Raw genomic sequence first — 144,179 nt, 5'->3', positions numbered from 1 at the left:
AATTTTGATAGACGGGATCATCGAGAAAAAGAACTTCCTCCTGCGGAACATACTAGAGAAACGGTTTGAGACGTTGGCCATTCACTTTGAAAGTGGATCTGTCCTTAGGATTAAGGACTTCAACAGCACCATGGGGATAGACTGTTTGGATAATATATGGGCCAGTCCATCGAGATTTAAGTTTTCCTGGAAAAAGGTGGAGTCTATTATCATACAATAAAACTCTTTGATTAGGAATGAAATTCCTCCTAAGAATGTGCCTATCGTGAAAGAATTTGGTACGCTCTTTGTACCTTTTGGCACAATCATACGAGTCATTTCTAATCTCTTCTAACTCGTCTAGTTGTAACTTTCGCTTCTCACCGGCTTTATCAAAATCAAAGTTGAGGCGCTTGATCGTCCAATATGCACGATGTTCTAATTCTACAGGGAGATGACAGGCCTTGCCAAAAACTAACCTGTAAGGAGACATCCCTATGGGTGTCTTGAATGCAGTTCTATAAGCCCAGAGTGAATCACTCAATCTCAAAGACCAATCTTTCCTTGAAGGATTGACTATTTTTTCTAAGATAGTCTTTATTTTCCTATTAGAAATCTCTACTTGCCCACTTGTTTGTGGGTGGTAAGGTGTGGCAACCTTATGCCTTATGAGGTATTTCTTCATCAACGCAGCAAATATCTTGTTGCAAAAATGCGAACCACCATCACTTATGATAGCTCGTGGAGTATCAAATCTTGAAAAAATCGTCTCCTTGATGAATTTTATTACAACTTTGTGATCGTTAGTTCTACATGCCACAGCTTCGACCCATTTTGACACATAGTCAACGGCAAGTAGTATGTATTGGTAACCCTGGGAGATAGGAAAGGGTCCCATGAAGTCTATACCCCACACGTCAAAAATTTCGATGATCAGGATAGGATTTTGAGGCATTTCATTTCTCTTAGAGATTTTTCCTAATCTCTGACATCTATCACAAGATTTGCTAAACTCGTGGGCATCACGAAAAATACTAGGCCAGAAAAAACCGCATTGTAAGATTTTCATGGCGGTCTTCTTACCACTGAAGTGCCCTCTGCAGGCATGATTATGGCAAAACTCTAGGATACTGACTTGCTCACAGGTTGAAATACAACGTCTAATGATTTGATCGGGACAATACTTAAATAAGTATGGTTCATCCCAGAAATACCATTTTGTTTTTGACAGAAGACGAAGTTTCTCTTGACTAGTCATTTTGACTGGGAATTGACCTGTAACTAGGTAGTTGACAATGTCCGCATACCATGGAGCATTGGCTTGAGAGATTTGCATAAGTTGCTCATCGGGAAAGGATTCAGAGATGGGTAAGGATTCCTCGGATGGCTTGTTAACTATCCTAGACAAGTGATCAGCTACGACATTTTCTGCCCCTTTTTTGTCTCGAATCTCGAGATCAAACTCTTGTAGAAGTAGAATCCAACGGATTAATCTTGCTTTAGCATCTTTCTTTGATAGAAGGTACTTCAATGCTGCGTGGTCTGTGTAGATCACAACTTTAGATCCTATAAGGTAGGGGCGGAATTTTTCAACGGCATAGACCACTGCTAGCATTTCCTTCTCGTTGTAGAGTAGTTAAGCTGAGCATCGTTAAGGGTTTTACTAGCATATTGGATAACATGAGGTTGTTTTTCAATTCGCTGACCCAAAACAGCGCCTATTGCATAATCTGAAGCGTCGCACATAACTTGGAATGGAATGCTCCAGTTTGGAGGTTGAATAATGGGTGCCGAGGTTAACTCGGATTGAGCTTGTTGAACGCAGAGAGACATGACTCTGAAAAGTCGAAAGGAACATCCTTTCCCAATAGCTCACATAAAGGCTTCGAGATTTTCCCGAAATCTTTAATGAATCTACGATAAAAACCCGCATGGCCTAGGAATGACCTAATTTCTTTGACCCCTCTAGGAGGTGGTAATTTTTCAATTAGACCTACCTTTGCCTTATCTACCTTAATCCCTTTAGCAGAAATAATGTGCCCTAGCACAATCCCCGATGTTACCATGAAATGGCATTTTTCCCAATTGAGGACTAGATTGACCTCTTTGCAACGTTGAAGGACCAAAGTCAAGTGATGGAGACATTCCTCAAAACTTGATCTGAAAATTGAAAAATCGTCCATGAACACTTCGAGATATCTTTCTAGCATGTCAGAAAATATACTCATCATGCACCGTTGAAAAGTAGCGGGTGCATTGCATAATCCAAAAGGTATGCGACGATACGCGAAAGTTCCAAAGGGACAGGTGAACGTTGTTTTCTCTTGATCGATTGGAGCAATAGGTATCTGGTTGTACTCGGAATAACCATCTAAGAAGCAATAATAAGAATGTCCTACTAGACGCTCTAACATTTGATCAATGAAAGGTAAGGGGAAATGATCCTTAGGAGTCATCGAGTTGAGTTTCCTATAATCGATACACACTCTCCATCCATTTTGGACTCGAGTGGGGATTAATTCGTCGTCTTGGTTCACTACCACAGTGATACCAGATTTCTTAGGAACTACTTGTATAGGACTCACCCAACGACTGTCAGAGATAGGATAGATAATACCCGCATCTAGCAATTTCATAACTTCCATCCGAACCACGTCTTTCATGACAGGATTTAGTCGTCTCTGAGGTTCTAAGGAAGGTTTAGCAAAATCCTCTAAACGAATGTGGTGCATCACCACAGATGGACTAATTCCCTTGATGTCAGCTATACTCAAACCAATAGCTTCTTGATGTTCCCTTAATACTCCTAACAACTTTCCCTCTTGGACTTCATTGAGGTGAGAGGAAATGATCACAGGCAAGGTTTGATTCTTGCTAAGAAATGCATATCTCAAGGTCTCTGGAAGAGACTTGAGTTCCAATTTTGGAGGCTCGACATGAGAAGGAACAAGATTGGATGTGCGTACTGGAAGACTTTCAACTTTTGCGTGCCACCGCATAGAATCTAAGAGTGGAACGGATTCAAGCAAAGCATTGACTTTGCTTATAGACTCTTCTACGTCCAAGTCAAGGCCAAAGTGAGCCAAACATTTCGTTAGGGGATCAGAGTACCCTAATTCTTGATACGTTTGATTGACTAGCGTATCTATCATGTTCACTTCCTCCATACCATCATCTACATCAATTCCTTGGAAATTGTGGAAGACGTTCAGTTTTACTTTCATATCCCCAAATGCTAAAGTCATAATTCCGTTTCTACAACGAATGACTGCGTCAGACGTGACTAAGAATGGACGTCCTAAGATGATAGGAATATGACTGTTCGAATTGATGACTGGCTCTGTGTCTAAGACAACAAAGTCAACAGGAAAATAGAAATCTTTGACTTTAACTATCACGTCCTCAACTATACCCTTTGAAATTTTTATGGACCTATCGGCTAGACTCAACGTGATATCTGTGGGTTTCAAAACCCCCAAACCTAATTGTTTATAAACCGAATATGGTAAAAGGTTCACACTGGCCCCTAAGTCTAAGAGACATTTTTCGACCACTTGATTTCCAATATGAATAGAAATTGTCGGACATCCAGGATCCTTAAATTTTGGTGCAATCGTTTGTTGGATGAGTGACGAAGCTTGGGCTACCATAATAGCTTCCCGAGGAAATGGTGTTTTCCTTTTAGCTGTGGTCAAATCCTTTAAGAATTTCGCATAAGAAGGTATCTGCTTAATGGCATCTAGGAATGGGATATTGATATGCACATTTTGGAAGACTTCTAAGACACCCTCAAACTGCTTATCTTTTTTAGAATCTCTAAGACGATGGGGAAATGGAGCTTTTAGAATTGGCAAAATGATAGGAGGATTTTCCAAATCTTTCTTCTTCTCTGTTGGAGACTCTATGGCTTCTTTTTGAACTTTGTCCTTTTCTAAGACCTTTTCTCCCGTGTCAATAGGTTGGACCTTTTTGTCTACCTTTTTCCCGAACGCAAGTGTGGATAGCCTGGACTGAGTCTTGTGGAGCTCCAGAATGGCTTCCTACTTCGTATTGACCTTTTGATCCGTTGGAATCAAAGGTTGACCTCTAGGGTTAGGGATAGTCTGACTAGGAAATTGACCTTTCTCTCTTCCACTCAAGGAAAGAGCTAACTGCCACCAACTGAACTTCCATCTTAGCTATGGATTGCGCAGTGACCTGTTAATCTGAGTTTGATTTTGATGGGTTTGCTGTTGAGTTTGGATGAACTGCTGTTGCTGCCTTATCAACTCGGCAATCATAGATTCTAAAGACGACTGTTGTTGGGGGGCTGCTGGTAATTGGTCATGGGATATGGTATGATGGCTCTGCAATCGATAGATTGTTGGGGTTGATAAGGGACTTGAGGAACAATGGTTTGGTTTGTGGAAGAACTAGATTGCCTAGGAAAACTCCTATTGTAACCTGACGGACCACTAGATTGAATAGGTTCGTTCTGTCTGTATGAGAAATTAGGATGAAACCTATTATCTGGGTGATACGTTTGGCTAAAAGAGTTTGGAGTTGGCTTCTTAAAAGCACTATAACCATTAATCGCATTTGCTTGTTCATCTTTGATTTGAGGCAAGGTGGGACAACATTCGACCAAATGGTCATTGCCGTCGCATATGACACACAAAGAACTCGGTTCGACAGTCACTTGCGAAATTGTACGAGGGTCTAGGTGAGGTTTGGATGCTGAGATGGTAAAGGCATCTAACTTCTTCGTGAGATTATTCATCCCACTCACTAGACTACACATGACATTTTTGAGATCAGGGTCTGCCTTCATCTCATACATGCCTGTCTTCCTAACCGGATCGTCTCTATCAAATTCTTCTTGGTTAGTACTCCAGTTTTGAGCACTCTCAGCTAACTCTACGAGGAAATCGTACGCTTGGTTGGGAGTCTGGTTCATGAACTGACCCTTATGCATTGACTCGACTAAGGTACGTTGATTCATTGTTAATCCTCTATAAAAACTTTGCACCAACTGTGCTTTGTCAATGCCATGGTGTGGGCACTTAACCAATAAATCATTGAATCTTTCCCAAGTTTGAGAAAATTCATCAGGACGGGCTCTAAAATTTCTAATAGAGTCCTTCATTTTCTCAGTTTTGGCCACGGGGTAGAATTTGGCCATAAATTTTTTTGATAGAACATCCCAGGTAGATATGGAATTGGGTGTTAGGGAGTTCAACCACGCAGCTGCATGGTCTTCCAAGGATAATGGGAACAGAATAAGCTTGATACTCTCCTCATCTAGATTCTGATTTCTAAAAGTTTGACATATAGTCAAGAATCGATTAAGATGGGTGTAAAGTTGTTCACGCTCTAAACCGTGGAACTTAGGGAGCATATTGATGGTGGCAGTCCTAATTTTAAACTGAGGTGCATTGTTCAACGGTAAAACAATGCATGTGGGAGGAGATGCGGAAGCTGGAGCGAAGAGCTCATTGAGAGTTCGCTCTCGATCACCCATCATAACTACTGATGGTGTCTTGCGTATCCTACTGATGGTACGTTCGATCTCAGGATCAAATGGTTCTAACACGTTATTTTGTGAATGTCTACCAAGCATACAAATCACACAGTCGATCAAACAATCACGAAAAGAAAAGACTGGACTTAGATAGGTTGCCTAAAGCTAGACAGCTCCTAACTGGGTAGAAATAGCACAACTAGCCTTCCAACTCGGTTCTATGAAGTCAAGTTTGAATCATTCGGATTTTCAGATCAGAGGAGGCGCATAATGCATAAGTAAGAGCACGCTTAAATACCTTCCTTTCTTGAATACACTGAGTCTATCCCCTCAAAGGGCAAGATCTTACTAGATACAAAAATGACCAAGAAGCGCAATTGGCACAACTTGAAGCGGAATTTCTCCTATTGAGCTCGTGGGCCTATAGTCAAGTCTAATTGATTTTAATTAATTTGATTGGATGACTAGTGAATTGATTATCCTAATTAGAGCAAGGAATTGGTAATGACTTCCAATCTTTATCTTATCATGCCATCCCTAGGAGAGGGGTGCTCTTTACTACCTAATTAACTATTCCAAGTGTGTGCAAATTGGAAAAAAAACATACAAAGGCAAAGAGTAACCCACTAGCAAAGAGAGGCGTGGGTGTTTCGGGATTACCTCCCGTGCTAGACGGGGTGAAAACTATTTGAGTCGACTTAGGCCACCAACTCCAATTTTGGTGTGCGAACCTAAGGAGCCGTGACGGTATTGTCCACCCGTCGTCCTTCCTTAGTCTATTACAATCAAAGCCTTCTTGGATAATTAATAAAAATTACAAGAAATCCTATACAAGAGTTTCTAAAATAAAAAAATAAACCTAACTAAAGATTAAAGGAAATTGAAAGAAAAGAAGAAAAAAAAAATGTTCACCTACAAGAAGCAAAACAGAAATATTAGCAGAAATGATAGTAAATGGACTCAAAAATAGAATCTGACTTACCGCAATCTTGCTGACTTTGTCACATTTTATAGAAAATTTCGTTCTACCCCAAATCAATATACACTAATAGATAATCGGAGATCGGAGTAGAAAGTTATAGTCAGTTTAAATTCTGCTGTCAAGGGTGAAAAAGAAAACGAGAATGACTTTTTTTTTTTTCAATGTTTTTTTCTTCTTTCTTCTCTCTTAAAATCTCAAGAACACTTGAACTTATAGAAAGAAACCAAAACAAAAAATAAAATAAAATAAAAATGAAAAAAAAAAAAATTTAATCAAAACTTACCACAACTACCTTTACCTTTCCCCGGCAGCGACGCCAAAATTCTGATGAGATTGTCGTTGTTCTTCTCACCGGAGTTAATAATAATCTTACGTTTACCTTACTTGTGGGGCAAGTAGGGGATCGTACCCAAGAGAAAGGAGGAATAGAGTTAAGCTAAGAAGATAAAATTCAAATTAACTAAAAGAAATTAAAACTGTTTTTCTTTGTATTTTTGAACTTATAAGAAAATGTAAAATTACTAGAAAAGAAACTAAAGTAAGTGAAATTAAAAGCAAGTAAACTTATGAAATTAAAACACCATTAGAGGTGGATCTACCTAGAACATGTTGATGAGCAATTCTTAGTTTCAAGCCTTTTTATAACTCAATCGTAAGGGCTTGGTGTTAGCTCCTTAGATCGGAAAGTTTTGCAAATGAAATGAAATAAGGGAACATAAACAAAGTAGAATTCTTTGAAAACTTTCTACTACTACCAATATCTAGTTTAAGCATACTATCTTGATCTAATCTAACCATAAAATATCTATATTAAGAATAATAGGTGCAAGAAACTTAAAGAGAATTCATAAGCATTTTAAATAAAAGAAAGGCATGAAATTAAAAATAACACAAGAACTTGCTCTAGGCTTTTCCACTCTCCAATGGAGGGGAACTTAGCCTAATGTCATTGCAAGAGAGGGAAGATAAGAGATGAAAGAACTTTTCTTCATTTCATGGAGAAAATTACAACTTCTTCTTCTTCTACTTCTTACAAGACTAATTAGCCAAAAGGAAATAACTAGAAAATGAAAATACAAAAAATAAGAGAATAGGCAAAGAGCCTTAGATTAAAGGAGTCTTGGATAAGAAAACCAAGATGAGACCTTTTCTCTAGAAATGAAGGCTCTATTTATAGAGAAAAATATGTGTAGAAGAGTCTAAAAGTAGCCTCCACTTTTCTTTGCACAAAAAGATAAAAGAGGAGAATATGAGTTAAAGATTAGGGCATTCCAAAGGATTAGGGCATTCCAAAGTGGGCCCAAATGCTTTTGCCTTGAGATTTTGATTCCAAATTATTGATTTTCTGCACAAGAAACACACGTAATTAGATTTATCTAGTAAATGAATTTATTTATATATAATTAAGCCTAATTAACATGCAACGTGGTGGTTTGAGGCTTATCATGATTATTATCTTAATATAGAGAAATAGGTACAAAAATCAAGATAAATATCCAGAAAATGTGCGTATAATTGAGTGTTTGGAGACACTCATCAATATACCATAGAGGTACGTGACTAGAGTTATGATTTTCATGAATGACATCGCATCTCACGAGGAAATCAGGCCACGTACTAGTACCATGTTGACTATAAGGGATATGCAAGCGTGCGATGCATCATAAATTAAACGTGCTAGTGGTATGTGCAAATGGGATGCACCCGGGACTTTTTCAGGATAAATGAGATCATAGGCCAGATCACATCACCAAAGTATGGATATCAAATAAATATTTATCATAAAATATAAAAATATCTATAACATCAAGATCAAAATCAATGCACACACATCAAAGATGTATATCAATCAAGATCATGGCATATCAGATAGACAATCAATCAAGGTAATGCAAAAGAGAATAATGATGATCAATCAATCAGGATAGAACCAAACACAATATCCACATACATCAGACAAGGGGACAAAAACAACCAACAATTTTTTTTTTTTTTTTTTGTCGGGTAGACTTGTTGCATTTTTAGCCCAAAAAATTATCTTGCTTTATTAGTTTGATACTCAACCAATCTTGTGAGTGAGAACTTAGGTTAGCCTAACCAACTAAGTAAAATTTGAAACCTTACTAAGCATTATTGGGTTCATGTGGACCATTACATCAGCACATGAATACTACAACCTTCTAGGTTTCACTTACAAAACTTGGATTGAAAAATAAAAATGAAATTCGAAAACAATTTTTTTTTTTTTTCTAGCTTAGACCAAGATTTTGAAAATAGATGACCATCGAACTTTAAAATTAAAATTCAAAATGAAGAATTTTTTTTGAAATTTTCCTTTAGTAAACTATTAAAATGTCTTCTTCCACAAGCTTGTGATTTTGGATCATTTTTTGGGTGCCATGTGGGGAGATCAATGACTCTTAGGAACAAAGAAACCTTACTAAGTTAGTAAGGTTAGTCCTACTCCTTGACTGTCTTTTGAAGTCAAGAAAGAGATTGATTTAAAAAAAAAATTGTAAGACCATATCAAAGTTAATTTTGAGTAATAAACTTTATAAAATAACAAGTTTTGGTGATGCAAACCCAACAAGTATGCAAAAATTAATTTTAAAAGAAACATAAAGTGGGTCAGTCATGATTTATAGAACAATTTTTTTTTATGTGCAGTCAACAACCACCATACTCATAAACCCTTTATATATATATATATATATATATATGGGTGACGTTCTTTTGACTAAATCTTAGACAAAGCATTTTGTCTTATATGGGCTAAAAATTTCAGAATGAGATGAATTTTTGTGAGGATGATCTCTATGATGAGAAAATCATACTCACAAAAAATCAGCAAATTCTGAAATTTCTAACCCTAGTTTATAAGATTAAGAATCGTGAATCATTAATTTTTACTGTTAGTTTGTAACCACTTTTCATGGGATTAGAAATTTTAGAATTGACTGATTTTTTGTGAGGATGATCTACTGATTATAGGTATCATCGTCACTAAAAATCATTCCATTCTGAAACTTTTTAGCCATATAAGACAAAATTTTGTCTAGAATGTTGGTTGGATTTTGTCAAAATAACGCTACCTAATATATATATAGGGTCCCGTTCGACACCCAACAATTTGCCCAACATGTTTTGTCCTACATGGGTTAGAAGTTTTGGAATAGCCTGATTTTTGGTGAGGAAATCATCCTCACCCAAAATCAGCCCATTCCAAAACTTCTAACCCCATCACAAATGGTTTACAAAAAATGGATGGTCTACGATTTTTCAACTTGTAAACATGGGGTTAGAAGTTTTGGAATGGGCTGATTTTTGGTGAGGATGATCTTCTAACCATAGAGATCATCCTCACCAAAAATCAACCCATTCCAAAACTTTTAACCCATGTAGAACAAAACATGTTGGGCAAAATGTTGGGTGCCGAATGGGACCCTATATATATATATATAGGGGTCAGGTTCTGTGTACACACATATCGACTTATATATTTACAACGTGTTTTGTCCTAGTGGATAAAAGTTTTGGATTGAGCTTATTTTTGGTCAAGATGATCTCTATGATGAGGAGATCATCCTCATCAAAAATCAGCTCAATCCAAAATTTTAAACCTCGTCAAAAGTGATTTACAAAAAATGGATGGTTCACAATTCTTCAACTCATAAATATGGGGTTAGAAATTTTAGAATTAGCTGATTTTTGGTGGGGATAATCTCCTCGTCATAGAGATCATTCTTACCAAAAATCAGCTCAATCAAAAACATTTAGCCAATATAGGACAAAACACGTTGTAGATATAGGAGTAAATATGTGTGTATACGGATCCTACCCTCTATTATTATTATTTTTTTTTAATGCTGCTGCCATCACATACTACTCACGCATCCACACCCCACTCTCACTCTCTCTCTCTCTTTCTTTCTATGGTTCTTACGTTTCCATTAATCGAAACACTTGAAAAAAGTCACTGATTTCTTGAAAATAATCACCCATTTTTTTAAAAACAATCGTCCATCACCTATTTAACCCCAAAAAATCGTTCCCCATTAAATCATCACAAAGCAAACTAAAATAACCCAAAAGATTCGAATCCGGTGTTTGAAAATAAAATAAATCATTTAAAAAATGGTGTATGCAACGGCAATAACTCGCCAATCTCATTTCCAGAAACTCCTTCTTTAACCAGTTAAACTCGGATTACTAGTTTTGCTTAAAGTTCCAATTCAGGTTCCAGTTCTTTCTTCTGTGAATGTGATTAGGAAAGAGAGTTTTTAAAGTAGAGAACTGATATTGGAGAAGAAACGATCTGAGACTCTACAGAAGATTCACAGCTGGAAGAAATAGTTGTCTTCAGATTCATCACCGAAGTTCGTCCATGTTTTTGGTCCTCTTAATTTAATCGCCATATCATTGCAAACCCTCCTCACTGCCTCTTCAGTCGTACCATATGTTCCAAGCCACAGCCGTGCATGATATAATAAAATCTGAATCTGAAATTAATCTGAATATGTATTCTCTAAATAAATGCGGAAATAATATGAGAATCCATGTCTAGAAAATACCCAAAAATCTGTATAAATAAAACACATACCTCCAGCCATTGATTTTGATCCTCTTACGCTGCAGATCTGTCGATCTCGATTTGGTACTTCCAAACTCGGATACACTCACGTTAGATGGTGTAGACTGAAGAAGATTGAGAGAGAGTATAGAGTTCGGGGACCAAAACCGAGCTTAAATAACCAACTTTGAATAAGGCTTCCATCAAGCACTCATTCATGATCGGTTGGTTACCACAACGTGATCCATTCGTGGGTCACGTTTCTTAACTTCAAAAAACGTGTCATCAAAGACACTATGGGCCAATAAATTCGAAAAAAGGGGGTTTCGTGGGTTTAGATAGATCGGAAACTAACATTCTCCCATTTGGTCCACAGTACAAATGTCTTATCTTGAACCCATCGATAATCAGTATTAAGTAATGAATACATGAATCATGGCGATAAGTCCTCTAATGACGAGTATTATCTTTCATGTATTACAATGTATTTTTTTCTTAATATTATACTTAATGTGGTAACATTTCTTAATGAATAAACCCTATGTTTATTCTGGTCCAACACAAATGAAGTTTCTCAAAATAAATTAAGGTGCACATAAATATGAGAAACATTACAATTAAAAGAGTTTCATTAAATAACATTGTACATACAATGAAAACTACATAATGAAACCAAGTCCCATATTCAATACATGATCTTTGAATTTCAACGGTGGCATGCCTTTAGTCAAAGGATCAGCGATCATCAATTCAGTGCTAACGTGCTCAATGACCACTTTCTTTTCTTTAACACGTTCCCTTATGGCTAAATACTTAATGTCGATGTGTTTACTTCGACTTCCACTTTTGTTGTTCTTAGCCATGAAAACAGCAGCTGAATTGTCGCAATACATTCTCAATGGCTTAGAGATAGAATCCATAATTCTAAGCCCAGATATGAAACTCTTAAGCCATACACCATGCGAAGTAGCCTCAAAACAAGAAACGAACTCGGCTTCCATAGTAGAAGTGGCAGTCAAGGTCTGCTTGGCACTTCTCCATGATACAGCTCCACCGGCCATCATAAAAATGTAACCTGATGTTGATTTGCGTGAATCAACACAGCCAGCAAAGTCCGAATCTAAGTAACCAATAACTTCTAGATTGTCCGTCCGTCTATACATAAGCATGTAATTCTTAGTTCCTTGAAGGTACCTCATCACTTTCTTTGCAGCTTTCCAGTGGTCTAAACCTGGATTACTCTGATATCGTCCCAACGTTCCCACAACAAATGCAATGTCAGGTCTTGTGCAGATCTGAGCATACATTAGGCTTCCAACAGCAGAAGCATATGGAATGTTTTTCATTTGTTCCCTCTCAAGATCGTTCTTCGGGCATTGATTCAAATTGACCTATCACCCTTCACAATGGGAGCAACACTTGGTGAACAATCCTTCATCCGAAATCTCTCTAAAACCTTATCGATATAGGTTTCCTACGACAGACCCAAGATACCTCGAAATCTGTCTCTATGGATCTTAATGCCAATGACATAAGACGCCTCACCCATATCCTTCATATCAAAGTTTTTAGAGAGGAATTGTTTCACCTCATGCAGCAAACCCTTATCATTGGTTGTTAGCAAAATATCATCTATATATAAAACAAGAAAACAAATTTTACTCCCACTGACCTTCTGGTATATACATTGATCCATAATATTTTCAACAAAACCAAATGAAGAAATTACATTATGGAATTTTAAATACCATTGGCGGGATGCATGTTTTAAATCGTATATCGATTTCTTGAGCTTGCAAACCAATTGCTCACCATCACTAGAGGGGAATCCTTCAGGTTGTTTCATGTAAACCTCCTCCTCTAAATCTCCATTAAGAAATGTTGTTTTCACATCCATTTGTTGCAACTCCAAGTCAAAATGGGCTACTAATGCCAAAATAACACGCAAGGAATCTTTCTTAGATACAGGAGAAAAAGTCTCCGTGTAATCGATTCCTTCCTTCTGAGTGAATCCCTTAGCAACGAGTCTTGCCTTGTATCTCTCAATGTTGCCTAATGAGTCTTTCTTTGTCTTAAAGACCCATTTACAACCAATGACTTTTGCACTATTAGGCAACTCAACAAGGGTCCAGACTCCGTTACTCTTCATAGAATTCATCTCTTCCTCTATGGCATTGTACCATAATTCTGAATCTTTGCAACTCATGGCTTGCAAAAAAGATTCAGGATCATTTTCAGCTCCAATGTTGTAGTCAGATTCTTGCAGATACACAACATAATCACCAGAAATTACTGACTTCTTAGTTCCAGCAAAGCTTCTTAATGTCGCACCATCATCTTCCTCAGAAGTATGAGGTTCAACTCGTTTTTCAGAAGTCTCGGGCAACTCTTGAACAACCTAATCTATCGGAATGTTGTCAACAGCTTGTGGAACTTCAATGATTGGTTGTTCAACACCAGTTTGTACTTGAGGGGCGCTGTGAACAATAACCAATCTATCACCTGAAGTGGAAGGTTGAGACTTTGAATGATCATTCTCAGAACCTATAATCCTGATTTGATCACTTCCACTGATCAAGTCATTTTCAAGAAACTTTGCATTTCTTGATTCCACAATCCCAGTGCTGTAAGATGGACAAAAAAATCTGTAACCTTTAGACCTTTCGGCATATCCAATGAAGTATCCACTAATGGTCCTTGGGTCCAGCTTCTTTTCTTGTGGATTATAAATTCTTACTTCAGACGGACATCCCCAAACACGTATATGTCACAAACTCAATTTTCAACCTTTCCATAATTCAAATGGCGTTTTAGAAACAGCCTTGGTTGGAACTCGGTTTAATATATACACTTCCGTCTTAAGTGCTTCAGCCCACAAGGAATTAGAAAGATTGGAGTTGCTCAGCATACTCCGCACCATGTCCAATAATGTTCGGTTTCTTCTTTCTGCTACACCATTCTGATCAGGTGAACCAGGCATGGTGTATTGGGCAACAATCCCATGCTCTTGAAGAAACTTTACAAATGGCCCAGGTGCTTGTCAATTTTCTGTGTATCTACCATAATATTCTCCACCTCTATCTGATCTCACGATCTTAATTTATTTGTTGCATTGTTTCTCTACTTCAGCCTTAAAGATTTTAAAGACATCTAATGCTTCGTTCTTATTATGAAGCATGTAGAGATACATATATCGTGAATAATCATCTATGAAGGAGATGAAGTATTTCTGACCATTTGAATCCATGTCTGGACTACATATATCAGTGTGTATGATTTCTAATATAGTCGAACTCCTTTTATCACCTTTCTTTGACTTGTTGGTCTGCTTTCCCTTTATGCAATTCACACAAGTCTCAAAATCAGTAAAATCCAGAGTACTAAGTACTTCATCATTTACTAATCTTTTAATTCTTTCTATGGAGATATGACCTAATCTCTGGTGCCATAATGTATAGGAATCCTTATTTATAACACATCTTTTAGTGCCAGTTTGAACATGTATAGCATTATAAGTGGTATTGTTTTGTAAATTAATGCAGTAAAGACCATCAAACAAAATACCATTCCCAACACAATCAGATTTATAAAATAAATTAAATGATGTTTCTGAAAAGTGAAAGTCATATCCAAAAGGTACAAGTTTTGAAACTGAAATCAAATTTCTAAAAAAACTTGGAACATAAAAGGTCTTAAATGATGTTTTAAAAAAACTTGGAGCAAATCCTGCAAGAAATTCGAAATGTTGAACCAGAATCAATCCACCATGTGTTAATATTTACATTAACCATATTAGATTCATAACAAACAAATGAGATTGAATTACCTTTGTCCTCAAATCATTTCTTAAATTTAGCGCATTCCTTCTTCACGTGTCTTGTCTTTTTACAGAAGAAATACTTGGAATTTTTCTTGATATCAGCTTGGCTTGGGGAGGTATTTTACCTTTCCCTTTCTGATTAGCCTGAAATTTGCCCTTTCCTCGCGTAGTCAGCATTGCACTCTCACCCAGTTCCATCATTAGCCTTCCTTCCTCTTGAACACACATGGTCATGAGTTCATTAATTGACCATTTGTCTTTATGTGTGTTGTAAGAGATTTTGAAGGGCCCGTATTGATGCGAAAGGGTATTCAAAATGTAGTGCACCAAAAAGGACTCCGACATTTCAACCTCGAGATTCTTTAATTGAGCCGCAATATCCCTCATATGCATAATGCGTTCACGCACACCTTTGACATTGGTGAGCCTTAGGGATGAAAACTTCATGATTAGGGTACTTGCGAGTGCCTTCTCTTAAGTGACGAATTGATCATCAATGACTTTCAGCAAGTCCCGGACATTATCATGTTGATCTACAGAACCACGAATACTAGCAGAAATTTTTGTCTTAATGAACATTACGCTGAAGCGATTAGATCGCTCCCATTTTTCATAAAGCGTAATGTCCGCTGTAGAGCTGGTATCGAAAATTGCAGATGCTTCGTCTTTCCTAATAGCATAATCAATGTCCATCCATCCTAAGTGAAGGAGAATTCTCTCTTTCCATACTTTATAGTTATCACCCTTTAATTCGGGAATATCACATCGGATATCAAAAAAATTCGCAGTTTGTGAAGCTGCATAAATTAAAAAATTACATGTTTTTGTTAAAATTGAAACCTAAATAATTTCATGTTTTACCAATGTAAATCATGATAAAAAGTTGAGTCTAATGATTAAAAATTACTTGTGGGCTAAATTTTTAATTCAAAAGATTCAATTATTCTTTATGATAGAATATATCAAATTATTCACTTAATTCGTAATTATACAAGGTATATAATTTGATATATATTCTATCTTAGATTAAACTTTATGATAAAACTACCAATTTATTAATTCATAATTCCTGTGGGTAAGTTATGAATAATTTGATATTTTATCCTAATTAATTATATAAATATAATAAAATTTTCTGTGGGATAAAATTTATTATATTAAGTATAATTAATTACAATTGATGTCTAAATAAACTTTATGTGATCCTAATTAATTATAGTTTTGTTTAATTAAAGATGCTGTGGCTATTCTCTAATTAACTAAAATTATATGGATCACTTAGACATTATTCATTTATGCTTAAAAATTATTTTGCATAAAAAATTAATTGAAACTAACATGTCATTATTATGCATAATCAATCCTATAATTTCAAGCATAAATATTCATCCAAAATTTTGCATAATTAATTTAAGCAGAATAATTAATTCATGCAAACATATATAAATCTGAATAAATTGCATATAATTAAACAAACTGAATATCATATGCAAAATAAATAAATAAAAATAGGCATGTTACTAAATAAATGCCTAAATAATTTTAAAATTTATTTTATTTATTTATTTTATTTATAGAAATTTGTTTTCTTCAACTTTCAGTCTATCCATTTTCTATCCGATTTTGATCCGATATCTATCCGATTTCGATCCGATATCTATCCGATTATCCAATTTCTATCTGATATCTATCCGATTTCGATCTGATATCTATCCGATTTGGATCTGATACAACTCATCGGATAAAACTCCAAAAGATTGTATAAAAAATACATAAAAATTAGAAATCTAATTTCTCAAAAGATTTCTAGCTCCAATATGCATAAAATTTCAAACAAAAAACAGAAAATGATATATATATATTTTTGGATGCAAATCAAGACAGAGATTATGGATGCTCTGATACCAAATGATAGAATAAAATCTGAATCTGAAATTAATCTGAATATGGATTCTCTAAATAAATGCAGAAATAATCTGAGAATCCATATCTAGAAAATACCCAAAAATCTGTAAAAATAAAACACATACCTCCACCCATTGATTTTGATCTTCTTACGCTGCAGATCTGTCGATCTCGATTTGGTACTTCCAAACTCGGATATACTCACGTTAGATGGTGTAGACTGAAGAAGATTGAGAGAGAGTATAGAGTTCGGGGACCAAAACCGAGCTTAAATAACCAACTTTGAATGAGGCTTCCATCAAGCACTCATTCATGATCGGTTGGTTACCACAACATGATCCATTCGTGGGTCACGTTTCTAACTTCAAGAAACGTGTCATCAAAGACACTATGGGCCAATAAATCCGAAAAAAGGGGGTTTCGTGGGTTTAGATAGATCGAAAACTAACAGTGCATGCTTCCCTGGATCACTGATCTCAGCTGCCCATTTACCCATGGACACTGCCGGACACCTTTAAACTTCTTTCCGTTTGTATTCGTTAACTTTAGTTTTTCCTTCTCCTCCCTTTCCTTTGTCTCTTTCTTCCTGCAAATAGTTCTACTCTTTAATCCTTCATTAACATTACCGTTTCCGTTACCATTACAGTTACCTCTAGAACAAGTTTTGATGCTTATCTCCTGAACAATACTTCTTAACATAGTGACGGTCAAACATCAAATCCACTTCTTTATCTTTGGACGAACCGTTCAACTCTTGGTTCAGTGAAGCTCAAATCAAGCCTTGTAGATTGCTTTACGAACTTCTTGGCGACTGTTTGATGCTCTTTTAATTTGATTGGAGTGAAATATACTTCTATCCACCTCGATCGATTTCAGATTTTTCTTCTCTCACATTGAGGAACAAATAAAATCGAAAATCCCTCCTCCCCACACAAAGAAGAAAACACAGTTTTTTTTTTATTCGATTAGAGGATTGACGTTCGAAGTTCCAATCGATTGAAAGCAAGAAAGAAAGAGTAACAGATAGATAGAATATTGGATTAAAAAAGAAACTTCGAAGGAAGTTTAAAGAAACTCAAAAAAATTAGTCAAACAAAGAGAGAAAGAGCACTTTCCAAATTGGGTATCTGTTACTTCTTTGGTAACTAAGGGAAAAAGAAAGAAAAAGAGAGAACCCTTTTAAATTTTAATTTTTTTAAGCATAGGTTTTTTTGCTCATCCTAATAATCACTCTTTTATCCTCATTTTACTATTTTTTTTGAAATCTTGAATTATTTAGTATTGGACCATAGAAAATAAAAATAAAATGCTTAAAAAATTATAAAATCAATCAAACAATTCATAATCATGACAAAAGAATAAATAAAAATTAAAAATTAAAAAAGAATAGGTCGATTTTGCAATGCTTTAATATTTGGAACTTTTAAGTTTAATCCTCAAACATTGTCCCTAGTGGAGTCATCACTAAAAGCGTCTTCGATCCATAGGTGCGGATCCGCTTTTACTTTTTTGGGAGTTGTCACATAGTTTTACGGTCTAGGAATCAAAACATGACTCTGAATAGACAAAGACCATAGAACTACGAAAAGATTATAAGTATGGGCATTTGGTTACGAGATTGGAAGGTGTTAGGTACAAATTCAGTCCGACGAAAATCGATTTCTACTCTTTCCAAATATTTACATTGAAAAAAATAGTCTAAAAAAAATTAAAATAAAAGTTGCCTTTTCTTTTACTTAAATGATCACAACGATTAATTCCCTCAAAAACTGACGGTGAGCGTTCTTCGTATGAATTTCCTCACTCTATCTTTATTACTAGATCTACTTTCAATCTTCGATGTGATACTTTTTTTTCTAGATTTGGATGTTTTATGGCTTTTTGAGGGTGTTTTTAGGATTTCTAGGTGCTTTTTAGGTTGAAAACTAAGGTTTGAGAGTTAGATATGAACTCGGGACTTTAGATTTAGGATTTTGAAAAGTATTTAAATGATTTTTGACATTGATTTTCTAGGATTTCCCTAGACCTTCGAAATTAGGTGGTGGAGACTCATTTTTAAACAGTTTTATGATAAGATTAGGGTATGATTAGCTTTCTTAGAGATAAGGTTTATCTGTAACAAATTTGTTAAGTTGTTTAAATTTTGATTCAATTAAATTTTATTTGAATTTTTAAAGTTGCATAGTTAAAGCGCTCTCGATCCATAGAGTGCGCGGATCCACTTTTGATTTTTGAGGTTTGGGAGTCGCCACCTAGTTATTACGGTCTAAGAGCCGAACATTGACTCTAAAAGGAAAATAACACTAATTTACAAAAGAAAATATGGGTCTGGAGATCACGTTACCGGGTTGGAAGGTGTTAGGCACCAACCCCGCTCGGCAAATACCGGTCTCTACTTTTTCCAAATAAAATTACATTGCTAAAAAGACCTAATCACTAAAAAAAATATTTACCTTTACGAACGTAACGGTTTTGTTTCCTCAAATCTAATAGAACAGTTCCTCGTACAGCACTCCTCGTTTCGTTCTATCATCGGGTCTGATTTCTGATCTCCAAGTTGAGGTATCTACTTCTTAGATCTATGAGTTTTCTGATTTTTTATGGATTTCAAAGTGTTTTAGAAGGGTTTTTGGGTATTTTTTTGAGCTAAAATTGGAGCATGGATGTTAGGTAAGGAGTTAGGACTTCAAAATTAGGATTTATGGGAGGCTAGGAAAGCTTTTTGACCTACTTTTCTTAGGATTTATTTTTTCATCCGAAAATAGGTTGTAGAGACCCCTATTTATAGATTTTTTTAAGTACTTTTTAGATAGAGTTAGTGTTTAATTAGAATTACTTTAGATAGTTTTATAGTTTGATTAGAATTCTTTTAAATAGAGTTAGTGTTTAATTAGAATTATAGAGTTAGTGTTTAATTAGAATTACATTAGATAGTTTTATAGTTTGATTAGAATTCTTTTAAATAGAGTTTTGACTTTTAGTCTCACTTGATTGACTTGACTTTAGGATTTTGACTTGAGTCTTACTTGATTGACTTGACTTTAGGATTTTGACTTGAGTCTTACTTGATTGAATTTAATTTTAATTATGATTTCACTTTACATTAATTAATATTTTAATTATTAATTTCAAAAATTTTAATTATTAAAATTATAAAATTATCGTTTTGCCCTTGGAGAGGACTTTTTGCGTTTGAAGTCATTTTTCAATGTTCCAGGTTGTTTTGGAATCGATTTTTCATAAGAAATTCAATAAAAATATTGGTTTGTGTCATTTACAAAAAATTTTGTACGAAATGGTCGTGAACTTTATAAGGGGCATTTTCGTAATTTTATTAAATTTTGTGAGAATTGACGAAATGGTTTATTGATTTTGATTTGTTGTTTTATGTGTTTGAAAGGGTTTTCTTAAGCGTAATATAGGCTTTATGGTTGTTTTGATGTTAGGGGTATTTTGATAATTTGATCATTTTTTAGTGATTTTCATCGTGAAGCTTCTTTTTGTTTACAAGATGATTATTTCTATTTTTTTATTATATTTTCCTACCCTAACATGGTTTCTATAGTTTTGTTAGTTCGAGATACCTCATCCAAATTTCTGAAATATAGCTAGTAGCAAATAAAGCATTAGAATAAACATCCATCATTGGGAACCGTTGCAATCGGGTTGACGAGTTAATTAATCAGGCGAATGCCAAAATGGGGTGTCTACAGATTCCCCTCTTTGGCAGAGGGTTGAAACAAACTAGATAGCAAATCTATTTTTGTAGATAGTGCGATATTCGAGTGCCAAAGCTAGTGACAGTTTATTTTGCAACCTGATTTAGTAATTCGTTGGGACGTTCGGATCCTTGAGCGTAAAACTTTCCTCGAACTAAAAGTAGTCAAGTCCTAAACTAAGAGCTCTCACTGATGGTGTCAGATCCTTGAATTTTAGAAAATTATCCTTGACTAATGAAACAAAAGTGCATGTGTGTATTTGAGATAAATCTCATGTGGTCTGAGTAAAAACTGAGCATAATTTGAGTAAAATCTAAGTAAAATCTGAGCATAAACTGGGAATAAACTGGGCATAAACTGAGATTAATTCCGAGAAAAGCCCTAGGCGGCATCTGAACATAATTCTGAGAAACCCTCGGTGGTATCTAAGCGTAATTCTGAGAAATCATCGGTGGTATCTGAGCATAATTCTGAGAAAACCCTCGGCGGTATCTGCGTATAATTCCTAGAAAACCCTCGACTACATCTGAGCATAATTCTGAGAAACCCTCGACGGTATCTGAGCGTAATTCCGAGAAAACCCTCAACGGCATCTGAGCATAATTTCAAGAAAACCCTCGGCGGCATCTAACCATAATTTCGAGAAACCCTTGGCGGTATCTGAGCATAATTCCGAGAAAACCCTCAGCGGCATCTAAGCATAATTTCGAGAAATCCTCAGCGGCATCTAAGAATAATTCCGAGAAAACCCTCAACGACATTTGAGCATAATTCCGAGAAACCCTCGACGGTATCTAAGCGTAATTCTGAGAAAACCCTCGGCGGCATCTGAACATAATTTCGAGAAAACCTTTGACGGCATCTGAGCATAATTCCGAGAAACCCTCGGCAGTATCTGAGCATAATTTCGAGAAACCCTCGGAGACATCTGAGACTAATTCCGAGAAATCATCTGCGGTATCTAAGCGTAATTCCGAGAAAACCCTTAGCAGCATCTGAGCATAATTTCGAGAAAATCCTCGTCGGCATCTGAGCATAATTTCGAGAAACCCTCTGCGGTATCTAAACATAATTCCGAGAAAACCCTCAGCGGTATCTGAGCATAATTCCAAGAAACCCTTGGCGGCATCTGAACATGATTTAGAGAAAACCCTCGGCGGTATCTGGGCATAATTCTGAGAAACCCTCGACGGTATCTGAGCGTAATTCCGAGAAAACCTTCGGCGGCATCTGAGCATAATTTCGAGAAAACCCTCGGCGGTATCTAAGCATAATTCCACATCAGAACATAATTTCGAGAAAACCCTTGGCGGCATCTGGCTGAGTAAAACTAGGAAGGAAAGAATGAATCTGGGAAAGAATGATTGAAAATGAATCTGAAAAAGAATAATTAAATCTGGGAATAAATAGATCTGGGAAAGAATGATTGAATATGGGAGTGAATAGATCTGGGAAATGATGATTGAATCTAGGAAATAAATAATCCCCTATCTCCTATTCTAGGTGAATGGGTTATGAGTTAATCTCTTGGCACAATCAAATGTGAGATTAGAAACGCTTATATTTGAACCTCAAGGTTTTTTCAAAATTTTATGAATTTTAATTTCTTTTTAACCGCAAGGGCTTTCAAAAAAATGCTATCAAGAAGGTAATCTTAAATTAGGGGTTCTCATTATCTTTTAGGATTAACATTGATTAGGCTTGAAATCAAAAATGCGCCTAGTTTGATAGGAAACATTGTATTGACGACATCTTGTAAAAAAAATAAAAAAATGCCCCTAGTATAATGGGGAAACTACATATCAGAGAAGAAAGAAAATGCCCCTTGTATGAAGGTTTGAAATATTTGATTATCACAAGCACAATAAATATTCAACTTTTAATTTCGATTTTCTATATTGAAGATTTTAAGTAGGCTCAAGAAAGAGAAATATTTCCTTCTGAGACTCATCATGGAATTCACCCTTCTCCCCCTTTTATTCACTTGGGGAAACAAAAAAAATTTAAGATCAATCGTAGACAAGATACTTTTGGCTTCTGAGTCTTTGCCTTGTTTAAGTTAAGTGTTGAACTTGATTATTCAGACTTCTAATATTTCGGCTCGAACCTTCTTAGATTTTCTTTTGTTTTTCTTTGTTGTTCTAACTTTTGTCTAGATCGTCTTTCTAGGTTTTTGATCTAGCAAACTTGCTCTAGCTTTTGCCAAGATCGACTTTTTAGATTTTCGATCTCGCGAGCTTTTTTTTTTTTTTTTTTACTTTGATTGTTGTCAAAGTCGTCCTTTCAAATTTTCAACCTTGTGAGCATGCCTTAATTTTTGCCTAAGTCTTCCTTTTCGGATTTTTAACTTAGCAGGCTTCAACATTTTTTTCTTTCTTTTTCTTTCCTTCTGAACTTCTAGAATTACTGTCTAATCATGCTTTACTACCTTCCTTGACTTTTTCATACAGTACTTAGGAAGACTTTCATAGGTAGGCTTTGGACTGGGCATAAAAAGAAAGGAATTTTGAGGCTCAAAAATCCGAATGCCCCTTGTGTGGCATTTTTTTTCTTTTTCTTTGAACTTTCTTCCCTATTTAACAATATTTTTTTTATTTTTATTTTTATATATTTTTTTCATTTTGATGTGGTCAGGCCTGAAATAATTTCTCAGGTTGCCTACGTACCTCAAATTTTTGGGATCAGACCAAAACATATTTCGGATAGATATATTTTTTTTGAAAAAACTACAAAGGGCTTGAGAAAAGATATATTGAACTGGGTAATAGTAGAATTGATTTGACCAAAGATGGCCTCCTTAAATGTAGTACCGTTTGATTTGGTCAAGGTTGGTTGGTTCTAGTAATTCAATTCCATCATGGTCTTGAAGTCTAACAGTTTTTCCTGATAATATTTCCTTGATGATGAACGAACCTTCCCAATTTGATTTGAACTTTTCTCTAGGGTCAAAGATAAGAGCTCGATTTTCTTTAAGTATTAAATCCCTTACTTGTAAGTGACGAGCCTTGATCTTTTTGTCAAATGCACAAGCGACTCTTCTCTGATAAGCCTACACGTGGTACAGAGCTCTTAGTCATTTTTCTTCGATCAAATTTAATTATTTCTACTGTTAACAAACCCAATCTACCTCTGACAACTGTCTTTCCAACAAGACCCTGAGAGACAAGATTTCCATTTTAACTAGCAAGACTGCTTCTATATCATATACTAGAGAGTAGGGAATAACTCTAGTAGAAGACTGCATTGAAGTATGATGTGCCCCTAGTGTGAATGGTAACTTCTCTAACTAATCCCGATGTGATTGACACATTTTTTTGATGATTGTTTTGAGATATTTTATTGACTGCTTCAACCTTTCCATTAATCTGAGAACGGTAGAGAGATGATGTTGGATCTTAAACTTTGAACTTAGAGTAATAATCTCGACTTTGAAGTGTGACCCGTTATCAGATATCAATTCCAAAGGTACCCTGTATTGACTTATGATAGATGCAGTGAGGACAACATTGAAACATTTTGTAACATCTTGTTTGATCTCATTGGTGTTTTCATTTCATCAAGCGAGTATCTATTCCATGTCGGACAACACTCAAGCTTGCACCTAACATATCCTCATCAGACCATGCGAACAAGCCTTTTGAAATTTCTGAGTAAATTCATTGTTCCTTCATGTTCCTCAAAGAATAAGATGGTTTCTATTTGAATCTCTTTAGGAATTGTTTTCTGTTCTGAGATTAATGACCTTTGCTTTCTCGATTAAAAGTTGAGCCCAACCCTTATCTTCTTGTTCAAAAGAGAAATCTATCATTAAAGTTAATCTGTTAATGCACTCGAGGTATTCAAAAATTTTCTTTATCTAATCAAATTCATATGGGACGACACCTCTATAGACTCGATAAACTAACTCGACTCAACAAGGAAGGAGTAGACTCGATCTAAAGAAAATATGACATTGATGGATTGATAAAAAAAAATTGGATTCAGACTAACCCACATGACTTATGAAAACTCAAGACAAGTACCCACAACAAGCTTAATTACAGACTGTGGACTCGAGATATTACTTACAACTGGTAGGACTAAGGCACTATGATCTTTTGGGAACAACTGGGCGATGTTGAGAAATTTTGAGGCCATTTCTAACTGTTGACTTGATATTGACGTTTGTTCTAACAGACTGGATTTACAACTCTAGCTAGACGATGGACGATTAAGCTTAGGTACAATGATAACCTTGTAACCCCATCAAATATGGATTATCATTTTCAGTATTACCCCTTGATAACATTTTAAATGAATCCTGAGATTTTATCGAATTCTGTGCACCAATTCATTTAGGAAAATAATTTTATTGCAATCTGGAAAATTATTGACAAATAATGTTTTCATTGAATAGAAACTTTCACAAATCTGAATATTATTTTGCAAGTCATTTTCTTTTTAGAAAAATACATTTTGGTAATTTTTCAAAGTCCATGCAAAAAAAAAAAATTGTAAACATATTTCAGAAATTTTCCAAGGTCCATGCAAAAAAAATAGATCTTTTGTAAATCATTTTTCCTTCCTTCTTTTCTTTAGAAAAATGTTTTCTTCTAAAAAATTTTCTTTTAAAATGGGTTGAAACCCAAATTAGAAATGACTCTGAATTCCATTTTGATTTAAATAGCCTGGCCCACCATGATTGTTGGATCGAGATGGACTAGGTCATTATGAATCATTACCAAGTTTTTTTTTTAGCATGGACACTTTATTGGGTTGGTGCACCCAATAATACAGTAATTTTGAATCAGGTTTAAACAAAAAGATTGCTCATTGAGGACAAAATTGTACATTCTGATCTCATCATTCACATACATTCACCATTCAATAAACAACCCGGGAACACCCACGATAAGTTCGAGTCGTGACCTACGGGAGTGATTTCTAGACTCTAAGCTTACTACGTGTAATGCAATTTTATCTGGCCACCCTTGCCCAAGTACACCTATATACCTCTCGAGCGTACTCAATCAGACGGTACGTGGTGACTTGGTTTGATATACCGTATAGATGATAATCTAAAACTTAAACTCACTTCTCTGAAGCTAAAAGCAGCCAGTTTAATCCCTAGATCAGAGGTTGCGCACGATGCTTGAGCAAAGGCACTCTTAAATCACTTCTTTTCTAGAATAGACGTAGTTTATCCTCCTAGTACCGTAATACATCGGAGCAGGATCTCGCTTAGGCACTGGTTTTGACCAAGAAGTGCAACTGATGTACTTGGATCATCTTTGATATACATATGGGTACGAGTCAAGAGTTGTAGTTTTCATAAATGGTTTGGCATCACACAAGGGAATCGACCACGTACTAGTACCACATTGGCAAACGGGACATGTGACCGTGTGGCTCACAATAGGTCAAAGACTCAGGTCGCTCCATCTTGGGTGCATTAATATACCTTTCAGAGTCATCTGATCAAATGGTACTGATGCCTCAGTTTTATATACCCTAAGATACGTGACTGGAGTTGTGATTTTCATGAATGACATCGCATCTCCGAAGAGACTGGGCCATGCACTAGTGCCACATTGGCTATAAGGGACATGCAACGTGCAAATCAATAAAATAAACATGCTAGTGGTGTGTGCAAAATAAGGTGAGGTGTGCCCGGGGCCTTTTTCAAATCGATGGGCCTATAGGCCAGATCAAATCATTAATGGGCCACAATCATAGTGAATATAATTATCAAATGATTATCAAGATCAAAGTCATGGCATGGAAATCAGGAGGAATTAAAATCAACCAATCAATCAAGACCAATCAATTAATTAAAACCAATCAATCAATCAATATGTTAGAGTTAAGGTTCCATCAATCAAGATATCAAAAGGGTATCAAAAGGGAAATCATGCACCCTAATCTAACACATAACCTATTCAAACATAGACTCATCGAGTTAACTCATCTCATAGCATTCAATCCTCATATAACATGGAAACAATATCATCATGACATATCAAGGGAATGTATAAAAACAAGCAACAAATTGCATGAAACCAATAAATTCAAACGAGTTGACTCGACTCATTACGTTCAAAATTGGGTATCATGGCAACACATTATGGTAAAATCACACAAAGAGAATTAAAATAAATAGCACACGACTAGTTCCTCACGTGATGTCAGATGAGTTCAACTGAGTTGACTCACCTAAAAATTCACCCCTATGGTTGATTTTTGAAGTCCAATCCCCTTTTTTTTTATGGTCCAATCAAAGATCGCTTTGGGCGACCTAGAAAAATTCGAGATTTCAAAGAATATTACATTGAGTGTAGAATGACAGTTGTGAGCATAAGGAGTTATGATTTTTTTCTTTTTTTTTTAAGACAAATCGATGTTTTTTTTTTAAGAAGAAAGGGAAATTCTCTTCTTTGTTTTTTTTTTAGCCACGTGGTGAGATCAATCCTTTAGCAAAATTTGAAAACTTACTAAATTGGTGAGCTTACTAAATTGGTAAGGATAACCTTACCCCTCCCCTTTTTCTTAAAAAAAAAAAGAAAAAGAAAAAAAAAATTGCTGCTAGCAACTCGTGGCTGCCATCACAACTCTCACAAAAAAGTTTCTTTTTTTTATTCATCTACGTTGCTGCCAGCAACACATGTGGCTGCCATCGCAACTCTCACAACAACGTTTCTTTTTTTTATTCATCTATGTTGCTGCGAGCAACACATGTGGCTACCATCGCAACTCTCACACAAACATTTTTTTTTTTTTTAATCATCTATGTTGTTGCCACCAACACATGTGGCTGCCATCGCAACTCTCACAACAACGTTTCTTTTTTTTATTCATCAATGTTGCTGCCAGCAACACATGTGACTGCCATCGCAACTCTCACAACAACGTTTCTTTTTTTTTATTCATCTATGTTGCTGCCATCGCAACTCTCATAAAAACATTTTTTTTTATTCATCTATGTTGCTGCCAACAACACATAATTCATCTCCTTTTTTTTCATATATGTGTAGACACCCCATTTTTGTACTCGCCTGATTAATCAACTCGTCAACCCGATCGCAACGGTTCCCAATGATGGATGTTTATTACAATATTTTATTTTGTTACCAGATATGTTTCAGAAATTCATATGAGGTATCTCAAACTAACAAAACCTTAGAAACCACACTACGCTAGGAAAATATAACCCCAAAAGCTTAGAAATCATCATTTTTCAGATAAAAAGAAGCTTCACGATAAAAATCACTAAAAATTTACCAAATTATCAAAATACCCCTAAACTCAAAACATCCCTAAAGCTTACATTACACTTAAAAAAATCCTTTCAAACACATAAAATAACAAATCAAAATCAAATAAACCATTTCGCCAATTTTCACAAAATTCAACAAAATTATGAAAATGCCCCTTATCAAGTTCACAACCATTTCACACAAAAATTTTTATAAATGACATAAACCAATATTTCCATTGAATTCCTTACGAAAAATTGATTCTAAAACATTCAGGAACATCAAAAACCGACTTGAAACGTAAAAGTTCTCTTCAAGGGCAAAACGATAATTTTTCAATTAAAAAAATTTAAAATTAATCAAAATTAATAAATAAAATATTAAATAATATAAAGTGAAACATTAATAAAATTAATTTAAAATTTTGAACCAAAAAAATGGATCAATAAAGGACCCCTCCATCTGGGGGCCCAAAGAATTAAAGATATAATAAAGGGGGTTCTCCAAAAAATTAAAGTCAATCAAGTAAGACTAAAATCAAGTCAATCAAGTGAGACTAAAAATCAAAACCTTAAAACAATTCTAATTAAACTATAACTCTATTAAAACAATCATAATTAAATAATAACTCTATTTAATAGAATTCTAACTAAATAATAACTCTATTTAAAATAATTCTAAATAAACAATAACTCTCTCTAAAAGAATTATAATTAAACACTAACTCTATCAAAATAATTATCCAAAAAAATCTATAAATAAAGGTCCCTACAACCTATTTTCGTATCAAAAAATAAACCCTAGAAGTAGGTTAAAAAGCTTTCCTAGCCTCCCATAAATCTTGATTTTGAAGCACCAACTCCTTACCTAACATCTATACCCCAACTTTAGCTCAAAAAACACCTATAAACCCTTCCAAAACACCCTAGAAATTCATTAAAAAAATTAAAAAAATTTAGAAAGAGATACTTTGTTTTGGAGATCTGAAACGAATCCGGTGACAGAACGAAGCGAAGAGTGTTGTACGAAGAACTATTCTACCAAATCTGAGGGAACAAGACCATTGTCTTCGTAAAGGTAAAGATTTAATTTTTTTTATTGATTAGGTCTTTTTAACAATGTAGTCCTATTTGAGAATTAGTAGAGACCAGTGTTTGCCGGGCGAAGTTGGTACCTAACACCTTCCAACTCCTTAACGTGATCCCCGGACTTAGTTTCTTATTTTTCGTAGATTAGTTTTTTTTTTTATCTTTTAGATTCAATGTTCAATTTCTAGACCGCAATAACAAGGTGGCGACTCCCAAACCTCAAAGGTCAAAAGCGGATCCGCACACCCCGCGGATACAGGACGCTTTTAGTGGCGACTCCACTGGGAACTATTGAGGATCAGACTTGAAAAACCCCAAGTATGGGAGCATTGCCAGGATGACCTAATTTATTTTTATTATTTAGTTTGATTTATTTTATTTATTTATTTATTTATTTTTATGGCTTGATTGTGGATGATTTTAGGTATTGTATTTTTGTCCAATTACAGGTCACTTTTTCATGACCCCTAAATAATGAAAGATTCAAATTGACATATAAAAATGATGGAATGATGAAAGTTAGGATAGAAATGTTAAAATATTTTTACAAAATATTCTAGTAAGAATTAAGTCTGGGCACCTATTAATAAAACGTAGATCTCATCGAGTAGATTAATTTAGAACCTGAGTTCACTCAATTTTGTTATCGGGAACCTTGGATATCATCGATGTAAGTTCAAATTGTATTTTATAAATCTGGAATTGTTGCTGAATGAAGGTTGGGACAGCAATGTTAAAATATTTTTACAAAATATTCTAATAAGAAATAAGTCTGGGCACCTATTAATAAAATATATATCTCATTGACTAGATTAATTTAGAATATGAGTTCACTCAATTTTGTTATCGGGAGCCTTGGATATCATCGATGGAAGTTCGGATTGTATTTTGTAAATCTGGAATTGTTACTGAACAAAGATTGGGATAGCAATGTTAAAACATTTTTACAGAATATTCTATTGAGAATTAAATCTGGACACCTATTAATAAAACGTAGATCTCATCAAGTAGATTAATGTAGAATCTGAGTTCACTAAATTTCATTATCGGGAGCCTTGTATATCAGTGATGCAAGCTAGGATTGTATTTTGTAAATCTGGAATTGTTGCTGAATGAAGGTTGGGACAACAATGTTAAAACATTTTTACAAAATATTCTAGTGAGAATTAAGTCTGGTCACCTATTAATAAAACGTAGATATCATCGAGTAGATTAATTTAGAACCTGAATTCACTCAATTTCGTTATCGAGAGCTTTAGATATCATCGATACAAGTTCGGATTGTATTTTCCTAATTCACAGAAAATCCGAATTTATCTAGTGTTAGCACAGTTAATGTTCCTGATTTATTTTGTGAGAGCGAGCTCATTTGGCACTACGATCTTTCTCTTTGATTTTCTTTTGGGATGTGTTTCTAGTTTTTTTTTATAATTTTAAAAAAAAAAGGTTCATCGCTCCTCATCTTAACAATTATCATTCTATCATCAATGTAACATCTATTGGAATCTCGATTTATTTTGGATCACCCAAAAGTGATCATTGATTGGACTATAAAATTATAGAAATTATGCCTATTACAATGTTTGGATTTGATCAATTATTTCATGTCATATTCATTGATTGATTTGTTATTGATATATACATGAAATGTGCATTGAACCATATAGATATGTTTTTAATCTTTCTCGATCAATGTATACATTTTACTTGTATAGTTTAATACCTTTACTAGTACATATGGGTCTATTTGTTTGGAAAAGGCCCCGGGCACACCCCACCCTGTTTTGCACATACCACTAACACATTTACTGCTTTGCACACTTGCACATCCCATATAGCCAACGTGGTACTAGTGCATAGCCCGGTCTCTTCGGAGATGCGACGTCATTCATGAAAACCACAACTCCAGTCACGTACCTTATGGTATATTAAACTGGGGCATCAGTACCGTCTGATCAGGTGACTCTGAAAAGTATATCGATGCACCCAGGCTAGAGCAACCTGAGCCTTTGACCTATTGCAACCCGCATAGTCATATGTCCTAATTGCCAAAGTAGTACTAGTATGTGGTCGGTCCCTTCATAGGATGCCAAATCATTTATGAAAGCTACAACTCTTGACTCGTACCCATAGGTATATCAAAAATAATATAAGTACATCAACTGCACTTCTTGGTCAAAACCAGTGCCTAAACGAGATCCTGCTCCGATGTACTACGGTACTAAGAGGATAGACTACGTCTATTCTAGAAAAGAGGTGATTTAAGAGTGCCTTTACTCAAGTATCGTGCGCCACCTCTGATCTGGGGATTAAACTGGCTGTTTTTTACTTTAGAGAAGTGAGTTGAAGTTTTAGATTATCACCTATACGACATATCAAACCAAGTCACCACATACCGTCTGATTGAGTACGCTTGAGAGGTATATAGGTGCACTTGGACAAGGGTGGCCAGATAAAAATGCATTGCACATAGTAAACTTAGAATCTAGAAACTTCCCCTGTAGGTCATGATTCGAACTTATTGTGGGTGTTCCCAAGTTGTTTATTAAATGGGACTTTGTGAATGATGAATGTGTGTGAATGATGTGAATGATGAGATCAAAATGTATGTATGAGATCAGAATGTATGGTTGTTCTCAAGGATCAAAAATTTTGTTTTGAAAATTAAAATGGGTGCACTGACCCAATAAAGAATCCATTTTTTACAATAATTCATAATGACCCAATCCATCTCGATCCAACAATCATGATGGGCTAGGCCATTTAAATCAAAGTCTTTTTTAAGTTTCAACCCATCTTAAAAAAAATGTTTTCCAAAAGGAAAGTATTTTCCAGAAAAAAGTGTTCTCTAAAAAAGTGTTTTCCAATGATAGTGTTTTTCAGAAAAAATATTCTTTAAAAAATATATATTTTTCAAAAGAAAATGCTTTCCAAAAGAAAAGAAAAGAAAGAAAAAAATTATCTATTTTTGCATGAAATTTTTTTAAAATATGTTTTTTACCAAAAATTTATTTTTTGCATGGACCTTGAAAAATTACCAAAATATGTTTTTCTAAAAAGAAAATGATTGTAAAAACTAATCAGATTTGTGAAAATTATTATTTAATAAAAATATTATTTTTCAATAATTTTTAAAAGTGCAATAAAATTATTTTCCTTCTGAATAATCATTGAATAGATAAATTGTTTAATGGATTGGTGCACAGAATTCAATAAAATCTCAGGGTTCATTTAAAATGTTATTAAGGGGGTAACACTAAAGTTGATTAAATCCACATTCCATTAGGTTTCATGGTTATCATTGCACCTAAGCTTAATCGTCCATCGCCTAGCTAGGGTTGTAAACCCGGTCAATTAGAACAAATGTCAACACCCAATCAGAAATGACCTCAAAATTTTTCAACATCACCCAGTTGTTCCCCAAAGATCATAGTGCCTCAGTCTTACCAATTATAAGTAATATCTCGAGTCCTCAGTCCATAATTAAGTCCGTTGTGGGTACTTGTCTTGAGTTTTCATAAGTCATTTGGGTTAGCTCGAGTCCATTTTTTTATCAATCCAGCAAGGTCATGTTTTCTTTAGATCGAGTCAACTCTTTTTTCTTTTGAGTTAGGTTAATTTATCAAGTTTATAGAGGTGGCCATCGCCCCATCTGAAAAAATGAAATTTTTGAATACCTCGAGCGTATTAACGAATTAACTAATAATCTAATTTCAAGGATAGATTGCTCTCTTAAACAAGAAGATAAGGGTTGGGGTCAACTTTAATCAAGAAAAAAAAGGTCATTGACCTTGAAACAGAAAATAATTCCTAAAGAGATTCAAATAGAAACCATCCTATCTCTAGAAGAACATAAGGGGATACTGAGTTTTCTCATAAATTTCAAAAGACTTGTTCACATGGGCCTATGAGGATATGTTAGGTGCAAGCTTGGGTGTTGTCTGACACGGATTAGACACTAATTTGATAAAATGAGATGAAGGAAGATATTACAAAATGTATCAGTGCTACACTTCTCAAAATGGTAGAGCTCCCAGAATAGATTACCATTCTCAAACTAATGAAACAGTTTAAGCAGTATTGATCTCTGATAATGGGTCGTACATCAAAGCTTAGGTTATTACTCTATGTTCAAAGTTCAGGATCCGGCATCACAAATCATCCCCCTACGTTCTAAGGCTAATGGAAATGTTGAAGCAGCCAATAAAAATATCTCAAAACAATCATCAAGAAAATGTGTCAATCACACAGGGAATGGTCAGAAAAGTTGTCAGTCACACTGGGGGCATATTGTACTTCAATACAGTCTTCCACTAGAGTTATTCCCTACTCTCTAGTGTATGATATGGAAGCAATCTTGCCAGTTGAGAGGAAAATTTTGTATCACAAGTTCTTGATGGAAAATCCATTGTTAGAAACATACTGGGTCCGTCATCGGTATGAAGAGCTAAATTTGATTGAAGAAAAATGACTTAGGGTGCAAACTTATCAAAGAAGAATCGCTCGCACGTTTAACAAGAAGGTTAAAGTTCGCCACTTAGAAGTCAATGATTCAACCGTCTGACTTCAAGATCATGATGGAATCGAATTACCAGAACCAACCAACCTTTGACCAAATCAAACGATACTATATTTAAGGAGGTAATTTTTGGCCGAATCAATTTTCTTATTACCCAGTTCAATATATCCTTTCTCAACCCCTTTGCAGCCTTTTCAAAAAAGAATAATATATATATATATATATATATGGGAAATGTTCAGCAACAAACATTTTGGCAAAACATTTTTCAAAACATGGGTTAGAAGTTTTGGAATGGGCTGATTTTTGGTGAGGATGATCTCTACGGTGAGGAGATTATCATCACTAAAAATCAGCCCATTCCAAAACTTCTAACCCCATCAAAAATAGTTTACAAAAAATGGACGATCCACGATTTTTCAACTTGTAAACTGCGACTAAAAGTTTTGGAATGGACTGATTTTTGGTGAGGATGATCTCCTCACCGTAGAAATCATCCTCACCAAAAATCAGCTCATTCCAAAACCTCTAACCCATGTTTTGAAAAATGTTTTGCCAAAATGTTTGTTACTGAACGGGACCTATATATATATACCGTTTTCTTTCTTAACCTGATCACCTAACCTAGGGGAAGGAAAATTCGAACTACGTTTTGGTCTAATCCCAAAATTTTGTGGTACATAGGCAACCTAAGAAGTTACTTCAGGCTCGACCACATCAAAATAAAAAATAGATTCCTCAATAAAGAAAAAATCTAAAAAGAAAAAATTCAAAAGAAAAAGAAATATCAGCCAAAATGGAGAAGAAAATTTAAGGAAAAAGAAAATAATTTTAAAAAAAATACCACACAAGGGGCATTTGGGTTTTTTAGCCTTAAAATTCCTTTCTTTTTATGTCCAATCCTAAGCCTACCCATAAAAGTCCTCCTAATTACTGTGCGAAAAAGTCAAGGAAGATAGTAAAGCATGATCAGATAGTAACTCCAAAAGTTCAAAATGGAAAAAAAAGAAAAATGAAGCCTGCTAGGTTGAAAACCCAAAAAGGGCAACTTAGGCAAACTTAGGGTAAGCTTGCAAGGTTAAAAATTTGAAAGGATGACCTTGACAACAATCAGAGTAAATAAAAGAGAAAAAAAAATTGTAAACTCGCTAGATTGAAAATATAAAAAGGCGATCTGGGCAAAAGTTAGAGCATGCTTGCTAGATTGAAAATCTGAAAAGGCAATCTAGGCAAAAATTAAAGTAACTAAAAAACAAAAGAAAATCTCCGTTGAGTTAAGAAACTGAAAAGGAGGTCCGAGCTGAAACATCAGAAGTTTGAATGATCAAGTTTCAATACCCAGTTTGAACCAAATATAAACTCAGTGGATACAAGTATCTCGTTTATGATTGATCTGAAGAGTTTCATGTCCCTAAGCGAACCGATGGGGAGAAAGAACAGATTTTATGATGAATTTCAGAAAGAAATATTTTGTTACAATTTCTTTGAGCCTGACTCAATATCTTTAATCAAAATTAAAAGTTGGATCTTTATTGCGCTTGTGGTAATCAAATATTTCAAACTTTCATACAAGGGGCATTTTCTTTTTTCTCTAAATATGTAGTTTCCCCCTTATACTAGAGGCATTTTTTTTTTTTTTGCATGATGTATTCAATTATCTCCAATGCCATGTTTATTGTCAAACTAGGGGCATTTTGTTTTTTAGCAATGTTAATCCTAAAAGATAATGGGAACCCCAAACTTAAGGTTACCCTCTTGATAACAATTTTCGAAAAACCCTTGAGGTTCAAAAGAAATAAAAACTCAGGTTTTAAATTCATAAAACTTTTGGATAAAACCTTAAGGTTCAAACAAAAGCACTTCGGATCTCACATTTGGTTGTGCCCAGAGATTAACTAATTTACCTAGAGTAGGAGATAGGGCATTTATTCCCAGATTCTTTTCCAGATCCATTCATTATTGGATTCAATCATTCTCTTCCAGATTCATTATCTCCCAGATTTATTCATTCGTTCCCCGATTCAATCATTATTCTCCAAATTCATTTTCAATCTCATCCAGATTCATTCTTCTCCAGATTCATTTATTCTTTCCCAAAATTCATTCATTCCTCTGTCAGTTTTGTTCAATTGCCACAAAGGGTTATCTTGGATTTTGCTCAGTTGCCGCCAAGGGTCATCTTGGATTTTGCTCACTTGCCGCCAATGGTGAACTTGGATTTTGCTCAAATACCGCCGAGGGTTTTTTCGGAATTGTGCTTAGATGTCGTCAAGGGTTATCTCGGATTTTGCTCAGTTACCGCCAAGGGTTATCTCGGATTTTGCTCAGATGCTGTCAAGTGTTATCTCGGATTTTACTCAGATGCCGCTGAGGACTTTCTCGAATTATGCTCAGCCAGTTGCCACCGAGGGTTTTCTCGGATTATGCTCAGTCAAATACCGCCGAGGGTTTTCTTGGATTTTGCTCAGATTTTACTCAGATAGTTCATTACTTTTTCACCCCGAGTAGGTAGAGTAGAACTCCAGAAAATTAGTCTATTACTCTTTCACCCCGAGTATGTAGAGTAGGACTCCCAGAAAAATAGTCCATTACTCTTTCACCCCGAGTAGGTAGAGTAGAACTTCCAGAAAAATAGTTCATTACTATTTCACCCTGAGTAAGTAGAACTTCCAGAAAAATAGTTCATTACTCTTTCACCTCCAGTAGGTAGAATAGAACTTCCCAAAAAATTAGTTCATTACTCTTTCACCCCGAGTAGGTAGAGTAGAACTTCAAGAAAAATAGTTCATTACTCTTTCACCCCAAGTAAGTAGAGTAGAACTTCCAGAAAAATAGTTCATTACTCTTTCACCCCAAGTAGGTAGAGTAGAACTTCCCAAAAAATTAGTTCATTACTCTTTCACCCTGGGCAGGTAGTATAGGACTCCCAAAAAGCTTAGTTCATTACTCTTTCACCCCGAGTAGGTAAAGTAGAACTTCCTAAAAAAATTAGTTCATTACTCTTTCACCCGGGGCATGTAGAGTAGGACTCCCAAGAAATTAGTTCATTACTCTTTCACTCTGAGTAGGTAGAGTAGAACTTCCCAAAAAAAAAATTAGTTCATTACTCTTTCACCCCGAGTAGGTAGAGTAGAACTTCCCAAGAAATTAGTTCATTATTCTTTCACTCCGAGTAAGTAGAGTAGAACTTCCCAAAAAAATTAGTTCAGTACTCTTTCACCCTGGGCAGGTAGAGTAGGACTCCCAAAAAACTTAGTTCATTACTCTTTCACTCCGAGTAGATAGATTAGAACTTCCCAAAAAAATTAGTTCATTACTCTTTCACCCTGGGCAGGTAGAGTAGGACTCCCCAAAAAATTAATTCATTACTCTTTCATTCCGAGTAGGTATAGTAGAACTTCCCAAAAAATTAGTTCGTTACTCTTTCACCCTAGGCAGGTAGAGTAAGACTCCCAAAAAATTAGTTTATTACCCTTTCACTCTGAGTAGGTAGAGTAGAAATTTCCAAAAAAATTAGTTCATTACTCTTTCATCCTGGGCAGGTAGAGTAGGACTTCCTAAAAAATTAGTTCATTACTCTTTCACTCCGAGTAGGTAAAGTAAAACTTCCCAAATATTACTCTTTCACCCTATGCAGGTAGAATAGGACTCCCGAAAAAATTAGTTCATTATTCTTTCACTCCGAATAAGTAGAGTAGAACTTCCCAAAAAAATTAGTTCATTACTCTTTCACCCTGGGCAGGTAGAGTAGGATTCCCAAAAAAAAAATTCATTACTCTTTCACCCAGAGTAGGTAGAGTAGGACATTCAAATTTTTCCCAATTTTTGCTCAAATTTGTCGTAAATCTCATTCAAATTTTCTCAAGTTTTATTTACTCAGTTTCACACAGTGCACACACTTACACATTTGTTTCATTAGTCAAGGAGAATTTTCTAAAACTCATGGATCCGAACGCCTCGACGAATTGCTAAATCAGGCTACAAAAGGAACTGTCACTAGCTTTGACTTTCAGATATCGCACTATCTACCAAAATAGATTTGCTATCTAGTTTGCTTCAACCCTCTACCAAAGAGGGGCATCTGTAGACACTCAATTTTTGCACTCACCTAATTAATCAACTCGTCAACTCGATCGCAACGGTTCCCAATGATGGATGTTTATTCTAATGTTTTATTTTGTTACCAGATATGTTTCGAAAATCCAGATGAAGTATCTCAAACTAACAAAACCTTAGAAACCACACTACGCTAGGAAAATATAACCCTAAAAGCCTAGAAATTATCATTTTTCAAACAAAAAGAAGTTTCACGATAAAAATCACTAAAAAATGATCAAATTATCAAAATACTCCTAACCTCAAAACATTCCTAGAGCCTACATTACGCTTAGAAAAATCCTTTCAAACAAGTAAAATAATAAATCGAAATCAAATAAACGATTTCGTTAATTTTCATAAAATTTAATAAAATTACGAAAATGTCCCTCACCAAGTTCACGACCATTTCACACAAAAAATTTCATAAATGATACAAACCAATATTTACATTGAATTCCTTATGAAAAATCAATTTTAAAACATCCTAGAACATCAAAAATCGACTTGAAACATAAAAGTTCTCTTTAGGGGCAAAACGATAATTTTTCAATTAAAAAATTTTAAACTTTCGTAATTAATAAATAAAATGTTAAATAATGTAAAGTGAAACATTAAGAAAATTAATTTAAAATTTTGAACCAAAAAAATCGATCAATCAGGCTCTTAGGTAAAATTGTTGATAGTTGCCCAGATATTTATTAAAGGGCCCCTCCATCTGGGGGCTCAAAGAATTAAAGATATAATGAAAGGGGTTCTCCAAAAAAAAATTAAAGTCAATCAAGTAAGACTAAAGTAAAGATCTTAAAGTCAATCAAATAAGACTAAAGTCAAGTCAATCAAGTGAACTAAAAATCAAAACCTTAAAACAATTCTAATTAAACTATAACTATATTAAAACAATCGTAATTAAATAATAACTTTATTTAATAGAATTCTAACTATATAATAACTCTATTTAAAATAATTCTAAATAAATAATAACTCTCTCTAAAAGAATTATAATTAAACACTAACTCTATCAAAACAAGCACTAAAAAAAATCTATAAATAAGGGTCCCTACAACCTATTTTCTTATCAAAAAATAACACCTAGAAAAAGTAGGTCAAAAAGCTTCCCTAGCCTCCCACAAACCTTGATTTTGAAGTCCAAACTCCTTACCTAATATCTATACCCCAACTTTAGCTCAAAAACTACCTAGAAATCCTTCCAAAACATCTTAGAAATCCATAAAAAATTAAAAAAATTCAAAAGGAGATACTTTATTTTTGAGATCTGAAACGAATCCGGTGACAGAACGAAGCGATGAGTGCTGTACGAAGAACTATTCTACCAGATCTGAGGGAACAAGACCGTTGTCTTCGTAAAGGTAAAGATTTAAATTTTTTTATTGATTAGGTCTTTTGAACAATGTAGTTCTATTTGGTAATTAGTAGAGACTGGCGTTTGCCGGGCGGAGTTGGTGCCTAACACCTTCCAACTCCGTAACGTGATCACTAGACTTAATTTCTTATTTTTCGTAGATTAGTTTTTTTTTGCCTTTTAGAGTCAATATTCGATTCCTATACCGTAATAACTAGGTGGCGACTCCCAAACCTCAAAGGTCAAAAGCGGATGCGCACACCCCGCGGATCGAGGGTGTTTTTAATATGTTGCTACCAGCAGCCAGCCACGTGACTCACCTCTGTTATTTGTTCCATATTGCATATTTCCAAAAGCTTCTGAACAAGATAATTGCTATATGTATTCTTCGTCAACTCACTTAAGTGATCCTTCAACTCCAAGAAGACCAAATTCTCCATTAACCTTCTCCATTAACCCCTCAATTGAAAAATTGAAGCATGGGTCGTTGATAATAGGGGATGGGTTCAATAGGGGAAAATTGAAATCTTTTAAACCTTGAGAATCCATAATTAAAGATTGTTTGGTTCGGATATATTTTTTCATCTATTCTAATAGGGTATCTCGAAGTTGAATCTCTCTCTGTAATTCGCGTACGGTTTGGTTTGAATGAGGATTGTAGGATTAATCCATTATTGAAGAACCTATTGTGGGGTTTTCGATAACATGGCCATTGATGACTCCATTGAAAGAAGATGATGATGGAAAAGGAAAAGATGAGTGGAAAGGAGAAGGGGTAGAGGAGATAAAGAGAGAGAGATAGAAAAGTCTCTCTCTGTTTGCTATTTTTCTACGTGAGTGGAAAAGAAGATAAAAGATAGAAAAACATTTTTTTTTGCTAATGGCACACCATACGAAAAAAATATTTTTTTTATTTTTTTCTTGAAATCTTCTCCTCATCACGAACAACATTAAAAGAGGCACTTTTTTATTTCTTAATGCATTACTCACAAATAATTATATGAGAAGAATATGAAAATATAAAAAATCATTTTCTGCTAATGGCACACCACGCATATATATATATATTTTGTGATTTTTTTTCTTTTTTGGAATTCTCTCCTCTTCACGAACAATATTAAAAAAGATAATTTTTTTGTTTCTTAGCCCGTTACTTACAAATAATTTATTTTCACAACTCGCCACCTATGCATAGTAACGTGCTAAAACAATTTCATCTAAATTTTTCTTTTTTTTAAAAGGTAAAATCCATGACTCATCCCAATCACCATGATTTTATTCTCAATTTATATGTAAATTTGAATCTTTCATTGTTTAGGATCATCAAAAAGTAACCCTTAATTGGATCAAAAACAAAAATACAATACCCAAAATCCAAATAAACAATCCACAATCAAGTCATGAAAATAAAAATAAAAGATGAAAATAAGTAAATAGACAAATAAAATAAATCAAACTAAATAAATAAATAAAAACTAGGTCGATTTGGCAATATTCTCATACTTGGGACTTTTCAAGTTTGATCCTCAATAATCCCCAGTGAAGTCGTCACTGAAAATGCCCTCGATCTGCGGGGTGCGCGGATCCGCTTTTAATTTTTGAGATTTGGGAGTCGCCACCTAGTTATTACGGTATAGGAATCGAACATTGACTCTAAAAGGTAAATAACACTAATCTACAAAAGAAAATACAGCTCCGGAGATCACGTTACGGGGTTGGAAGGTGTTAGACACCAACCCCGCCCCGCAAATGCCAGTCTCTACTTTTCCCAAATAAAACTACATTGCTAAAAAGACCTAACCATTAAAAAAATATATATATATATATATATATATATATATATTTACCTTTACGAATGCAACGATTTGTTCCCTCAGATCTAATAGAACAGCTCCTCATATAGCACTCCTCGTTTCGTTCTGTCACCGGATCTGATTTTTGATCTCCAAGTTGAGGTATCTTCTTCTTAGATTTATGAGTTTTCTGATTTTTATGGATTTCAAAGTGTTTTAGAAGGATTTTTGAGTTTTTTTTTAAGCTAAATTTGGGGTATAGATGCTAGCTAAGGAGTTAGACTTCAAAATTAGGATTTATGGGAGGTTAGGGAAGTTTTTTGACTTACTTTTCTTAGGATTTATTTTTTCATCTGAAAATAGGTTGTAAAAATCCCTATTTATAGATTTTTTTTAAGTGCTTTTTAGATAGAGTTAGTGTTTAATTAGAATTATAGAGTTAGGGGGTGTTTGTTTAACACTGATTTCAGCACTTAATGATAAATGCAATTCAACTTCAGCAATCAGCACGTTTGTTTACTCCACATTTTCAGCACTTATTGTTGAAAAATAAGTGAAAAGCATTAAGTGAAGTTCGATCACTTAATTTTTTTGCTGAAGCGGTAAGCATCGATCTTTTTCAACACGGACAAGTATGCCCTTATACTTGAAATGATATTACCTCTTATGTCCTATAGATAATGATATAATCACCCCACAAATTAATAAGGCAACCCACACCAATATTATTTCTCTCCTATTTTCTCTCTCATATACGTATTTAAATAATATTAATTCAAATTAAAATATAATATTAATTCAAATTAAAAAATAATATTAATTCAAATTAAAGAGAGAAAATTTTGACCCTTTACGCATTTAAATAATATTAAATATTAAATATTTCGAAAAAATAAAAGAGGAAAGAGAAATTTCCTCTTTCCTTTTTTATTTTTTTGGAATATTTAATATTTAATATTCTCTTTCTTTAATTTGAATTAATATTATTTTTTAATTTGAATTAAAAAAAATTAAAATTTATTTTTTAAATGATGTGGAGGAGAGAGAATTTGTTCGGTTGGGTCCCCAAAACGAATTTCATTAAATTTAGTATTTTTTAATAAATAATTTTTATTTTTGGATTTTATTAATAATTTTCCCTTAAACATACAACTGTTAAAAAGGGTAATATAGTCAATTTACCAGTTTTCAACATTAAGTAACAAATAGATTTATGTGATTACAGCGCTTAATTTGAATCAGTTCAGCACAATTCAGATCGGTAAACAGATAACAATTTCAGCACTTAAATTCAGCGCTTATACAATTTCAGCAATTATAATCATTCAACACTTATTTATTCAGTTTAACAAACAGCACCTTAGTGTTTAATTAGAATTACTTTAGATAGTTTTATAGTTTGATTAGAATTCTTTTAAATAGAGTTAGTGTTTAATTAGAATTATAGAGTTAGTGTTTAATTAGAATTATATTAGATAGTTTTATAGTTTGATTAGAATTCTTTTAAATAAAGTTTTAACTTTTAGTTTCACTTGATTGACTTGACTTTAGGATTTTGACTTGAGTCTTACTTGATTGACTTTAATTTTAATTAAGATTTCACTTTACATTAATTAATGTTTTAATTATTAATTTTCAAATTTTTAATTATTAAAATTGTAAAATTATCGTTTTACCCTCGGAGAGGACTTTTTGCGTTTTAAGTCATGTTTCAATGTTTCAGGATGTTTTAGAATCGATTTTTCATAAGAAATTCAATGAAAATATTGGTTTGTGTCATTTACAAAAAATATTTGTGCGAAATGGTCGTGAACTTTATGAGGGGTATTTTCGTAATTTTGTCAAATTTTATGAAAATTGACGAAATGATTTATTTAATTTCGATTTGTTGTTTTATGTGTTTGAAAGGATTTTCCTAAGCGTAATGTAGGCTCTAGGGTTGTTTTGATGTTAGGGGTATTTTAGTAATTTAGTCATTTTTTAGTGATTTTTATCATAAAACTTCTTTTTGTCTGCAAGATGATTATTTCTATGTTTTTGGGTTATATTTTCTTACCGTAACATGGTTTCTATAGTTTTATTAGTTCGAGATACTTCATCCGAATTTCTAAAACTTATCTTATAACAAATAAAACATTGGAATAAACATTCATCATTGGGAACCATTGCAATCGAGTTGACGAGTTGATTAATCAAGTGATTGCAAAAATGGGGTGTCTACACGTAGAATGTGAATTTTTTAAATTTTGGAGAATCCCCCAATGGAGGGTTCTTTATTAAATATCAGGTGAATCCCACTTGAATAAAATGACTATCACTATGGACTTAATTAATTGAATTTATTTGTTCAAAAATTTTAATTTGATTTATTAAGATTTCAATTTACGTTAATTAATATTTTAATTATTAATTTCAGATTTTTGCATTTTAATGGTGTAAAATTATCGTTTTGTCCTCAAAGAGAATTTTTGCATTGAAAAGTTATTTTTCGACGTTTTGGAATGTTTTAGAATCAATTTTTCATAAGGAATTCAATAAGAGTATTGATTTGTGTCACTTATGAATTTTTTGCATGAGATGATCGTGGATCCTATGAGGGGTATTTTGGTAATTTTGTCTAATTTGTAAAAATTGGTGAAACAGTTTATTTAGTTTTTGTATGCGTAATGTATAATCTATATGGATGTTCTGGTGTTAGAGGTATTTTTATAATTTGATTATTTTTTGATGATTTTTCTTGTACGCGTTGTATTATTGTTCTAGGCTATATCAATGATATTATCTTTACTAGGAATGATGCCTAGTGAATTGACAAGGTAAAAATGATATTTGGTCGTGATGTTGAAGTTAAAGACTTAGATCCTCTTAAGTATTTCTTTGGGATAAAAGTAGCCCATTCCCACCGTGGTATTTCGTTATCTCAATACAAATACACATTGGATTTTCTTCAGGACACTAATATGCTTAGTTGTCATCCTATTTCATATCCTATGGATTATAATCATCATCTTCATGTTGAATATGGCATACTATTATCTAATCCTTCTTATTAGAGACACGTTAGTCATCTAATTATCTGACTAACATTAGACCAGATTTGACTTTTGCGGTGAGTCTAGTCAGTATATTTATGCACACTCTGCGCACTTTTAATTTTAATGTCGTTTATCTCATTCTTCATTACTTAAAGTCACGTCTTGGTTTTGAACTCTTTTATTTATCTACTATTCAATCTCATTTATCAAATTTCACTAACATTGATTATGCTGGTTTTATAATGGATAGAAGATCTACCTCTGATTTATGTATTTTCCACGGGGGCAACCTGATCTCATGGAAAAGTAAGAAATAGATTACGTTTTCTCAATCTTCTACTTAATCTGAGTATTAAGCTATAGCCTTTGGCACATGTGAACTTATTTCGCTCCGCTATTTACTAATGGAGTTGAGATTTCTTATTTTTTATTCATTTACTTTATTTTACAACAACAAGTATATTATTATGCTTTCTTCTGATTCTATTCTTCACTCGACAACCAAGCATATAAAGATTGATGTTCATTTTCTTAGGGAGAATGTCTGATTTGGTGCTCTTCAGACCGTATTTGTATCTTTATTAGTTCAGCTTACTGACATACTTGTGAAGTTTGTTGGTCCTTTTGATACCAACTTTCATCTTGTTAAGATAGGTTTTAGTTGATATATTTGCACTAGTTTGAGGGGGAGTATTGGGAAATATGTCTTTATCTTTATTTTTTCTAGTTTTATATTATTTTCTATGCAGGGACATTTATGTCTATAAACATGAAATGTTCATCATAGAACCTCAATGCTATGTTATTTGAAGTCGCTACCATTCTTTTTTAAAAATGAGTGTGAATGGGCACCCAAAATGATTTTGAAATTGATTTTATTATCATAGTGACTTTTGTATATGGAAAAGACATGGTCTACCTAAGATCTAAGTAGGAAGATCTAATTAGAGGATGGGGAAGGTGTTAGGCATCCCATCATCTCTACTAAGGGTGGTTACTTTTCAAATTTGGTCAATCTTTTAAAAAACTTTTAAAAAAAATGCATACTTAGAAGTGGTGTGCAATAAGTGAAAATGTACCCTTAAAAAGAGTTTTCATATCAATGTGAGACATTGAAAATATCTTATGAAAAATGATAACCCATATAGCCTATATTATTTTCATGAATAGAAATGTTGGTTTAGGCTTTTTAGATAGACTCAATGATGGAGTTATCTTAGTACCATAACCTTAATACATGTATGTAAGGATAAAAACTTAATGTTTTAACCCCAATAAGAGGGTGACACATTTCTTCATCATTATCAAGCATATGTGAATGGGTGCATAATGTACAATATGATGCATGAGATACATTATGGGTGAAAAATGGCTTCAACCCCCACTCTTTCGACCGAACTGAAGTTCAACCTATCGAAAATGAGAGAGGGTGTGCATTACATCCTGAAAGCTTACTAGAACATAAAATAAATAAAAGATTGAGAATAAAATATGCAAGTGTTTGAAAATAAAGACTTAATCTACACCCACATTGTCCCTTAATGTTCTTGAGTGATGTTGAATCTTGAAAAAGAAAACTTGAAGATTGAAAATTTTAGTTAAGGGCCTAGTTAAAGAAGATGAGGTTTCTTAATTGAGAGTTGAGAATTGAAAGGTGGAGGGAAGTTCTTGAGTTGATGGTTGAGTTCAAAAAGGATTTGAAATATTGAGTAAGGATTTTGGTAAAGCTTTATGTTGAGAGATGGGAACATGAGTTGCATATAGGAATATGGCTATTGATAGAGTTTTTGGAGGTAAAGTGGTCCAACCCTAAAAATAAAGAAAAAAATATGGGGTTTTAGTTGTTTCTTTTGAGATTTCTATCTTCATAAGGGTAGATGTGAATTTGTGATAAGATATACTAAATTGTTTTTTAGTATTTGGTTTTTTGATAAATGGATGTGAGAGAACAAAACTGTTTTTGGGAGGATTAAAAAGAGAGTGACATGTGTAAAGGTGGGGGTGATAGTGAAAGCGCCCTCGATCCACGGGGTACGCGGATTCGCTTTTGACCCTTGAGGTTTGGGAGTCGCCACCTAGTTATTATGGTCTAGGAACCAAACTGACTCTAAAATGGATAAAAAAACTAATCTACTACAGAAAATCTGAATCCGGGGATCATGTTACGGGGTTGGAAGGTGTTAGGCACCAACCCCGCCCGGCCAATGCCGGTCTCTACTTATCCCAAGTAAGACTACATTGCTAATGACCAAAACCTAGATAAAAAAATAAAAAAATGTTACCTTCGATACGCAAAGGTTCTATTCCCTCAGATCTGGTGAAACTGCTCCTTGTACCGTACTCCTTGCTTTGTTCTATCTCCGGATCTGATTTCTGATCTCCGAGGCAAGGTATCTCCTTCTTGGATCTGGATGTTTTGAATTTATTATAGATTTTTCGGGTATTTTTGAAAGGTTTCTAGGTGTTTTTTAGGCTAAAATCAAAGTAGGGGTGTTAGGTAAGGAGTTGGGGCTCCAAAATTAGGGTTTTGGGGAGGTTGTGGAGGCTTCTTCACCTACTTTTTCTAGGGTTTTTTCTTTGATACGAAAATAGGGTGTGGAGGCTCCTATTTATAAAGTTTTTTAGGAGAATTAGGATTTGATTAGAGTTTCTTTTAGGGTTTCAATTAGAGTTTAGACTTTGGTCTCATGAGATGGACTTAATCTTTAGGGTTTTAATTTAGGATTTTGACTTTTAGTCTTATGAGATTGACTTGATTAGTTTAGATTAGGGTTTTGACTTTAGTCTCATGAGATTGACTTGATTAGTTTAGTTTAGGGTTTTGACTTTTAGTCTTACGAGATTGACTTTAATATTTTAACTTTAGTCTTTCTTGGTTGGCTTTTAATATCTTGACTTTAGTCTTTCTTGGTTGACTTTTAATATCTTGACTTTAGTCTTACTTGATTGACTTTAATGTTTCAAGTTACGTTATATAATGATTTATTATTAATTTCAAAATTTTAATTATTAAAGTTGTAAAATTACCGTTTTGCCCTCGGAGAGGAGTTTTTACGTTTTAAGTCATTTTTCAATGGTCCAAGATGTTTTGGAATCAGTTTTTCATAAGGAATTCAATGGGAATGTTGGTTTTTATCATTTATGAATTTTTTTGTGTGAAATGGTCGTGAATTTTATGAGGGGTATTTTCGTAATTTTGTCAAATTCTGGGAAAATTAACGAAATGATTTATTTGGTTTCGATTTGTTGTTTTATGTGTTTGAATGGGTTTTCCTAAGAGTGATGTAGGCTCTAGGGTTGTTTTGATGTTAGGGATATTTTGGTAATTTGGTCATTTTTAGTGATTTTTATCGTGAAGCTTCTTTTTGGTCTGCAAAATGATGATTTCTATGTTCTTGGGGTCGTATTTTCCTAGCATAGCGTGATTTTTAAGTTTTGTCAGTTCGAAATACCTCATCCGGATTTCTGAAACATATCTGGTAACAAAATAAAGCATTGGAATAAACATCCATCATTGGGAACCATTGCGATCGGGTTGACGAGTTGATTAATCAGGCGAGTGCAAAAATGGGGTGTCTACAGATAGGTAAAAAATTGACATGGGTTTTCTTGTACATATTCCCCAAAACAAGAGTAGATATATATTTAAAATGGACTAATAGGAGAGCCTTATGCATGTACTTGAAAATTCTTACCTTTCAGGGGTAAGATTGAAAGTTATCCCAATTTTAAGGATTTTTACTAAAAATCAAAGTACCTTTTTGATTTGACCTCACCTTTTAAGGGGGCATTCTTTAATTTTCTCAAAAGAGTTGACTCTCCAATTAAGTTGGAGCATTGGCCCAATAATGAGGAGTCTTCTTGGATGTTGAAACTTATGAGAGACCATCATGTATCTTTTCTTGGGGAAGGTGTAAAATCATGTGCTTAAAATGGACTTGGCATTGGGTTTGGGCTTAGGATGATTTAGGTTTGGATATTTGGACTAGGCTTGAATGTGGACTTGGTAGTGGGTTAAGATATGGATAATAGAGAGTGGGTTTGGATTAGAAAGTGGGTATGAACTGGGATTGATTTATAGATTTGGAAGGGGCTCAGGGGGGGGGTACCAATACAAAGTGGTTTATGATTGAATCTCAGAGGGATTCTTATCATTTGGTAGATTCAAGTCCATGGCCTATTTCGGGTTTACTCTGAGCTTTGGCAACCACCGTAAGAAGTGTGATGTAGATGCACCCATTTTAAGGGGTGCATATACATCAAAAAGTAAGTCAGTACTATGGTATAGGATGCCCAAGAAGTACTTTTTGAACTCCAAATATGTGCAAGAATTATATCCATGGGTTCAAAGTGAATTCCTATAAGGACCGTTATCCCATTCCCTTGATCTGGAATTGTCTTCGAAATTATGGATTTTCTCTTTGAATGAACTCATAAGATTCTTGTAGATGCGTGATTTTCGATTTCCAAATATCACTATTACGAAGGTTTGGAATCGTCACCATTCCTTTTTGTAAAATGATGTGAATGGTCACTCGAGGTGTATTTTACAAAAAAATATTTTTTTTGTTTAGTGACTCTCATACGGATAAAACACCGACCCACCTAAGATTTAGGTAAGCAGTTCGATTAGAGAAAGGAAAAGGAGTTAAATACTCCTTCGTCCCGCACCTCCTTGTCTCTCTAACTTTTTACCAATTGGTGGTAATCTCAAAAGTAACTTGGCCATTTTGATATAAATAAAATAAAAGAGTTGATTGGTTTACAACTTGCACCCTAAAAATGGATTTATTATTGGCTTAAAGTATAAGGATTATCTCATTGAAAGAGATGATCCCTATAGAATTTAGCCTTGGGAACAACATATATTTATTTTGAAAAAGTGTTGGTTAATGATTGCAAGTCTATTCTCATAGGTTAAAAAGGACCCAAATACCGATTGCCTCAAAACGAGTTAAAGGGTTTAAAATGGTTTTCTTTTGAAGGTGGTTACAATCCCTATACTTTCAATCGAACCAAAGTTCAATCTACTTGAGATAGGAGATAGGGAACATCACATCTTAGGGATTTTTTTAAAAGAGAAAAAAATATATGAAAGAAAAAGTAGAAGAGGGATATGAAAAAGAGGGTGTGGTTCCTCTAACCCACTTTGAGGCCTTGATGTCTTCTTTCCTTCCTTCCTTTCTTCTTCTTCTTCTTCTTAGGTCCTTAGTAGAATTGTGAGACTATAATTTTTTTTAGAGTAGATGAAGTGAGGGGAGTAGAGAAGAATTGAGTAGAAAGTTAAGAGAATTAATTTTTTCCTTTTTTAGACTTAGACTTGGTACTCTTTTTTAGAAGGTGAGAAGGGTATTTATAAAGATAGAAAGTTATTTTTTAGGGTAGGATGGGTGAAAAAAATAGAAAAGTAAATAATGGCATAAGGTTTGAGGGTGAGGGATGTGAAATTTAGAGTTGAGATGAGGGTATTTATGAATGGGAGGTAAATGGATAGTTTTTTATCCAAATGGATTGGATTTCCCCCAACCCACTTGGGCTAAGTGTTTGGTGAGGTGAAATGATGTGGTGTTTAGTTGAAAGAATGATATTGAATATTTAGTGGGATGAGGGGGTGTGGTGTTTGGTTAAGATAATGAGTTGTGTAAGGAGTTAGGTGATTAGGTTTTGAGAGAGTGAAGGGGATGGTGACAGTGTCCAAAAGGTGTGGAGATGAAGTGTTTAGGTGAGTTGATTAGGAGGAAGGGGTGTGGGGATGACTTGTAAGAATGAGTTTAAGGTGAATGATGAGGGAAAAATATGAGTTGTGATGTGGGTTAGTAGTTTTATTAGAGAAAGGTGATAGGTTATGTTTATGACATGGAGTGTGAGTGGTAGTTTTGTTAGAAAAAAGTGATAAGTTAGGTTGAGTAAAATGATTTTTGGGAAGTGGGTTGTAGTGAGGACAAATGTCTCATTTGATGGTCAAAGATTGATTAGTTGATGTGGATAATGATTTGTGCATAGTGGTTTGTAGATTATGATTATGGATATGGATGTGGGCTTTGGTATGTTGGACTTAGGCTTTTAGGTTGTTGGGATTGGTTATGATTTATTTTAGGATGAGGTTTTGAGGGTAAGTTAGTTTTAGGGTTTGGGTGGTGTGGAGTTAGGGTTAGGTTAAGATGGGTGAGGTGAGAAATGATTGTTGGGAAATTGAGGGTTGATGGGCCTTAAGCGGGCTTGGAGTAGTTTCGACTCCGAAAATGGAGTGAAAAAAAATGGGGAAGGTGGGGGACATGCAAAGTCTCATTGTGGGTTCATGAGACCTTTAGAGGTCTTGGGAACTTTCGATTTGATCAGAATGTCACGTTTTGATGACTTGAGGTTTTTAGGCCCGTTGACGAATTTTATTAGAAAATTTGATTTTTTGGGTCCTTTTGAGTGGGGGGCCATTTAAATTGAGGTGTCTACACTTCTTTCCGAATGTTATCAAATAATGAGATAGAAATAAACCTTTCGAGATCACGTTCGCTGATTAATAAGTTAAATAGGATCTCTTGGATTTTCTGTTTCCTTTCCAAAATCTCCACCTCGAAAATCTCGAATTCCAAACCAGAAAAGATTCATAAGATTGTTGCCCATTGTTCGAAGCTTTATTTATATCTTGTTTGATGAGGAGAAGGTATTCCCCCTGCTCCATTTGTGAGGGAATTAGATGCCCACAAGAGCAATGGGTTAGAGAAGTGGGTATGGAATTAGATGGGTTACATATATGGATTAGAGACAAGGTTAGGGAAGTAGTTACCTTTTACTCGTATTTCAATGAAAGACATCTATGATTATCACATCAATGCAGTGAGAATCCCAATTAAAAGCAAAGTCCTCTTAAGGATTTTCCATACCTTGGCAAACTTTCCTTGTGAGATTTAATAATTCTTTTTCTACAGTTCTTTTAGTTTTTCATCTCCCTCTCATTATTGGTGTAAGCTTATAAATATAGGCATTGACAACATGAGTGGTACAAGAATTATAAGACCTTTCTCTTAATATTACAACTTTGAAATAGACAAAAACCGAATGATTGCTTTCTAATAAACAAAGCAACGGCTCGGTTGCTTTGAAAGATTGACAAATTAGCTGCTTAGAAATAATAAAAGAGGGATTTCGCCTTTTTAATTTTACAGCAACAATTTTTTTCGTTTGTTTTGTTGACAAAAACAATTAAATTGCTAATATTTTCAACAGCACAATTAAATTTGAATTGTTTTTTAAGAAAAGAAAAATCAATTTGATCACTTACCTGTTCGAAGATCTTCAAACATCACTGACATCTACAATTTATTGTTTGCCATTGAGTTTACCGTTCAACGTAGAAAATCACAAATAAGGTTAAAGGGTCGAAAATCACAAATAAGTTGAATGAATCTAAAATCCCAAGATGAGAGAGACAAAAGAAACCTTTAGGTGAGGGGGTATCTTGGATACTTCAAATATTTTCTTAAAAGATGGAGGGGGCATTTAGTTAAAAAAGTTTCCTAACTAGATTGCCAAGTTACGGCCCAAAAAATTTGTGGGTATTTAGAATGAAATCCACAAAACTAATTGTACCGTTTATTTAAAAAAAAGGAATCAGTCTTTGGTCTCATAAACCAAACCAAGAATTCATACATGGCCCACTAAACTAATTTAGTACGGCACACAGTAGACGAGAGGGTGTTACAACACATGAAGAAAGAACTAAAGAACTAACCCTTGGAAACAGAATTGTTCCTAAAACCAGATAGATCAACACATGAAGAAAGAGCTAAAGAACAAACCCTTGGAAACAGAATTGTTCCTAAAACTAGATAGATTCAAGACACCAATATTGCTGGCCGTTTATGCACAAGAAAAGCCTGCCGAAGCTGATGATACCCGTTCCGGTAATGCTCGAGGGAGAAACATAGCTGTCGAATTGCCTCCCGTTTCTCCTCGGCCCCTTCGGAGATCACACCTCTCTGTCTCTCCACCTCCTCCACTAACTCCTTCACCCTCGACCCCAACTCCTCCACAAGTTTCCGAGTTCTTTCCGATCCCGAGATCAGCTCCACATGCTCCACATGTAATCGGTGCAAATGTTGATCCATTTGACCCAACCGGTCATCTCGAGAACCCACTTCGGCAACAAGTCTAAGCACCTCTGCATTGAGACCATCTCTTTCAACCACCAACATATCGTATTTCAGTTTAAGCGCATCAAGGCTTTTATTTAACTCTTCCATGCAATTACTTCCCTCAACAATGCCTGCCTTTAATATCTCCATCTCACTTTGCATTGCGATCTCAACCCCTTTGATCTCCGCCTCTAAAGCTCTACTCTTCGACTCCCATGCAGTGATGGCTATTTTCAATTCCTTAATCTCATGATCACGACTGGATAGATCGAATTCTAACCTCAAAATCTGTTCTTGAAGCTCTGAGACCCGTCTTTTCTCCGATTCGCACTCTGCCTCCCATGCCATGATATCTTTTCGAGTAGATTCAAGATCAGATGTACTAATAATCGAAGCTTTGTTCATCTTCTCGAGCTCAAGCTTCAACCTTGCAATCTCTTCTTCAGAAAGCTGGCGCTTTTCATTTCTAACTCTCAACTCTTCCTCTAGTGCCCCAATCCTCCGATCTCGATCCAAAACATCATTCTTGGTGTCTTCTGGATTGGATGCAAGTTGAACCTGCAAATCATGGGTTGCTTCTGAAGATTCATTCTTCTCAGATTCAAGTTTCAACCTAACAATCTCTTCCTCTGAAGCCTCAAGCTTTTCCACTACATCAATCTTGTCCTCCGCAGATTCAATGTTTGCAATCTCGAGCTTCAACTTGGAAACCTCTTCCTCTGACAACCGTAGCCTTTCGTTTGCGACTCTCAACTCTTCGTCATACCATGAAATTCTTTCGTGAAGCTCTTTGTATTTCCCATTTTCCACAACTTTTGATAGAGCTTCTGAATTCTCTTCATCTGCCATCTGGAGCTTCTCTGACTCAGAATCTGAATCTGATGATGACTCATCACTTTCCTTGCGGGAGAGGTCAGAGCTACCTCCACCAGATCCCAGAAAGAAATCAAAACCAGCAGCTCGGTGGCTTGGCCTACGATGAGACGGTGGACTTCGATCAAGAACAGATGGCAATGGGGAGGATGACTCTGACCCACAGTCAGACTCAGAGATACCAGAGCCCTGTGATTGGAGGTTTGAGGGGATGTTCTTACGCAATTCTCCAGTCAAGTGATCATAGCGCTCCGCCAGAGACCGGTACATGCGATATAATTCCTCTACATGAGATATTAGTTCTGGTCTTTTCTGATAATACATCTCGGCCTTCTTAGCAAATGAGTCACCTTCCTCTTCTATCAGTTTCAGCATTCGTTTGACACTCTGATCCATCTCTGAGGTCAAGGACTTTTTTTGTCATTCAAATTCAAATGATCATGGCATGGCAGAGAAAAAATAATAATAAATTCTAGAGTCGTGATTTTCTGATGTTCCCTCTGACATACGATTCCTGACGTGGCATGGGCTAGAACCATAGATTTTTCCTCGGGATACACAACTGTACATCCCCATAAATATGTTCAGCTGTGTATCCCAAAGAAAAATATCTACAGTTCTAGCACGTGCCATGTTAGGGAGCGTATGTCACAAGGGGAGGGGGGTGTCAGAAAATCATTATTCTAAAATCTATGTTTAAGTTAATTTTGGAAATTTATAGATGAACATTTTCCTTACTAACTTAGCAAGATATTAAGCCTTACGAAGGATTGTTTTGCTCAAATGGATTACCAAATCAGCAATACAATACCACAGCCCTCTACGTTTCTTCGAAAAACTCAGATAAAAAAAAAATGTTCACAAAACACTTTCGACGGCTAACGAGCTTCCACATGACTCCCAAACTTAAAATTGAAATTCAACGGTGAAAATTAACATTTTTTGGAATTTTGTTTGTTTAAAGATCATAGAATTTTGTCCTCAACAACCTTAAGCCTTGGATCGTGTTTTTAGATGCCACAAGGTGAGCCCAAGGACCCTTAGTGAGGGTGAAACCCTTACTAACTTAGTAAGGCTAGTCAGACTCAAATTTATATTATGTCCTAACAGTTGGTATTGATGAGCACAAGACACCTCTTAAGGCCAAGGAAAAGGTGCCAAACTGAATCCAAGTGGTCTAACCGTTTGACTGTGGCCATATTAAAACTCAATCATGAAATATATAATTTGAAAAGTCAAACATAAATATATTCCATTTTTAAATGTAAATAATAACTCTCCAGGTTGGCCCCATGGAAAGTAAATCAGCCATTAATATTCTAAGTGAGAACAGAGATTTGATGTTTAAAAATTATATGCTAAACTGATGAACCAATGGCATGAGACCATGTGTATTGAAAAAGCAAGTAAAAAACTGCTCGGATATTTTCTCCCAAAATTTTCTCTCCACTAACCAATCACTCTCTTTTTTTATTTTTCTAATACACATGGCATCATGCCATCGGTTCATCAGCTTAGCACATAAAATTCAGAACAACAAGTTCTTCTAGTGAAGTACATGAGAGTTCCTCAGAGAAATACCTTTTGCCTTGAAATTTGACTTGACAATTCAATAAAATAAGGGCCCGAAGGATTGCACATGGAAAATGGGATGAAAAATGATTTTCCCGTAATATTCAGGCATATGGCTACATTTTTCATGGAATTCAATTACATGGCAAATTAATTTTCCACGCTAAAAAGAAATATATTTTCCCATCCCACTCCCTGGAAAAATGGTCCTAACGCTATTCTCTTGTGATTACTCCGAACCCCTAAAACTAAAAACCAACTCTCTTTTTTATGATTTCATTTTCCTGAGGAGTTCATATTCCATTGAAAAGTGAAAACAAATTCCCTGCAATCATACAGACCCTAGAGCCTAAAGGTTTTCCCATAATTTAGTGAATTATTGAGAGGAAAATGAACATCTGAGATCTTTCCATTAGAATATCTTATGAGAAATAAATCATCAAAAAATTCCACTTATGATCTTGAGCGAAGCAGCCATTGTATGCTAATTTGGGAAGGCCCACACTTGATCACTTTGAGGCTCTACATTTGTGTCAGTGCCAACTTGAAAAATTAGTTTCTAGTGAGATTAACACTGGATTATATAATCTTAATAAAAATATAATATATTATTGCTTCAGTTTTATAGACAAAATAAGAAACAGAAAGGAGATAATTTACACTACGCATAACACATTAGCATTTCTTACAGTCTAGTTGCTGTGCCTGATTTTCCTCGTCGTCTTCATTTATTATTATTATTATTTTATTTTCCTATATCTGATTCGCCCTAATAATTTGCAAGATAAAAGATGACAACTAGATAACCGAGTTCAATTTTAGTTTCTCACCTTCAAGATTTTCTGCAAGCCATTTAGAGTTTTTGGGACTGATGTGACTATCCCACCACCAGGAATGTGATTTTCTTGATCCTGTCCTCTTCATTTTCCAACTTGAGCTGCCCTAGCAAGCTGAGAAAAAACAAACCCATGAACCAAAATTTAGAAATCATGCGGCCAACAGAAAAATAAATAAAAGAGACAGTGCTCTGTCTTTTCTAAGCAGAACTATGGTATTTCAGTAATTATTTACCACGCTTTTTTCAATAAGAATAAATAAAGAGAAAAATGTTAACTAATTTTTTATAAATAAGGTACCATTGAGAAAAAAATTAAAGATCCCAATAAACAAAATATATGCAAAAGAATTTTGTTTTTTGAAAAAAATCATTACTCATTTGGTTACTTCCACTAATTTTCTTTTTACAAGTGTCATTGATGGATTTTCATGCTCTGAAAACATTCCTTGATTACATCATTGTCAATATTATTAAAATATCTTTCTCAATGTATAATCAAATATGCATTCATCCTCTCATCTCTTACATTATAAATGACCTTCTTGGTTCCATCCTTTTTGCATTATTTTATAATGCAAGCAATTTTCCAGATTGATAAGCAGCACCACAGAAACTCTTCTTTGTTGAGGTTAACACCCATAGGGTACAAGTTCACCAAAACAGGAACTAAAGCCTTAAGATAAGGTACTCATCAAAAGATAACGAAAATAGGGTGCAGATAAAAGTACTAAAAAAGGGTGATTTAGACATACCCCTCCATGTTTTTATCAATTTAAGATGTCCTCTGTGTTTTTAAACTGTTGACATAACCACTTGACCCAAGAATTCTTTTATGAGACTAATGTAAATGGCCTAAATGCCCTCATCTTAATCTTCTAGTAAAATCTCTCTTAATTTTCTCCCAAAATGAGTCATCTTTTAGTTAACTTATAGGGAAAAACATTTTTAACCGATTCAATCTCGTCTTGAATCCCATTGTATTTAATGCATTTTAGAAAGTCCTTAATTTTTCTATCGAAAACTCTATCCTTTGACTTCTCCAAAACTTTATCTTGTTCTTGAGATTTGAAGGTTTAAGGAGCGAATCTTAAGATTCAAGACGAGTTCAAACTAAAATAGCATCATCTTCAACCTGTCAAAATCTAGTTCAAACTATTTTTAACCTATTCCACATCTTCTTCAATGCAATGTAGAAAACCTTGATTTTTCTATAAAAAAAATCCATCCTTCTAGTTAACCAAAAATTCTATCCTATTCTTGAGGTTTGAAGATTGAAGAAAATAGAATCATAAGGTTGAAAATGATGGTAAAAGATGGGTTGAAGATGACTGGTTTTGGGAGAAAATACGAAGATGAGGGCATTTATATTAGTCTCAAAGAAGAAAATGTAGGTCAAGGGGGGCATGTCATCGGTTTGAAAACACAGGGGTATCTAATTTAACCAAAATCTAGGAGGGGCATGTCATCAGTTTGAAAATGTGTGGGGAGCGGGCCATCTCTATTATTGACCAAAATGTAGGAAGCCCCTCCCCTAGCTCCACCCTTGGTCGGAGATGAAGTGAACTCAAGATATAACTATTTGGCTTGTTGTTACCATAGAGATGGTAATACTTCAAACCCATAGATCTAGAAAAAGGGATGTTCTTTGCTATTAGTTCCATAAAAATGCAACTTTTCACTACCCAGCATACTAAGTATTGATATTACTTAGCAGTTAAAACTTATTTCTTAAATCTCACACACATAACAGCTGCAACGCTACAGATCACATGTATTGCTTTAGAATAATTAATTGAAAAGTTTATTGCAGAAGCGCCATGGTCTTTGGTATGACTATACCAAGATCACTAACTTGAAGCATTCTGTTTTTAGCTCAATGAATAATTGTGCATCCTTTTTCATTGCAATCAAGTCATCAACATAAATAATGTTACTCTGAGTGGAACAAACTTAAATAACAGCATCAAAAAACTTGAGTAGCCTAATAAATTTAATAGAAAAAAAAAAAAAATTAGCTTTCAAGTAAACTATTTTAGAAATAGAGAGATTATGGTTATTTATGAAAGAAAATTAGGTGAAAATAAAGAAACAGATAAAACTTTCCGTTATGTTATGTATCCAAATACTGTTATGAAATATTTACCTATTAAGATAAATTTTACCATCTATGTAAAAACTTTTGAAATGGATTGCCCTTTATACCCCTTTGGTTTTAAAATATTAGTTATATAATTTTCAAAGTATCAAAGGGGTATAAAAGTAAATTCACTTCAAAAGTTTTGCACAAACAGTAAAATTTATTCATATATGTAAATATTTCAAAATCGTATCTAGTAACATATTTGACCAAAACTTTTGTCCGATTATGTATATTGCTCTTCCACTTATTTTATCATATCTGGTTACACCCATGAAATTATACCAGATATAACCTATGTATCATCATCAAGGCCTTGTCCCAAAATTGGGTGTCGGTTGAATGAATATGTTCCTGCACTCAGTTATGTCTAAAGCTATGTCTTTTTGACATTTAAAGTAAGTCCATCTCACTACGTCAATACATGTATTTTTTAGCTTCTGATGCTCCTTTAGAAACTTAAACTTGCATGCTCCTATTGTACTTCAGGTGCCAATTAAACCCAAGAAGCAAGGATAACAATACACATTTACACATTATGAAGATTATTGTGAAATACAATGCTGGCGCCAAAACCGGCAGAAGTTACTCAAGCCAATCCCCAACCAAGGAGACATTGAAATGAAGCTCACACTCTCCTGAGGAAGAGAGTTCGTGAAAATTGTAAAAGGGGAAACGGCCTTTGTATTTGCTCTTGAGGAAGAATACAAGATTCAATTGGACTAAAGATTGGGAGAAAGCCTTCACCATGCTAAAGCAGTGTCTCAAACAACCATCGATTCTACCCAAACTGCAAGAAGGGGAAAAGCTGCGAATGTATTTGGCAGCCTTAAGTACATTGTCAGATCGATCTTGGTCAAGCAAGAAGGTGTTCGAAAGCAACCAGCCTATAACTTGAATGAGACTCTAATGAAGGCGGATACCAAATCAACAAAGATAAAGAAACTTGGACTACCATTGGTATTTTTTGCCTTAAGGACGAGGTCATACTTTCAAGCTCATCCAGTGCAAGTTATCATCAAGTATCCACTTAAATTCGTGCTTAGAAAATGGAAGGATCATGAAGAATGTTGAAATGGGATATAAAGTTGGCAGAATTTGGTATAAAGTACCAACCCAAAGCCTCTATGAAAGGCCAAGCCATGGCAAACTTTTTTGCAAACTTCCCAACTGAATAAGTATTCTTGGAATTGGGAGTGGACGAGCTGGCTAGAGAAGACGAAGCCGAGTCTTCTGATGTAGGCCCCAGATGGAAGGCCTTCGCGGATAGATCCTCAAACGCAGCAGGAGCTGGCATCGGTGTAATGGTCATCACTCCAGATGTTACAAGGATAGAAAAGACAATACACCTCATATACATATCTTCCAACAACAAGGAGCGTACGAAACCTTGCTACACAAACTCATAGTGTTGTTGGAACTCGGGGTGAGAAGGGCTACTATGTGTAGAGACTCACAGCTGGTGGTGAATCGCGTCAATGGGAAATTTGAGGCTAGGGATGAGAGGTTGCAACTTTACTTAGAAAGAATAAGGAGAACCTTAAAACAAATGGAGGAGGTAAAGATCTTGCATATCCCCAAGGCAGACAATCAGTATGTGGATGACTTGGCTAATGTTGCTTCAATGTTGTTTGAATCAGAAAAAAAAGCACTCCCACTTGGGTACTAGGAAAAGCCATCTATAGAAGATGAGCAACTGCTATGGTAACCCGGGTGAGAGACTCAACCTGGATGGACTCAACAATCAAGTTCTTGCAAACCGAAGAGCTTTTGAAGATCCTAAAGCAGCAAGGAAAGTGAAGGAAAGGTCAGCTCGACACGTTCTGATTGATGGCCAGTTGAACAAAAAGTCCTATGGGGCCTACATTTGAAGTGCCTAGCTCTGGTTGAAGTCGAACAAGTGCTGAAGGAAATTGATGAAGAAGAGTGTGGGAATTACTCAAATGGAAGAAACCTAGCGTACTATCGGCCTTACATACAAAAAGATGCTAAGAGCTATGTTAAGAGGTGTGATAAGTGCCAAAGGCGCCAGACTTATTCACCAGCTAGCAGTGGAACTCAGTTCACTCATAATTCCTTGGCTCTTTGCCCAGTGGGGAATGGACTTGCTTGGCCCACTTCCAAAGATGCCAAGAAACTTGACATTCCTACTCGTGGACACAAATTACTTCACCAAGTAGGCAAAAGTATTGCCCTTGGCAAGGATCAAAGGGCAAGATGTAAGAAAATTCCTCTGGGAACATATAATTTGTTGATTCAAAGTATTGCACACTAGTCTCATATAATGGGAAGGTTTTTGAAGACAGAGATCAAAGATTTCTGCTTGTAGCATGGAATCAGGCAAGCCTTCTCCATTCCTAAATATCCACAAGGAAATGGCCAGGCAGAAGCACCTACATGGTCTTGGTCGACATCTTGAAGAAAAGATTGGGGGAAGCTAAGGGTAAGTAGGCATCAATCCTCCAGGGGGGTATGTGGGCCTATAGGATCACTACTTGGTCATCTACAGGAACTCGACGTTTTCTATGACTTTCATATTAGAAGTAGTTATTCCAACTGAAAACTTTTGTACAACGCAGATAAGAGTAGTCCAAAAAAGACTAATAGCAGACAAGAGCTGAATTATAGTCATTAGAAATACAAGGGAGACATGGCTGGTACATTTGGAAGCCTACCACAAGAAACTCCAACAATATTACAACGTGAAAGTCCATCAGAGAACGTTCAAAGAAGATATGGTACTAAGAAAGGTCTTTTAAAACACACAAGAGCTGAATAACATGAGAATTGGAGCAAATGGGAATGTCCCTACGTGGTGGAGAGAATGGGAACTCTAGCGTGCATTACATAAGGACCATGGGCAGACAAAGGATTCTAAGACCATGGAATGCGTGTAACCTCAAAAGATATCATCAATGAAAAGTTCAATTTCCCTTTGTTATTAGCATTAGTGACCAATTTTCCTTAAGTGGCTTCTAGGGTCCTAAGTTGCCAAGTTTACCTTGAGTGGCTTTTAGGGTCCTAAATGGCCAAGTTTACCCCTAGTGGCTTAAGGGTCCCGAGTGACCAATGTTGCACTTAGTGGTTTCTAGGGTCATGAGTGACTAATTTTTCACTAAATGGTTTCTAGAGTCCTGAGTAGCCAAGTTTTCCATTAGTGGCTTAAGGGTCCCAAGTGACCAACATTGCCTTAACTAGCTTTTAGGGTCCTTAGTGGCTAATTTTTTCCCAAGTGGGTTATAGGGTCCGAGTGACCAATTTTTCCCTAAATGGCTTCTAGGGTCCCGAGTGGTCAAGTTTTCCCTGAGCGGCTTAAGGGTCCAAAGTGACCGACGTTGCCCCTGAGCGGCTTAAAGGTCTTGAGTGACCAACGTTGCCTTGAGTGGCTTCAAGGGTTTCGAGTGACCAATGTTGCCCCAAGTGCCTTTTAGAGTCTTAGTGACCAACTTTGCCCTCAATGGCTAAAGGGTCCTCAATGAACAGCTTCATTTGAATAACTTTTAGGACCCTGAGTGGCCATTACGTCTCAAGTGGGAGCCTAACCCTAGGTAGCTTAAAGGACCTGAAAATTTGATTAGTTAATATAGCCTAAATTAGTATATACTAGGAATTAGCAATCCAACTATATACTAGGGAGGGTAAAGAGAGGTAAGCAGGGGGGTCAGTAACCCTAAGAATATACAAGTGATTGAGACTCTTAGAATATACAAGTGACTGAGCAAGTTGTTTTGTGAACATTGAGTAAGCAAAGTTAGAATATACACATGCTAAATAAGAGGTTGAGCAAGTTATATATGTCGAGTAGACAAAATTAAGAAAATAATTTCATTAATTGTCAAAATGTTACAAAGTACCTCCAAGAAAGGACTTGGTTACATAAAGAGAAGTAAAGAAAAAACGCAAGTACAACAACTTTAGATCGGCTTGTGGCCAAACTTGAAAGAAAGATGGTAAGCCCCACTTGCATAAGACACATCAACAGGGGTGTTGGAAGAAGAAACGATTCTTGAGATAATTATGGAAGTTAGCAGTTTCTTGAGATAGAGTAATTGTATAGAATAGAATTTGAACTAAATTCTAAAGAGGATCATCCCAAATTCCTTTAAACAAGAAAAGGGGTGACGTGTCTCAAAGGGTGGTTAAGGAAAGGGATTAAATAAGAGGGGAGACCATGAAGGAGATGACTTTTTTATGAAGTGTTTCAATTGAATAACTATTACTTTCTACAACTTTGATTCTAATTTGAGCGTCGAAGGGTCTTCGGAAGGTACCATATTGATGCCCTAACTTGATGGAAGAAGATGGGTTCACCATTAAAGCCAGTTTGGAGGTATTCGAGGTAAGTCTAGGAAAATACCTCCACAAGTAAGTAATCCTTCATTCGATCATCATGGAGTCAATACACTACACATTCCCAAATAGGTTGTCTAGAGGATATTTAATTGATGTTTGGATAGAGGATATTTTGGAAAGTAACTAATCAATTCTTATATTTTAGGAAAATACTTTTGTTTAAAAATTTTCCTTTGTAGATTTCAATGTAGAAAAGACATGACCTTTAGGGTATGTTTGATTGCACATGGAAAATAGGGTGGAAAATCAATTTCCATGGAAAATGACATTTTTCAAGTGTTTGATTGCACATGGAAATGGAAATTCATTTTCCATCCTATTCAAAAAGTCCACTAAATCATGGATTTCACTTTCCCACCCATATGGGTGGGAAAATGAAATCCACCTATATTTTCCATCATCAATTCTTCCCTACCACCACCACCACCACCATTACACTAATCTCGCCGTCGTCGTCACCATCGCCATCGCCATCGACTCCGTCTCCAATCACCTTCTCTCTCTCTCTTCTTCTTTTTCTTCTTCTGCATCCCTCACCTCCTCCGCCACCACCACCACGACGTTCCCCCCCCATCTTCCTCACTTACCTCCGTCGTCACCATCGTCGTTGCCGCCACCGTCGCCGTCGCCACATCCTCCCCTTCCCTCTTCCTCGTCATCTTCCTCTTCCTCTTCCTCTCCTCTCATCTTTTTCCTCTTCTTCTTTTTTCTCATATTTTTTCCATGATTTTATCTAAGTGAAATCAAACAATGGAATTTGATTTTCCAACCCTACCTATTTTCCACAACTAATTTTCTATGGATTTCAAATTCCATGGAAAGTGATTTTCCATGCAATCAAACATACCCTTACAAGAAATTACACTAGTGAATTAGCTCAAAGTAGCCTGATATTATAGTTGATAGAATCTAACCATGAATCTCATAATATATTTTCATCTTCACTTTACTTATTTTACTTGAAATTAGTGTAGATAGTTACTATTGCCACACCAACTATGTGCAATTCTTTGGTGATTTACATAAGAATTGGTGTGGCATTAGTAAAAGTTGGTGTGGCAATAACAACTCTCTTATTGTAGCATCATGACCATTAGGTTGCAATTGCATATCCCAATGGATAGACGATTGCATGAGAAATTGCTCTAGGGCCTACTCAAGCATAAGGCCACTTAGGCAATCGCCTAAGGCACCACAATTGAAGAAGCCCCCCACCCCAAATATTTTTAATAATTATCACGTTAATTTCAATAACAAAAAATTAGTATTATTAACTTTTTATTACACACACGTACTTATGTGTTGAGATCTAGAGGTGTTTTCCAAAAAACAATTTTCACACTCCCTTATACATTGGACACGGTGGCATATGGAGGGTTTTCCCACAAAAAAATATTACTAAAAGATCTCTTAGATAAGATTCCCACAAATGCTAGTTTTCAAATAAAACAAATTCTTTCATCTCTGATCTCTCTTACACGTTTCATCTAAAGTTAAAAAAAAAAAAAAGAGTCCAACTAAGCTTACTAAGTTAGTAAGGATTTCACCCTTACTAAGGGCCCTTGGACCCACTTTGTGGCATCCAAAAACATGATCCGATGCTTTAGGGTTGTAGACGACAAAATTCTACGAACTTTGAAAAAAAAAATATTATATATATATATATATATATATTTCACTGTTGAATTTTAATTTTAAATTATTTTGAAGTTTGATAGTCGTCCATTTTCAAAACCTTGGATCAAGCCCAAAAAAATTGTTTTTAGAATAATTTTTTTTTTATATAAGTTTTTTCAAAAAATCTAGAGGACTATGGTGTTGGATTTCTAATATGGTGATCCATTTGAGAAAAACAACCCTTAGTAAGACTTAAAATCATACTATGTTAGTAAGGAAAATGTTTCCCAAAAAAAAAAAAAGCCTCAAATCCAACATTGGATCAGATTCCCAAAAAATGGTTAGTTTCCTAAAAATTTAAAACCCTATCTTGAAATTTAAAATAAAAAAATAAAAAACCACTCATGTCAGATTGTACTCCACTTAAAAAAAATTTAATCAATTCCATTTAAAGTTGAAAAGAAAAATACTAAAATCCCCCACCTTGAATCAGATTCTCCAAAGTATTTTGAAAACCACCTACAATTACATTTAGACTTAAAAAAAAAACTTAACCTATTCCATTTAAAGATAAAAAAGTAATAATAAAAAAAAAATACTCAAATCCTCCATCAAATTTAGGGGTGTCAATGGGTCACTTCCAATTCGGTTCTTAAGGAACTTAGAACCATAACCTTTATATTTTTTTCGGTTCATTTTCTTGTCGATTCCAATTCTGGCTCTAAATAAGCGGAACCGGATCCAGAACCACCAAAAAATACGGATACCATTTCTCAAGAATCGAATGGAAAAATAAATATTTTAAATCATTATAAAGTTTTTTTCTTTAAAAAAAAATCAACATATTACGTACAAAGTATCAATTTAATTATAATTTGTTCCATTAAAGCTAAGAGTTAATGTTTTCTTTTCAAAATTAATTTCGTCTTCTCTAAAAGTAATAAACTTTTAGAAGAGATGGTACATTTTAAGCTCCAGTGCTAGTTTGTATGAAAAATTGTAAAAATCTGTATAATACGTATTAATTTTAAAATATAAGAAAACCTTAAATCATGTATAATAAAAAAATGACAAAATAAATTGGTTCTAGGTGCCAGCAGGTGCCATCATATAGAACCTAACAGTTCCGGTTCCTATCGGTTCGGTTCCATTTTAGACCCGATTGTAATCGATTCCCATAAAAAGGGAATCGGGACCGAGATTTTCAATTTTGGCTCAGGTTTGGTTCTGGGTAAATGGGTAACCATTAACTCCCCTACTCGAATTGCCACCAAAATGATTTTTTTTTTCAAAACAAATTAAAACAACCCTATCTTGAAAGTTTTAAACCTTGAAAAGGATATATTAGCAAAATTTGAATATAAAAGTAATTTTAAATCCCAAAATGTAAGAAAAATAAATTTTAAAATTTTTTATTATTTAAATAATTAATTATTATTAATATTAATATATTATAATATAAAAAGACCTTATTTTAAGATTTCGCCTTAGGCCTCAACTTGTATCAAACCGGCCCTGAATTGTTCCTAAAGATTCGATCAAATTATATTTACTTCATTCCAGCAATCCAAATGGAAGGCAATAAGAAAATTTCTTTTTACTTATGAAGAGAGACTCTGTTGGCACACCAATCCTCTGAAATAAGTAGTTGTTCAGATTAGATTGATGAGTGGTATGTAAATTTTGGTGTGTTAAAAAGAAGCTCTCTAGCTTAGTTAATCATTTGATCACTTAATGGTTACTTTTCTAAATTTTTTATTTTTTGAAAAAAACAGTATGCTTTTTTCCTAAGGAGAAGAAGAGAAGATTCTCTCATTAACAGACAAGGGTGGTTTCGTCTTTCAGGTGCTTGTTAAAGAAGCGCCAAAAAAAAAATGTAGAAACGGGTGAGGAACGAGAAGCTCAACCACATTATCCCTCCCAATAAAAATGTTATCACTTGGTGTTCAAACTTCAAACTGTTGACCCACTAAAACGGTAAGATGCACGGAAATAAAATCTTTATTATCTTAGATATGGAAAATAACTGACTTACTGAACCAGTTAACCACGTCTAATTGTAAGAGCCAGCTATTTCCACGATGTACAACCTGCAATCCAGAAGTAAGTTATCAGAAGCTTAGTTGTATACTTTTATATGTGACCAAAACACCCTTATAAACAAGAAAATCCACTAACCAAGATGAAGGGGTCGTTTATCAAAAAGACAGAGAGAGAGATAGAGAGAAGTCCTATTGCCACACCAACTGTTGCTAACATCATCCCAAATCATAAGTAAATCACCAAATAATTATCACCTATATTGGGGTGGACTTAGTAAAAGTTGGTCTGGCAATAGAAGCTCTCGAAAAATTTGCTTCTCCAGGCATTCAAATTACCATCGTTGACCTTGAAAGTTTAGGATTCAGTATCCTTTCTTTCAATGATTTATGGGTATTATAGGCGTTTGAAAGGGTATTTGGTCAAATAAATATGGAATTAATCAAATAATTCATAAAAGTTCGAAAAATAACACGTAAGAAAATTAAAAGACAAAAAAAAAAAAATTGAATTCGACTAAAATAAAAGGAAAACACAGAATCCCCAAAAAAAAAAAAAATTCCCAAATTTCAATTTCGCTAAACACATTTGAACTGCACAGAAGAAATAATGGATTTCAAGTGAAAACTACTGATTCTAAACAAAATCTCAGTGGATTCATTAAAAAACCTGAAAGAGAACTGAAACAAGTATTTTACCATAGATCTAATGGGGAAAAATGATTTTCTGGGCATGAATGCTGATCGAATCAAGTTATAAATATATATTTAAAAAAAAAAAAATGTTCAGATCAGAGACAGAGATTCCATGAATAAATCCAAAATTACCTTTCAGATTCACAAATAAAGGTTTAATTGCTCTGGAAAAAGAAACTCGACCTTAATTGAGGTATTGACGAGAGACAAGAACACTTAAAAGAACTGACAGAAAAAGAAATAAAAATATAAAAACTCTGGAGAGTGACCTGATCGACGGTTCTTCCTCGACAAATTCGTTTGTGAACTGTGAAGGGGGGATTTTATTATGTTGGCATGAAATGCTGGACTTCCATTCACCATTAAAAAAGTAAAGAAAATAAGAAAGCTTCTATTGCCACACTAACTTTTACTAACGCCACCGTAAGATTATCCAAATTCTCAAGTGAGATATATGAATTGGGGTGGCGTTAGAAAAAAGTGGTGTGACAATAGAATCACTCTAAAATAATGAGAAGTAAATAAGAGATGGAAGAGGCATGGATGGATTTAAAAAAGAAAAAACAAATTAAAAGTTGAAGTTAACATCACTTGATAAGGAAACCCTAGTTCCCGCCTTTTCCTGACATTAATTGTTGCTTTTATAGTTTAAATTACTATAATACCCTTTTATTACTTGCTGCGAGATTAAATTTTGCTGTCGTGAGGATTATAAAATGAAGAAACAAAACTAAACAGGGAAGTAAGTAGGACCAACATATCGTTGGAACCATACGATCCAAGTCCAACCCACGTGATCTCCAGAGTGTAGGCACTATCCACTGACCGAATCTGTTTTAAAAGTTGATAACACCACGCATTGACGGTAACGTGTTAAATGTGCCGCATTCGCCCTGTTTGGTGCGTGCATATGTTTTACTATGAAAATTTTATTATTACTGTGTAGTCGACTGAAAATAAATTCTCTTGCGAAATCATATTTATTTTAAATTGATATTTGCGATGCAATATATTTTTTTTTTTTCAATGATTTTTGTTAAAGCAAAACGTGGAAATAATTTTAACTTGATCTCATAAAAAAAACTATTTAAATTACAAAAATACATTTTATGATAGGGTTTTAGACTCATAAGCTCACCTGGCCTAATAGGAACAAGGCAATTGGCCTCTTAGAGCATTATATCTCGCCCAAATCGACCTTCAATGCTTGTTACAATAACATGCATATGAATTTATAAAAATATCCTCATGATGAAGGATATTTTGTAATGAGATTGATGAGGGGTATTTTTATAATTTTTATATGAGTAAATGTATTTTTAATGAGATGTATTTTTATGAATTCATATTATAATAATTATTGGAGGGCTACTTTTGTAACTACAAATGTTTTTTATGAGACTTATTTTGTAATTTTATCATGCAATTTAATGTATCTTGACAAGAGTATTTTTGTAAATTTGAGTGCTTATTATTATAACAAGCATTGGGGGTTTTTATGCAATTTCATTAATTTCTTTGAAGAATGGTATTTTTACTACTTTGAGTTGCATAGGTTGGACTTAAATACTTTTGCAAATGATTTATGATACTTTTTGTGCCGCAAATCATTTATTGAATTTGTTTAAAGAATTTAGGTGGTTTATGCAAATTTTTCGCAACTCAAATCATTTGCATTATGTAACAAAGAACCTATAAAATTGATTTTAGAAAATTATTTGCATTTTGCAAATAATTTGCAAAATATCAAGCAAAGCTATTGAGTTTTGTTTCCTTTTATTTATTATCATAGTTTGGCATCCTCTTTTGGGTTAAGGGGTGTTAGCAACAAAAATAAAGTGGTAGAGAATGGATAAGGTCTTCAAACACGTCATGTGCCAAATATACAAAGGTAGCTATAACTGTCACTTAAACCACATTGATGGCCAATCAATAGCCATTCCATAGTCATTCCTTCTTGATCATGTTGACATTGTATCAACGCTCAAAGTTCAATCCTTTTTAGTAGAGCACAAGGATTGAGGTCTAAGCTTTCTTGGGGAATGAGTCAAATGAAGACTTCCCTTTCATTGTTTCATTCTCCTATTTGTAGGCTTCTCTCCCTCTGGAATTGGGATCAAACTTTTTCACTTGTTCTCTAATATCCCTTTTGGTGTGTCCAACTATTATATATCAAGTTGGTCCCGCAACTCAGGCCAAAGTACAAGCTTTTTATTTAGGAATCAGACACTATTTTGGACGATCAAAATCTTATAAGCAAAGCCCAAGAACTGAAGAACTCGAAGATTTGAAAAATGAAGGAATTTAAAATTGAAAATGAGAAGATATTGAAGAAATCAGAGTCAAAAAACCAAAAGAATGGCCTTTGATTGTAGACAATCCATTTTTGCCTAGGCCAAGCCCGAGAGTACCAAAAACCTTCCAAGAAAGGGTTTGACCCAAAATAATTTTCAATAAGGATCAAAATCCTATTTTCAAACAATCACAAAATCTAAAGGCCATTTTTCAAGATTCTGGACTAAGCTTGACCGTACCTAACCCTTGGCTAAGCTTAATTTTAAGCTTGGCCAATCTTGTTGTTTACCTTACCAAGGGTGACTCGTGGCCAGGAATATTTTTTGCCTAGTCCAAGGGTGACCCACGGCCATGCATAATTCTTTATTCAAGCCTTGGTTCATCCAAGGCTAGCTCTGTTATAAGCCCATGTGAGCTTAAATTTTGTTAGGGAAAATTATCCTTTAACCGACTCCTTAATGATTTTTTTCTCAAGAAAATCCCTCTCTTTTACTTTTTTGCCTATCCTATAATTCTTCAAGAATCCCACATCTTTGGTCTTCTTGTAAATTCTCTTATTCTTCCAACAAAGACCATTGGTCAAATTGGTCTCCACATAAGTGTAATTACTATCTTAATATCATCTTGTTAGAATTAAATTAAGGTAGATTACCCTTGTGCCTCCCAAGTCTATCATTAATCCTAAAAGCTTCAATGTAAATTGATCAAATTCAAAAGGTTTTCAATCTATCATTTCTATCATTTAAAGTAACGTATGCATCTTTCAAAGGAAAACATCTATCAACATTACAAAATAAGGAAAAGATACATAATAAGAATACATCGGTGTAGTTGATAAAAAAGTAGATGAACACACCGATATAACTGTCTCGATTATAGCAATTCATTATTCCAAACTTCCAATCTAACGTGAAATCCCACCAGTATAATTTGATTTTGTGACCAATCTACCATATCATGGTTGGATGACCATTTATCTGGCTCAGACTGGCCATTGACCAAGAATCTAATGTTGAATTCAACTAACGGTAAGGTCAACCATTTGACGACTACAGACTAACAGTGATCACTAATTAGCCCAAGAGACCCCTCCCGTCGAAGCCTATTAAGAAGCAATGCATGTAAATCTCGTCTACCTCTACACTATATAGAGATCGCTTTTACACACAATGTTCCCCAAGAAATAAATACTAGAAATTTCAGGATCTCATAAACTGTAACATGCTTTAAGGTATTCCATACTACCAAAAAGTATATGACATCTAACGCTATCTTAGATTAACTCGTCGTTTCCAGATACACAACAACGAGTCACTCTTTATGGGTTTTCTATAAATCTTTTCTTGTAAACAAAATAGTTTGTTTTGTATATTATTTACTAGTTTTTTTATCGAAAATACAAACAATGTCTGGAAGTGCTCTCCAGTAACAACCATTTATCATTTCTATCCATCAACTATTCCGTCTATCTATCTATCTATCTATCACATTTTACATGACATGGCCACTACATAGAAATGGAGGCATTGTCCCAACAATCAGTCGAGAACATACGTTCTCTCTATCCATTCATCAATCAATCGATCAATCCATCGTTTGACATATCTATCAAAGTATTTTGGCATTTAAAATTATTTGAAATCCATAGAGCATCAACCAATTCCATTCGATGATTTTGATTGAGTAGAAAAGCTCGAAAAACACAATAAATCATAATACGTAAAAATTGTCAAATTTTCGCTAAGTGTTAAAAAAAGTGATTTTTTTAAGTTGTCGAAATTGAAAATGGATTTTTATAATTGAAAGCCCTCGACAACATGAGAAATACCATATAATTTTTATAACTTAATTCAAAGTAACGCTAAAGATATTGCGTTTTGAAAATCAGAAGAAAACGTCGAATTTTATGTTTTGTTCTTGAAATCAAAAATTACATTTTGATATGATGAGATTGGGAACTTAAAACCATTCCCAACATTTCAAAATGGGGGTAAAACCTGAATTTCATTAAAGAACTTAAAGTAAATGGAAAGAAAAAAATAAAGAGGACATTTTGGATATTTGCTATGTGGAAACAAAACTGAAGAAAAAATTCAAGTTCTGAAATGGTTTGGGTCTAACAGTGAAGATATGCATGGCTGACGGCGACGCCATCAGCAAATATGAAGGCCAAAAAAAATTATTTTTCTTTCGAACTTTTCTCGTCGAAAACTATCTGAAATTGATTCCAAAGTTATAGATTTGCTAATAAAACTTTATAGAACTTATAATATGCTTAAAACACATCCAATGGGATCAAATCTATCGAAATAATCAACCAACCATGAGTTCATCCATTCAAACATGCATAGGTTTAACAAAATAATCGATATTTGGAAGAACAATCGCAACAAACTCTATAGATTTGATTCTAAGGTATTGTACAACTTATAAAACAACTTGAATGACACCTAATAATTCAAAATCAATCGAAAATAACTTTGCAAACATGATCAAACTCATTCACACATGTACAATTTAATGAATAACTCAAATTTGAAAGAACAACCAAGATCTAAACAAATAAATGAAATTTTTCTATGAAACTACATATAACTTGAGGGTAGAAGGGAAGGCATCCTACCTCGGGCTATTCTCTACGATTCAACGGAGTCTAAAGATCGCCTTCGACCAATCACAAAGGTTTTATCTCGATGGAAATCAAAGTTTCTAGCATCCACGTGTAACCTTCGACGAAATGAATAATTTTCTTTCTTGCGATAAAGCTCGGATCATTCTCGTTTGACGTAGATCTGAGTTGCAAATCTCGAGAAAAAGTTAGGACTGATATTTTAGGTTGAGAGAAGAATAAAAAAAATTAGATTTTTCTTTAGAATTTAGATATTTATAACTTAAGTGGGATCTAAGCGTCATTTCGGGAATTATTTTCCCGAATGCCGATTTGAACATTCTTATACTCTACTTCGGTCGATTTTTCGACACGAACCTAATGGTATGATTGGATTCCTTAAATTACGTCTCTAATTTGTTATTTACCTACTTGATAATTACTTGATATGAAACTCGATGATTTTGTAATTTTTTCGATCGACTTCTGATTTAGGCGTGCGTATAGACCAAAGTATATTTCTCGATCATTTTGAATCTATTAGTGATGTTAGTTTTTCTCAAATATTGAAAATTAAGAATCCATACTTTAAAATCAATGAAAAGATTAAAATTCTTTCCTTGAGATACATATGAAGATTTTTCAGGTCATTACAAAATTCCCAAAAATCCTATATTAACATGTTTCCCAAATCAAAAATAAAAAATAATGAAAAATCCCAAATTAAAAACACCATTCTACGTTTATCCAATTAAATCCATCTAATGTACCTCCAAAACTAACTAAATTTTATGAAAGATTAATGGCCTTCAAAATTAGTGAATAATGTGCATACCAAATCAGGAAGTGGACTCGTATACCAAACATTTCATGTTGAATCGATTAATAAAACTTTAAAATCAATGAGATCAAGAGCATGAGCATGAAAATTCTAGCGATCAACCTGCCCATGAAGCAAACTTATTAGCTTCATGAACAAATAGTAGAAGAAACAAATTCATCTTAGGAATAAAAACAAACAGATGTGGTTGCTGTGGGTTCCTTAAGAACTAAAAAGCTTGGATAGCTTTTATGCGATATTTGAAGTACATTGTTGTGACACGAGCCATGTGAACGGAGAGGGGTCGATAGTTCAAAATTTTCTTCTCACCCTCATTATTACCTGTAAAAAAATTTGAAATAGATTGAAAGATGGTGATTGGGGATAGAAAGAAAGAGAGGTTGAGAGGGATATAGAAACAAAAAAATAGAGGTTCAAAAGAAATGGGGATTGGGCTGGTGTTGTGAAAAAAATGAGCAAGATAGGAAGGAGGAAATCAAGAGATGACTGAATAAGAATGAGCAAAAGATTAAGAGAGAGGGAGTTATGGGAGTGAATGATGGTGGGGCTACTACTATCAAAGTGAGTAATAAAGGTAATAAAAGGAAGAGAATATGATGATGTAGTAGATGATTGTGACGCCCCGCCAAACGCTAACAGAAAATTCCATGTCAAATCTCAAGGCACTAGGTGGCGCTTTGAAATTTCGGCATGGTATCCTCTATTTATGTTAGCATTTTAAAGCATTCAAACTGTTCCACCTAATAAACAACATCCAATATCCTGTATATACATACCAAATATAATAATAGTGGAAGTCTATATACATCTAATAACGTACGATCGATCAGAGTACGAAAGGATAAACAAAATACAAGATTATACAAACATTCCTCACTCTAGCAAAAGTTCTAACACTCAGTACAAAATCTATAATACTCCTGAAAAAATCGATACCACTAAGGGGGTATAGCCCCAATACTCAATAGGTGATGAACTCTGGTCGTCTATCTGACCTACCTGTAGACACCTCATTTTTGCATCCGCCTGATTAATCAACTCGTCAACCCGATCGCAATGATTCCCAATGATTGATGTGTATTCTATTGCTTTATTTTGTTACCAGATGTGTTTCAGAAATCCGGATGAGGTGTCTCGAACTGACAAAACCTTAGAAACCACGCTACGCTAGGAAAATACGACCCCAGAAACATAGAAATCATCATCTTGCAGACCAAAAAGAAGCTTCACGATAAAAATCACTAAAAATTACCAAATTACCAAAATACCCCTAACATCAAAACAACCATAGAGCCTACATTACGCTTAGGAAAACTCTTTCGAACCCATAAAATAACAAATCGGAACCAAATAAATCATTTCACCAATTTTAACAGAATTTGACAAAATTACGAAAATGCCCCTCATAAAGTTCACAATCATTTCACATAAAATTTTTCATAAATGACACAAACCAACATTCTCATTGAATTCCTTACGAAAAATCGATTCTAAAACATCCTAGAACATTAAAAACCGACTTGAAACGTGAAAAGTCCTTTCTGGGGGCAAAATGGTAATTTCACAATTTTCATAATTAAAAAATTCGAAATTAATAAATAAAACATTAAATAATTAAAGTGAAACATTAATGAAATTAATTTAAAATTTTGAATCTAAAAAATCGATTAATCGGACTCTCAGGCAAAATTGTTGAGGGTTCGTGGGATATTTCTTTAAGGACCCCTCCATTTGGGGGTCCAAAGAATTAAAGAAATAATGAGGGCCTTCTCCAAAAATTTAAAGTAAATCAAGCAAGACTGAGGTCAAGGTATTAAAGTCAATCAAGTGAAACTGAAGTCAAAATTAAAGTCAATTAAGCAAGACTGAAGTCAAGATATTAAAAGTCAATCAATTAAGACTGAAGTCAAAAATTAAAAGTCAATCAAATAAGACCAAAAGTGATAATAGAGTTCTAATTAAATATTAACTCTATCTAATAGAGTTCTAACTAAAAAACAATTCCACCTAAAACAATTTGAATAAAACACAATTCTACCTAAAACAATTCTAACTTAAAAATAATTCTACCTAAAACAATTATAATTAAAACACAATTCTACCTAAAACAAGTCAAACTAAAACACAACTCTAATTAAAAGATTTCTAATTAAACACTAACTCTATCCAAATCAACCCCTAAAAACATCTATAAATAGAGGTGCTCACACCCTATTTTCGTATCAAATCATAAACCCTAAGAGAAGTAGGTCTAGAAACTCCCCTAGCCCCCCATAAACCCTAGTTTTGGAGCCCCAACTCCTTAGCTAACATCCCCCCTTCAATTTTAGGCTAGAAAACACCTAAAAGCTGTCTAAAAACACCTCCAAATCCGTAACGAACTTGAAGAGTTCAAATTCAAAAATAAGGAGATACCTTGCCTCGGAGATCCGAAGTCAAATCCGGAAGCAGAACGACGCAAGGGAGCACGGTACAAGGAGCTCTTTTTGTCAGATCTGAGGGAATAAAGTCCTTGCATCGGAAAGGTATTTTTTTATTCTTATTTATTTTTTTTATCTAGGTTTTAGCAATGTAATTTACTTGGGAATTTAGTAGAGACCGGCTTTGGCCGGGCGGGGTTGGTGCCTAACACCTTCCAACCCCGTAACTTGATCCCCGAATTCAGTTTTTTTTTGTTTTAGATTAGTTTTTTATCCGTTTAGAGTCATTGTTCGGTTCCTAGACCGTAATAACTAGGTGGCGACTCCCAAACCTCAAGGGTCAAAGGCGGATCCGCGCACCCCCCGGATCGAGGGCGCTTTCAGTGGCGACTCCACTGGGGACCTTGAGGATCAAACTTGAAAAACCCCGAGTATAGGAACGTTGCCAATGACCTAGTTTTTATTTATTTATTTGTTTATTTTTATTTTTTGATCCTATCTAATTTTTAGTTAGTTTTTTATTATTCGTTTATCTTTTGTTTATATATTGGTGGGCTTAATCATTAATTTCGGTTCAACTTTGAATACATTATTCCAGCGTATTTTTATTTTCATATAGTTCAATCGAGAGTCACGTGGGGTGATTTTAAATAATACCAAATTTTAACGGATACCTTGTTGAGAGTAACGATCATTGAGGATGAAATAATGAAACGAAAAGGGTTTCTTTTTTAAGGCATGTCGATCCATGTGTGTATGGATAACGAAAGATTTTTTTTTAGAAACATGGCTATATGTTACTTGATGTTGCTTTTAAAAAAGAATAAGAGATTTTCTTTTTTTCTTCTTTTCTTTTTTTTGCTTAGTACCTAGGTGTTTAATTTTTTTTAGGCAAGACATGCTGCCCTTTGGCAGCATATAGGAAGTAGTAAAGTAAAAATAATTAAAAAAAAAAAAAAAAAAAAAAAATCGACTTTTTTGAGGTTCTGTCGACAGAAAAACTTGCTGGAATAGAGGTGTGCCATAAATAATACGATTTCCTTGCGATTTACACACCATCTCAACATTGAGAAGGCGCTGGTAGGTTTGGTGTGCTCCTAAAAAAGGTATATTTTCATTTCGGCACATCATCTTCCCAAGATGATAAACGACTGGGTTTAACGCCGGATGAACTCCTCTCTCTGCTGTATCGATTGGAATGTTGGCCCCATCCATGAAGATTTTGATTAGGATCGTTGATTTCTGTTGATTCAAAGGATAGTTTTTTTAAAAGAGAACCGATTCAAACGTGATGATCTCGTCGTCCTCAATGGAAATTGACTGGTTCGAACCAGAAACCGATCGGTTCAACCACTCAAAACCTTTCGATTTAAACGAATATGATCCCAGCCTTTAAAGAAAACTCGGGTTTCTTTTCTGAAAATTTGGAATCATCAAGGGACAGTTCATGGGGAATTTTCATCGCAGCAAGATGAGATGGAAGTTTATCCTCATGAAACTCCATGACTGCAACTCGGATATTTTATGTACTCTCTGCGTTTTTTTGATTAACTTTGTCCGAGTTATCTGTTATATCTCTTTGGTGCTCTCGGTTCTGGATAACCAATAACGTTAATGGCCAAATATCGAGTTGGTAACAGTGGCCCTGTTGTTTTAAAACAGCACCTAAGGCTGATCTCGACGCTGGTATACCGTTATAGGCTGATCTCGACGATTTGCCTGCTGTTCTAGGCTGATCTCGACGATCTACCTTCTGATCTCGACGACTAACTTTCTGATCTCGACGACTAATCTTCTGATCTCGATGTTTAACCTGCTGATCTCGACGATTATGTTACTGTTATAGGGTGATCTCGACGTTGAGCTGCTGTTGAGCTCGACGTTATCCTGCTGTTTTAAAACAGCAAGGCCGATCTCGACATGTGCTACCAGCGGCATATGAGTTGCTGCACTGTACTATTGGGTTTTAAATCAAATTTTTTTTTTTTTAAAAAAAGGAAATTAATTTGTTTCTAAAATCAAAATAAAAAAAGATTGGAGATTTTCTTTTCATAAAAAAAAGGGGAGTTCAAAAAAAAAAAAAAACAACAAAGTCATTTTCTAAATGTTACCAATAGCAACATATATGCAAGTTTTCTTTGTTTTGTTTTTTGAATTTCCTTGATTGGGCTCAATTTGTTTTTTTTTTAAAAAATGAATAAAACCATCCTCTTATTTCATTGATCATCATCATACCCTTAATCCGGAATTCTTAGAAATTTTGAATTATCTTTTGGTCACCCCAAAGCACCCTTGATTGGACTATAAAATTTGCGATGATCGGGTCTAATTGATTGCCACATACCGTATATGTGCATGTTTAAATCGTGAACCGGACCATATTATTGATTCATGATGATTGCCTATTTAATGTGCTATAATGTCATTGGGAATACATGTTTGATGTTGGCCATAATGTTGATCATGATTAAATGTTTATGTGATTGGAATGATGCTTAGATCCATATAATTCATGTTATAATGATTGGTTTGATTGGGCCATGGGCCCATTTGTTTGGAAAAGGCCCCGGGCACACCCCACCTTACTTTGCACACACCACATGCACGTTTACCGCTTTACTCACTTACACGTCCCATTTAGCCAACGTGGCACTAGTGCGTGGCCCGGTCTCTTCGGAGATGCGACGTCATTCATGAAACCCACAACTCCAGTCACGTACCTTAGGGTATATCGAACTGGGGCATCAATACCGTCTGATCAGGTGATTCTGAGAGACATATTGATGCACCCATGCTGGGGTGACCTGAGCCTTTGTCCTATTGTAAGCCACACAGTCACATGTCCCGATTGCCAACGTAGTACTACTACGTGGTCAGTCCCCTCGTGGGATGCCAAACCATTTATGAAAGCTACAACTCTTGACTCGTACCCATAGGTATAAAAGGTAATCTAAGTATATCAATTGCACTTCTTGGTCAAAACCGGTGCCTAAGCAAGATCTTGCCCCGCTGTACCCTACTGTACGAGGGGGATAGACTACGTCTATTCTAGACGAGAGGTATTTAAGTGGGCCCTTGCTCAGCATTGTGCGCCACCTCTCAACTGGAGATCAAACTGGCTGTTTTTGGCTTCAGAGAAGTGAATTGAGGTTTTAGATTATCACCTATACGGTATATCAAACCAAGTCACCACGTATCGAAAGGTATATAGGTGTGCTTGGGCAAGGGTGGCCAGATAAAAATGCATTGCACGTAGTAAGCCTAGAGTCTAGAAACCTTCTCCATAGGTCACGACTCGAACTTATCGTGGGTGTTCCCGGGTTGTTTATTGAATGAATGCCTGTTGTTGGATGAATGTTTGTGAGTGATATGAATGTTGAGATCAAAGTGCATGATTGTCCTCAAGGATCAAAGAAATTTTATTTTTGAAAATTAAAATGGGTGCACCGACCCAGTAAAGAGTCCATTCTTTTACAATAATGACCCAGTCCATCCCGATCCAACAATCATGATGGATCGGGCCAGTTAAATCAAAATGGAAATCGAATTTTCAAAGAAGAAAAAGAAAATATTTTTCAAAAAAAAAAAAGGAGATTATTTTCCAAAAGAAGGCTTCTTTAGAAGAAACATTTTTCAGAAAATATATTTTCCAGAATAAAATATTTTCCAAAAGAAGTGTTTTCCAGAAAAAATGTTATTCTCTAGAAAAAATGTTTTCTAAGAAAAAAAATGTTTTCTAAAAAAAAATGTTTTCCAGAAGAAAATGTTTTCCAAAAGAAAAGAAAAAAGGAAAAATTTGCAAAAGATCTATTTTTGCATGAAAAGTTTTTATGGACCTTGGAAAACTACCAAAAAATGTTGCAAAAAATAATCAGATTTGTGAAATAAAAACATTATTTTCCAATATTTTTCAAGAGTGCAACATAATTATTTTTCTTCTGAATAATCATTAAATGGATGAATTTTTTAACGGATTGGTGCACAAAATTCTATAAAATCTCAGGGTTCATTTAAAATGTTATCAAGGGGGTGACACTGAAATTGGTTAAATTCACCTTCAAAGAGGTTTTAAGGGTTATCATTGTATCTAAGCTCAATCGTCTATCGTCTAGCTAGGGTTGTAAATCCGGTCAGTTAGAGTAAACGTCAATATCAAGTCAACAGTCAGAAATGACCTCAAAATTTCTCAACATCATCCAATTGTTCTTTGAAAATCATAGTGCTTCAATCCTACCGGTTGTAAGCAATGTCTCAGTTATCATCAAGCCCGTTTTGGGTAGTCTTGAGTTTTCATGGGTCATTTGGGTTAGCTCGAGTCTTTTTTTTCTAGCAAGGTCATGTCTTCCTTAGATTGAGTCTACTCTTTCTTATTGAATCAAGTTAGTTCGTCGAGTTTATAGAGGTGTCTGTCGCCCCTTCTGAATTGATCGTACAAAAGAAATTTTTGAATATCTCGAGCGCATTAGCGAATTAACTAATAATCTAGCTTCAAAGACAAGAAGATAAGAGTCGGGCTCAAGAAAGCAAAGGTCATTGACCTTGGAACAGAAATAAATTCCTAAAGAGATTCAAATAGAAACCATCTTATCTCTAGAGGAACACAAAGGGATAATGAATTTTCTCAGAAATTTCAAAAGACTTGTTCGTGTGATCATATGAGGGTATGTTAGGTACAAGCTTGAGTGTTGTTCAACATGGACTAGATACTCGTTTATATCAATGGAATCAAAGGAGATGTTATAAAATGTATCAGTATTATCCTCACTACATCTTAAGTTGCAAATCATATATTATCAGTCGATATGGGGATACCTTTTGAATCGATATATGATAATGGGTCGTACTTCAAAGCATAAATCACTACTCTGTGTTTAAAGTTGAAGATCCGGAATCACAAATCATCCCCCTACCGTCCTCAGATCGATGGAACGGTTGAAGCAGTTAGTAAGAGTCTCAAGACTATCATCAGGAAAATGTGTCAATCACATCGAGATTGGTCAGAAAAATTATCATTCACGCTATGGACATATCGAACCTCAATTCGATACTTCACCGGAGCTACTCCCTACTCCTTAGTGTATGGCATAGAAGCAGTCTTGCCAGTTGAAATGGAGATTTTGTCTCTCAGGGTTCTGTTAGAAAGTCAGTTGTCAGAAGTAGACTGGGTTCGTCAGCAGTAGGAAGAATTAAACTTGATCGAAGAAAACGAGTTAAAGCCCTGTACCATGTGCAAGCTTATCTAAGAAAAGTCATTCGTGCATTTGACAAAAATGTCAAAACTCATCATTTACAAGTCAAGGATTTAACTATCAAAATTGAACACTGCTCCTCGACTATAGGAGAAAGTCTGAACCCAATTGGAGAAATTCATTCATTAAGGAAATACTGTCTGGAAAAGTCGTCAGACTTCAAGATCATGATGGAAGTGAACTACCAGAGTCAACCAACCTTGACCGGATCAAATGGTACTACATTTAAGGAGGCCATCTTTGGCCGAATCAATTCACCTGTTACCCAGTTCAATATATCATTTCTCAACCCCTTTGCAGCCTTTTCAAAAAGAAAAATTATGCCTTTTTCTTTCTCAGCTCGATCACCTAACCTAGGGGAGGGAAATTCGAACTACGTCTTGGTCTGATCCCAAAATTCTGGGGTACGTAGGCAACGTGAGAAGTTACTTCAGGCCCGACCACATCAAAATAAAAAAATCTATTTCTCCACACAAAAAATAAAAAAAAAATCAAAAAATAAAAATTCAAAAGAGAAAGAAATATCATCCAAAATGGGGAAGAAAATTCAAGAAAAAAGTTTAAATGAAATGCCACACAAGGGGCATTTGGATTTTTGAGCCTCAAGATTCCTTTCTTTTTATACCCAGTCCTAAGCTTACCCATGAAAGTCCTCCTAAGTATCGTGTGAGAAGTCAAGGAAGATAGCAAAGCATGATCAGACAGCAACGCCAGAAGTTCAGAAGGGAAGAAGAAGAAAAAAATTTGCTAAGTTGAAAACCCAAAAAGTGCGGCTTAGGCAAAAATTAAGGTAGGCTCGCAAGGTTGAAAATCTGAAAGGACGACCTTGGCAACAATTAGAGCAAAGAAAAAAGAAAAAATTGTAAGCTAGCTAGATCGAAAACCTAAAAAGGCAATCTAGGCAAAAGCTAGAGCAAGCTCGCTAGATTGAAAACCTGAAAGGCGATCTAGGCAAAAGTTAGAGCAACAAAGAAAAACAGAAGAAAATCCCAAGCTGAGAGCGGTCCGAGCTGAAACATAAGAAGTCCGAATAATCAAGTTCAATACTTAGCTTAAACCAGGCATAGACTCAGAAGCTCCAAGTATCTTGTCTACGATCGATCTGAAAATGTTTACTACCCCAAGTGAACCAAGGGAGATAAGGGTGAATTCTATGATGAGTCTCGAAAGGAAATAATTTTGTACTCTTGAGCCTGACTCAAAACCTTCAATAAAATTAATCAAAATTAAAAGTTGAGTCTTTATTGCGTTTGTGGTAATCAATTATTTCAAACCTTCATACAAGGGGTATTTTCTTTCTTTTGTTAATGTAACTTTTCCCCCTTATACTAGGGGCATTTTTTTATGATGTGTTCAATTATTTTCAAGGCCATGGTCATTGTCAAACTAGGGGCATTTTGTCTTCGAGCAATGTTAATCCTAAGAAAATAATAGGAACCCCAAAGTAAGGTTACCCTCTTGATAACAGTTCTTTCGAAAAACTTTTGAGGTTCAAAAGAAATAAAAACTCAGATTTTAAATTCATAAAACTTTTTGATAAATCCTTGAGGTTCAAACAAAAGCATATTGGATCTCACATAGGAGATATAACATTCTTTCGTTCTCCAGATTCTTTTCCAGATTCAATCATTCTTGGAATCAATCATTTCTCTTCTAGATTCATTATCTTCCAGATTTATTCGTTCTCCGGTTCGTTCCAATCAGTTTTTTCCAAATTCGTTCATTCATTCCTCTGTCAGTTTTGCTCAGTTTCCGCCAAGGGTTAACTTGGATTTTGCTCAGTTTCCGCCAAGGGTTATCTTGGATTTTGCTCAGTTTCCGCCAAGGGTTAACTTGGATTTTGCTCAGTTGCCGCCAAGGGTTAACTTGGATTTTGCTCAGTTTTCGCCAAGGGTTATCTTGGATTTTGCTCAGTTTCCGCCAAGGGTTATCTTGGATTTTGCTCAGTTTCCGCCAAGGGTTAACTTGGATTTTGCTCAGTTTCCGCCAAGGGTTATCTTGGATTTTGCTCAGTTGCCGCCAAGGGTTATCTTGGATTTTGCTCAGTCTCCGCCAAGGGTTATCTTGGATTTTGCTCAGATGCCGCCAAGGGTTAACTTGGATTTTGCTCAGTTTCCGCCAAGGGTTAACTTGGATTTTGCTCAGTTGCCGCCAAGGGTTAACTTGGATTTTGCTCAGTTTCCGCCAAGGGTTATCTTGGATTTTGCTCAGTTTCCGCCAAGGGTTAACTTGGATTTTGCTCAGTTGCCGCCAAGGGTTAACTTGGATTTTGCTCAGTTTCCGCCAAGGGTTATCTTGGATTTTGCTCAGTTTCCGCCAAGGGTTATCTTGGATTTTGCTCAGTTGCCGCCAAGGGTTAACTTGGATTTTGCTCAATTTCCGCCAAGGGTTATCTTGGATTTTGCTCAGTTGCCGCCAAGGGTTATCTTGGATTTTGCTCAGTCTCCGCCAAGGGTTATCTTGGATTTTGCTCAGATGCCGCCAAGGGTTAACTTGGATTTTGCTCAGTTTCTGCCAAGGGTTAACTTGGATTTTGCTCAGTTTCCGCCAAGGGTTATCTTGGATTTTGCTCAGTTTCCGCCAAGGGTTATCTTGGATTTTGCTCAGTTGCCGCCAAGGGTTAACTTGGATTTTGCTCAGTTTCCGCCAAGGGTTATCTTGGATTTTGCTCAGTTGCTGCCAAGGGTTATCTTGGATTTTGTTCAGTTTCCGCCAAGGGTTATCTTGGATTTTGCTCAGTCTCCGCCAAGGGTTATCTTGGATTTTACTCAGATGCCGCCAAGGGTTATCTTGGATTTTGCTCAGTTTCCGCCAAGGGTTATCTTGGATTATGCTCAGATATCGCCGAGGGTTTTCTCGGAATTATGCTCAGATACCGCCGAGGGTTTTCTCGGAACTATGCTCAGATACCGCCGAGGGTTTTCTCGGAACTATGCTCAGATACCGCCGAGGGTTTTCTCGGAATTATGCTCAGATACCGCCGAGGGTTTTCTCGGAACTATGCTCAGATACCGCCGAGGGTTTTCTCGGAACTATGCTCAGATTATATTCAAATTATGCTCAGTTTATATTCCAATTATGCTCAGTTTATACTCAGATTATGCTAAATTTATGCTCAGGTTTTACTCAGTTTCACACAGTGCACACACTTGCACATTTGCATTTTTAAGTCAGGGAGAATTCTCTAAAATTCAAGGATCTGACACCGTCAGTGAGAGTTTGCGCTCAAGGACCTGACAACCTTTTGATTCGGGGAGAGCTTTATTCTCAAGGATCCGAACACCTTGACAAATTGCTAAATCAGGCTGCAAAATGGACTGTCACTAGCTTTGGCATTCGGATATCGCACTATCTACCAAAATAGATTTGCTATCTAGTTTGCTTCAACCCTCTGCCAAAGAGGGGCATCTGTAGACACCCCATTTTTGCATCCGCCTGATTAATCAACTCGTCAACCCGATCGCAATGATTCCCAATGATGGATGTGTATTCTATTGCTTTATTTTGTTACCAGATGTGTTTCAGAAATCCGGATGAGGTGTCTCGAACTGACAAAACCTTAGAAACCACGCTACGCTAGGAAAATACGACCCCAGAAACATAGAAATCATCATCTTGCAGACCAAAAAGAAGCTTCACGATAAAAATCACTAAAAATTACCAAATTACCAAAATACCCCTAACATCAAAACAACCATAGAGCCTACATTACGCTTAGGAAAACTCTTTCGAACCCATAAAATAACAAATCGGAACCAAATAAATCATTTCACCAATTTTAACAGAATTTGACAAAATTACGAAAATGCCCCTCATAAAGTTCACAATCATTTCACATAAAATTTTTCATAAATGACACAAACCAACATTCTCATTGAATTTCTTACGAAAAACCGATTCTAAAACATCCTAGAACATTAAAAACCGACTTGAAACGTGAAAAGTCCTTTCTGGGGGCAAAATGGTAATTTCACAATTTTCATAATTAAAAAATTCGAAATTAATAAATAAAACATTAAATAATTAAAGTGAAACATTAATAAAATTAATTTAAAATTTTGAATCTAAAAAATCGATTAATCGGACTCTCAGGCAAAATTGTTGAGGGTTCGTGGGATATTTCTTTAAGGACCCCTCCATTTGGGGGTCCAAAGAATTAAAGAAATAATTGAGGGGCCTTCTCCAAAAATTTAAAGTAAATCAAGCAAGACTGAGGTCAAGGTATTAAAGTCAATCAAGTGAAACTGAAGTCAAAATTAAAGTCAATTAAGCAAGACTGAAGTCAAGATATTAAAAGTCAATCAATTAAGACTGAAGTCAAAACATTAAAAGTCAATCAAATAAGACCAAAAGTGATAATAGAGTTCTAATTAAATATTAACTCTATCTAATAGAGTTCTAACTAAAAAACAATTCCACCTAAAACAATTTGAATTAAAACACAATTCTACCTAAAACAATTCTAACTTAAAAATAATTCTACCTAAAACAATTATAATTAAAACACAATTCTACCTAAAACAAGTCAAACTAAAACACAACTCTAATTAAAAGATTTCTAATTAAACACTAACTCTATCCAAATCAACCCCTAAAAACATCTATAATAGAGGTGCTCACACCCTATTTTCGTATCAAATCATAAACCCTAAGAGAAGTAGGTCTAGAAGCTCCCCTAGCCCCCCATAAACCCTAGTTTTGGAGTCCCAACTCCTTAGCTAACATCCCCCCTTCAATTTTAGGCTAGAAAACACCTAAAAACCGTTTAAAAACACCTCCAAATCCGCAACGAACTTGAAGAGTTCAAATTCAAAAATAAGGAGATACCTTGCCTCGGAGATCCGAAGTCAAATCCGGAAGCAGAACGAAGCAAGGGAGCACGGTACAAGGAGCTCTTTTTGTCAGATCTGAGGGAATAAAGTCCTTGCATCGGAAAGGTATTTTTTTATTCTTATTTATTTTTTTTATCTAGATTTTAGCAATGTAATTTACTTGGGAATTTAGTAGAGACCGGCTTTGGCCGGGCGGGGTTGGTGCCTAACACCTTCCAACCCCGTAACTTGATCCCCTAATTCAGTTTTTTTTGGTTTTAGATTAGTTTTTTATCCGTTTAGAGTCATTGTTCGGTTCCTAGACCGTAATAACTAGGTGGCGACTCCCAAACCTCAAGGGTCAAAAGCGGATCCGCGCACCCCGCGGATCGAGGGCGCTTTCACTACCAGATAGTCTTCACTCGTATTCTACACCTGCCTCACCAAGTTTCGGATCTGAAACTAAAAAAAATGTAGAAAAGGGTGAGTAACAATGGTTACTTAGTAGGAAAGCAAACAGTTTCCGCCAATAACCTCTCCTAACATGAACAAATAAACATACTGAATCATTTTAAAATATGCAAAGTTTTATAGAAAAAACTACGATTAACTAGTACATATAACTAGAGATGAGCAACTAAGTATTTTAAAACTCACATTACATTAATCAACAATACTCACTATAACATTTTCTTTTTATACAAATCTAATTAACTAAATGAAAATATTAAACATACATTTCATTTTATATATCAAAATAAGGCTACAGATACATAATACACAATGATGGAGTAGTGGAATTAGAGAGTTGGGATTCACGATTGGATTGCTCCCAGTCGAGACATAATGTTTCATAATAAAGTATTAGTTTCTGATTTTATGGTTGGTCACTATTTTTCATACTTACGGGACCATTTATCTAGTTCAACCTGACCGTTTGACATGACTGTAAGTAATAGGTCTTTTTTCAATGTGTCAGAACGTTTGACTACTATAGATTGTTAGTGATCACTGACTAATCATCTTCGTTTATGCCTATCAGGCGTGCATGTGATTCTCAAATATACAAACCATTCGTATACGACCACCTTTATATTACAAGTTCACTGGTAAAAATATAGAGGAATAAATCTGGATTTCAGTTGTGACTACACTCTCATACGCGTCCCATACCACGTATGAGCTTAGTGGTCCCTATTGTACATCCTAGGATAGTACACCACTCCAGATGATATGACGCACTATCCCTTCACGCAATCACAGACTCTTTAACAGCTCATAAAATAACTATATATATATATATATATATATATATATATATTATTTTCATTTGAAAACAAAAGAGAAATTAATAATACAAGGTTGAGAATAGATATTCAGTTTTCTACCATGCAACTGTGGCCACCCGGCCTAAAATAAATAACGAAACTTGGAGCCTCTACGCCAATAGAATTTAAATAAACATGCAACCAATCATTATCCCTGGACATCCCTTTACCAATCTACATACAATATTGCAATGTAAAATGCAAACATCACCCCTCGGGTGTAATTCTTATATTTTATTATTTCATCACATTTTCCTCATTTTTTCTGATTTTTGCAGTTGTCAATCTATCATACAAGATATTTACTTTCTAATATTTATCAACTCAATATGAGTTCGTTGAATATTAAATCATTTTTTCAACTATGAAATTTATTTTTTTCAATAACATTGAAAAAATACAAAACTTATATCAAAATGGGATCCGAGCGGTGCACATGACCTAATCGACGGAAATAACCCGATAAAATAGTCTTCCTACGTATAATTTGTTATAAAATATAATTAAACATATCAAATATGCAAGTTTTGACGTGAATTTGAAATAACCAATTGAATTCTATATTTTTGGAAACACATCAGAAATTTTTAATAAAATCTTAAATGCAATTTTCACAATCTACGATTACTAATAGAAATTAAGAGTTCCTTACTATCTTTGTGCGATGGGATCGAAACGCGTGTGTGAAAATCGAGATGACTGATTTTTGAATCTGACCTGGTGATTTCAAATATCTCAATATTGTCGTCCTTTCTCCCTTCTACGGCGGAAAACGGTTTGATCTTGAAATAAATGAAATCTAGGATCGAAGGTACGAAACTCCCATATCACATACGACTATTTTTTATGATACGGGATGAAAAATACGAGAAAATGAAAGAAAATTGAGTGAGTTTTGTAGAGGTCGAGGGTGCGGACGTTTTTTCCTTATAAGTCAGAGGTCGAAGACGAACTGTTCGTGACGAATCCAAGTTGGAAAGTCGAGGGAAAAATCAAATTTTTTTATAAAAAAAATATTGGCTGGTTTTTGAATAGTTTTAAATAACGATGAATAGTAAAAAATTTTAAAAATTTATTTATATAAATTTTTGTGACGAAATTGGTATTTTACCTATAATTTCATTTGACGATAACTTGACCGTCTGGATTCGAAAAGTGATGAATGAGTATTCTATTTTGTCTAATTTTTCGTTTTGGATCTAATGATATGGTCAATTTTTATAAATTCTATCTCTAATAAAATTTATATTTTTGGCCCAATGGGACCTTAAAATTAATGTTGTTTTTATTTTTGATGATAATTTAACTTTCTGTGCTAAAAATGACAAATAAATAGTTCATTTTCTATAATTTCTCGTTATGAATCCAATGGTATGATCGAATTTTAAAAATTCTTTCTCTAGCAAAAAGTTATTATTTTAGCCTGATCCGACTTGGTAATTGAGGATTTTGTAACTTTTCATTCAGATTCACATTTGAGCGTGCTTACAGGTTAAAATATGTTTTTCGATCATTTTGAATCCAATGGTGAGGTCAGATTTCATAAAAAATGATCAAAAATATCCTAAAATTTTACCCTTAAGTCCCACTTTCAAGATTTTCTCAAAATTCTATTATTTATTTTTCCTCGAGATATGAATCGAAAACTTGGGGTTTTACAATGATATGGACTACTGCTTTGTGATGATTTTAATAGAAATGGTAAGAGGATAATTAGACAATGAAGAGGACCAAAGGAGATGATGTTGTGGGGATATTAATGGAGATGGTGAAAAAGACATGAGAGATGAGAAGTTATTGCTGATATAAAGAGAGGGAGTAAAGAAGAGTGTAGAAATGGTGAGAGAGACGTGACAGTGGATTGGAGCAGGGACATTGAGCCTGTAAAAAAGGGAACCCGTGGAGAAGAAGAAGAAAAAGAGAGATTGCAACAAGGAGAAAGAGAGGAGGTAAGTGAAGAACGTTCAGTCAAAAGAAAAGGAGAGCCCCCCCTAACGTTGGAGAAGAGAGATGGTTTTATAGAAAAAATCTTTATATTTTTTTCTTCCTCTTTTACACATTGCATATTTTTTTTCTCTTTTTCTTCATTCTTTAAAGAATAAGAGTAGCGATCCCACGCTACTTCACCTCGTTGATGGTCCCTTGTTAATGAGTTGTGATTAGTCAATCTTATATTTTTTTGTTTTTATTATTTTGCATGGTTGTTTTGATTTAAATTTTATGGCTTAATTGATTTGAAATTTTTATCAATCGATTTAGTTTGGGTTTTATTGATGGATCGAATTTTACTTCGAATTTTATTAAATTTTGAATTTAATTTTTATTGGTTTATTAAATTCTAATTTATTTTCGATTTTAATTTAAAATTTATTTGATTTATTTTTAACTTAAAATTTTAATTGGTCAATTAATTTTTAATTTTAAGTTGAATTTAAATTTTCATTGGTCGGATGAATTTTAATTTTAGTTTCATGTTGATTTTACTTTGAATTATTTTATTTGATTGTGAATTTTAATTGGTTGTTTAATTTGAATTTGAATTTAATTCTAATTATTTAAGAGTTTTTTCAATTTGTTTAATTCTTTTTTTATAATGTTTTCCTAAGAATAACAATCCCTAGGTCAAAGTCAGACATTAAGGGGCATTTCGATCATTTTTGTGATTTGTCATAAATTTCTCTGTTTTCGTCGATTTAGGTCTCGTTAAACTCGAAATCATATTCTGAGTGCAATGGCAGTACTTTCGAGATTTTTCGGAGTCCAAAATTCATGATGGGTATTTTTATCATTTTATTGATTTTTGTAGATTTTTATGAATTTTGGTATGAGGTTTCTTTTAGTCCTAACATGATTAATTTTAAGTTTCAATGTCGCATTTTCCTAGTGTAGCAAGGTCTCTAAGTTATCAAACTGTGTAGCGAACCTAAGCGTACGTGCTTGCTAAATTAGGTGTAAGGTGTAGCGATCCTAAGCGTGCGTAAATTTCTATGTCGAGTCGTAACGAGTAGGGAGATAAAAGGACTAGAAACGGGAGAAATCAAGGACAGTACTCATAAGCCTTCAAGTTCTTTGTGCTCATCATTAGGAATTCACTGCAACCGAGGGACGAATTGTCGATTAGGCAGAAGCAAAAATGGAATGTCTATAAATGCTTCTCTTTGGTAGACGGTGGAAGCAAGCTAGATGGTCAATCTATTATGGTAAATGGTGCGACATCCAAATGCCAAAGTCAGTGACAACTCATTTTGCAGTCTAATTTAGCAATTTATCTAGACATCCAAATCCTTGAGGAAAATTTCTTATTGGATTAAAGAATGTCAAATCCTTGAATTTTGAAAAGTTTTCCTTGACAAATGCAAATACAATGAGAATATATGTGTGTGCAACAATGGAATGATGATTTTGAAAAGGCATTCCTCCACTTAACGATGAAAACTGCGTAAAATCTACATAAAATTTGGGCAAAATTTGAAAAAATTATTAACTAAAATTGAGTGAAATCTGAGCATAATTCGAGCAAAATTCAAGAAAAATCTTGACGAATTTGAGAAAAATCCAAGAAAAATCTTGATGGGGGTTTGAGCAAAATCTGAGAAAAATCTCAATGGGTCTAAGAAAAATCTAAGAAAAATCTCGGCGGGTCTGAACAAAATTCGAGAAAAATCTCGATAGGTCTGAGTAAAATCTGAGAAAATCTTAGCGGATTTGAGTAAAATCTGAGAAAAATCTCAACAAGGACTAAAACAAAAAATTGAGATAAAAATCTCAAAGGGTCTGAGCAAATTCTAAGAAATAAACTAGCTGAGTTATTAACACCCATGAAGCTAGTGATCAGAGGCAGTAAGCCAAATAAATACCTTCACATGATAATACTCTTTCTCCTCGGCAAAATCAAGTCCAATTTCAGGGACAACTCCACCTAGAATGGCTTTCTTATATGAGTTAGGAATATTTGTATAAAATGATCTCTTCACTTGGCTCAAAACAATTTCAGCAACTGAACTCGTGCTGGTTGTGTCTAGGCTGATAGAAGGGATCCAACACCACATAAATGCAGGATTATATTAGAAGAATCAATTGATAATATATGCTCTATCTAAAATATGAAATTTATTTCATCTCTTATCAGTAATAAAAAAAATCAGAGAAAAACTGATTTTTTTTGTATTTTGTTTTCGGTCTAAGAAACTAAAAAATAAAGAAAACTTACTGAATTTATGTTGTTTCTCGATGAAAATCCTAAATCTCAAGCTTTAGGGTACATTCCAATCTGAAACAGCTAAGCATTAGGGTTTTCTGAAGGTCGAAACCAAAATCGAAGATTCAAAAATAGAAGATGGAAGATGGAAGATGATGAAGTAGGTAGAAATCTTGAAATTTAGGGTTTATTTCAATCTGAAGTGGCCACATATTAGGGTTTTGGGAAGATGAAAACGAAATCGAAGATAAAAAAAAAAAAAAAATCAAAGATCGAAGATGATAGAAAATGGAGAAATCTTGAGCTTTTGTGATTGCTCCTCCCGTTCAAATTTTGGAGAAATCTCAAGCTTGAGCATTCATTTCTTATATTCACATTTTCTCGTCCCTATTAGATTGTGAATCCTAAACACAAATGTCGATATATTCTCAGATGAAAAGCAATTTTAAAATGGTTTTGTATACTGAAACGACTTAAACCCATTTTTATTAAGAAACGACCTAAAACCGTTTTACACCCATGTTCCTAATTTGCAATTTTCTTGTAGTGTGGGGATAGAAAGAAAGAGAAGTTGAGAGGGATAGAGAGACAAAGAAAAAGATGTCCAAAAGATATGGGGATTGGACTGGTGTTGTGAAAAAAATAAGCAAGATAGGAAGGAAGAGATCAATGGAGGACTGAATAAAAGGGAACAAGAGATTAAGAGAGAGGGAGTTTATGAGAGTGAAGGATGGTGGGGATACTATTGTCAAAGTGAGTGATAAATGTAGTAAGAGGAGGAAAAGATGATGATGTAGTAGATGATAAGGGCTACTGATGTGTGACGATTTTAATAGAGATGGTAAGAGGATGAGAAGATGATGGAGATGACCATGGGAGATGATGTTGTGGGGGATATTAATGGAGATGGTGAGAGAGACGTGAGAGCAAAGAAAGAGTGGATTGGAGCAAGGACATTGAGCTTGTAGGAGAGGGAGCCCGTAGAGAAGAAGAAGAGAGATTACAGCAAGGAGAAAGAGAGGAGGTGAGTGAAGAACGTTTAGTCAAAAGAGAAGGAGAGCCCCCCATAACGTTGGAGAAGAGAGAAGTTTATAGAAAAAAATTTCTACTTTTTTCTTCCTCTTTTACATGTTGCATACTTTCTTTTTTCTTTACCTTCATTCTTTAAAGAATGGGAGTAGCGATCCCACACTACTCACCTTGTTAACGGCCCCTTATCGATGAGTTGTGATCAGTCAATCTTATGATTTTTTTTTTGCATGGTTGTTTTGATTTAAATTTTATGGCTCAATCGATTTAGTTTGGGTTATATTGATCGATCAAATTTTACTTTGAATTTGATTAAATTTTGAATTTTATTTTTATGGGTTGATTAACTTTTGATTTATTTTCAATTTGATTTTGAATTTTAATTTGAAATTTATTTGATTCATTTTAACTTGAATTTTTAATTGGTCAATTAATTTTTAATTTTAAATTAATTTGAATTTGAATTTGATTTTAAATTTTAATTGGTCGGGTGAATTTTAATTTTAGTTTCATGTTGATTTTACTTTGAATTGTTTTATTTGATTGTGAATTTTAATTGGTTGATTAATTTGAATTTTAATTTAATTCTGATTAGTTAAGAATTTTTCCAATTCGTTTAATCCTTTTTTTAAGAATCAAAATCTTTAGGTCAAAGTCAGACATTAAGGGGCATTTTAGTCATTTTTGTGATTTATCATAAATTTCTCTATTTTCATCGATTTGGGTCCCATTAGACTCGAAATCATGTTCTGAGTACAATGGCGATACTTTCAAGATTTTTCAGAGGTCCGAAATTCATGAAGGGTATTTTTGTCATTTTGTTGATTTTTGTAGATTTTTATTAATTTTGGCGTAAGATTTGTTTCAGTCTCAACATGATTATTTATAAGTTTTAAGGTCGTATTTTCCTAATGTAACAAGGTCTCTAAGTTATTGAAATGTGTAGTGAACTTAAGCGTACGTGCTTGCTAAATTGGGTGTAAGGTGTAGTGATCCTAAACGTGCGTAAATTTCTATGTCGAGTCGTAACGAGTAGGGGAGATGAAAGGACTAGAAATGAGAGAAATCAAGGACAATACTCACAAGCCTTCAAGTTCTTTGTACTTATTATTAAGAATTCACTATAATCGAATGACGAATTATCGAATTAGGCATATGCAAAAATGGGTGTCTATACTATGAAGGCTAAGGCATTTGCATGTCCGTTGTTTGTCCTTGGTATGTGCTCTATTCTCACTTCTCCAGCTCAAAGTATGGTAGACCTGCTTTTCTAAAGATAGAGTTGTATCATGAGATCTCGTGCTTCGAACGTCCCGTTGACATGGTTAACTACTAGCTATGAGTCACTATAGATTGTAGTCTCAGTTACCCCCAGCCCTGCCAATAAATTGAAGTCGAGTAGCATTGCCTCATATTCCATTTCATTGTTCAATGTTTAATCCCAATCTAACTGTCTTTTCTATCTTGAAATTGTCAAGAGTGATAAGCACCAACCCTATTCCAGATCCTTCCAGGTTTGTAGACCCATCCATGTAGACTCTACATCCTAGATGATTACTTGCTTCTTGCCCTTCTTTCACATGTTACAGTTTTTCTACCAACAGATCTATTATTTCCTCTACTAGACAGTCTGCCAAGAAATTTGCCACTGTTTGGCCTTTTAGCGAAACTCTAATCTTATATTCAAGCCCAAACTCTACTAGGTGTACAGCTCACTTTGTCATTCTGCCTGATCCCTCCGTCTTTCCCAAGACAGACTTCAAAGGGTCTTCTGTGATGACATGTACTCGGTGCACTTGGAATAATGTGTTTCTACATCGGTAAAGGTATTATTCAGGAAATAGATGGGCTGCTCTACTGCTATCCCACCCCTGACCAAAATTGAATTGAGAGCGTATTCAAAAATCATTATGTACAACCCTAATTCCTCTCAAACTTCTAGTTTGGTGAGTATAGGTGGTCAGCTTAGGTATTTCTTCTGCTCTAAGAAGGCTTACTCACATTCTTCTATCCACTCGAACTTAGTGTTCTTCTGCAATAACTAGTACAGAGGCATGCATTTATCCGAAGATTTGGATATGAATCTATTGAGGGCTGCAACCCTTCTTGCCAACTTTTGTACTTGTTTCTGCATTTTTGGGGAAGGCATTTCTAGCAATGCTCTAATCTAGTCCGAGTTGGCTTTTATACCTTTTTTCGTAATCAGGTAGCCTAAGAACTTTCCCAAAGTTAATGCAAAAGTGCACTTTTCAAGGTTGAGCTTCATCCCAACCTTCTTCACTCGTGAAAAGACCTCTTCCAGATCAGCAACGTGATATTCTTTTCTTTTACTCTTCACCAACAGGTTATCAATATAGACCCCCATGGTTTTTCCTAATAGATATCTAAATAACTCTGTTACTGGCCTTTGATAAGTTGCTCCTGCATTTTTCAAATTGAAAACCCTTGTTCGGTGATGAAGGCTGTCTTCTCTTGGTCTACTGTGTTAAAGTAGTATCTGATTGTAGCCTTAATAGCCATCCATGAATAACAGTTTTTCATGTCATGAAGTTGCATCTACCAACTGGTCTATTCTTGGCATAGGAAAGCTATCCTTTGGGTAGGCCTTATTTAGATTTGTAAAGTCAATACAAGCTCTAATTTTTTTTATTCTTCTTTAGTACTACCACAATATTTGCTATCCAGTCAGGAAACTACACTTTCTTAATAAACCTTACTCTGATCAGCTTGCTCACATCTTCGTTTACAGTTTCTTTGAACCGAGGTGCTAATCTCCTTGGCTTTTGTTTTATTGGCTTGACAGCTGATTCCATGTTCAAATGGTGGCAAATCACTTCGAGACTGATCCCCGACATTTGTTCTATAGACTAGGAAAAAACATCTCGATTCCTCCTCAGGCAGTCTGTTAGCTTTTTTAGCTCTTCTGACACTAATTTTGCTCCTACCCCGATCTGCCTATCTTCCCTTACATCCACCTGTAGACACCCCAATTTGCACGAACCCGTTAGGAAAATCCAAATTTCCTCGAATTGATTCCGAGTTAGACTTAAGCCTCTCAATGGACCCGCATTGCCACTTGGCATCATTATTCATGCATACATGCACACTTATTGCATCTCATATCATTGCATGCACATACATTGTCCCTAATCCACTTTAAACCCATATCCATCACTCATACCCTATCTCAAGTTCATATCCCAAACCCAAAACCAAGTCCATCCTAAGCCCAAACCCAAGTCCGTATCCTAACCCAAACCCAAGCCCAACGCCAAGTCCATTCCAAACCCATTCTCTCATACCCCTTCACAAGATGACACATGTTGATATCTCATAAGCCCCCAATACCCAATGCATCATCTAATTGGATAGTCAACTTCCCCTTTGTGAAAACTCAATAATGCACTTATCAAAAAGTTTAGTCAAACCAAAAAGGTTATTTGGTCTTTGGTAATAATCCATAAAGGTGAGAGAACTTCCAATCATACCCTCAAAATGTGGGAATCTTCAAGTACATACATGAAGTTCTCCTATTAGTCCATTTCAAAATTATACTTCCACCATTACTTTATGTGTTATTTACAAATGAACCAAGGTCTACTTTTCACCTACCACTTCACCTTTACACATGTCATTCTCCTACTCCCCCTCCCAAAAAGTACTTTGTTCTCCCATTGGTCCATTTCAACCCTCAACCATCTCACTCAACTCTCAAGTCTACTTTCCAAGTTTCAAGTTCATCAAGGGACAATGTGGGGTTTAACATATAGTCTATTTATTTTAAAGTTTACATTCTCTTCCTCTAACCCTCTCATTTTCTTTCATTTTTTAGAAATCCTTAAGATGTAATGTATACCCTCTCCCATCCCCGGTAGATTGGACTAAGGTTCGATCGAAAGGATGGGGGTGAAGCCCATTTTTACCTTAAAATCATGCATCATATTGTACACAATGCACACACTCACCTATGCATGACAATGATGAAGAAATATGTCACCCTCTTGATGGGGTGAAACACTAAGTTTCTAGCCATGCATACATGCATCAAGGTTGTGGCTTCAAGGGAATTCCATCATGGAGTCTCTCTAAAAGCTGAAACTTACATTCATATGCATAAATTTAATGTGACTACATGGGTCATTCTTTTCCATAGAATGCCCTTAATGTCATGTTGAAATCAAAACCATTTGTTAATGAGACATTTCACTCCAATGCACACACCATTCTTATCATACATTCTCATGCATTTTAGTATTTATTTCAATAAGTTTTACAAGATAAAATGGCCAAGCAAGGTAATCACCTTTGGTGGAGAGGATGGGATGCCTAACACCTTCCCCATCATCTAACCGGACCTCCTTACTTAGATCTTAGGTAGACCTTGCCCTTTCTAACACATGAGAGTCACTACAATGCCACGAAAAAAATGGTTTTCAAAAAATATCAATTTGGGTGCCCATTCACACCTATTTCCAAAAAAAGAATGGTGGTGACTCAAAACAATGTAGCATTGAAGTTTATGGCGAACATTTCATGTCTACAACTTGGCGACTCCACTGGGGAATAATGGGTCCAAACTGATTTTACTTGGCCATTTGTTGTTCTTTAAAAAATATCCAACTTTCTTTCTTGTTCTTACTTTTGTTTCTAACATGTTTGTTTATTGATTGACTCCATTGTCTTTATTATTTTCCTTTCTTTGTGGGAGTGCATGTAATATTTATTTTTTTACTTGTTTTGATTCAAAGTTACAAGGGTTGATACATATTTGTAATGCACTTGTGTACATTCGATTCATAGCTCATTGCACAAACCACCTTCTCCTATTTTAAAATCTAACCCCGGATGTCGGTACTTTTAAGCCCCCTAGATCGTTCATTTGGGGAGGCGGGGAGGAGAACATCCACCTTAATCACCAACCTAAGAAGTGTACATTCCAATGTGCATGGAAGTTTGAAGATTGAGTAACCTCAAACCACCTATAGCCACATGCATCAAAATACGATTAGAGGCATAGGACACAAATGTCAAGATGTATCAACCCTTGGGTATCTTGTAATCTTTTTTTTTTTTTAACCTTTGTAGGCAAAGTTGTATACATTTTAGGTTTATTTTTTTTCTCCTTTATTTCCTTACATGTCCCCCTAGGTAAATGGGGAAATCTATATATATATTTTTTTTATGCTTTGCATCATAAAAAAAAAAAAAAAAATTCTTTCTACCCTAAGCCAAAAAACAGAGGCTATGTGCCTCAAAATCTTTAAAAAAAAATTGCGAAAATTAGGGTTCTGGTCCGTTTTTAAAGAGCGGACCAGTACAAAAGCTCTTTGGTCCATTCATTAAAAACGGACCCTAAAAAAAAAAAAAAAATTTTTGCTCATTTTGTCATTTACATCAGTCCTAACAACTTTTCTCTTGGAATTTATTTTTATTTTGAGTTTTAAGGCTTGAAAATGATTAAATACACCATTTCTATCGTTAAACTTAGGGCCTATCACTCGCTACTTTGTGTTTGATCCAAACGGAGGTCGCCTACACTCTACTATTGAAATTGATCCCGACCCAATGTGGCGTACTATCAACCTTGCCATCATCCATCATCGAAAATTAACTTAAATCGGATCCACAACCCATAACCACTTCAAATCGGGTCCGTGACCCATATCCACACCAAAATGGGTTCACGACCCATATCCATTTTCAAATGGGTCCATGACCCATACCCACTTCAAATTGGGTGTACGACCTATATCCACTTTCAAATGGGTCCACGATCCATACTCACTTCCAAATGGGTCCACAACCTGTATCCACACCAAAATGGGTCCACGACCCATATCCATTTTCAAATAGGTCTACGACCCATACCCACTTCAAATTGGGTCTACGACCCATATCCACTTTCAAATGGGTCCACGACCCATACTCACTTCCAAATGGGTCCACAACCCATATCCACTTCAAATGGGTTCACGACCCATATCCATTTCCAAATGGGTCCACAACTCATACCCACTTCAAACTGGGTCTACGACCCATATCCACTTTCAAATGGTTCCATGACCCATACCCATTTTCAAATAGGTCCACGACCCATACCCACTTCAAACTGGGTCAACGACCCATATCTACTTTCAAATGGATCCACGACCCATACCCACTTCCAAATGGGTCAACGACCCATATCCGCTTCAAATGGGTTCACGACCCATATCCACTTCAAACTGGGTCTACGACCCATATCCACTTTTAAATGGTCCACGACCCATATCCGCTTCAAATGGATCCACGACCCATATTCGTTTCAAATGGGTTCACGACCCATATCTACTTCAAACTGGGTCTACGACCAATATCCATTTCCAAATGGGTCAATGAACCATACCCACTTCCAAATGGGTCCACGACCCATATCCACTTCCAAATGGGTCCATAACCCATATCCATTTCAAACGGGGTCCACGACCCATACTGACTTTCAGATGGGTTCACGACCCATAACCATTTCGAGTCGGATCTACAACCCGTACCCAACCTAAATCAGATCTATCATTCAATCTCAACCATGTCCATAATCTATGTGTGAACCATCAAGATCAACAATTGGTCGATCAATTCAAATAAATCCGATTATTTTCCAACAAACTAGATTTGAAAAAAAAAAAAATAAATAACAAAGAAATTTTAAAGCACCAAATGCAATTTTTGATCAAAGTCGGTGCCTAAGAACGATCTTACCCTGTTGATACGAAGGGGATAGACTACATCTATTCAAGGGAATGATGTGACTTAAGAGTGCCATTGTGTGCCACATTTTCCTTGGGGATTTGACTGGCCGATCTTGATTTCAGAGAATTGAATTGAGGGGCAAAAAAATGGTTTTTCCACTCAATCTTTCTATAGTAATCCATTTTTACAAAATGTGTTTCCTGGCTCTACGTCGATAAACCTCCAACTCCGTGCTAATGAACCTTCGGCTCCATGCCGATAAACCTCCAGTTCCGTGCTGACAAACCTTCGGCTCCGTGCTGATGAACCTTCGGCTCCGTGCCGATAAACTTCCAACTCCGTGCTGACAAACCTTCGGCTTCGTGCTGATGAACCTTTGGCTCCGTGTCGATAAACCTCCAGCTCCGTGCTGACAAACCTCCAGCTCCGTGCTGATGAACCAGACTCCGTGCCGATAAACCTCCAGCTCCGTGTTGATGAACCTTTGGCTCCTTGCCTATAACCTTCCAGCTCCGTGCTGACAAACCTTTGGCTCCGTGCCGATGACCCTCCAGCTCCGTGTTGACAAACATCCGGCTCCGTGCTGATGAACCTTCGGTTCCGTGCCGACAAACCTCCAGCTCTGTGCTAACAAACCTTCGGCTCCGTGCTGATGAACCTTTGGCTCCGTGCCGATAAACCTCCAGCTCTGTGCTGACAAACCTCCTGTTTCGCTTCGAAAAAACCTCCAGCTCCATGCTGACAAACCTCTAGCTCCATGCTAACAAACTTCCAGCTCCGTGCTGATGAACCTCCGACTCCGTGTCAATAAACCTACAACTCCGTGCTGACAAACCTTCGACTTCGTACTGATAAACCTCCAGCTCCGTGCTGACGAACCTCCGGCTCCGTGCTGATAAACCTCTAGTTCCGTGCTGACAAAACATCGGTTCCGTGCCGATAAACCTCCGGCTCCATGCTGACAAACTTTGGCTTCGTGCTGATAAATCTCTAGCTTCGTGCTGACAAACCTTCAGTTTCGCCTCGATAAACCTCCGGCTCCTTGCTGATAAACCTCCAGCTTTGTGCTGACAAACCTTTAACTCAGTGCTTACAAACCTCCGACTTCGCGTCGAAAAAAACCTCCAGCTCCGTGGTGACAAACCTGTAACTCCGTGCTAACAAACCTCCAGCTCCGTGCTAATGAATCTTCGACTCCGTGTCGATAAACCTACAGCTCCGTGCTGACAAACCTTCGACTTTGTGCCGATAAACCCACAGCTCCGTGCTGACGAACCTCCGACTCCGCGCTGATAAACTTCTAGCTCCGTGCTGACAAAACTCCAGCTCCGTGCCGACAAACCTCCAGCTCTGTGCTGACAAACCTCCGGCTCCGTGCTACAAACCTCTGACTCCTTCCTGACAAACCTCTGGCTCCGCACCAATAAACTTTCAACTCCGTGCTGACAAACCCTAGTTCCGTACTGATCAATATCTGACTCCGTACCGACGAACCCTGTTTTCCTTTCAAATCGATTGGGGATCTATCGTAATTCCACCCACCCTACAAGTACCCAGACTTGACAACAGTCATCCGGAAGTGATGGTCATACCTGAACCATCAAGGAAGTCATTCTCCTGACTTATCTGCCCTACATAAGAAGGGCAAGTCTTCAAGAATTGGGAGGAATACCCAATAACTTATGAGGCCGTCATGGGGTCCAAAATCCCTACGGCCTCCAAAAAAAATGCCACTAGCAGAATCTCATGTGCCTGAGGACCATAATGAGCCCTTGTCCTCGGAGCCAAAATGTTTTGGGGGCTCACCTCAGTTGCTAATGAATTTGCATGATTTTTCTTTATCTTTTTTCAGGAACACAGACAATCCACAAAATCCAAAAAAATAAAAAATCTTTCAAAATTCAAAAAAATCAAAAATATTTCAAAATTCAAAAAAATCAAAAACTCTACAAAATTCAAAAAAATCAAATATCTTTAAAAACTCAAAAAAATCAGAAATCTTCAAAATACCAAAAGTTTTCAAAGAATTTCCTCAATTGAATGAGCTTTGTGACAAAACAGAGTATGAAAGAGATGAGTATGACTTTGACCTTGAGCTCGAATTTGATCTCATGGGGATCGAAGAAGAGTCAGAAGAAGAGGTTGAGTACCCTCCAAAAGAAATCAAAGAACTCATGGAACGTCACGAGAAGGGTGTTCAGCCAAATATAAAAGATACAAATTCAGTGAACCTAGGCACCGAAGATGACCCACGAATCGTCAAAATCGGAGCCCTATTAACGATCGAGAAGATGACAAAATTCTTACAACAATACCAAGATGTCTTCGCATGGTCCTATCAAGACATGCCCGGGTTAGACACAAATCTAATCGTCCACAAGTTACCTATCAAATCAGGAAGCAAGCCAGTCAAACAGAAATTACAAAGGTTGAAACTAGAGTGGACACTTAAAATCAAGGACGAAGTAATGAAGCAGTTCCAAGCAGAATTTATCGCAGTTTCCACCTACCTTGAGTGGCTCGTAAAAGTCGTCCCTGTATCGCAGAAAGACGAAAAGGTACGCATGTGTGTTGACTACCGAGATCTGAACAGAGCCAGCCCTAAAGATGACTTTCCATTATCACATATCGACACTTTGGTCAATAACACAGCGGGGCATGGTATGTTCTCCTTCATGGACGGCTTCTCGGGTTACAACCAGATAAAAATGGCAGTAGAAGATCAAGAGAAGACTGCGTTCATTACACCTTGGGGTACCTTTCACTATAAGGTCATGCCATTCGGTCTCAAGAATGCTGGGGAAACTTACCAACGACGCATGATCGCCTTATTTCATGACATGATCCACAAGAAGATAGAAGTATACGTGGATGACATGATAGCTAAATCAAATCTCAGCGAAGATCATTTGGTAAACTTGAAGAAACTGTTTGATCGATTGAGGAAGTACAGCTTAAGACTTAATCCGGCAAAATGTGTATTTGGGTCCACATCAGGAAAGTTATTGGGGTTCATTGTTAGTAGAAGAAGCATCTAAATCGATCTAGTTAAAACAAAATACATCATAAATATGGAACCACCCAAATCAGAGAAAGAGATCAGGGGATTCCTAGGGAAAATTCAGTACATTAGTCGGTTCATCGCACAACTAACACCGATCTGTGAGCCAGTATTCAAACTACTGAAGAAGAATGAATCGAAAGAATGGAATGAAGACTGTCAAGAAGCTTTCGACAAGATTAAGAGATACCTGCTTAATCCACCCGTCTTGGTTCCACCTACACCAGGTCGACCTCTACTGATGTATCTCTCCGTGCAAGAAAACTCCATGGACTATGTACTGGGGCAGCACGATGAAACTGGTCGGAAAGAGCGAGCCATCTATTACCTTAGCAAGAAGTTCACAAGTTACGAGGCGAACTATTCGACCCTCGAAAAGACATGTTGTGCCCTCATCTGGGCATCACAATGACTGCGCCACTACTTGCTCAGTTATTCGACTATGCTTATCGCTAGGATGGACCCCTTGAAGTATCTCTTCGAGAAGCCAACACTCACAGGACGCACTGCGAAGTGGCACTACTGTTATCGGAGTTCGACATCACCTATGTCACTCAAAAAGTCATTAAAGGATAAACCATTACTGACCACTTAGCGGAGCACCCTTTACCTGACTATGAGCCACTAAAGACAAATTTTCCTGATGAAGCCATTTTGTTTGCTAAAACCGAGAGACGATGAAGAATCTAATTGGAAAATGTACTTCGACGGAGTAGTAAATTAAAAGAGAAATGGAATTGGGGCAGTTTTGGTTAAGCCAGACAGGACTCATATCCCTATTGTAGTCAGACTAAGGTTTCAATGTTCGAATAACGAAGCCGAGTATGAAGCATGCATTGTGGGGTTGAAAGTAGCAATCGACCTCAAAGTTGATGAAATAGATGTATTCGGAGACTCAAGTCTGGTAGTCTACCAGACAACGGGAGAATGAAAGACCCGAATGACTAGTTCCGTATCATGAGTATCTCGAGGATCTAAGCTCAAACTCGTCCGAATCTCATTTACTTATATGCCGAGGGCTAAGAACAAGTTTACAGACGCACTGGCTACTCTGGCCTCAATGATCAATATCTTCGAAGACACCATAGTCGACCCTATTGAGATTGGTATTCAAGACGAGCCTGTGTATTGCTTACCTGTGGAGGTCGAAGAACCTGAGGTAAAACCATGGTATGCAGACATCAAGGCATTCTTAGAGGATCGAACTTTTCCACCCGATGCCACGACGACGAACCGAAAGACTGTTCAGAGATTGCCAGGACAGTTCTTCTTAAGTAGTGGAGTCTTATACAAAAAGTCGCATCAAGAGGTCCTCCTCAGGTGTGTAAAACAAGCAGAAGCTCAACACTTAATCGAGATCATGCATGGAAAAGTCTGTGGACATCATATGAATGGACATATGCTCGCAAAGAAGACTATGGAGAGCGACGGGTACCAACATGTTCGGAAGTGTCATTTGTGTCAAATCTATGCCAAAAAAATCAATGCACCACCTTCAGAATTGCACAATATGACTTCTCCTTGGCCCTTCTCACTCTGGGGCATGGACGTCATCGGCCAGATCAATCATCAAGCTTCCAATGGGCATCGCTTCATCTTAGTCGCCATTGACTACTTTACGAAATGGGTAGAAGCAGCATCTTACGCCAATGTTACAAGGAGCAATGTCTTGAAGTTTGTAAATAACAACATCATATGTCGATACGGCCTTCCAAGCGGAGTAATAACTGATAACGCCAAAAATCTCAAGAACAAAAACATGTCTAAGATGTGCAAGGATTTTCAGATCACCCATCACAATTCAGTCATTTACAGACCAAAGATGAATGGAGCAGTTGAAGCCGCTAATAAAAATATTAAGAAGATCATCGAGAAAATAGTCGTTACTGTAGACACCCCATTTTTGCATCCGCCTGATTGATCAACTCGTCAACCCGATCGCAATGATTCCCAATGATGGATGTGTATTCCATTGCTTTATTTTGTTACCAGATGTGTTTCAGAAATCTGGATGAGGTATCTCAAACTGACAAAACCTTAGAAACCACGCTACGCTAGGAAAATACGACCTAGAAACATAGAAATCATCATCTTGCAGACCAAAAAGAAGCTTCACGATAAAAATCACTAAAAATTGACCAAATTACCAAAATACCCCTAACCTCAAAACAACCCTAGAGCCTACGTTACGCTTAGGAAAACTCTCTCGAACACATAAAATAACAAATCGGAATCAAATAAATCATTTCACCAATTTTAACAGAATTTGACAAAATTACGAAAATGCCCCTCATAAAGTTCATGATCATTTCACACAAAAAATTTCATAAATGATACAAACTAATATTTCCATTGAATTCCTTACGAAAAATCGATTCTAAAACATCCTAGAACATTAAAAACCGACTTAAAACGTGAAAAGTCCTCTCCGGGGGTAAAACGGTAATTTCACAATTTTCATAATTAAAAATTTTAAATTAATAAATAAAATATTAAATAATTAAAGTGAAACATTAATTAAATTAATTTAAAATTTTGAACCGAAGAAATCGATCAATCGGGTTTTCAAGTAAAATTGTTGAGGGTTCGTGAGATATTTCTTTAAGGACCCCTCCATTTGGGGGTCCAAAGAATTAAAGATATTTTAGAGGGGGGTTCTCCAAAAATTAAAAGTAAATCAAGCAAGACTGAAGTCAAGGTATTAAAGTCAATCAAGTGAGACTAAAGTCAAAATTAAAGTCAATTAAGCAAGACTGAAGTCAAGATATTAAAAGTCAATCAATTAAGACTAAAGTCAAAACATTAAAAGTCAATCAAATAAGACCAAAAGTCATAATAGAGTTCTAATTAAATAATAACTCAATCTAATAGAGTTATAACTTAAAAACAATTCTACCTAAAACAATTCTAATTAAAACACAATTCTACCTAAAACAAGTCTAACTAAAATACAACTCTAATTAAAAGAACTCTAATTAAATACTAACTCTATCAAAATCAACCCTTAAAAAAATCTATAAATAGAGATCCCACACCCTATTTTCGTATCAAATCATAAACCCTAAGAGAAGTAGGTCTAAAAGCCCCCCTAGCCTCCCATAAACCCTATTTTTGGAGCCCCAACTCCTTACCTAACATCCCTCCTTCGATTTTAGCATAAGAAACGCCTAAAAGCCTTCCAAAAACATCCCAAAATCCGCAAAAAACTTGAAGAGTTCAGATCCAAAAATAAGGAGATACCTTACCTTGGAGATCCGAAATCAAATCAAGAGACAGAACAAAGCAAGGGAGTACGGTACAAGGAGCTATTTTTGTCAGATCTGAGGGAACAAAATCCTTGCTATTGGAAATGTATAAAATTTTTTATTTTTATTTTTATCTAGGTTTTTAGCAATGTGATTTATTTGGGAAGTTAGTAGAGACCGGCTTTGGCCGGGCGGGGTTGGTGCCTAACACCTTCCAACCCCGTAACGTGATCCCCAGACTTTTTTTCTCTTTCGTAGATTAGTTTGCCTTTTTTAGAGTTAGTTTGATTCCTAGACCTTAACAACTAGGTGGCGACTCCCAAACCTCAAGGGTCAAAAGCGGATCCGCGCACCCCGTGGATCGAGGGAGCTTTCAGTTACTTACAAGGATTGGCACGAGATGTTACCCTTCGCCCTACATGTTTATCGAACGTCAATCCGAACTTCGACTAGGGCAACGTCTTATTCATTGGTTTATGGAATGGAAGCAGTCCTACCCGTTAAGGTCAAGATTCCCTCCCTTCGAATCTTAAAAGAAGTTGAATTGGATGAGGCAGAATGGGTCCAAGCTCGGTTCGACCAGTTAAACTTAATAGAGGAGAAACGACTTTCAGCAATCTGTCATGGGCAACTTATCAACGGAGAATATCACGTGCATTGTAACACCCCGGATTTTCAACTCATATCTCGAGGAAATTAAATGGTGAGATTGGGAGGAAAATGTCGAATGAGAGATTTAGAGTAAAATACTCGAATATTGCTATGATTAATTTTGAGGAAAATCGACTTCGCCATTAGATTCAAAAGGATCGAAATATATACATTAGCCTGTAAGCAAGTTTGAATTCGAGTTTGGAGGAAAAAGTTATAAAATCCTCGAATTTCGCGTTAAGTGGGACCCAAAATAGAAAATTTTCGTTAGAGGGAGAATCAAGAAAATTCGACTACACCATTAGAACCACAACGAAAAATTATTTGAAAGGGTATATTCGTTTGTCACTTTCCGAGCCCGAATAGTTAAGTTATGATCGAAACTAGAAATGATGGGGAAATTACAAGTATACCCTCAGCCCTTTTATAAAAGAAAACTCACTTTCTTTTATTTTATTTCACTTCTTCATTCTTCTCCGAAGAATTCAACTCAGCCATTCTCTAGACCTAGGGTTTCAACCCATTCTCACCATGTTCTAGAGCGAACGAGTCCGAGTTGAACCTCGACGAAGAAGGCAAAGTTGTCGGCCACGACGAGGGCTACAACTTCACCACCTTTGGTTGTTCATTCTTGTTCGTTTTCTCCATCCTCCATCAAAACCAGCCGGGTAGCTCGAGTAAACCTCAACACATTCCATCCGAGGGCTTCATCGAGTTAGGAGCTAGGTCTATACTTCATTGTAGAAGCGAAGGAGAACGTTATTGTCGGATACCTTGCAAACCCTTGCTTATTTGGCATCCAAGTCAGCCCAACCTCGACTCTCGAGCCATCCAACCCTGATTTGTAGTGCTAGCTTGTATCCTTGGCGTCCACAACCAAGTAAGGGACTTCCAATTCTTATTGGTAGCTTTAGATTTCCGAAATGTGCATTTAGGGTTTTGAAACAAAACTTATTGTTTGTATTTAAATCGTAGAAATTGGTGTTTGATTTCAAATTCATGGTAGAAGTAGGTGTTTTGTTTATGCTTTATCGAATTTTAATAACAAAATCGTGGGTGGGTCGAATGGTTCGAAGAATGGAAGAAGAAATCGAAAAAGGGATCGAAAAACCCAAAAATCGCGAGTGAGGTTCAGGCTGTAGGTGGGAAGGGTCGGTGCCACCAACAGAATGTTGCTTCTGCCACCGACGAAATCAAGAAGCCGCTGAAAACTTTGTTCTGTCGGCAGGACCGTCGGTCCCACTGACACCTGTCGATGTGTATTCTGTCGGTTCCACCGACAGCATATTGATTCTGCCACCGACAGACACAGTTTTGACCAGAACAGTGTTCTGACTCTTGGCTTGACCTCCTCACACCTTATACACTATTTCTCACCCTTTATTTCATTAAAAACATTTAAGTAAATTAAGGTTTTACCCCCCATTTTGGAACAATGGGAATGGTTTTAAGATCCAAATCTCAAAGGATCAAAATCCAAATTTTGGTTTTAAGAACAAAACGTAAATTTCGACAAGTTTTCAAAATATAATAATTTTCACATTACTTTGAATTAGATTACAAAAACTATATGGTGTCGAATCTCGTAAGCGAGACTTTCATTTCGAAAAACCCATTTTCAATTTCGAGAACTTTGAAAAATTGAGTTTCCGACACTTAGCCAAATTTTCACCAGCTTTCATTATTTTTAACAGCTTTTGCCCCGTGCATCATCGGGACCTTGTTTGTGAATAAACTTTGAAGGTTTTCAATGGAAAGACCGAAATAATGACCTTGAAAGATTGGAAATGGATGGTTGATTTGAAAAGACGAAAAATGAGAATGTTGAAAGAATGGGAAATGGATGAAACGGTAAATTGTCAGAATCACACCCGAGGGGTGATGTCTACCTTTTACATTGTATGTTGTGTGTAGGTTGGTGAAAGGATATCCAAGTTATTAATGAAAGGGTTGTATGTTTATTTTCGATTATATTAGCGCGTGCGCTGAGTACTGTTATTTATTTTAGGCCGGGTGGTCACGGTTGCATGGTAGGAACTGGATATCCGTTCTCAACCTTGTTCTGTTAATTTCTCTTTTGTTTTAAATGAAAAATCATATATGTACATAACTATTTTGTGAGCTGTTAAAGGGTTTGTGAATGCTTGAAGGGATAGTGTGTCACATCATCCAGAGGGGTACACTATCCTGGGATGTACGGTAGGGACCACCAAACTCATACGTGGTATGGGACGCGTATGAGAGTGGAGTCACAACTGAAATCCGGATCCATTCCTTTCTTATCTTTACCAGTGAACGTGTATTGTAAAGGTGGTCGTATACGAGTGGAGTGTCATTTGGGAATCACATGCACGCCTGATAGGCATAGACGAAGATGATTAGTCAGTGATCACTAACAATCTAGTAGTAGTCGAATGTTCTGACACATCGAAAAGAGACCCATTGCTTACGGTCACGTTAAACGGCCAACCTGAGCCGGATAAATGGTCCCGTAAGCGTGGTAGACACGACCAGCCACAAAATCAGGAACTACAAGGTTATTGAGGAATATCATGTCCCGGCTGTGAGCGATCCAGTCGTGAATCCCAACTCTTTAATTCCAATACTCCACCATTTGTATTATGTATCTGTTGTTATATTTCGAATTATAAACTGAGAAGCATGTCTATTATTTCAATGTTGTCAACATTATTTGCATAAAATGGAGAATGTATAATGAGTATGGATGATTAATGTTATGTGTAATTTTTTTTCAATTGTTTAGTTGCTCATCTTTGGCTATATGTACCAGTTGATCGTATTTTATCTTATAAAACCATGCATGTATTAAAATGTTCAGTATGCTTTATTCGATCATGCTTAGGAAGGGTTATTAGTAGGAATTGGCTGTGGACTTACTGGGTAACCATTGTTACTCACCCTTTCCTTCCTATTTTTTTTAGTTTCAGCACTTGCAGCTACCGAGGCAGGCGTAGAGTCAGTAATTGAAGAGTATCTGGTCGATCAGATCGATGATCAGAGTTTATTGCCTGGTGAGCACTAGGACCACATCCCTTAGTGTTGTTAGTTTCATCCAGGATGTATGCAGTTTTTGGATTGAGAGTTTAGGCCTATGTTAGAGTGAGAGTGTTTTGGGAAGCCTGTATATTGATAAATCTTCTGCACTCTGATCTACTTACATGTTTGATGTAATTAGTCTTCCGCTGTTCTTTTTCCTGTATCTACATTTTTATATACAGGTTTTGTTATAAATTGGTTTATCAGGTTTGAGTTCCGTGAAACGCTAACATAAACAGAGGAGACCATGCCGAAATTTCGAGGTGCCACCTAGTACTTTGGGATTTGGCCTTGGGATTTGTGTTAGCGTTTGGCGGGGCGCCACATGCATATAACAAGAAGGTTCGACCTCGAGAGTTCGTACCAGGAGACCTAGTTCTGAAGAAAATTCTACCAATACAAGAAGATGCGAGAGGGAAGTTTCGTCCAAATTACGAGGGACCATTCGTCGTCCAAAAGGTACTGTCTGGGGGAGCGCTAATTCTCACAGAAATGGATGGGGAAGTCTTTCCACAACCGATCAATGCTGACACCGTTAAAATATATTACGCCTGAAGTCATCTTTTGAAATAAAGAGAGGCTATCTTTCCACTACCTGAACAACTATCTACCCTTAGTTAACCTTTTTTGAGCCATCACATTCATTTCTTAACCCAGGACCAAGGCAAGTCACCGCTATCAAGAGAATCAAATAAAAAAAAGAAAAAAAAAATAATCAAAAGTCAAAACAAAAGTACCAAAGTATACTCTTGCCCCGCATGAGGATAAACTGTGAACGACTAAAAGTACAAAAAAAATCAAAAAGTCAAAAACCTCGAATGTCTGATCTCAAGCTCGACCCAAATCTCCTACCTAAACAAGTTAGTGTGACGATAGAAGGAGACATAGATCATATTTTCGAAATAAAAACAGAAAAACCCCATGTCCAATCTACCCTTTAATAAATCCAGACTCAGCCTTCCTTACATCTTTTCACAACCTAGCCTAAGCCTACGTTTCGTCCTATTTAAAGTCCTCTCAGATCAGGGAATGGTTGAAGGCAACTCAATCACGGTGGAAGCACATTATGAAAAATATTGTCAGGGTATAATTGATTTTGCTACTTAATTGGGATTTCAAGCCACTAAATTCGTTGGAAGACCTGAGAGGGGAGGTCAGGTCAAATATTTGAAAAAAAAATGACTTGAAGTGTAGAGTCATTGATCTTGAAGCTCAACTTGAGTCACCGCACCATGAAAATCGTCGGAGGAACTCGAGAGGGGAGTCCAGATCTGTTACTCAAGAAAGAGCGCCACTAGAAGAATAGAGTGTTCGATCTCGCAGCTCAACTTGAGTCACCAAGCCACAAGGGGCATAGAGAAACCAAGAAGGTATTCAAAGCAAAAAATCTATAAAGTAAGCATAGACTGAAAGGGCATAATGAAAACCTGCAAGGGCACCATGAGTAAAAAAAATCAGTTTATGGCAAGATCAAAACCACCAGCATGATGAAAACCCAAAAAGGGCGTCAATGCGCAAAAATGTGGAAATCGGGTCTGGTGAAAACCGTAACTGGCGCTAGGGGCAAAAATGAAAAAAAAAATAACAATAAAAATAAATAAATAAATAACTCCTGGCCCGCAAGAGTATAAACTGTGAACGGTAAAAAAAATCTCGAAATACTCAATGTTCCAACGGATATAGCGAAGATAACTCAGTCAAAATTCTCAGTCTCGAGGATGGCTTTAAAGAGGCTAAGGATTAGCTGACACTTGTATCCTCGACATTTGGCAAAGACACCATGATCGTTGACATTTAGAGTCATCAAACACTAGTCTGTCACAGATTATTCAACAAAGACGATCTTTTAAAATCTAAAAAAAAAAATAAAAAACAAAAAAAAAAAAATGAAAAAAAAATGCATCATCAAAATTACTATTTTTGACCTATGACGAAGAATCTAGGACTTTTATTAAAATCAAGAGTTTTCGAAAGTAGTAGATATATCTGAGGCCATTACATAAAAACCTATTTCATTCATTTCAAATAGTGCTACATCATTTTCTCAAAAGTAGGGTACGAAAAGGAACAACGGGCAATGAACCACTCATATATCCCCTTGAGGAGCATAGTAGGCACCAAATCTATCCTCTAAGGCTTTGATTTGAGAAGACTGGTCAATGATGATTATCTCCGCATCTGAGGCAAGGTGACTCACCGAATACTCAAATATCAAGTCATCATGCATTTTCAAAGCAAGTCCCTCTCAAGAACGGCCACGCTACGCTAAGCCCTCCCAAGACGATATCGTAACTTTTATGAAGGGGAAACTAAGTTCAAAATTCAAAATCAATGTGGGAAAAAGAAAATATATTTCAAAATTGCATTGCATAGTTTAAAACGTCGATCACTTTCAAAAATCACAAAAAATTGGTATCTAAGATTTTAAACGAGCTCCGTGCCATGAAATCAAGGGTTTTAAAAAGGCCAACCCTGTCAGACCCGTGCTTGGGTAGCCACATTCTATAAAAAAAATTCTTCAATCCATTCGACGTTTTTAATCATCAGGCAATAAATTATTTCGGATTCGTGCAAATAAAGAGTCTAATTTATTCTTTGCAGTTCTTTGCAAACAACTCTTGCAAAGAGGGATAGCTGTAGACATCCCAATTTGCACGAACCCGTTAGGAAAATCCAAATTTCCTCGAATTGATTCCGAATTAGACTTAAGCCTCTCAATGGACCCACATTGCCACTTGGCATCATTATTCATGCATACATGCACACTTATTGCATCTCATATCATTGCATGCCCATACCTTGTCCCTAATCCATTTTAAACCCATATCCATTACTCATACCCTATCCCAAATCCATCCTAAGCCCAAAACCAAGTCCATCCTAAGCCCAAAACCAAGTCCATATCCTAACCCAAACCCAAACCCAACACCAAGTCTACTCCAAACCTATTCTCTCATACCCTTTCACAAGATGACACATGTTGATATCTCATAAGCCCCCAATACCCAATGCATCACCTAATTGGAGAGTCAACTTCCCTTTTGTGAAAACTCAAGAATGCCCTTCTCAAAAAGTTTAGTCAAACCAAAAAAGTTATTTGGTCTTTGGCAATAATCCATAAAGGTGAGAGAACTTCCAATCATACTCTCAAAACGTGAGAATCTTCAAGTACATACATGAAGTTCTCCCATTAGTCCATTTCAAAATTATACTTCCACCATTACTTTATGTGTTATTTACAAATGAATCAAGGTCTACTTCTCACCTATCACTTCACCTTTACACATGTCATTATCTTATTCACCCTCCCAAAAAGTACTTTGTTCTCCCATTGGTCCATTTCAAAAAATATCATTCCACCCTTGCTTTATAAGTTATTTACAAATGAACCAAAGTCTACTTTTCACCTACCACTCCACCTTTACAAATGTCACTCCCCTATTCATCCTCCCAAAAGTACTTTTATTCTCTCACATCTATTTACTAAAAAATCAAAGATCAAAGAATGCTTTTAAGGTTTCTTCACAAATGTCATCTTTACCCTCATACAAATGGAAAATCCAAAAAGAAACAACATAAACCTCATGTCCATTTTCTTTATTTTTAGGATTGGACCACTTTATCCCCAAAAGTCCTCCAAAAACTCTATAAATACCCTCATTTTCTAAGAACAATTTATGCTCTCAAGTTCCTATCTCTCAACCTAAAACTCTACCAAAATTCCTACTCATTCTCTCATCTTTTAAACTCCAACTCAACCCTCAACCATCTTACTCAACTCTCAAGTCTACTTTCCAAGGTTCAAGTTCATCAAGGGACAAGGTGGGGTTTAACATGTAGTCTATTTATTTTAAAGTTTGCATTCTCTTCTTCTAACCCTCTCATTTTCTTTTATTTTTTAGAAATCCTTACGATGTAATGTATACCCTCTCCCATCCCCGGTAGATTGGACTAAGGTTCGATCGAAAGGATGGGGGTTGAAGCCCATTTTTAGCTTAAAATCATGCATCATATTGTACACAATGCACACACTTACCTATGCATGGCAATGATGAAGAAATGTGTCACCCTCTTGATAGGGTGAAACACTAAGTTTCTAGCTATGCATACATGCATCAAGGTTGTAGCTTCAAGGGAACTTCATCATGGAGTCTCTCTAAAAGTTCAAACCTACATTCATATGCATAAATTTAATGTGACTACATGAGTCATTCTTTTCCATAGAATGCCCTTAATGTCATGTTGAAATCAAAATCCTTTGTTAAGGGGACATTTTATTCCAATGCACACACCATTCTTATTATACATTCTCATGCATTTTAGTATTTATTTCAATAAGTTTTACAAGATAAAATGGCCAAGCAAGGTAACCACCTTTGGTGGAAAGGATGGGGTGCCCAACACCTTCACCATCATCTAACCGGACCTCCTTACTTAGATCTTAGGTAGACCTTGCCCTTTCCAACACATGAGAGTCACTACAATGCCATGGAAAAAATGGTTTTTAAAAAATATTAATTCGGGTGCCCATTCACACCCATTTCCAAAAAAAGAATGGTGGCAACTCCAAACAATGTAGCATTGAAGTTCATGGCGAACATTTCATGTCTACACCACTATCTGGACATTCTCCAAGTATGGGGGTTTTCTAGGCTTAGTTTTCCCACACTATAATTGCTATTACTAAATGTTTTTCTTCGAAGAGCTCCTCCTTTCCCAGTATGCACATTTGGGCTGCTACCTGATCCTTTTGTATATCCTATATCCCTTGTGGTGTTGGGAATCTCAAGACCTGGTAGTATGTTGAAGGAACGATTTTCATCTCATGAGTCCACCATCTGCCCAGAATGGTATTGTATGGGAAGCTTGCTTCAACGACCATAAACCTGATCATCAAGGTTATTGGTCTTACCTACACATGCAATATTATCTCTCCCCGCAGTTGATTTATTCTTCTTTCAAACCCAATCAAAGGGGCTCCTACTTGAGTGAGCACATTTCTACTAAGATCCATTTCTAGAGAGGACGAAACATACAAAATGTCGACTAAACTGCCACTGTCAATCAACACCCTCTTAAGAGTAAAAGTGACTATCAAGAGGGTTACCATTAGTACATCATAATAGGATCTTACTACCCTCTAAGTCTTTATCCGCGAAAGCTACGATCTACTCTTCGTAGGGCTCCATCTACTCTATGGACCCACTTCTTGTTGTGTAAACGTGAGCAAGGTGCTCTGCTCGCCACCTCTTGGTTCTTTCATCAGTCATACTCAGACCTGGCCTTCTACTTTTCTACTTAAGGACAACATGTATAACTGTTTTCCTCCATCCTGCCCTTCAACAAGTAGCTGATCAGGCCTCTGATTCCTATCTCAAGAAGGATTATCTCTTTGTCTTCTAGACAGGTCTCTTAGTATGCCCTGCCCTACCAACCTCTATAAAAACATTCTCAAGGCCTGGAACCTGTTGGTGGTATATGCCCGTACATTGTGATACTTACAATATAGCTCATCTAGTTTTATTTAATCTTGAGGAAGTGGCGTTGGCTACTCGAAGTAATGCTCGTTCGCGATGAGCGGTAAAATCTCGCTAGGGGACATAGAAAAATATGTCCCCTCTCTTCTCTGTTTCCTGTCCTACTCAAAGGGTCTCTTCCTTCTTTATTATTATGGTTGATGCTGCTTGTTAAGCTTTACCACAACGTGTATTACTTTACTCTTCTCAGCCAAATTTCAGGGTCATCTTCCAATCTAATGTATTTTTTTTACTTTTTTGAACATGACACTTAATGTTTCTGGTCTCTTCTTCACAAGAGACCTATACAACCCTGAGCCAAATGGCAAAGGGTTTCTGAATACCACTATTGACATACTCTCGTCACAACTTTCCAGGGACATCGTCTCTTCCTTGAATCTCCTTATAAACTCTCTGAGGTTTTTTACAAATTACTTTCTCATGCTGAGCAGAATGTCTATGTCTCTGCCACTCTTCCTGTTGTCAATGTACCGTGTTACAAAGGCAATACTTTTCAAAAGAAGCTACTGATCCATATGGAAACTTGTGGAATAGTTAATGCAATTCCCTGCAGGCTAAAAGGGAACAACCTACACATCAAACCCTTGTTCCCTTCCCATAGAGCAAACATATGCCGGAAGTGGAATAGATGCTCTATTGGGTCTTTCGTCCTAGAATAAGGGGTAAAACATGGCGACATAAACTTTTTCAGAAATTTTCCAACTAGGATCTCCATTGTAAAAGGATACCTTTGAATTCCCCTGATAGCTTGTGTTACCACTATGCCAATATCTGCACTCTTCATCATCTCCTTCTCCTTGTAGATCATCTCTCTGATCTCCTCTCGAGTCAGACCCATTGTGAGCTCTGCCTGAGTAGTTGCAATGGCAACTTCTGTCTTTCCTTCCCTTGTTGGGACCAACGGTTGAGAATTTTCTTCTATATTTGAAGCGCGATCATCTCCAATAGGAGGCTGAAGATTTTTTGGTAGGAGATCTTGTCTTCCTGGCTACTGGTTCTCAAGATGCTGACTCAAGTTTTGATTCTATTCAGCTAAGTCATCCATCTTCTCCAGCATTTTCTCATGTTGTTTTCTCATGGTTTCTAACATTGCCAAAAGTTGATCATCTGCGACTAGTGCTATGGGTGGGGTGCATTGACATTGTTTCAACTGAAATAAATATGTTATTGGGTTTCCACGAACGGCACCAAATTTGCGGGGTCAGATTTTGGTGAACGGTGTTGATGGACTCTGCCTCATGGATCCGAAGTTACTCTTTCCACCCCCTTGCTATTGCTGGCATGGTACCTATCAAAAACTCTCCGACGCTCAAGTTAGAGAAGCAAATGAATAAGCTAATAAACTAGTTAGATCTCCAATCCGTCAAAAGATCCTTCAGTCTGTGCATATTATGTTATTTATAAATCCTTCCTCTAAATCAGGATTCTCTCTTCTCACGAGAGGTGATTTCGAAGAATTTCCTGATTCTTTGGATCTTAAATGGAATTGGGATTTTTTGGATTGAATATGCTATATTGGGGAGATCTCTTCCGAGATCCCTAAGCTTGACGTGCGTATATCAAGATTACGGGTATCCTTTGACTAGGTCACCCTGCTTAGCAGACCAGGTCGTATTCAGTGTTTTGCTACCCTTCTAACCAGTCCAAGTAATCTCTACATTAACCTGCCTTACTGCTGGATAGCGCCTGTTGAAATCGACTCGACCACCGTAACCGTCTGCTAAATAACAAATAGGGGTCCGATTACACAAATCGAAGATTTTTAAGGAATAGGGAGTCGCCACCTAGTTTAGGTCTAAGAACTATAGATAACTCCAAAATGGATCGGGTTGGTTCACGAATAATGGGTAAGGGGTCAGATTACGGGTTTCGAAAGGTGTTAGGCATCGAACCTGCTTGATCAAGATGACCAGTCTCTACTACGATCCAAAATATCCTACGGTCAACATTCAAACACTAAAAGTCAAATTAGGGTCCAATTATCATAAAATTGCATCGGATTTACTAAACAAATCTTATGGCTAAAATAATTACATTGTTTCTCTAATTTCACATAAAGGAATCCTATAATTTAATAAAGCTTACGTGGCACCAAAAATTAATAGATCAATTCGGTCACATTTTGAATAATATGAAATCGATTTTTAATGCCAAGTATACAAAATTAGTGAATTGGCTCGTTGATGACATTTTATCAAAGAAATTCGATTTTTGAATTGCCCCGTGCACTAAATTAGTGAGTTGACCCACACATTTTTTATCAAAGAAATTAGATTTTGAGTCGCCACGTGTATTAAAATTAATGAGTCAACTCACATATTTTTAATCAAAAAAATTCAATTTTTGAATCGTCACATGCATTAAAATCAATGAGTCGACTCACATATTTTTAATCTAAGAAATTCGATTTTTGAATTGCCACGTGTATTAAAATCAGTGAGTTAATCCACAAATTATTAATCAAAGAAATCTTGATTTTTGGGATCGTCACATGTATTAAAATCAGTGAGTTGACTCCTGTGCCCATTTCATAGAAAATTTTGATTTGGAATTTCCAATACACATAAAAATCAATAAGTCGATTCGTTACCCAATTTCATAGAAAATTTCGATTTGAAACTTCCAAATGCACACAAAAATCAGTGAGTTGACTTGTTGATTTTTATTGAGAAAATCGATTTTAAGTTTTACGTGTACAAAAAAAATCAATAAATTGATTAATATCAATGTTAGCGAGTTGGCTCAATAACATTAAAAATTGATGAATCGATCCGATAATATGAACACTTAATGAGCCGGTCCACCAACTTGATATATGGGAATTAATTGATTCAATCTATTAACAAAAAAAATGGGCGAATCGATCCATTAATATTTCAGAAACTTAAAGGTTACCATTAGTGCCACATATGCCCCAAAAATCGACGAATTAATTCAAATGCATATGAAATCAAGAATAAAATAAATAAATAAATTTACCTTCACCAAGTAATTTTGGATGCTTGGATTCCTTCAAAAAGAATCGAAATGGCTTGTGAGTTGTGCCGTGCTGAGTTACTGCGGCTGTGATTTATGTTCACTATTGGAGCTTGATGAAGTGAAAGGAAAGAAAAAAAAGTGAGAGAGAGATGTAGGAAAAGAGTGAGTGAGTGAGAGATGTTGGAGAAGAATGTAATGGCAAAAAAAATGTGGTGAAAATATGACTGTTCGGAGAAAACGTTAGTGGCGAAAACGTTGGGCAGCAAGGGGGCTGTAGCAAGAGGTTGCTGGTTTTTTCTTTAAGCACATCAAAAAAAATGTTTTTTACTATTATGAAATGATCGTTGATCTTGCTATTTTATGGTAGTTTTACCATTAAACGCAAGAGAGGGAGAAAGGGGAGAGATTGAAGAGATGAGGGAGATGAAGTTTTAATGGAGATCTTGGGCTGTTGCATTTTTTATATCGAAGACCACTAAAAACATTTTTTTCTTTGATGTTTTATGATGCTTTTCCAAAAATGTGAAGGACAGAGAGATGGGAGAGAAGGGGGAGAGGTTGGAGATGGGAGAGAGTTGCAGTTTTTTTCTTAATGGAGTTTTTTCTTTGTAAGAAGAAGAAGAAGATGGAGTAGATTCTTTATCTCTAGAGAGCAGCCAAAAAAAAAAACGTTTTTCCTCCCTTGGATGGTGGCTTTTGTTGTTGTTTTATGGTGGTTCTATCATCACTCATGGGAGAGGGAGAGATGGGGGAGATGGGAGAATGGGTGGTTATGGAGAAGAAGTTGGAGATATTTGGAGAAGAAGATGGGGAAGTTAGAGAAGAAGAGTGCCCACGTTTTTTTTTTTTTTTTTTTCTAATTTTTTGTTTGAAATTTTCTTTTAAGAGAATGGGAGAGGGATCCCACGCTACTCGTTTCATTAATGGTCCGTTGTTGATGAGTTGCCATTGGTCGATGATTTGATTTTGCTTCCGATTGGTTGATTTCGATTAAAATTTTTTATTTGAGTCCACATTTGGATTTGAATTTTAATTTGATATTTTAAATTAAATTTGAATTTGTATTTGATTTTGAATTTCGAATTTCGATTAAAATTTAATTTGAATTTGATTTTATTATTGGTTGTTGGTTGATCAATTCGATTTTAATTTTACATTTTAATTGGTTGAGTGATTTTTAATTTGATTTTTGATTTGATTTTAATTTGAGTTTTAATTGATCAATTACTTTTGATTTGGATTTTTATGAAATTTTAATCAGTCGAGTCAGTTTTACTTTTTTTTTTTATATTTTCATTGGATTTTTATTTTTAACTTGACCTTGATTTTTAATTTGGATTTGATTTTTATTTGATTTTCGGTTTGAATTTGATTTGAATTCTAAATTGGTTTCTTGGTTGAATTTTAGTTTGTTTTTTTCGATTTGAATTTTCTTTTCATAGGGATTAGGGTTTCTATGTTAAGGTTGGATATTGAAAGGCCTTTTGGTCATTTTTATAATTTTTTCAAAATTTTCTTGAATTTTTCTGTTTTCATCGATTTAGGTCCCGTTAAACTAGAAATCACATTCTGAATGCAATGGAGGTACTTTCGAGATTTTTCGAAGCTCCAAAATTTAAGAGGGGTATTTTCGTCATTTTGGTGATTTTTACAGATTTTTTTTAAATTTCTTTGTTTTCATCGATTTGGGTCTCGTTAGACTTGAAATCACATTCTAAGTGCAATAGAGATACTTTCAAGATTTTTCGGGAGTTCAAAATTTATGAGGGGTATTTTCGTCATTTTTGTGATTTTTACAAATTTTAACGTGAGATTTCTTTCAGTCCCTGTGTGATTATTTCTAAGTTCTGAGGTTGTATTTTCCTAGTGTAGCGTGATCTCTAAGTTATTGAACTGTGTATCAAACCTAAGCATACGTGCTTGCTAAGTCAGGTGTAAGATGTGGCGATCCTAAGCGTGCGTAAACTTCTATGTTGAGTAGTGACGAGTATGGGGATGAAAATAACTAAAAACGGAGGAACCTAGAACAATACACACAAGTCTTCGAGTTCTTTATGCTCATCTTTAGGAATCCACAACAACCAAGTGACAAATTGTCGAATTAGGCAGATGCAAAAATAGGGTGTATACACTCGTATGGTGATCTGCACCTGGCACTAGGGGTGCACATGGTTCGGATTGGTTTAGTTTTTGGCAAAATTAGAACCGAACCAAACATGATTGGTTCTACAAATTTGGATCCGAACCAATCCAATTACCCTATAGAACTGAACCAATCCAAACCAACCTTGGCTTGGATCGGTTCTCGATTCTCATACTTATTATTTTCAATAGTAAAATTAAAATAGTTAAAACTTTAAATAAGCAAAATAAATATTAAACAAAGCATCACGCATAACACATACCACACATAAACAAAGCATCAACATACTTATTATTTCAACATAAACCAAAACATCACACATAACGCATTAAAAATAAAAATCATGAAAAAATTAGAAAATAAAAATCATTTAACACTTACCTTATAAGAGATGATTGAAGATCAAAGTCATTCTTAAAACCAAATGTTGCTTGTTTCTTTATGATTAAAATTAAAGGGGCACATTTTTTATGAGTTTTTATTAGAAAAAAAACAGAGGAGATGAAGTTGAAGAAGACTTTGATGATTTACATCTAACATGCTAACACAAGTGAGAGAGAGAGAGAGATGGGTTATCCCTTCATTTTTTGATGAGGTGACGAGTGACGCGGTGAGGGAGACGAACGATAGCTAGGTTTTCTTCAGACTTGAAGAAAAAAGAAATAGAGAATAGAAGAATGAAACTAAGAAAGGATTTTATTTTCAAATATATATACATATATAAATTGGTTCGGTTCTATTATACCTCTAATCCGAAATTGAACCAGATCAATCAGATTTTTTTTTACAATCCACACCTGAACCAAAACCATATTCAATCTGAGCCAATCCAATCCAAAAGGCTCGGATTGGTTCGGTTCTCGGATTTTCCCAATCCAATGTGCACCCCTACCTGGTACCACTCAACTGGCCTTGACACTTATACGGTCTAGATAACTACACGGTTATTTCCCTCTATAGAGACTCTCTTTCAACAATTTAGATAGGCTTAGGAACGGTTATAAACTGTTCCTAATTTCCATTTTTTTTGTTGTAGTGATCAGTCAATCAACTCTTAGTTGAGCTACGATGAAGTTTCATTTATTAAAATGGTATGTTTGGAAGGGGTAGGGGTGGGTTGGAATTCAGCTAAGGTGCTGTTTGTTAAAACTGAACAAATAAGTGCTGAATGATAATAAGTCCTGAAACTGTATAAACGTTGAATTTAAGTGCTGAAATTGTTGTTTGTTTACCGATCTGAATTGTGCTGAACTGATTCAAATTAAGCATTGTGATCACATAAAATTGTTATTTACTTAATGTTGAAAATTGATAAATTGACTATATTACCTTTTCAATCGATGTAGTCACATAATACTGTCTGTTTGACTATTTTAATTGTTACTTTATATCACACATAATAAAAAACATACATGTAAAAGATAATCTAGTCAGTTATTTTAAATTACAAACATAATTCATTGTACCTAAATTTTGTATTACATACAATTCTATTCATCTTTTTTTAGATCTAATTTTTATTTCAAATTCTTGCATAGTTGTACAATGCTTGTCCAAATTTCCTCAATTTCTTTATTTTTGCATTCAGCTTTTGTTTCATCTTCCTTCACGTTTGTTAATGAAACAATACTCTGTTCCTCGTACCACGCGAATAAGCCACAACCATTGTGTACTACCTATAATAAAAATAACATAAAAATTAAATTTATTAATCCATTATATGACATTAAATTATATCATTTTTGTATTATACCACCATTAACTAATATCTTACCGTTGATTTAGGACAACAATAAAATCTACGTCCTTTTTTACCATTTTTGTTGGATGCAGTTGTTAATAGCTTGCATGGTCTACATCCACATTTACACTATCTCAATTCATCCAATCAAATCCAAAATCCACATCCCTTGTTATTTCTAATCTAAAATAGACAAACAAATAAATATTATATTTTAGATAATGACATATGATTTCAAATGAAATGTTATATAAAAAAATTATAAAATTATCGCATTTGGACATTTATATACAAACGATTTGGATTTCTTGAAGTTCCTGATATACAAACTTGGCAATGGCCTTCACCACACGCACATGAGATTTTTACATCCATCTAAATAGACAATACAATATTATAAATAAAACAAGTAATAAGCATAGAAACAAACATGAAAATAAATATACATCGACATAAATTCAAATATTTGCATAGACTTATATTCTAATAATAAACAAACGAGAAAATAAAGATATATTCACATCATACAAAATATTTAAATATAAATTCAAGTAACATAATTCACTTAAAATACAAATTCACATTACATCATATAAATTCAAGGATTTGCATTGATAAGTTGATTCGCAATTTGGTCGCGTAAACCAATCATGAACGCCCATTCATTTTGCCCATATAAATGATTGATCTCGTGAAGCTCATCTCTATAGTTAGCCATATTTAGAGGAACATCATCATTTTCAAACTGTCTGAATAGCTCATCTGTCATTGAAATCCTACGAAGGAAATTATGGATTGTCATGGATGCAATCATTATATTCCTTTGTGTTGGAAAAGTAAATGACGCCATCCTTTTTAAAATTGGGAAACGTGCCTTTAGAACTCTGAAAGACCTCTCTATTACATTCCTCAACTTGGTATGTGAATGATTGAATATCTCTTCTTTACCCCTAGTTCTCCTAAGATGAAAATCAGGCAACCAATATCGAACGTTACGATATGGTGCATGAACCCACGTGTGTGTGTATAGACAGCATCAACAAGATAATATTTATCTACATCAAAACAAAAATAACATCACATTAAACTTATAAAATGTAATGACTAATCCCTAATATAAAATAAATAAAGATTATTTTTACCAGGTGGAGGTATTGAAAATCTATTTGTAGGGTCAGAAATGGTCTCCATTAAGATCCGTGAATCATGTGCTACTTCTTCCCAGCCGGCTTGGACGTACGTGAAAATCATATCAAAATTACAAATAACCATAACATTTTGATAGCATTCAGATTTTTCTCTTCCTCTATAAGGTATTTGTTTATCTGTTGGAATATACGCGTGGATGAGTGTTTCATCTAACGCACCAACTACCCCATTCACAATTTCATAACACCAATGTTAATTATTTAATGGTATATAAATAATTATTATGTAATCTCTTATGTAAAATATGCCTTGAATATTTGTCTAAGACGTCTGTGACTTCTAATTTCCTCCATGGATCCGTCAAGAGATGGAACATTAATCATTTCTTTTGAAAAGTGTAACATTGCCATTAACACTTTGTGAAAGTATTTGTGGATGGTTTGCAATGAATGCTGGAATCGATTTTTAACTAATCAATACCTACAATTATGACCTATTACAATAAGAAATATTACAATCATCTCTGATACTCTAACATGTCGACTATCTTGAAGCCATCCTCGATTTTCAAATAAATGACAAAGGCTAATGAATGCACTCTTTTCAATCTTCAATAATTCATAACAATTTGAAGAAGGTCCATTTAGAAGTTCCTTCATAAATTGTGCACCGGACAATAAGGATACATTCACAGGTTCACGTGTGATAGATAATCGCTTCAGACTTTCCGATAATAACATCATTATTACTAATAATACTTTCCTTCGTTGTGGTGTCATAAGTATTGGATGCATAGATGTTTCTAAATAATAATAAGAACACAATCCACCAACAAAATTTTATAATAAAAATATATCCATCCACTTACAAAATATATTTATCCACTAACAAAATATTTTCATCAATCAACAAAATATTATATAAGTAAAAAACATCTATCACAAAATTTAATACATAACTCATACTAATAAAAAATATTATACCACATAATAATGTTCATACAAAGTTCATTTATAAAAGTAACATAATTCATTTAAACAAAACTCTTTAACCAAGACAACCGTTCATCTTCATCATCTAATACCATCCATGTTTCACGATACTCTTTTGATTTGACAAACGTGTTGAGCGCAAGATTATAAAGATGACTCCTCTTCTCCAAATTAGTCATTTGTTTCAATATCTTAATACAATCGGGAATAGACTGGCCATTATCAGGTTTTTTTTCAAGTACAGTACTTTGCAGCTCAGCAAAATCATTATTTTTTTACGTTTACTGGTTGAAGAACAACAGACAAATTCTTGATGATCTTGACTTGCATCTTGGGTATTTGGAGTAGTGGGTATGGTCATTTCCTCTTCTTCGTTAAATGCATCCAAATTTTGTGTACTATCATCTTTCAAATTTGTGGATGCAACAGAATCTATAGGCAATCCTGTTCGATGTGGACCCCATTCACTGTTTCCCTCTGCCAAGGTGCACTCAAATAAAATAGCCAACTTCTTTACATTCTTTAATGAATTCGTACGAAATTATTTCGCAATAGGGTATTTTTGTAACATGAAATGTATTTAGCCTAATTAGAATGTTTCATCCACATTTTGAAAGAAGAATAGAAAAAAAAATAGTTTTGAAATTTACCTTAATGAAGTCGTCCCATTTATCATCTGGCCAATCGAAGGTATCCGTTTTAGCGTTGTATCCATGACCGGTGGTGGTCATAAGTTTCACCCAAACACCGTAGAGCCTTTTTAGATAATCTCATTCATTCTTTAGTTGTCGTTGAGTCAACTCTTCTTTTGTAATATTTTTTATCTCAGTAATTATCCTTATCCAGCAATGAGATTTCAAGCTCCTTCCTGACCTCCTACCTTGATTGACTTCTTCAATGCATAGATTGATAAACAAATTTTTAAGCTCTGTTGTCCAATTTGCTCTTTTTTCTTTAGGAGGCATATCTAGTCAATAACAAACATTTCAAATGTTTGATTAAACAAAAAAAATATCACCCTAGTAACTAAGGCACAAATAAAACATAAGAGATGAAAGAAATATAGTATGATATAATAAGAGATGAAAGAAATAGAGTATGATATAATAGTAAATCATATTGGCCAATGCAGGACTGTAAGGGGGCGTTTGTCTAGACTATATTTGTTGAGTCGGCTCAAACTAGAAGTGAACTTATGCTAATAAATGGAAAAACTTTATTGCTTAAACCTATAAAATAATTTTAGGTAATACATCAAACAAGTTGATTGCTAATGAAACAAATAAGAAACATAAGAGTTCTAGCAAGTTTTTCTATTTAACCAACCTTTAACAAATCACAAATCTTATTGTTTTAGCACCCACAATGGTTTCCCATATGTAACAACCCATTCCCTACTATGGTTTCCCATATGTAACAGCCCTTTAGTATTTTAAATTAAATTTTTTACTGGAAAAATGAATTATCCTTCCTATTATTGGAACCACTGAACCTTATTAATATGACGTGATACTTTGATGCATGTTGCATACATCACAAGAGCATCCAAGATCTTCTAATGACAACCTTTACCCTTTTGAAGATGTTTTACTTTTGCATGATATGTAAGCATCCACATTACATATTTATGTACTTTAAATTAGATGTAACATTTATAAAGTCATGGTTGCTTATCAGAAAACACACAGAACATTAACTTGAAGTCATACTCAAAATCCATTTGAACTGATGGCAAACTAACAAAAACAAAAACAACCTAACCACTTTTATTGATATATATACATATTGCACTCAAATTTTTGTCTTGTTAAGTTTTTGAAGCATTTTAGGCACTTAAAAATACATGTCTGCCATTGCTAGTTTCTTACGGGTATATCACACCAAGTAAAATGCAACATATAGGTTGAATAATTGTTGTTGGATTAGTTTGTATTCTATTTGACATATTAAACAAGTTTTCCATCATTTTGTTTGTCAAAAATCAAAAGTTTCCAAAAGTTAATTGTGAGTTGCAATGATAGTTTTAGGATCTCATTTTGCACCAACCTCCTTAACATTTATTTTATCGTGGTTTATTCAAATTTCAGAGATTCCCTCAACATCTGAAACATTTAATTTCATTGAGAATGACATCTTATTTGTAAAAGATTTAGCAGTGAAAGTGGATTTTAGAAATTAGTACACCCATCACATTTGATCTGGAACTTCATTCTTGAATAAATTTGTTCTATTATTTGTTTAAATGGGTTGCACTTATACCTCCTTTACCTTGTAGTTGAAGAAATATGATTTACTAGAATGACCTATAGTGTACTACTGTTTGTTTGATTGTAATTTTTTATTCAAACTCTTTGATTTTGATTTCCTACCAAATTTGGAGTTTGCATACAAACTAAAGGTCAAAAGCTATGAAGACACTACTTTCATTGGTGGGGTTTTACTTTAGATTTAAAAACATACACGCAAACAGATATATATCTATACGACATTTGCATAAAAAAAAAATAGGACAAAGGACTGCTTACTAGTTAATATAGAATTTCTTACATGATTATAATTCATATTTCTCATGTAATCTCTAAAGATTTAGTAGTGAAAGTGGATGTTAGAAATTAGTACACCCATCACATTTGATCTGGAATTCTCATTCTTGAATAAATTTGTTCTATTATTTGTTTAAATGGGTTGCACTTATACCTCTTTTACCTTGTATTTGAAGAAATATGATTTACTAGAATGACCTATAGTGTACTACTGTTTGTTTGATTGTAATTTTTTATTTAAACTGTTTGATTTTGATTTCCTACCAAATTTGGAGTTTGCATACAAACTAAAGGTCAAAAGCTATGAAGACACTACTTTCATTGGTGGGGTTTTACTTTAGATTTAGAAACACACTTCATCCTAACACATACACAAACAGATATATATCTATACGACATTTGAATAAAAAAAACAAGACAAAGGACTACTCACTAGTTAATATGGAATTTCTTACATGATTATAATTCAGATTTCTCATGTAATCTCTAAAGATTTAGCAGTGGATGTTAGAAATTAGTACACCCATCACATTTGATCTGGAACTCTCATTCTTGAATAAATTTGTTCTATTATTTATTTAAATGGGTTGCACTTATACCTCATTTACCTTGTATTTGAAAAAATATGATTTACTAGAATGACCTACAGTGTACTACTGTTTGTTTGATTGTAATTTTTTATTCAAACTGTTTGATTTTGATTTCCTATCAAATTTGGAATTTGCATACAAACTAAAGGTCAAAAGCTATGAAGACACTTCTTTCATTGGTGGGATTTACTTTAGATTTAAAAACTCACTTCATCCTAACACACACACAAACAGATATATATCTATACGACATGTGTATAAAAAAAAAACAGGACAAAGGACTGCTCACTAGTTAATATGGAATTTCTTACATGATTATAATTCAGATCTGTTATGTAATCTTTAAAGATTTCTGTAAATTTCTTTGTTAACTCTCATAATAAGTTTAAGAGATAAATTTGGGACAAGTCAAGAAAGATTAAAGTAACTTCAAAATGTCCAGCACCATTAATTCCAGCAAAATAGCAAATATAGGTATAGATATTGGTCACTCAATCCAATCCAACTTTTATTTACTTTACAAAACCCTTCTCACTCATGAACCTGAGTTGCAGATGTTGTTGTATCAAAAGATTTTCTTCTTATAAGGAGACAAGTAATCTTGGGTGGACTCAAACAAGTGTATTATCAAGTGCACCCAATACAAGGTTCAACCCATCATCTTCCCCAACAACCAAAAATAAAAAATAAACTTTCCTTGCTACATAATACATCAGAAAAGTCACAGCAAGCTCCAGAAAAATGCATACATATAATAAAGGGAGATGAAGTTATTATCATTGTTAGTTCTTAATTTTTTTTTTTTTTTTTGGTGTGTATATGTGCTCAAACAGGAAACTGAAACAACAAATAATATAGAATCATGCTGATTCATCTCAGATCGACGACTCTAGCAAGAAATTTTAAAAAATTAACAACCTAAAATCAGAAAATAAAATTATCAAATTTTGTCAAACATGAAAAATAAACGAGATCGAACCCTAAATCTGTCCAAAATGGTTAAAATATAATGGAGAAGACAGATCTGTATATTTAACAAACATCACAACAGATCAATTTCTGAAGAACCAGATAGGAAAGATTAGGTTTTTGTTGAACGTACCTAACGATTCAGAGAGCTTCTATATGAGAGCTTGTTTTCGACGATGAACTTCTAACAACGATGAATCTCGTTCGGCGATGACGATGAACTTCGTTTGGCAACGCGATGAACTTCGTTCGGCGACAGGATGGGTTGCTATTCAACAATGGATATTTCTTATTCGTAGAGATTAGGGATTTGTTAAAAGGATATTGGATGTAATTTTATTAAATCTAGAAGGGCATACTTGTCCACTTGGATATGTAACGGTGCTGAGCGCAAATAGTATTCAGTATTAAGTGAAAAATTTCGCTTAAAATTTTGATGTATTTTTCAGCGTTTTTCATTGATTTTTGATTATAAACAAACACACTAATTTCAGAATATTGCTGATGCTGAATTGTGTTCAGCATTAAGCGCTTATTTCAGCGTTAAACAAACGCCCCCTAAGGCAAAAAGAGGCAAATTGTCTCTTAAAAAATGTTTTAAATAGGGATGGCTCATACATTTAACCATGGTTATCTATTACCATGGTTTGGTTAGTTAACCCAACCATGCATGAGGTCTCTATGCCATGTGGCTTAGGTAAGAGATGGGGCAGACAAATGTCCCAAATCAATCCACTTGAAGACATTTATTAAATCAGGTGTCTTAATCACCTTGACCTTAGTTAATGCTACTTGACCCAAAGGTTAAAAGTTAATTAATCTTGAGTTATAGGTTAGATGACTAACTTAGTGGGTTGTGGGGTCCATTTTGGTTTACAAAACTCAAAGTTCACACATTTTAACTTTGGTCAAACCAGATTGGCCCATGTGACTTTCCCTGAAAATTTGAGTTCAAGTCCTTTGATTGGGTTTAATTCTTCTCGAACTTCAACATGCGGAAGCACCCTTCCGAATATCTCTACGAGATCTATCCAATGGTATGATTATTTCTTTGAATTTTTGTTTATATTTTTTTGCTAATTTTGAAAAATCTTTCGACAGCTCCAATGCTCCTCCACATGTATTTTCTTATAAATTCTTAAATCCTCTAATTTCATGTGCCTTATCAAAAAAAATTCCTCAAGATTCAGGGTTATTCTGACGATTCATCACAAATCACCTTTTGGCAAAAGCTGAAAATTCTATACAAACTATAGCTACTTGTAACCTTAATAAGATTCTAAAATCCCAAGAACGTAACCTCTGTAGGTCGATCACCTTTTGGCAAAGTGCGATTCTACTTCAATAGTATCTCCTTAGATGGTCACTTTACTATCTCCATTAAAATCCCATAAGAATGACCTAGTGCCCAACATGGGTAAGAAAAGGAAAAAAAGGATGGTAACAATAGAATCAACCAGCGCGAGGACCTGAAGGTCTAAAAGGTAGATGTACTAAAGTAAGTGACAATGATCCTAAATTGGGTAAACACATTTTTTTTTGAAGCCTTCAAATAAAAATATGATTCGATAAGGCTAATGACAGTCTAAGTCCTAATCATTCTAGGGACTACATTATGTAAGCAAACGAATGAAATGTAAAAAGTTAGAACAAATGAGGTCATTGGACTTGAGCATTGTATATACATCATGGACTCTAACGGTTATTTTGAAAAAGATGTTGAAACAAATAAGAGTTGTCTTTTTTTTGTTTAAAACAGTAAACACACACACAATTCACTCTTTTCTTTCTTGATGAAGTATAGGAGTTCAAGAATTCATTGATGCTTTTTGTGGCTTTTGTTGAATGGTAGGGAAAAAAGAGAAACAACAAACTGGGGAGGACAGAAATAGTTTCCATTATTATTGAAGAAAACAGTGAAGATGAAGGTCGACATAGTAAAGGATGTAGGCAAAAAGTAGGCAAGAGGAGGGACAAAGAAGGATGAAGACATTATGAACACTTTATATATTTTTTGGTTTTGTAATATGTAGGGGGCTTTGGCCTAGCAGACATCACGATGGTATTTGCAGTGGTTAAAGATATACCAAATACAACATGAATTTGATGCTCATAGGAATATTGAGCTTTGACTTGATGATATTTTTTATATTGTGAATGCGAACTATCATCTTTTATGCTCCATGTGTTTTCCCATGCCATATAGCTGCAATTACAACAACATATTTATCTAGTATTTTGTTTGAAAGGCTGAAGATGATTAGTCTGCAATAACAAAATTATTATTCACAACTCAAGTTACATTTTTTTTTTTGTGAAAACAAATTATTTAGCAATATTTTTTTTGAAGAAGCAGTGGAGGGAACAAAAACATATGTGAATATTATAAGAGGCTAAGAAATGTGTTCGTTGAGCATCATCATTTTTTGGCGGGGATTATTTTTTTCAATGAAAACAAATTACACTCACAAATTATTGGAGGGGACAACTTTTGAAATCGAATGGGAACAACATTCTAAAATTGCTTGGACAAAATGGAACTCATTGAGTAAGTACAAGATATTTTTTGTTAGTTGAATCACTTGACTATTATGTAGTTTTTTTGAATCATTTTAAAAATGTCTTAGGAAGGAAATCTGCCCTCGATAAACATTTTGAAAGGTGTCGCAGGATTCAAATCCTTCATTAGTAATATTTTGAGTACTATTGAAAGTGTTGGCTAATCGTAGGAACACCTTGTACATTGCAGGTGTCAGCATCTTGTACATTGCGGATGTGTCCAACTGTGTAAAAATATTTTAGGTACTTTAAACATTGGACATTTTCATTTTAACACACTTCCGACGGCACTGACCAATTGTGAGAACTCCCTGTACATTGTGGGTATCAGCATTTTGAATATAGTAGATAAATTTAACTATGTTGAAATATTTAGGTGCTCGAACATTTAAAATAATTTGAAAAAGGATATCCTGAACATTGTGGACATCAAAAAAATTTTAACGAAGATTTTGAAAAGCATTTCAAAAGTCAAGCATTTTTTATGAAAATATTAAAAATCAATTTACATTTTCTTGCTTATTTTGAATTTAAGAAAGAAGAGTCCTCTGGTGCGACAACAACAGGCTTCATTCATCAATTTTTATCTTAAAAAGTCCCCTGATGGGGGCAAGTACATGATATTATAAAAGTGAAACACTAGAAAATATGTTTGAATTTTGGATTTATGAAAAGTTGAAAACTTACATTTTTTTAGAGACTTTTTTTTTTTGTGAAGAAAATGATCGGAGAATAATGACACGATTGTGAAAACACCACAAGTTTGATCACCAAAATAGGAACATGTCACAATAATACATTATGTAAGGATGAATTAAATCAATAATCCAAACATTCCAAAGATATTGAACAAGTCAAAGCAACATATCATGCCACAAAATAATAGCATATTATGCAATAATTAGTCTAAACAACAATCAAAACAATCCAAAGAAAGTGAAAATGTCATGATAAAAACAATGTGAAAAATAAAAATACAATGATAATCAAAGACAATGGTGAAATTCCAATAAGAAATGACGTCTAATTCTGAACACATGACATATTTACAAACAAATAGAACAGTGTGAAAGTGAATAGCTAGAAAATTTTAGGCAACATAACACCTCACAGTGGATGAAATACTATCATTCAAAGTGATATCAAACTAAATCTCAAATCATGCCAGAAAGGTGGATAGAGATGAAGAATTGATATTATTTGAATGATAATATTTTTTCGAAGAAAAATGTGGGGTGTTACACAATCCTTAAATCAGCCAACAAATCAAAAACACAAAATGAGGGAGAAAACAAAGAATCAAGATCAATTCAAAAATAAAACGTGATTTTAAGAAAAAGTAAATAAAAAAGAAGAAGAAAAGAACAAGGAAAAAACATTAAAACAAGTAGGAATTAGAGAAACAATCCATGCTGAAATTGTCATATAGCAATATTAAAATCACTATATAATGATTTTGTTAACACTGCACATAACATTTTTGCTAGTCTAATAGTAGCGATACAACATTTTTTTAAAAATGCAAGAAGGGCATGAAATTAGTAGAAAAAGACTTTTTATCAAAATTTGCTATAACATGACCGTGGAATCACTAATTGGCAATAATTGGTGAAATCGGGGTATTTTGACACAATTTCCAATGAAAACACTTAAAGAGAGAAAATCACAAACACCAACCAAAACAAAGACATGGAAATTATTCATGAAACTCAAAATAAAAAAAGATATAAATGATGACACCAATAAATTTAAAATTCAAATCTGAAAAATGCAAGGCAACAAATAACAATCAAACATACAAAGAAACAAAAATTAAACATGTAAATAGAGAGAAAATCGTCAAAACTAGAAGAAAATTCAGAAATCAAAATCGTACAAATATAATTGTCAAAACTTTTCCAAAACTCAAGAAACCAAAGAAAAATCAGCAAAATTCAAAATAGAATCGATCAAAACCTAGATCCTTTCAATGAAAGTACTATTTTGTTTCCCTTAAAAGATAGATGAGATTAGATTGGAATAGAGATGATGATGAAGATAGATACTAAAAGGATGGATATGGACATGAGCTAGGGGGACAACGATGAGTTATCGGCTGATCTTGTCCCACCGTAAAGAAAAGGACTTAGGGTCCAATCCTGTAATCCAACAAAGTGATTGGTTCTTATCTATATTTTGGAGCTTTCCCAAAGCTCTAAACTCGAAATTACAACTAAAATAACTTCTCCATCAGATCTAAATCATGAATTCAGCTTTAATAGAGAGGCTTGTTGAAATTGAGAAACCAAAATTTGTAATTAAATATCAGATTTGACAATTAAATATGAAATCTACGATTTAGAAGTTCGTTTTGATTGAAAAAAAAAAAGAAGTTAAATCCACAATAAAACTTGTAGACACCCAAATTTGACTGGGCCCTCAACGTAAAATGCCCCAAAAAATCGAAAAAAATTGGAATGGGCTCTGAAGCTAAAAGCGCCCTCGATCCGTGGCGTGCGCGGATCCGCTTTTGACCCTTGAGGTTTGGGAGTCGCCACCTAGTTATTGTGGTCTAGGAACCAAACTGACTCTAACATGGATAAAAAGAACTAATCTACCATAAAAAATCTGAATTCGGGGATCATGTTACGGGGTTGGAAGGTGTTAGGCACCAACCCCGCCCGGCCAAAGCCGGTCTCTACTAACTTCCCAAATATATCACATTGCTAAAAACCTAGATAAAAATAAAAATTTCGTACCTTTCCGATAGCAAAGATTTTGTTCCCTCAGATCTGACAAAAAGAGTTCCTTGTATTGTACTCCCTTGCTTCGTTCTGCCTCCGGATTTGACTTCGGATCTCCTAGATCAAGGTATCTCCTTGTTTCTGAATCTGAACTCTTCAAGTTTGTTGCGGATTTAGGGGTGTTTTTGAAGGGATTTTAGGTGTTTTCTAGACTAAAATTGAAGGGGGGATGTTAGGTAAGGAGTTGGGGCTTCAAAACTAGGGTTTATGGGGGGCTAGGGGAGCTTCTAGACCTACTTCTCCTAGGGTTTATGATTTGATACGAAAATAGGGTGTGAGCACCTCTATTTATAGATGTTTTTTAGGGTTGATTTGGATAGAGTTAGTGTTTAATTAGAGATCTTTCAATTAGAGTTGTGTTTTAATTAAAATTGTTTTAGGTAGAATTGTGTTTTAATTAGAATTGTTTTAGGTAAAATTGTGTTTTAATTAGAATTGTTTTAGGTAGAATTGTTTTTAAGTTAGAACTCTATTAAATAGAGTTATTATTTAATTAGAATTCTATTATGACTTTTGGTCTTATTTGATTGACTTTTAATGTTTTGACTTTAGTCTTAATTAATTGACTTTAATTTTGACTTCAGTTTCACTTGATTGACTTTAATACCTTGACTTCAGTCTTGCTTGATTTACTTTTAATTTTTGGAGAACCCCCCTCCATTATTTCTTTAATTCTTTGGACCCCCAAATGGAGGGGTCCTTAAAGAAATATCCCACGAACCCTCAACAATTTTGCCTGAGAGTCCGATTAATCGATTTTTTAGGTTCAAAATTTTAAATTAATTTCATTAATGTTTCACTTTAATTATTTAATATTTTATTTATTAATTTCAAATTTTTTAATTATGAAAATTGTGAAATTACCGTTTTGCCCCCGGAGAGGACTTTTCACATTTTAAGTCAGTTTTTAATGTTCTAGGATGTTTTAGAATTGATTTTTCGTAAGGAATTCAATGAGAATGCTGGTTTATGTCATTTATGAAAATTTTTATGTGAAATGATTGTGAACTTTATGAGGGGCATTTTCGTAATTTTGTCAAATTCTATTAAAACTGGTGAAATGATGATATTTGGTTCCGATTTGTCATTTTTTATGTGTTCGAATGGGTTTTTCTAAGCGTAACGTAGGCTCTAGGGTTGTTTTGAGGTTAGGGGTATTTTGATAATTTGGTAATTTTTTAATGATTTTTATCGTGAAGTTTCTTTTTAGTCTGCAAGATGATGATTTCTATGTTTCTGGGGTCGTATTTTCCTAGCGTAGCGTGGTTTCTAAGGTTTTGTCAATTCGAAATACCTCATCCGGATTTCTGAAACACATCTGGTAACAAAATAAAGCAATAGAATACACATCCATCATTGGGAATCATTGCGATCGGGTTGACGATTTGATTACAGGCGAGTGCAAAAATGGGGTGTCTACAGATGCCCCTCTTTGGCAGAGGGTTGAAGTAAACTAGATAGCAAATCTATTTTTATAGATAGTGCGATATCTGAATGCCAAAGCTAGTGACAGTTCATTTTGCAGCCTGATTTAGCAATTCGTTAGGGCGTTCGGATCCTTGAGCGTAAAGCTCTCCCCGAATTAAAAGGTTGTCAGGTCCTCGAGCTTGAACCCTCACTGACTATGTCAGATCCTTGAATTTTAGAAAATTCTCCCTGACTAATGTAAAAGTGCACGTGTGTGCAATGGTGTGATGCTTACTGAGTAAAAATGTATCAGGTCCTAGAGATCTTCTCTCACTGACAATAATAATTCAAAATTGAGATGCACTTATGCAACGAAAGCAATGATGGCAAGGTTGAACACTGAGGTAATTGGAGTCATAACATTGTAGGAACTTCGTTAAATCCTATTTGAAATTCTTTTTTAGAGTTTGAAAAAGTATGAGTCTCATTTATCGGACTCGAGTCTATCGTAGCCACGCTTCTCGGGCTAAGAAACTGAAACAATCCTGTTAAATTCATTTTATGATTCAAACAAACTGGAGTCTCGTTTCTCGAACTCTAGTTAAGTTTACAGGAACTTAAACAATCCTATTAAAATTGAAGTCTCGTTTCTCAGACTGAACTAAGGTAAATAGGCACTTCAAAAAGCCTATGATTCAAAACGTTGGAGTCTCGTTTTTCGGACTCGAACTTAGGTTTATAGGCACTTCAAAAAGCCTATATATTGTTCAAAAAGTTGGAGTCTCGTTTCTCGGACTCGAACTTAGGTTTGTTAGGTACTTCAAAAAGCAGCCTATTCATTCTATAATTCAAAAAGTTGGAGTCTCGTTTCTCGAACTCGAACTTAGGTTTATAGGCACTTCAAAAAGCCTATTCATTCTATGATTCAAAAAGTTGGAGTCTCGTTTCTCGGACTCGAACTTAGGTTTGTAGGCACTTCAAAAAGCCTATTCATTCTATGATTCAAAAAGTTGGAGTCTCGTTTCTCAGACTCGAACTTGGGTTTGTAGGCACTTCAAAAAGCCTATTCATTCTATGATTCAACAAGTTGGAGTCTCGTTTCTCGGACTCGAACTTAGGTTTGTAGGCACTTCAAAAAGCCTATTCATTCTATGATTCAAAAAGTTGGAATCTCGCTTCTCAGACTCGAACTTACTAAGTCACGTTTCTCGAACTTAGATTTATAGGAACTTAAACAATCCTATTAATTCATTCTATAATTCAAAATCGAGCTCAGAGTTTGAAAGATCAGGCCTTTATTGGCTTATCATGTATCTGGATTCATAATTATCATTAGGCTTCGCCGGACTTTTAAACTTTTGTATGATTTTCTTTTTATCATGTGATTAAGAACAAAAACTTTGGAATTAAATAACCTTCAAAAATGCCCCTAGTTTCAAGGTTGGCTTTAACTGGGACTTGACTACGAGACTGATGGAATGGATTACGCTTGAAAAATATGGACTCTGATGTATGATAGATAGAAGAACTGACATTCTCTTAAATTTAAGACTCTTAAGATTATCATATGTGCAATAAAGAATTGATCATTTTCTTTCGAATTTCTTTTGAAAAATGCTTGAGCTGGACTTAAAAAATTGATAAATATTAGAATAAAAGATCTTCCTCTTCAAAGTGGTTGATGATTCTACATCTTCCATTAGCGAACACTTGAACAAGTAAACATACTTTTGAAGATCCTACAATGTTCAAGATGACTTCTGGTTTTTTCGACTTCAATATTGTCTTTGTCGGATGTGAGCTCTTGGCTAAAAGAAAAATATCGTGGCTTGAATGGTTCTGCAGTTTCTGCACAAGCTTCCTTCTGAATTTTTCTTCTTGACGGGACCTTTCCTCCTATTTGATGATGCCCTAATTTTTACCTAGATCGCCTCTTTAGGTTTTCAATCTAGCGGGTTTTTTTTTTTTTTTTTCTGATGATGCCTTGATTTTTGCCTAGGTCGCCTTTTCAAGTTTTCAACCTAGCAGGCTTTTTTTTTATGGTTATGCCCTAAATTTTGCCTAAGCCGCCTTTTCAGGTTTTCGACTTAGCGGGCTTCTCTTTTTTTTCTTGATGATCTTGTATAACCAACTCAACAACTTCTCAGTTCCCTACACCTTAACCGAGTCAATTAGCCTTCAGGAGGACTTAATAGGTGGGCTTAGGATATGGTTTAGAAAGAAAAGATATAAAGCTCAACTTCCCAAAATGCCCCTAGTTTGATATTCTCTCTCTTCCTATCAATTATTTTGATTTTTTTTCTAAATGCCCCTAGTTTGGCATTTTTATCAATTCTTTTGATTCTTTTTTCTAATGCCCTTAGTTTGGCTTTTTCTTTTGAACATTTCAATAGTAGATTTTTCTTTTGGATGACACTTTCCTTAAGAGAATACATTTTTCTTTTAATGACCGGGCCTGAAGTAACTTCTCAGGTTGCCTATGTACCCCAAATATTTCTTTTTTTCCTTTTGGGATCAGGTCAAAACGTAATTCATACTAAGATTCCTTCCCAAGGTTGGTCAGCGTGGTTTAGAAAGAAGAGGCTATTGATTTTTTTTAAAGGCTGCGAGGGGCTAAAGAAGGTTTTTTTTTTCTTTTTTGGTAAGATAAGATAATTGTTCGACCAAAGAAGGCCTCCTTTGGTGAATGCTGCTTAACTTGGTCAAAGTTTCATGAATTCGATATTTGGATTACTCTGTCGAGTAAGGTTTCCTTTTGAAGAATGAATATTCTTTAGTCTTCTTCTGTGAAATCGAGTATGATCGAGTTTTCTGATTATTCAACTCTTCTAGAACTTTAAGAAAATCTTTTATTCTTTTGTGAAAGAGAAACTCACTTCTTTTGAGTGAGAAATATGGTAGATCCACTTGTAAGTCTTAGCATCTTTGTTGATGCTTTCAGCTATATCATCTTTGACCGATAATCTTTGACTTTGAAATCACTCTTGACTTGATCTATGTTTTTGTGTAATTCATCCATATATTCTTATGAGATCATGCAAGAAATATTGTTGAATTTCTCAAGTAAGTTTACTATTCTCTTCATGTTCTCTTGAGGATAATGTATCACCAATTTGCACTTCTTGAGTGTACTCTTTAATTCCAATATTTATCAAATTTGATTAGTGAGCTTTAAGTCATTTCTCATTTTAGATTTTATGTTCACATCATTATTGCACACAAGATAATCAAAAGCTTCTTTATTTTATTGGAATTGAAAAACATTGATTGACAAACTCGACTACTGGATTGAAACTCAAAGAAAATTCAGGGAAAATTATCTACAAAGAGAGAAAGTTCTTTTGGATGGATGGACTACTTGAACTTAACATTGGTACTTTGACTAGACGACTCTTTTGACGGACCCAAAATGACATAGATGAGGATTTAAAATATTTGGGACCAATTATCACCCGATTGGAAGTAAACCAAGGTTAACCATTGACTCTAAAGGTTTGACTCTTAACCACATGATTAAAGTTTCGATATAGAATAGTCCAAGTTCGATGGGAAATATCGAATCCAAATGCACTATAAGTCTATGGTGACAAAGAAAGTGAGAAAGATTAGGCACGGGTCTACCCCTGATTGGGATTGAACCTTTGATCAGACAAATTAATTTGATCTTAAGATCGGATCTTTCTAAATAAAGTGGTCTGGATCTTTAAAAGTGAAATCAATTAGTTCAACTGATTTGGTATTGATCAGTTTGATCCATTTATCCATTGGGTCAACTGGTTTAAGTGGTTCAAATTAATCGGTACATTTCACCGATTGGGTCGGACCGATATTACGGGTTTTGTTTGATTATTTTGGATCGGTCTGCCCACCTACCTGTTGGTTGGATTGAATAAAACAACCCGGGAACACCCATAGTCAGTTCGGGTCGTGACCTATAGGAAGGCTTCTAGACTCTAGGTTTACTACGTGCAATACATTTTTATCTAGCCACCCTTGCCCAAGTGCACCTATATACCTTTCGATACGTGGTGACTTGGTTTGATATACCGTATAGGTGATAATCTAAAACCTCAACTCACTTCTCTGAAGTCAAAACAGCCAGTTTGATCTCCAGTTGAGAGGTGGCGCACAATGCTGAGCAAGGGCCCACTTAAATACCTCTCGTCTAGAATAGACGTAGTCTATCCCCCTCGTACAATAGGGTACAGCGGGGCAAGATCTTGCTTAGGCACCGGTTTTGACCAAGAAGTGCAATTGATATACTTAGATTATCTTTTTATACCTACGGGTACGAGTCAAGAGTTGTAGCTTTCATAAATGGTTTGGCATCCCACGAGGGGACCGACCACGTATTAGTACTACGTTGGCAATCGGGACATGTGACTGTGTGGCTTACAATAGGACAAATGCTCAGGTTGCCCCAGCCTGGGTGCATCAATATACTTCTCAGAATCACCTGATCAGATGGTATCGATGCCCCTAGTTTGATATACCCTAAGGTACGTGACTGGAGTTGTGGGTTTCATGAATGACGTCGCATCTCCGAAGAGACCGGGCCACGCACTAGTGCCACGTTGGCTAAATGGGACGTGTAAGTGAGTAAAACAGTAAACGTGCATGTGGTGTGTGCAAAACAGGGTGGGGTGTGCCCGGGACATTTTTCAAACAAATGGGCCCATGGATCCAATCAAACCAATCATACATTTAATCAAAACCAAAATCATTCAAATCATATGAATATTCAATTAAGATCACATTATTCCCATCACATAAGCACATTAACATTACGATCAACATCAATCATGTATTTCAAGCAAGATCATGGTAAATTAATCAATAAATATGGCATATGATAATGATCAAACAAACATTGCAATAGGCATAATTTTTATAATTTTTAAGGTCCAATCAATGATCACTTTTGGGTGATCCAAAATAAATCGAGATTCCAATAGGTGTTACATTGATGATAGAATGACAATGGTTGAGATGAGCTCACTCTCAAGAACATTAATTGTGCCAACATTAGATAAATTCAGATTTTCTGTGAATTAGGAAAATACAATCTGAACTTGCATCGATGATATCTAACTAAGGCTCCCAATAACGAAATCGAGTGACTCAAGTTCTAAATTAATCTACTCGATGAGATCTACATTTTATTAATAGGTGTCCAGACTTAGTTCTCACCAGAATGTTCTGTAAAAACGTTTTAACGTTGCTGTCCCAACTTTCATTCAGAAATAATTCCAGATTTATAGATTGAACTTGCATCGATGATATCTAAGGCTTCCAATAACGAAATTGAGTGAACTCAAGTTCTAAATTAATCCATTCGATGAGATCTACATTTTATTAAGCGGTTCCCAGACTTAATTCTCACTAGAATGTTCTGTAAAAAAGTTTTAACATTGCTGTCCCAACTTTCATTCAGAAATAATTCCAGATTTATAGATTGAACTTGCATCGATGATATCTAAGGCTTCCGATAACGAAATCGAGTGAACTCAAATTCTAAATTAATCTACTCGATGAGATCTACATTTTATTAATAGGTGTCCAGCTTAAATTTCATAAATTCACCAGAATATTCTAAAAAACGTTTTAACGTTGCTGCTGTCCCAACTTTCATTCACAGAAATAATTCCAGATTTACAGATTGAACTTGCATCGATCGATGATATCTAAGGCTTTCGATAACGAAATTGAGTGAACTCAAGTTCTAAATCAATCTATTCGATGAGATCTACGTTTTTTTAAGAGGTTCCCAGACTTAATTCTCACTAAAATGTTCTGTAAAAAAGTTTTAACATTGCTGTCCCAACTTCATTCATTCGAAATAATTCCAGATTTACAGATTGAACTTGCATCGATGATATCTAAGGCTTCCGATAACGAAATTGAGTGAACTCAAATTCTAATTAATCTACTCGACGAGATCTATGTTTTATTAAAGGCTCCCAGACTTAATTCTCACTAGAATATTCTCTAAAAACGTTTTAATATTTCTGTCCAACCTTCATCATCCATCATTTGAATCTTTCATTATTTAGGGGTCATCAAAAAGTGATCCATAATTGAAAAAAAAAAATGCAATGCCCAAAATCATCTACAATCAAGACAAAAAAAATAAATAAACAGAAAAAATAAATAAAATAAATCCAACTAAATAATAAAAAAAAACTAGGTCATCTTGGCAATGCGCCCATACTTGGGGTTTTTCAAGTTTGATCCTCAATAGTCCCCAGTGGAGTCGCCACTGAAAGCGCCCTCGATCCGTGGCGTGCGCGGATCCGCTTTTGACCCTTGGTTTGGGAGTCGCCACCTAGTTATTGTGGTCTAGGAACCAAACTGACTCTACATGGATAAAAAGAACTAATCTACCATAAAAAATCTGAATTCGGGGATCATGTTACGGGGTTGGAAGGTTGGCACCAACCCCGCCCGGCCAAAGCCGTCTTTACTAACTTCCCAAATATATCACATTGCTAAAAACCTAGATAAAAACAAAAAAAAATTTCGTACCTTTCCGATAGCAAAGATTTTGCTCCCTCAGATCTGACAAAAAGAGTTCCTTGTATTGTACTCCCTTGCTTCGTTCTGCCTCCGGATTTGACTTCGGATCTCCTAGAACAAGGTATCTCCTTGTTTCTGAATCTGAACTCTTCAAGTTTGTTGCGGATTTAGAGGTGTTTTTGAAGGGATTTTAGGTGTTTTCTAGACTAAAATTGAAGGGGGGATGTTAGGTAAGGAGTTGGGGCTTCAAAACTAGGGTTTATGGGGGGCTAGGGAGCTTCTAGACCTACTTCTCTTAGGGTTATGATTTGATACGAAAATAGGGTGTGAGCACCTCTATTTATAGATGTTTTTTAGGGTTGATTTGGATAGAGTTAGTGTTTTTATTTAGAGATCTTTCAATTATAGTTGTGTTTTAATTAAAATTGTTTTAGGTAGAAGTGTTTTTAATTAGAATTGTTTTAGGTAAAATTATGTTTTAATTAGAATTGTTTTAGGTAGAATTGTTTTTAAGTTAGAACTCTATTAGATAGAGTATTATTATTTAATTAGAATTCTATTATGACTTTTGGTCTTAATTTATGACTTTTATGTTTTGACTTTAGTCTTAATTAATTGACTTTAATTTTGACTTCAGTTTCACTTGATTGACTTTAATACCTTGACTTCAGTCTTGCTTGATTTACTTTTAATTTTTGGAGACCCCCCTCCATTATTTCTTTAATTCTTTGGACCCCCAAATGGAGGGGTCCTTAAAGAAATATCCCACGAACCCTCAACAATTTTGCCTGAGAGTCCGATTAATCGATTTTTTAGGTTCAAAATTTTAAATTAATTTCATTAATGTTTCACTTTAATTATTTAATATTTTATTTATTAATTTCAATTTTTTAATTATGAAAATTGTGAAATTACCGTTTTGCCCCCGGAGAGGACTTTTCACATTTTAAGTCAGTTTTTAATGTTCTAGGAGTGTTTAGAATTGATTTTTCGTAAGGAATTCAATGAGAATGCTGGTTTATGTCATTTATGAAAATTTTTATGTGAAATGATTGTGAACTTTATGAGGGGCATTTTCGTAATTTTTGTCAATTCTATTAAAACTGGTGAAATGATTTAGTTGGTTCCGATTTGTCATTTTATGTGTTCGAATGGGTTTTCCTAAGCGTAACGTAAGCTCTAGGGTTGTTTTGAGGTTAGGGGTATTTTGATAATTTGGTAATTTTTTAATGATTTTTATCGTGAAGTTTTTTTTAGTCTGCAAAATGATGATTTCTATGTTTCTGGGGTCGTATTTTCCTAGCGTAGCGTGGTTTCTAAGGTTTTGTCAATTCGAAATACCTCATCCGGATTTCTGAACACATCTGGTAACAAAATAAAGCAATAGAAAATACACATCCATCATTGGGAATCATTGCGATCGGGTTGACGATTTGATTAATCAGGCGAGTGCAAAAATGGGGTGTCTACAGAAGCCCAAACCTACAAAAATCTAATTTATTCTGTCATTATTTTTCAATAAAGGCCCAAGGCTACTCACGTGGCCCACATACCAAACACTCTTCACCATCCTTCCACATTCTTCAACCCATCACTCAAGCTCATTCAACTCAACCTAAATATTCCTTTCAACCCAACACATTACCCAAGCCCAATTCTTTACCCAAGCCCAACATCACAACCAATCACCCAATATCATCAAGGTATGACACATGTCATCACCCCATCTCACCTCCCTCATCAAACCGCCAACTCATATTACCTTTCTCTAAAAAATTAACTATCCCATTACTTTTCCCTAAATATCATCTACCCACACCTCCAACCTAACCTACCCTATCCATTCTTTCAAATCAAACACTTACAACCTACACCTCCCCTAATCTACTATCATCATATCTCCCCCTAATCTACCATTATCATTACCTACAAATCCATCTTTACAACCTAAACCTACACCCCTCCTCTCAAATCAAACACTCATCCTCTCCCATCAACTCATCTCAATCCCATCAAACACATATTTTCACCCACTTTGACACATGGCATCATCTCCCTCATCCTCCCAAAATATCATCAACCACCCTCTTAAATCCTCCATTCTCTTAAACCAAACACCACTCAATCACAACCACCATTTTAAACACCCATCATCTCACTTCACCAAACACTCCACCCAAATGGGTTGGGTAGAATCCAAACCATTTGGGTCAAAACTCACCCATTTAACCTTCTTACACAAATACCTTTCAATCCCCATCAATTTACACATACCCCCATTTTAAACCTCACACCATTCTACCACTTCTCATCATTTCACCCAACTTTACCCCTCAAAATAACTTTCAAATTCTATAAAAACCCCCTCATTTCCAACTCTCAATACCTAATGAAAAATTAAGAAAAATACCTCAAAAAATCACAACTCACCTTAACTCAACCATCAACTTTCTACTCCCTAATCACCATCAATTCTCAACTCATCTCACAACTCTCAACTCTCAATCTTCTCTCAAAAAAATAAAGAAAAAGACAAAGAAGACTCATCAAGGGGTACATCTTTGAAGATCAAATAAGATCAAGATTGGATCAAGGTGGGTTTGAACAAAGAACACCCCCTCCAATTTTTCCTCTTCTACTTACTCCCTTTCTCTACACATTTGCACACACACCACAATGGTTCAAATAACCAAAGGGCCCCCTTCTTCAATAGGGGTGCCCTCAATGATTTGAACTAACATTAAAGCCCCTCATACTTGAAGGTACACATCGAATCCTTCGATTTTATTTTTCTTTTTATCTTAAAAAAGATCGAATCCGAGGTTACCACTTACGGTGGATGGAGTAGGGTGCCTAACACCTTCCCTACTCCATAAATGGACCCCCTTACCCAAATCAAAGGTTGGACCATGTGTATTATCCTACGAGAGTTATCAAATGTCGAAATGACATAGTTTTTTTGAAAAATGTAACATCGGGTGGCCATTCACACCCTTTTACCAAATTTGAATGGTGGCGACTCCAAAATCCCCCAAAGTGGAGGGATGTTTCAAAGAGTTGAAAATCCCGTGTCCACAAAACTCATTAAAAAATAAATGAGAATCAAAATTTGAGTGAAAAACTCAACGAATTTAGTATAAATTTGACCTTACTCACATCAATTTGCACGAATTCTTCAAATCTGAATTAAATTCTTCTTCTATTATTCTTGGGAGCTAAAAATCCAATATTAAAATAATTTGAAAGGAATTCTCCCAAGATCTAAACCCCTCTCTCTCTCTCTCTCTCTCTCTCTCTCTCTCTCTTATTTTTGAACTTCTTTAAGATCTTGGAGAGTAAAACTCCCTAGGATCCTTCCCTAAAACTAATCTCCTTAGAGGAAAGAAAAATTGAAAATTGGAGAAAATCACAAATCAAAAAATGAGAAGTCCCTTTAAATCTAAATTTCTTCATTTATTTATAGAATCATAAAGGGGGGGGGGATTAAAAAGATAACCACCATATCTGAATTGATCGACACGTTGTGATTCAACCAACCGAACTAGATTCTAGATCACTATACATAACATAGCGATTCAAAATCATTATCTACTTAGATTGCTATATGAATAGCGACTCACAATCGCTATATTCATGAAAATCGTTATAGAACAATTTTGCTTCCTTCTTGATTTTTTTTTCGACATTTTGGTCTTTATCCCTTTTGATAATCATTTTTCTCATTGATGTTTGATTCTTCTTTAGAATACTTGTATCAAGACTTGAACTGTAAATGGGCCCAACACAAGTTATAATGGTAATATCTATCTTGTAGATGTTCGAGGAGACCAAATCAACATGTGAGACTCAAGAATTAGATAAGTAAAAATATTGGAGTCAATGAAAAAAACCCAAAGTCAAACTTGCAAAGAATACCTCAGCACGATGAACCTTTTACGCAGTGCGGTGAAATTAACAGAAGAGTTTTTCGTGTACAATTCTGACCAACAAGAAACATGCAAAACAAAGTTCGAACACTATCCAATGTATCAAGATTGAATCGAGTCTTAAAATAGAAACAAATCTCTATCTTTTTCTTTCTCTGGAATCTTTTGCTCTTCTTTTGCTCTTCTTCTCTTCTTATCTCTCTCTTCTTCTTTATTTTTAGTATACGTTTATTTTATATATGTAGAAGACAATATTGTTTCAAGATTCATTTAAGCTCAATAAAGTTAAGTTTATTTTCATAATCTCTTTTCTTGATTGTTTAGAATGTCTCTTGACTAATCTCCCAATCTAGGGAGATTGATGAAGTTAAGATAGTTAGTTAAATTTTGGATATTTTTAAAGTTATTGAAAGTTTAATGTTTTACTAGATTTCTCTTCATAAACTTTGTTTCTTAAAGATAATTTTAGTTATTTCTCCTTATCCCTCCTCATCTTGAACGTGATCTGTTACTATTATAAAAATCCATTATATTAGATACTCTTTATGATGTAGGATCATTAAGCGATAATACCATTGAAGGAAAGGAAATCTTAGCCAATTAGTAGATATAAAAACCTGAATTTTATTGCCAAAACTTCTGAATCAAGAACATTTGTCAATTTCTTGATTTGAGTTATCCAAAAAGAAGTTAAAATTAAAATTAATTTTAATTAATTATCTTTGGTAGATTTTATATCCTTTGATAGTTTCCAATTCAGAGTTTTTAGTTAAATTTATTAGTTTAGTTTTCAAAATCTTAGTTTTCAAACCCTTTTCCAAAAAATTATTTAATTCAAAAAATGCTTTGGATATTTTTCTTGTGTTAGAAATTTTGTCCTCTCTTCCCTATGGATCGACCCCTTACTTGCCCTATCAAGTTAAGGTTTATAAATCTATTTGTTCAAAAAATCATAATGAGTTACGA

At 35.2% G+C, this 144,179-nt stretch overlaps 2 protein-coding genes across 5 annotated transcripts; one reads left to right on the top strand and one right to left on the bottom strand.

Annotated features, from left to right (window-relative positions):
* Positions 1-51,163: 51,163 nt before the first annotated feature.
* Positions 51,164-66,321, bottom strand: LOC147386586 (protein NETWORKED 4A-like). 4 transcript variants are annotated; one of them, XM_086422988.1, is made up of 4 exons: positions 66,127-66,321; positions 65,154-65,212; positions 55,008-55,127; positions 51,164-53,003 (listed from the first exon to the last, which is right to left on the bottom strand). In XM_086422988.1, exons 3-4 carry the CDS (start codon positions 55,099-55,101, stop codon positions 51,433-51,435), a joined length of 1,665 nt encoding a protein of 554 aa, XP_086279114.1. In that variant the 5' UTR covers positions 55,102-55,127; positions 65,154-65,212; positions 66,127-66,321; the 3' UTR covers positions 51,164-51,432. The 4 variants fall into 4 exon arrangements, with proteins under 4 accessions (XP_086279114.1, XP_086279112.1, XP_086279115.1 ...); XM_086422986.1 differs by having other exon boundaries at positions 65,158-65,212; positions 66,127-66,320; XM_086422989.1 differs by having other exon boundaries at positions 65,990-66,128.
* A 35,114-nt stretch (positions 66,322-101,435) lies between these two features.
* LOC147386585 (uncharacterized) lies at positions 101,436-128,123 on the top strand. Its single transcript, XM_086424580.1, has 3 exons — positions 101,436-101,708; positions 127,875-127,968; positions 128,056-128,123. The coding sequence occupies exons 1-3, from the start codon at positions 101,436-101,438 to the stop codon at positions 128,121-128,123; spliced, it is 435 nt and encodes a 144-aa protein (XP_086280706.1).
* Positions 128,124-144,179: the final 16,056 nt, after the last annotated feature.

The sequence above is a fragment of the Akebia trifoliata genome, chromosome 14 (assembly GCF_017979445.1).
Source record: "Akebia trifoliata isolate Shusen 1 chromosome 14, ASM1797944v1, whole genome shotgun sequence".
Classification (NCBI taxonomy): Eukaryota; Viridiplantae; Streptophyta; class Magnoliopsida; order Ranunculales; family Lardizabalaceae; genus Akebia; species Akebia trifoliata.
The sequence above is the reverse complement of the archived record's forward strand: the minus strand, read 5'-3'. Positions and strand labels throughout refer to the sequence as shown.

Coding starts and splice junctions, on each gene's coding strand:
- LOC147386586 (XM_086422988.1), bottom strand. CDS start 55,101: ATGAAGAGGACAGGATCAAGAAAATCACATTCCTGGTGGTGGGATAGT. Junction 53,004..55,007: donor GCTTGCAGAAAATCTTGAAG/GTGAGAAACTAA, acceptor CCTTGACCTCAG/AGATGGATCAGAGTGTCAAA.
- LOC147386585 (XM_086424580.1), top strand. CDS start 101,436: ATGCCGAGGGCTAAGAACAAGTTTACAGACGCACTGGCTACTCTGGCC. Junction 101,709..127,874: donor AGTTCTTCTTAAGTAGTGGA/GTCTTATACAAA, acceptor GTTGAATGGTAG/GGAAAAAAGAGAAACAACAA. Junction 127,969..128,055: donor AGGTCGACATAGTAAAGGAT/GTAGGCAAAAAG, acceptor TGTAATATGTAG/GGGGCTTTGGCCTAGCAGAC.